The sequence below is a fragment of the Brachypodium distachyon genome, chromosome 1, assembly GCF_000005505.3.
Source record: "Brachypodium distachyon strain Bd21 chromosome 1, Brachypodium_distachyon_v3.0, whole genome shotgun sequence".
Lineage (NCBI taxonomy): Eukaryota > Viridiplantae > Streptophyta > Magnoliopsida > Poales > Poaceae > Brachypodium > Brachypodium distachyon.
In genome coordinates, this window is record NC_016131.3 from 5,496,298 (window position 1) to 5,629,080 (window position 132,783).

The following is a 132,783-nucleotide window of genomic DNA, read 5'->3' on the forward strand; positions in this document are numbered from 1 at the left end:
TGCAGTTCTTCACTGCCGCCGCCGTTTTTCTCGCCGTCACCGCAGCTCCGGTGAGCTCCCCACACCGCCGACCCCTTTCCCTCTCTCTCCTCTCCCGTGTGCACCCCGTGACGTGCTCGGTTTCTTTTTTTTGACAACCGCAGCGAAGCCGCGCCGCCGCCCGTGCTCACCGCCGCCGTCCGCCGTCCGCCGCTCCTCGCTCGTCCTAGCCGCCGCGTCCGAAGCCCCGAGGGACGCCTCTGGGACCGCATCGCCTAGCCACTTCTGTTCCGCCGCTTCCCGAGCCCCGCCGCCGCCGAAGACGTCGCCGCCCGACCGCCGGCCACCGCCTTCTCCTTCAGTCCCGACGAGCACGCGCCGCCCGGTGAGCATCTCCAAATCTCCACCGTTGATCTCAATCTAACGGCCAGCAATAAAACCGTAACGAACCGGTACCACCCAGTGAGAGCCTGCCACGTGTCCCATGTGTTTAAAATCTTTTTTCGGTCGAATTAAAATTGTAAATTTTGCAGAAAAGTCCTGGTTATTCAAACCATCATAACTTTTAAACCGTTTGTCCAAAAATTATGATCCGTACCTTTCTGGAATCCTCACAACATGTAGAATCTTTTGGCATAGTCCAATTTCAATTTTTAACAACTTTGCCAGAAGCAAATTACAGAATGATTGAATATGGTTTAAATTTCAAATGAATTATTTCGAAATAGTTTTGAACATGTTAGCTTGCTGTGAAATTATTTTAAGTTTGTTCTCTGTCCATTAGTTCTAGAGGATAAATTATTTTGTAAATGTTTTGCCACACAAAATTTAACTTTGCTCTATGTTTGACAAAAATCAAATAAGCTTTTAATTAAAGCCTATCTTTGTTTCATGCATAATAATTACCTCCGTATTATTGTATTAATCTGTCCAAATCTTTTGAGAAGCCTTTCAAAACAGAAACAAAACAAGTTACATTTAGAAGCAACCATCATGGCATATGTATCATAGCATGTTTTTGTATTGAATGACATGTTTATTGTGTGTGTACTTTCTTTTATTTTAGATTGTGTGAATTGTGAACCTTGTTTGTTGCGAAGAGTGCGAGAACTACCACAACTTTGGACAAGGCAAGTTCACTTTGATCATCTCCTAAATATTTTACTATGCAGTAGTTGTTTTATTAGGTGCATTCGGAATATTACTCGTACCTCTACGCTATCTATAAATGCCAGGTAGTATAGTTTACCCTTGCCATTATCTTGCTACCAAATTGCCATTGATTGTAGTTGAATGCTAGGCTATGGTAGTATTGTGAAATCATATGTGATGTGTAACATTGGCAAGTGTTTTAGATGAAACATTGATGTGGATACTTTGGATAATATGGATATTTAAGTGATGACATGTATCTTGTTTGGACTTAGTGCTTTGCTAGTGGTGTGCTGATCCATTAGTTTCTTATGTGAAAACATGGCGTGAGTTGTGTGAAACTTACCCTGAGTCAAGTCGTGGACTTGTGCTCGTACTGGTTATTTGTGTGTTCGCTTTCAGGTGTTGCCGGAGCTAGAAGAACGTGGTCGATGACGGGATCGAGAGACGAAGCTTGGGAAGCTGAGGTCGAGGATCAAGGTCATGCGGGACGTTCGTGCGAAGGAACAATGGAAGTGAAGGCTACGATGATCCGGAAGGGCACCGGTTTGTCGTATGTTGTTTATACCGGAGATGTACGGTATGGGAGATATTCGATACGTGATGGTCGAGTTTTGAAGACATCACAAGAAGAGTTGATGGCATGAAGTGACATCGAGGTGAAGATATGTAGGTCCAGCCGTGGCTGGATGAGAGCTGTTTAAAGATTAAACAGTACCGTCATTAAGATGGCGTCGGATGGAAAAGTGATCCACATGAAAGTTGTGCGCGTCGTCGAGACGAACAACTTTGATTTTGGAGTCATCTCAATCCGAGGTCGTATGCGGGCCCCACGGGCAAAATACTGACCGGGACAGAGGAGTCCGTGTTGGATTCGGATTCGGTTTAGGGTTGCGAATTTTCCCTTATAAATAGAGGGCATCCTAGCTAGGGTTTTAGCAAGGACGTGAGGGAACTCAAAGCTTTGGATCTAGATCAATTCTTGGAGAGTTCTTGGATGCATGGTTGCATCTTTTGTAATCGATCGACATCGTTGCAATAAAGAGATTCGTTGGCGGTTTCATCTCTGTTCTTCTCGGATCTTCGTGAAATCTTCGTGCTAGATCTTTCTAATACTTTGGTGCATGTTCATCACAAGTTCATAATACTTTGCTGCAGGTTTATCACGAGATCAAGAGAAGATTGCAATTAATTCATATTTCTTGTTATTCCTCGAAATTGGTTTTAGATTAATCCTCGTAACTTTCTGTCAGCTGTTACTATTTTGATCATATCTTTTGATTGGTAAGTCCGATTGAGCTGATTCTTGTTGCGTTGGTTAGATAAATTTAATACCTTTATTTTCCATACTTATACGTATTTTTTGGTTCATCCAATCAAAAGTTACGGCTGTTTTACTATCACGGACAGAAAGGTGATTTAGGGTTTGAACTTTCGGGAAAAGTTTTAATTTGCTTCCGCGCAATCATTCACCCCCCCTCTGATTGCCTATCTCGATCTCACAAGTATCGTGGGGGAAATTACTACATTATGTTATTGTTATGCCTTTGGCGATATGAAATGTTTTATTAGATGTAAGGCAAAACAATTAATTCAATGAATCGTCCTGGGTGGGCTGCTTTGAGGATTTTGAGGATTAGCGGCGTCAGGTCCATTTCTATGGGTCCTTTTGAGTCGACTTCCCGTGGATTCGGGAAGGGATCGTCCATGGACGTCTCTCCCGTGGATTCGGGGAGCGCCTACGTTACAAACATGGAATGCCACCTGGGGTAACCGAGACTGGACTAGTTTCCTATTTAGTAGCTTCTAGTACAACAACAATGCTATATGGGCTCTGGTGAGACAAGAGTAAGTTGTATGAACCTAGACCCGAGAGAATTGTACTGAGGTAGAATGTGTAGGGGGAGCGTGATTCTCTCGTGGTTTAGGGAATTACCTCTGAAAATCTCGTAATCGATGCCGTAGCTACTCTACCCTGAGGACAGTAAGGGGTTAACCCGTCGGTTTCTTGTGGGGAATGTGTACAAACTCTCGAGAGTGTCAAAATTAAGTACTTAGCCGTGTCCCCGGCAATGGAAAATTTGAGCAACTAGATGTGGAGCTGTAAGGAAAGTCTCACTCATTCTAATTTCTTAATAAAATGAAGGTTTGAACTTGGGTTTAGGAGCATTGATGTGTCTATTCAATGTCCTTAGTTTAATAGGAGCATGGGTGTGTCTACCCCATGTCCATTAGTGATAAAATTCTATTTGATTAAAAGATAAGATTAAACAACTAAGCTTTTATGCAAATAGCCTTGAACCCCACTTTACCACATTATGCATATACTTGCTAGGTTCTTATATAACTCATAGTGATCTTGCCAATACATTCAATGTATTGACCCTACTGGCTGCATCATTTAATGATGCAGGAAGCTCCGACGAAGAGTAAGAGTACGTTCTGCTTGTTTGGGTGACGGGCCTATATTCCAACACGCTCTCACCGTGGTGTTGTTGTAGCCCTTATATCTTTCGCTTTCCGTTGCAAAACAGTTGTTTTATTTCCAGCTAACTCATGGGGTTATGCGAGTTGTAAGTATTTTTTAAATTCTGAATGATGCGTTGTAATATTGAAACATTTTTTTTATGATATTACATCTTGAAACTATGTGTGCTAGTGAGTCGATCTAGGGACTAGCACTAAAGCACAGAGATCGAACCCGTGTACGAGCACGGTCGCTTCAGCTACTCGATGGGATTTTGAAGTTTTATTACTCCCGTAAATAGAGTAAAGCATCATCTGGGCTACTTGGTGGGCTGTACCGACAAGCGGGTCTGGTGCACTGATTGGGTCGTAAATAAAAGTGAAACATGTACTTTGCAAGGTTGCGAACTGGGCCAGTTGCAGTGGTGGCTAATGGGCCTGCACGATACGGTTTGTCACCTGTCATGGTTTCGAAGTTTTTTATTACTCCGGCAAATAGAGCAAATTGGACTATCAGTCCATAAACTTGATATGCAAAAAATGCTAAAATATTCAGTAGGTGAAAAGCAATTTAATGCACAAAGTTGCAAATTGGCATCTTGGTTCCCCAGACTTGGCAAGGCGGTGCAATATAAGTCTAAGGGTGTGTTTGAAACAGCTTCAATTCCATGGATTTGGTGAAGCTAGTCATTCATAACTTCACTTTTTGTGAAACCGAAACTTTGATTATTTTAAACATACAATTAAGACTACAAAACATCTGTCAAGTACCCACAGCTACAAATTCACTAAACATCTCCCAACATTCATAGCTCCGAGCTATGAATTACCAGCTACACCAAATCCGTGGAGCTATAGCTGTCCCAAACACACCCTAAATCACGGTGTTGTCCGGGACGTGTAACAGCTTACCTGGCCACCATGATACATTGTTCTTTTTAGCAAGTTTGACACACCAGATATTTGGCCAAACCCCCATTGAGATTTCCTTCTCCGCTCATGTGGTCCTTGAGGCAGATAGATACCGTGCTATTGATCGACGCCAATCGACCACAGGAGTGGAGGAGGAAAGCTCCAAGAGGGTTGGGACAAAAATCCAGTAGAACAAACTTGCTCCTACGTTAGGGTGTGGGAGTGGAGAGTCCAGCGATCGTCCGGACTGTATCATCATTCTTCAGTTTTGAGTTTGGCCCAAGAGGAGTCAGACTTGTCCCGGTATGCACATCTGGCTGCGGAGAATTGGGAGTTTCTTTCGCAAGGTAGAACGGTTTCTTTAGTAAAAGTGGATACATCGCAAAATTCTGCGAGTCTTACTCTTGCATACAAGATATGCCATTCTCCTGGGAAATTTTAGTGAGCACTTGCAATTGAACCCATCACCGAGCTGCAGGAGTTTATATATGAACTTCTGTGACAAATTTACATTTTTTCCAACACACTATCGTTCTTCACTCTTCGCCTGAGAAAAAGGCTATTGTTACCTGCCCGATCACGGGTGGTTCTGCACCGGTGTTTCCGGATCCAGCTACTGCTACGTATCCACACGCGATCGAAGCTTCCTACGGCTGCGCGAGGGAGCGGGACATGGGTCGAAGAAGATTGCTTTGCTGTAGGCAGCGGCACGTCCCCACTGTCCATATTTTCCGCGTTCACCTCCTCAACACGATCTCATCTGGATCCTGTTTTTGTGCATCATCATGATATCTAAAGAACCATCAGCTGGCTCCACCTCTGCACTTATTTGCACGACCCATGAGGGAGCCGATGATGTTTCTGTCTACACATGAACACATGGCCTCTCTGGTCTTGGTCTTAATTCTGACGACGCCCAATTTCCGCGTTCCGTTCATCAAGCGATCAGAACGCGCAGCAGTAGTAGGCGAACCGCCTCCACGCCGCCTTCTTCTTCCTGGCTTCGGCGGCCGCCGCGACGGCCGCTGCGGCGGCGGCCTCCTTCTCCGCCAATGGCACCGGAGAGCCCATCTCCCTCAGCATCTCCCACATGATGTGCACGTCGCGGTACTCGCACGTCCTCACTTCCTTTCTCAGCTTCCTCAGCCCTGCAGCGCAGGAGAACGGATCCATCAGAAACAAAGCCAAAAATCGAAGTTTCGATCGTATGGTGCAAGAGAAAGAGGACGAGCGATGAGCTAGAGTAGTTAATTGAACGTACCAGCTGCTCGCCGGAGGCCGAGGCGGGAGGCGATGACGAGCCAGACCTTCTTCGCCGGCATCGCAGATCGATCCATGCACATCTTGAATTCTCTTGATCGGACCGATCTGTTTAGGTGGGAAAAGAAGGGTGTTCTTCTCTTCTCCTCCTTTCCTCTAGCTCTACTCGATAGCAATCACTCACGCGCCGCCTAGCTATAGCTCTCGGGTGCCGCAGAGAAGCAAATCCCTTGATTGAATGGAAGCCGACGCAGCTGTTTTCTGTTTTGGCTGCGGCTTGTGGATCGAGTCGTGGGCAGTTTCGGCCGCGGCCGCGAGCTTTTTATAGCCGGAGCCCGGAGGCACGGGAGTCAGGAGGAGGAGCGGGGGACAAAAAGATGCGCGTGCGATCTCGATCGATCGGGCGCGGCGTCGCCATCTGTTTCTGACCCCGCCCGACCGGGGACGGGGGCGTGAGGTGGCCGCTGTCTGCACACTGTTCCACAGGTGTCCCCGGCTTGCGGCGCGCGCGGCTTCCGGGTCGGTTCCCTCGAGATCTGGGGCTCCCCGCGGGAGGCCGCCGCGTCACGGAGAGAGAAAAGGAAAGTCAAAGGTTGATTCCTATTTCGCCTTTTCCTTGCTGATTTCATCAGGGCCTCGAGGCCGGTGAGAGACGGTGTATCGTACGTTTAATACTCTACACATAGTGCAGGATCTCTTTCCTGATGCTGGATCACATGTTGCTCTTGTTTTATCTGGTAGCTGAGGCGTGACGGCGCTTGATTATGTAACCCGTACTTGTTGTTGTCAGTGCATATATTATGCTGATCGGAGTAAACCATTGGACCAGAAGTTCTACTGGAAGACCTACAGGCTACAGTGGCCGTTCGTTCGAGGGAACGTGCATGTGGCCAATGGAAATTCGACATGAATCACACGATGAAGTGTCCTCTGTAAAGACCGTCAAAAAATCTGTTGCCACAGGAAATAGTTCAAAATATTGGCGCTGCACAATCATCGCTTGTACTAGGCCCCTGCCAACTCAATTTATTAGATACGGAGTACACCGGTTTCGGTCCTCCACACGTCACAACGATAAGCCACCGGTTTAGACAATAATAATGGTCCATTTCTTCGCTTCCACGTACAACTCACCCATGCATGTTCAACTTCTCCAAGTGTTCGACCAGTAACCGAAAGTGCTTCCATCCAGAACTCGAACTTTACTGACTCCACTCGTGGAGAAAAATGCCCGAGGCCTCTAGTAATATGCCACACTGTGGGGGTGCCTTTAGTTAGTGCTCAACTTGCCCGGCCGTCGCGACATCGCCGACTCATGCTCCAACCACACATGTTGCTTCACTCTCCAGGCCGGGCCGCCTGCTTGCTTTTCCTTCACTTTGATGTACGGCAAAAGCACGGGACAAAGCTCCACAAGGGAGACGAAAGAAAGGGGCGGACAGCAAAGTAGCAAAGCCGGGTAGCTAGCTGAGACAGACGTTGCGAACTTGCGATCCGCCTAGACTAGAGTAAGTTTTGTTTTTTCTGGATTGTAGAGTAGTAACAAGTTTTTCTAGTGGACTTGAAAAAATATATTCGGTCTAGAAATTGCACATGCGGTTAGAAAATGGCTTTCTAAAAAGAGATTGCACCACTAAAACTGTTCCTGATAACGGCTTTATGTCTGAAGTGCCGTTTTCTTTTCCCTTTCTTAGTTTTACGTACGGGCTTTTTCTTGATGCCTCGTACCTCGTCAGTCCCTTTCGCGAGTGCGGTCGTACGGGCGGATATACAGTTGTCCAGTTGCTGCACACTTGCATGGGCCGATCGAGGGGGTCACGCTCAGGCGTCGCGGTCGCGACCGCCGATGTGAACGCACACATTTCGCCGCTGTTGCTGGCTTTCGTGCATGCACTGGGACGCAGGCTGTCACTCGCATCAAGTTAACAGTTGGGATCACGGTCGCATCTCTATCAGGGTAAAGTCCAAAAGCTTAGGCTGATTTTGATGAGTCCATGCATGTCCGTGTGTCGGCGTCAAGGCATCTTTTCCTGCGCGTGCTTGCTTCGGAAAAAGATTAGCTTCGTCTGAACAGTCATATGGCCACTGGCCACTGGGTATACTTGACTTCATCCATCCATGTAATGCGCTCACGGTTCTCCTGCTGGGAGAGTGACGTGCTACTGTTCTCCTGGACTGGCTAAAACGAGTTATTTCGTCCTACCACCACAAGTTTCATATCTGCAAATGGGCGCCAGATCGAATGAGCTTTGCGTGTCAGTGGCTGTCCACTGTCCACGGAAGCACGCAACAGGAGATGAATGGGAATGTGCTGTATTTTCCATTTTGGCAACGAGTTGCACGGGACTCGGCAATAAGCGCTCGGAGTTCTTCTGATCGAATGCACTAGTAAAGTATCCGTTGAACACGTTTGCGTGTGGGCGTGCGGGCATGTAGATATCCCTGGAGTAATGAATCTACATTTGCGTGTGGGCAAGCCAGTTTGTTTAGAGGTTCAGAACACTCACCAGATGATCCCTGGAGTAACGAATCTACATTTTCAATCATTAAACGGCCGTTAGGATTAGCTGTTGTGATGAGGCAGCCAGTTTAGAGGTTCAGAACAAGCATTTATTGGTGCTGGCGATCGACTTCATTCGCCTGATTAGTTATCCAACTGCGCGAACTGTTTGGCGCGCCCACCGAATTGGAGAAAAACGTGCTTTGTTTGTTCCTTTTGTTGAACACCGGAGTATCTCAGCCGGCCACCGTGTTCTTTTGGTCCTTACATTCTGTTCTTTTGGTTGCCTGCGCCATTGCGCAGCAGTCACCTTATATTAATCCAAGTATAATACTACCATAAGTAGTGTATGGTAATTAACGTGAATGTCATATCAAAGGCATCATAATTTAATTTGTATGTCGAAACTAATGACAGAAGGATTGATGTTACTGCAGCTTTAGAAGTCGTTAATGGGTTTAGAAAATGCGTTGCTTTCCGCGTCCCGTCCAGCTAAGATTGGAGTTCACTTGTTGGAGTTGAGTACGGCACGGTTTATTCCCCACGAGAGTCATTTTCTTATGAAGAGTGTGCAACTGTGCACAGCTTGTCTCTCATTCTCCCTGTCTGGATAAGGACTTGTGCTGCAACACGCGTGTATTCTTCTTCTTCTTTTGTTACTGTTGACAGGATCGATGACCCGTGCGTCCAACCACCGTATCCATTTTCTTTAAGAGATGGTTTGCCTCCGACTTCATTGGCCATACCAAAACTCTCCGAATCGACCAATGCATAAGAAAACATACGAATGATTCTTCCTCCAATATTAAACACACACACAATGAATACATTTGGCTAGGTAAGTAATAAAATGCCCAACAAACTCCAGAACAAATGCCGAACAGCCTCACATTAACCTCCTGATCGATTAGAACTAAAACATTTTGTTCTGAAAAAGCTAACTGTATATAACTTCAGCACCACCCAAAAGTGGCCCAACTAACTATGAACAATTGATGATATCTCCACGCATCGATCCCATCTAGCAGTATCAAGATTGAAGATTCAGACATCAAATTCAAGAGTTGAAGACGGCGCAGTCGCGGCGTATGTTGCCCAGGGACGGGTCGGTCTTGACCCCGACGCGGCCGAGGTTGGTCATGGCGGCGACGAAGGCGGCCTGGAAGTCGGAGCTGTTGGCCGCCCAGGCGTCGACGGTGGGGCGGGACCGGGTGTCGGAGTAGAGCACCTGGTCGGAGGTGAAGAGGCCCATCCCTTTCTGCAGGTTGACGAAGTACTGGTTGTCGAAGACTTTCGGGGTCACCGGGTCGATGGACAGCGCCACGTTCGGGTCCACGTCCGCCGGGCACGCCGCCTGCAGCTGCGACGCGTACCCGGAGTCCATCGTCGGGTCCTGGGACGCCGTCTGGATCCGCCCCGCGAACGTGCCGCAGTGCGCGAACCCCACCGTGTGCGCCGCTGCAATGAAGAAACACAAGTGTTGTTTTTTCCTGAGTCAATCGAGATTTGAATCGAAGGCACGGACAGGCGTAGTAACTACAGTACTCCAGTACCATTAACATTTGATGTTTCTGTGCTGTCAAAAAAAACATTTGATTTTTCGGAGCAGAACTAGCTTTAAAGATCCATGGGACTGAACCTAGGACAGAATTTGCAGTTTCCTTAGAGTGAGAGTGCTGATTTGGCAGGCCCATAGTTTGTGGAATGATGGGCCGAAATTAGGGAGTTGGACTCTTCCCCGGTTGCGAACTGGCAGGGTGCGATTATGGCAAAGGATATGCTACAAAAATAACACACGGCTGATCTTTCTTTCACGTGCAAGCAAGGCTGTACTAGTCTCCATGGTTTGACTCCTTTCAGATCTACCGACCAGCTACTCACACTCCACTATCAGGTTCGGTGTACTGGAACCTAAATAAACTCAGACTGCTGTTAATCAAGGCGAGATACGACAGTTTTTACTGCTACCAACAAACCTCTTGAGCCGCACACGAAATGCTTCATTAATCGCACCGTTAGGGCCCTTTGCTAGACAAATGTACTTTGTCAGACAAACAAAGCACATGGGGTTGCACGACAGAACGACTAGTACAGCAGCTAAAGCAGCGTAATTTGGGGCGGCGGTTAGTGCAGTAAAAACCTCTTTAATAATTGCTTACCAGAGAGGGCAATCATGTCAGTCTGCGACAGGTTGTTCGCGGTGAACATGGCGTTCAGCTGGTCCAGGTCGAACGACGGCGGCGGCAGGTTCCCGTCGACGTTGCTCGCCAGCGAGCTCAGCCCGTCCAGCCTCCCGAGTTCCACGGCGTACGCCGGGCCACCGGCCTGCAGAAAAAAAAAACCCGAAAAAGACGCACAGTTTTCAGAGACTTTAGCTGCAGATATGTCCTCAAAAGCCCGGAAACTTTTGGTAGATCTCGAAAAATAAAGTGGGCGTGTGTCCACTCCAGGCAGGCTCCAGGAGGCGGAGTCCAGCTACATACCAATGCGATGACATCCCGGGTGGCCATGGTGAGGATGTCCGCGCAGGAGACCTGGTTGGTGCACTGCGGCACGGCGTCGACGGCCGCCTTGGCCTTGATGACCGTGTCGAAGCCGTCGCCGGCCAGCGAGAGGTTCGCCGAGTGGTCCTTCTCCGCCGTGTTGTTCCCCGACGACACCACGATGACGGACGCGTCACAGCCCTGCATTTCACGGCCGGTACAGTTCGTCAGAGGCAATCAACTGACACACGCAGAAATCGACCAAATGTCCAAATGTATACGCGCCTCCCTGAGGCAGGGGAAAGGGGGAAGAGGAAAAGGAACGGACCTGGACGAAGCAGTCGTGGAAGAAGAGGCGGACGGTGGCGCCGACGGCGACGGGCGTGTCGTTGACCTTCTTGGCCACGGCGTCGCGCACGATGCTCTCCACGCCGGGGCAGACGGCGTCGTAGTAGTTCTGCCGGAGCTGCGCCGCGCATCGCGGCGTCCCGGCGGACGCCAGCACCAGGAGCGCCGCCAGGAGCCTAATCCCCGCGCCCATGCCGTCCCTCTAGCTACCTACCTAAGCTCTCCCGACGCCTTCTGCGTCGAATCGAAGCTAGTGCGGCTGGCTTATGACAGTGTCTAGCGCGGCGAGCTAGTGATGACGCGGAGGCCGTTGGATGTCGCTGAGAGAGCTTGAGAGGAGGCTGTGCGGCTGGAGTATTAATTACGATCGAGACATCGAGTGATGTGGAAGCCACGCTTTCTCGGAGTGCGTGGGTGGCTAGTGAGTGAGTTGTTGTGCGCGGTCGACGGCGGCGCGCGCTTGGAGATCCGTGCGCGCGGCGGTGGGTGCCTCGCCAAGAGGGATCTAGAAGCCGCGCGCGACGCCCACGTGGACACATGCTTCTGTCTGTCTGTCCGTCCGTCCATCATCCGGGGCGCGGCTCGTGCTCTGGACGGACGGGACTCGCGCGCCTGCTCACGGACGGACATAACTCTGCGGCTGGACGCTTGCACTGCAAACATGTGTGGGATTGCAACCTCCACATGGCGCGGTTGGTGCGCTCCTGGCTCCTTGCATCCGCCCCTCTGCGCCCACGATTTTTCTTTCTTCCGGGGTGGGTCTGCACTGCACTCTGCTGCCATGACTCCAACGGCACGAATGACTACGCTCTGACTGGTGCAAACGGTGTTACTGACGCAATGTGATTTTGGGAGGCACTCTAATCTGACCCTCCTGCCGTTTTCGTGCTGTCTTTGCGGGGCTCCGGTCCTTGATCTGAAACCCAAAAGGGTCTGGAAATGGGGTTTGCCGAAACAAGACTGGGATGCAGGGAAAAGCAAGGCGTAGCACGCAATGTATGCGCGCACGACCAAATCGAGTACGGGGTGTCCTGAAACAACCCGTGACGTCGCTCCTTCCTGCACGTTTCGTTAGCACGTAGAAGATAAGGGTCTCTGCCTGCCTGGAAAGGCGAACCCGGCCGAAACGAGCTGTTTTTGTTTGTCCATTCCCAGAGCAGGTTTTATGATTGGAGACGTCTTTGAGGCGAGCACCACCTAATGCTATAGTAGTACGGAGTACTACGGCCAGAACCGAAAGAGGTGTCATTTATGTGCGTGCCTTTTAGCATTTTCACAGCGAAGGCGGCACCTGAAAGCTTGTGTTCAGTTGGTGTTGGTCCCTGCCGCTCGCCACCAATGATTTGTAGCTAATCGGAGCTTGGATTGCACCTTCCATCCATGGACATGTCAGGTGCTTCCGTCTAATTATCCGGCTATTTTGATTGTGCAGTACAATGGAGCGTTTAATTAGCAGTGTTGTTAGGTTTCAAGTGCAACGGTCGATGGAATGGAAAATGACATGCCGTTTGAACTGCTTTACTGAGACCTGAGAGTGATGTGGACGCACTAATCCCATAACGGTTCAATGTAGCGGCCGGTCCTTTCTTTCTCCGTCTTTCGTAAGAGGCCCCGCAAATCTCTCCCTCGTAGATGGCCCGGCCCATGGCTTTAAACACGGCCCTCTTTTAGCACGACGCCCTGGGTCCTGACAGAATAAAAAGGCTTTGGCTCAGAAAGAAGACAAAGAAAAAGGAACCAATTCCGAGTTCAGATAGTTCAGTGAGTAGGAAAAGCAATCTGCTTCAGATCTTCAATTGAGTGAGATATCATATGGATGCCCAATTCCTAGTCGTCACGCGATGTGGCCTGGGCTGGGAACTTATCCAAGACGAGATAAGGTAATGAAATCAAATGCACGAGTGAGCTAAATAATGAAATGGAGGCGACTTCGATGGTTCAGTTGGAACCGTCGAATTCCGCGGTGGTTGCAGGGTCCCTAGCATGGGCGGCAAAAGAGTTCAGAGTTCACAAAACTTGCCCGGTCGGGGCGTCATGTTTGCCACGGCACCGTAGGTTTACACGCGTTGTTGCAACTCTAGACGACGCGTGCGTTTACGAAAACGTCTCCTCGTTTGGGGCTTCTTCGTGTACTGAAAAACCTTCTCGTAGTTTGTAGACTTCTTTTCTTTTGTAAACTACTCTCTTCGTTTCTAAATTTTTGTCACTGTAGTTCAAATTTGTACTAAAACAACGACAAAAATTTAGGGACGGAGAGAATAGTTCGTAGACTTGCAGACCTCGTTGGTCACGTCAACTGGTGTGTGCTGGTTTCAGCTCTCCGTATTTGCAACTGGCAAGGTTTTCAAGACTTGGCAATTTCTTTGATTTTTTTCTCGTGGGAAGAAGAACCTGAACTTGCGCTGTTCAGCATGCACAAAGATTTTTTTTAGGAGTAAGCATGCACGAAGTTACCGAGAAGAATACAATGATGTGTTCAGTTTTTGTCTTTTCCATGTGTTTGGTAAACTTAATTTGTAGAAGAAATTGATCGGAATTTTTCACCCCAGTCACACTATCAGGCTGTACATATCATGACGAGCCGTGTCTTATGTCGAAGTGACGCCCAATAATTGATCGTGACGATTGAATGACTCAGACTCCGGCCAGTAATTCCTAGGGTGGGAGGGCATTGGTAGCGAAGAATACTGTGACCGCACAGGACCTCCTACGAGGGATGTTGTGACGAGCAAGGCCTTTTTTTGATCAATAGAATTTTCAAGGGAAAATGGAGTGTTGCAGTTCTAAGAGAAAATATATTACACATGCCTTTTAGATCATAGTTCACATCAAATGAATTTTATAGCTTCATGTTATGGTGAAACTAAGCACAAAGTTTAACCGCGTTTTTTTTTGTTGTTGTTAGAGTTTTGTCTCTTTATCCGATTAAGTAGCATCTAATTTTAAAGTTCATGACTTTTTCTCTCAGTAGCTATCAAATCCAAGCAATTGTTGTGCTTTTATCCACGTAGCATTCAATATGTCAGGTCACTAATTTTAGAACTCATGAGTTTTTGTTTGTAGCAATCAATCCCTAACAATTCATGTGTTTTTTTAGAAGAGTAGGGGCCACAGCCGCCGTTCCCAAATTTCATTGAAACCGGACACAACGTTTGAAACAACAGTTCCGACAAAACATCTCGCGACTTTTATGTATTCAATATGTCAGGTTGTCTCGTCATAAGGTTTTCAATAGGAGTATGTGATTTTATGGTACGTAACTTTTTAAGCAAACCTTTAAAAGAATGGTTTCCATGTGGTTTAACCTATTTGCACCAAATAATTTCCTCAAATACCTATGTCCTTGTCCGGCGGTCACAAGTGATCTCATAGGCACACAACAAACTGACATAGTAGTAGCACTCATGTGCCCCCATTACGTACATTTTGGTGGAGCTTTATTTATTTACTCGATCGAATCCAACTTATGTGCATCACTCGCACATTCACGAGCAACGAATAAAACAACATAAATCACGCATGTACAGTTCACAAACCACGCAGAACCAGAAAACCGAACGAAATCTCTGTGTCGCACACAAACAACACATTTTTGGGCACACAGGCACCTACGCATCGGCCGGTCCCTTTCACGATACGACATATCATCAATCAGTTGAAGACGTCGCACTGCTTGCGTATGTTGCCCTGCCTGCCGGACTTGACCCCGACGCGGCCGAGCTTGACGATGGCGTCGACGAAGGCCTTGCTGAAGGCGGCGTCGCTGGCGGCCCACGAGTCCACCATGGGCCGCGTGCGGTTGTCGGTGTAGAGCAGCTGGTCGGAGCCCAGCAGGCCGCCGCCGTCCTGCAGGTTCCGGAAGTACTGGTTGTCGAACCGCGCCGGGCTGGCCTGGTCCATGAACACCGTCGGGTCCGACGACCGGTCGAACGGGCACCGGCTCCGCAGGAACGCCGCGTACTTCGGGTTCAGCGTCGGGTCCGGCGGGCTGCTGTACGCCCGGCTCGCGAACTTTCCGCAGTGCGCCAGGCCCACCGTGTGCGCCGCTGCACACGGATATATATATATACAGCACGTAAATGGCGGTTATAAAGTGTTCGTTTAATTAATTACAACTGCATGTCGGGTGTGTCAGGTTCAGAAGAAGAAGAAGTGTGTGTCACCTGAGAGGGCGACCAGGTGCGACATGGTGAGCCCGTGGGCTCTGAAGATGGCGATCAGCTGGTTCATGCTGTGGTTCGGGTTCGGCAGCTTGCCTGCCACGCTTCTGGCGCTGGAGCTCAGCCCGTCCAGCCTGCCCAGCTCCACCTCGTAGAAGGGCCCGCCGCTCTGCACGACACGACACGACACAAGACAAACTAGGCTCGTCAGTCTCAGGCACAGCACAGATTAGAAAAGAGAAAATGCAGAGAAGTGAGTACTCGATCAGTGTGTACCAGGACGATGGCGTCTCGCGTGGCGAGGGCGAGGATGTCGGCGCAGGAGACCTGGTCGGGGCACGCGGCCTCCACGGCGGCCTTGGCGCCCCGCACCGTGTCGTAGCCTTCGAACGCCAGGGACTTGTTGTCGTCGGCGTCCATCTCCGTCGGGTTGCCCGGCGTCGACTGGATCAGCACCGATGCGTCGCAGCCCTGCATGATCGATCATCACCCAAATCGATCAAACAGTATAATACACTAATACTTCAACAATAATCGGTGTGTTTCAACGTCTCACATAAAGTAAGATTTGATTGGTGTTGATTAATTACTGTGCGGTGTGCAGCAAGAAACGTACTTCGACGAAGCAGTCGTGGAAGAAGAGGCGGATGGTGGAGCCGATGGTCCGGATGGTGGCGTCCCTCTTCTGCCTCACCACGCCGCTCACGATGCTCGCCACGCCGGGGCACGTCCTGTTGTAGTAGTCCGGCGTCAGGGCGGAATCGCTCAGCCGCGCGGAGAGGGCGAAGACAAGCAGCAGCACAAGAACCATGAACCACGACGATCTAGCCATCTTGCTCTAGTGTCTCAAGCTAATCGTTGTGTGTAGGTAGCCAGTAGTGCAGAAATGGAAGGGCATGTATACACATATATATGCAAAAGGGGTAGTACCTTGATTTGATTACATATGGGTAGTTAAGGTGACAGGTGCTCAAGGTGTGATACATAAGATTTTGTTAAGCCGTGGAAGAAAGGGAGAAGAGTTGACAATTTTAGATCAACTGGGATTTTTTTGGTGTTATATACATGTCCCTGTTTTCTAATTGAAGGACTGGTTCTTGATCTATGCATAGGATGTTTCAGGAATTTTGTTTGTCTTCATGGTGACGATGTTTGAATGCACTGTTGGCGCTTACATCACGCGAGGAATACTGTGCGCTAGCTGATTGGTACTCGATCTTTAAGAAATTGAAGTGTCTGTCTGTATGTGGTCAGGCTGCTTGCTTCTCCATCACATATCCATGAACAGGGTGAGAATGCACAAGTTAATTCTCAGTTGCCACTGCCTCAATTCCAAAAGCCAAGTGGACCGTAGTGAAAACTACGCGTTTTACTGTGAACTTTGTTGACAACATGTATACAGGCTTGCTTGGCCGTTAAAACACGTATATACAAGGCTTGCTGAATGGTTAATTAATCAGATTAACATAGTATTAGGTGATGCTGGTATGTTCTTTTCACATGTATGCTCATGTATACACATATGCGGATATGCCAGCTAGCATGATGCTATACTGTTGTGATCAGCACTGCTTGTTCAACCAAGATTACTCCGTTGTTGCATCATTGTCAATAAAATAGCTCTGTGGCAAACCTCCAAGTATTAATAAGATTCACTAGAAGGATGACTTTTGACAATATAGATACGGGATAGATGATTTAAAGTTTTAAATCCCTGCAAGAAAAAATCATAGATGATTTAAAACACTCCTTGTGTTATGTGTTTAATCATGAATTACAATTTATTGAACTCTTTTTTTTTGCAGGTACAATTTATTGAACTCTGTATGGATTATTTTTCCTTTTGAACCTGGGCCATCTTTTTATTGAACTCTGGAAACTATATCTTTCCTTCACAGGCCATATGGATCTTTTTCCCTTTTGCCCTCCAAATATTAAGAGTGCACTCACCTTGGCATTAATATGCCATCGTACTTTTTCATATACCAACAATTGTTTGACCATGTTCTTCCAGGATGACGCCAAGGACACTCAACCTACGTCGGCTTTAAATTGTAGGTGCAATTTACTTTCAATGACTACATCCAAAATATAATATAAGACCCCTTCCAAAAGAAATATACTACCGTAATATATAAGCCAAGTAGCTAGCTAGCAAATCAGCAAATGGGGTTATTTTGTACTCCACTACCCTTCAGATCAAGATGTAAGAATTTGGGTTGTCAGAAACAATAAGATGTAAGAATTGGATTCAATGTCAGTAGCTCAGCATAGATGACACGCCAAACGTTACAAGCGTTGAAAATTAATGATCTTATGAATCCATATAACCAACCACTTCCATTAGAATAAATGTATATTTTGATAATTAAGCGTCTTTGAGTTGATTGGATCTCCAAAATAATAATTTTCGGGGTGATTTGTGAAAAGATTTCAACAAATTATAGGCAATTTACAATACACTCTGAACATCAAAAAGAAAGAAGGTTAATTCTTAATAAAAATGACACGCTTCCGGACGTGTTGGGGAAAAAAGAAGGTTAATTATAAGCACTTCATTTTCAGATGTGAAGTACTCATTCCTTGAGGAAACATGAAAATAAAAACTAATATAACTCCGCATGCACTGAACTAAGAAACACAGGAATTGAAATGTTAAACATTCTTACCAAACCACGCGGCCACCAAGTTTGTCCAACAGATGCTAAAATCTCTAGCATGTCCACTGGCCCGTTCCAACTTTTTTTTTGACAGAACATAAGCAAGGCTTATATATAAACATACATATATAGTCAAAGGGGTGGCTGTTCCTCAGTTGATTTAGAAATGATTATTTCCCAGTTGACAAATATGGTCATCTGATGAAGATTTTCGCATTTCTTTGCACTTGCATAAATCTCAATGGTAAGTTGGATTGCTATTAGCGTCGACTCAGAAATAGTTATTTTCCAGTCATCTGAGAAATTGCAAACCGTATGGTTATTCTAGGTTCTACTCTACCGACATGTAATAGCAAAACCTATTTATATCTAGGACTGAGGATTTTTATGAAGTTTTATAGGAAGTCACAGCAGTTGAAAATTTCTAATTTCTTAGTTTAAAAAGTTTTGAATTATCGGATCACATTCTTTCCAAAATTAGTTAAAAATTCTTAAGTTGTAGTTGAAAGTCTTGGTTTTGCGTTGTGAACCTTTGAAATTTAGTTGAAAGGTTTGAGATGTCTATGCAAAAATTTCCTGAACTTAGTTAAAAATTTATTTTATTTTTTAGAAGTTTTTATAATTTTAAACTTTTGTCGGAATTAGGGTAAATTGTTCCAAAAACCGTTTTGGAGGAGGATGAAAGGGGTGTTAGTATCATAACATCGATTAGCACGAGTTGGTATGGGTGGAGGGTGAGCCCCAACGGAGACACCTGAAATAATTTGAGAGCATTCATTGTAATTGAGAGAGAGAGACGAAAAACCATTTCCACTTTTCAGTAATATGCATATAAATTGTTCGACATATGTTTATTGTTAACATGGTTCACCTAATCATACATGAACAAGCCAAATTTTAACACCTGAACAATCAGGACAACGAATTCCAAGTTTGCAACACATAGACATAGCTAGTGTGGTGAATCCAGCATTCCTGTAGCTCGCACGAAATATCATTCGGCGTTTGAATTTTTCTACATGCTGTAAAGGGGCATAGTGATAGTAGCACTCCAGCCGTTTAATTTCAGCCGAGGAAGTCTGAACTCTGAAACTTAAAATGGCGTCGCGCATGGACCACAACTCCAAGCCAAGAGACACAGCCATGCGTATCCCTTTGCGATGTCAAGATCATCTCGGCCTTTGGGGCTCCATGCTTTCGTGTGCGCTTTCCTCAAAGAGGGGCAGCGCAAGGGCCCATGCATGAACAAACTCTGCTGCCTGTGGGCTCTTCTCCTTGATGATCAAAGTGAACCAAGCAAGCCAGCCACCCGTCGTCTGCGTCCGTCCGGTGCTGCGCTTTGCGAGGAGAGGGCTACAAGACGCATGTTCCGATCCGTGGTGCTTTTGCTGGCTTAGCTTTTTATCCTTTATGGTCATTGTGTATATATAGGCCCTTTTCAAGACTGCATATGTGTATCATTGTGCATGTTAGACCATGTATGTTGGTAGGGCTAGCTCACTGATCCAAAATGTGCTTTCGGCTTGACATGTACTGCTGTTTGTCATGCTGCTGAACTTGATAAGGCTTGAAGGGTGATCCATACATGTTCGCGGTTAGAACAACCATGCCAGGCTATTAGGTCACAATCAAAACCAGGCCAAGTCGGCACCCAAATCACTGAAACAGAGACCAAACACATACGTTTTTACAAGTTCTTTATCTTTTTTTTGGGTTGAGAACATAGGCCTTGCCTCCGGTTTCATTAAAGTAAACCAAATGTCGTACAAGAGAACGTTATTTACAAGTTTGAGAACGAAAAATATACTGCAACGAAAAATGGAGCCTAAAATGTCTAAAAATTATTAGGAAGATTGAAAAACACAGGAAGTCTGACAGTACAACATCATTTCATGGATCAGACTAGCTCGTCACCAAAAGTTAATCTACCAGCCAGTAATTAAGAAACTATTTGTTCTTGCCCTGGCTCCTGGCCATCTCCATGATGATCCCTAACGGCACGAGCATGATGGCTTGGCACAAGACACGAGTGGAATGTTAGGGTTTTACGAGGCATGATGAGGTCAGGAGCCACAGGATGGAGCTTGTGGAGGTCAGACGCGGTGATTGTTTAACAAAGCCAGGGACTTTTGGGGAATCCATGTGCTTTTGGGGAAAGTTCAGCACTGAATTTAAGTACCTAGGCTTAGCCTCTGGATTGCTGCCAAGCATGCATCGCTCTCATCATTCCTGCCGTTTCACCCAGTTACAAAAGAAACTAGCGCTTGAAATTATCCTAATCATCCTTTGTTGAAGCTACTGCAGCAATTTGTTGCCCCGTATGGATTATTCATCATGCAGATCACAGTGATGCACGCTGAGTTCAGCAGTAACTATGGAAAAGCTAGAAGCTTTGGTGCCCGTTTGGCTGTTATGCAAAGGATTGCTGGGAAAGGAGGGCACGCAGAAGCAGGACAATGGCTTTCTCCCCTTTCCACAAACTTTCTGCTGTTTTTGCTTCTTTTGATTCCTCCTTTAAGCTTGTCAACCTTCCATTTCCCTTCTACAGTTATTCCACTCAAAACTTTGCTTGCGCCATGGATCTTAGGACGTGTACAATGGGGTGACGTCAGCTTTTTCTTAGCGATGCCACATAGGATAAAATCTGACGTGAAAGAGAGAGAAATGAAGAAAAGGAACAAGTCTTCTCTTAATTAAGAGATGATCTCTTCATAAGAATGATAAGGGAAAGATAAGGCAAATTTCCCATTGTACTGGATTTTGTCTTTTCTAGCATTTATTTAGTTAATTTTATTCATCTAAGCATTAATTTTAACATATAACACCAAGAGATAACCCATTGTACAATATGTTTTGTTGTCTTTTCTAATTGACGTGGAATGCCTAAGATAAGACGGTCTTATCAACCATTATACATGGCCTTATATGCAGCAATGGAGAATGCTCATGTATTTTCTCATGTGCGCCGGTATATTTTTGAATTTAGAATTAGACTACGTCAATTCCGACACAAGACCTGGCATAATACTACCTCCGTTTCCTAAATATAAAATGTTTAGGATAAAACCGCAATAAACAAAGGTTGAACGGTTTAGATTGTGAAAAATGAAACAGTTGATAAGAGCATCTCTAACAGATCCCTTAAAACACACGGCCCTTAAATTATATGGTTACCGGAAAAATGCCCCGACTACAGACCGTATTTATTTTACGGGCCACCGTAAATCGGTACTTACGCACGCCATATGCAGGGCACGAGGGTCGATTTACAGGGCATGCTCCTGATTTTCTCCACCACCTCCTCCCGTTCTGTCGCGGCCTCGTCCTACCAAATCCGCCACAACAAGGAATCCACCTCTGCCCACTAGATCCGACAAGATGTACCCCCTGAACAGGTCTATCAGAGCGGGACGCGGCCGGTAGGTCGATCTTCCTCTTGGTGCGCTTGACGGCCTCCACTGCCCTGTCTGGTCTGGTCGGAGGGCCCGTCGAAATGCGGCACCCTCGCCCGGTCTTGTTGGGCCAATCTCGAGAAGACCTGTCGCCGCGTCTTCGAGAGGGAGCTTGCCGCCCACTAGCCGAAGCCAGAGCCGGAGAGCTCCTAGACCGCCGCCCGCTGACGCGACGCACCGTCAACACACCGACTTCGCTGACGAAGAGTCGAAGAGGAGCGTTTGGTCCCGGTCTCCATCCGGATGTCTGCAGGAGATCATTGCTGGAGGTTCGACGACGAGGAGCTCGCGTGGGGCGTTCGCGAGTCTAAGAGGATCTCCAATGGGATCCCCCAAAAATCTCTCCCAAATGTCCTCTTTTTGTCCGTTTGGGGGAGCAAGTGGACATGTGTCTGTCCGGTGTCCGTCCTCATCACCCAATGGCGTCCCCCAAACGGACATCTACGTGGACTTTTTTTGCATTTTCTGCTATTTGCACACAATACACATGCATACTTTGGGTAAATTCTGAAGTTTTCTGAACTCAACTGAACCTCTCTTTTTTCACATACTGTATATAAGACAAGGAAAAGCTCTCTGAACTGAAGCTCCAGAACTGAACTCTACGAACGTCTCTTCAACTCTTCTGGAGTATATAGCTTCAAATGAACATTTTGTATTTGACAAGAACACTGGGAGGCCAGGAAATAAATCCAGAAATCACATTTGTCACATATGTAGCTTCAAAACCAACATATCATTAATAAGAATATGATAAGAAAAAGACATAATAGGACTGGAGCTTTTTTCAGTGGCCATGTTTTTTGAACTGAAGATTTTTTCAGTGGCCGGGCAGCTCAAGAAATCAACAACAGATAGGGCTCCATGGATATGGTATAGCTTTTTCCAGGAGCTATGGTACAGCTTCAAAATAGATAGCACATAGTATAGCTTCAAAAGAGATAGACCACTGCAAAATCGATTGAGGTCTTCTTCCCTGCGACGGCTGCGCTGGCGTGGGCAAGGGCAAGTGCGGAGCTTCTCGGCACGCCGGCCATGGCGGCTAGGGCGCGAGGAGGCAACGGGCGGCACCGGCGTGGACAGCAGCAAATGGGAAGCTTCTCGGCAAGCCGTCCAGTGCGGCTAGGGCGCGAGGAGGCGACAGGCGGCGCCGGCATGGATAACAGCAGCCCGGAGGTTCTTGGCGCCCCGTCCATGGGGACTAGGGCGCGGGTAGGCGAAGGAAGCCGCCGAGACGCAGTGGACGGCCTCGCCGCTCCGTCCATGGCGCCAGGGCGAGGGGCTGCGATGGGAGGCGCCTCGACCCCCGCTTCTCCTCCATGGCAGCAGGTCACGCGAGAAGGAACCAGGCGTGGGGAAAGAAGGGATCGAGCTAGTTCGGGAGGAGGAAGGGAAAAAGGCCGTCGGACAGACCCCAGACAATGGACGAACGGACACCCCATTTCTCCCCAAAATTTGGGACAAGTTTGGGGATATGTCCGGACAAAAAGATAATTTTGTCTGTTTCGGTATCCCATTGAAACCTGTTTTTTGGGCTGAGATGTCCGTTTGTCCCAAATAAGGAGCACGTCAGGAGGACGGGAGCGTGGCGCATGGTGGTGGTTCCAAACGCTTATCCATATCTCCTTCGACTCCGATTCGGAGTGAGCCGGTGGTCCGAGTCCGAAGGCTCAGGTGAGCTCGGATCTTTTGCATATGTTTAAATTTAAATGTTTAGATTGATGTTCATCAAACGTATGAATTGTGATGATGAACTACAGTTGTTGCTCTTTGTGTGTTCAAATTCTAGCGTGAACATGCTTTTTTTTTAAATTTACGATACTCATTTTAGGTATTTGTCTTGTCTGGACCAAATCAAAACCTTAAAACGTTTTTTATGTAACGTAAACGGCTTTAAGGACCAGCATTTTAAACGATCTGCTAGAAATGTTCTAATTCACCCGGCGGCATTACAGCTGCTAGTGTTTTTTTTAAAAGGGGAAAAAAAAAATCCCGGCCTTCGCATAAATAGATGCACACAACCATTTTTATTGCAGCTACTAGTTGGGTTAGTTGGGCTCTTTGAGACGTGTGACGTACTTAGCACACATAAACAGAGTCGGGACGAGCGAGAACATAAGATCTTCTGGACACATCCACTCGGCCGTTGAACTCGAAGTACTAGCAGCACATTGCACAAGTGAGATGGCACCGAAAATCTTGGTTGCTCAGGAAGACGGTCCCATGGGCCAGCGATGTTCTCTAGGCCCTTCGAGATCACGGGGCCCGCCTTCCTGGCCCGTGTGCGCCTCCCCCTCACGGCAGCGCGTGCGCCCTTGTCGGCCGGCTGAGCCTCGGCTCCATCCACTGACCCCACACGCTCCACAGCGCCGTTGAAAACAATATTTCCGTTTCTTCTACTTCGAGACCCACATAAGCATGAGCACTTTGTCACGCTAATCCAAATTACTGAAATTAAGCACACCAGCAGACCTTTTGTTCGTTAGTAACTGTACTCACTGTTCATGAAAGTGTTGTGGTTGTTGGACTTGATCATCTAACCCAAGTGGCCACCGCATCGGCCGATCGGATAGCCTTTTGCTTACACACTATTCGCCAGAAATTGTTTACTCATTTCACTGACTCTTGTATGGGCAGGCCTCCCTTTCGAGTGAGTTTCAACTCTTCTTTTCTTGGAACCGAACTTGGCTTAATTAGTCGCTACTCGCTAGCAAGTAGCAATGCACGGTTTGTCCGTCTCAACACTTTCTTTACTACTCCCTCCGTCCGGTTTTAAGAGGTGCGTTTGTTTGTTCGCGCGTACCAAGAGCGCAACTGTGGACAAAATTGCCCTCGCGCGCGGGCCCGTGTGGGATCGGTCGATGGGACGCAATCTTTGGCGGCCAATTGAGACGAGAGAAAAATCCGCCCACACGCACGCATACAGCCATATTTAAATCCCGTGCATGGGAAAGAGAAGAACCGCCACCTCAAGAAGGTAGCATAAATCAATTCAAGTAAGCATGCACGAGTACAGTACGGAGGGGCATTTTGATCTTGCAACTGCCGCAAGTGCAAATGCGCCTACTAAATCTGGATGAAACCGTTCAAAATTTACGCCCCTTAAAACCGGACGGAGAAAGTAATAATGCTCAGCAGCAGCTTCCAAGTGCCATTGGCATAGTATACAGGAGTGTAAGTGTCTCAGGTATGAGGAAGAGGAGCAATGGCTGGAGCTGGACCACTTGCCCGGACCCTTCCCTGGTCCTGCTGGCCCCTCTGAACCATTGACCAAAGTCCTTGACCCAAATCAATGGAATCATGCACTCTATGATCGACCATTGTTGGATCTGGATGGTCCATGGGAAATTTTTGGTAGACTTAATTAATTATCAGTACAAGTCATGGGGCATAGAATGTTTTCTTGAACCATCGTGATCAGGTTAGTTAAGGCGGTCAAATACATGTCCATTGCGACAGTAATCAGGGGTCCACAACTGAGCTCTCTTGTTTTCAGATAAAGGCTTCAGAATTGAGCTAGTAGTGGCGTGCAGTCATAATGCTGTTACCACTAGCCCAATGCATTTCATGTCCTAACTCGTAATGTTTGATTAGTAATTGATGATCTCCAACTCCATTGAAATGAACTTTTAACAAAACAAAGCTTGGAATTGCGACTAAAAAATATATCTGAACTTGTTTCTTTTAATGATTGTTGGTAAAGTAATTGCATAGATGTGTACTGGAGTTGTCCCTGCTGTACCTACCAAGCACTAACTTCGAAATAAAAATGGGCGTTATGGTAAGAACAGGACCGTTCAAAACCCGCAGAAAAAAAACAGGACCATTCTCCCCGCGAAAAAAGAACAGGACTGTCCGTTATGTATAAAGTTGGTGTGGACATCCAGTAAAATTTCGATGAAAGAAGAGTAAGAAAGCTCAGTGACGTATTGCTGTCGTCTTAAAGCTTCTTTGCACATCATTTTGGCGCCAAAAAGCTTACATCCATCACACTTCTTTCCCTCAGTGAAGAACAACAGTCTTCCGTATTTCATTAGTAGTAATTCTCTATTACAGATGCATGATCACATGAAATTTAGGTGGTCCGTTTCTTACTTAACCTCTAGTCAGTCCTGTCCCCTTTGCCTACTTCTTTTCTTCCCTCTTTGTCAGCTGCAGGAGCAGTGAAGGGGCAGAGAAAGATACTCCGTTGTTGCTTGGCATGCCTGCGCATGCAAGACCTGATTAAAATAGCACTGTGAAAGGAATCTTACATCATTCGTGTCTTGTCTCCTCGTGCTTTTTCTTCAGAGAGCGGGTGTGGATGAGGAAGGAGGAGGCTGATGGTCTGCTGGCTGGTGTGTGTATAAAAGGGAAAGCCTGTGGCCTTTGGAACCATACAATGATCAGAAACTGAGAGTGAGAACAGAGAGCCAAGTAGTAGTTAGAGCTCACTAGGATACAGTTCTTGAGTGACTCCTCTGACATCTATTGACAGGTGAGAAAATGAGCTCATTCCTCTTCATCAATCTTCAATACTCAGTTCAATCATTTTAAAGCCTTTTCGGGCTTTTTTGGCCTTCATATATGTCAGCAATTTTGGATGTAAGACTTATTTCGGTATACAGTTACTCGGTTACTCCTAGTAATAGTATCTTCCTGCTCTCAGAAAGCCAACACAGAGATTCTAGTATCATAGACTTTTGTTCCTCCACTCCACTCTTTGTATGCTTCCTTTCCTCTGAATCTATATTTATTCGATTCTTGATTCTGGCTTCCAAGCTCCAATTCTGTGGCTGAACCGTACAAAAGATTCAGCTCACTTTCTTTCTCTTTGATCAAGTTCCTTCCTTTTTGACAAGATACAGTAGAGTTAACAGAGACTCGGAGCATGCAGAGTCTTATCTGCTACCCATTACTCTATGCAGGTCCGGAGAAGAAAACAAAGCAGTCAAGAAACCAGAAAAGAAAATCTCCAGAATGCCCATGGAGCAGCTGTCCAGGAACTACGAGAAAGACTGCCTGAAGATGGCCATGCTGAAGCACGAAGAGACATTCAGGCAGCAGGTAAGAAAAGACCATCAAAAGCTCTGCCTATGCTCCTCTCCAGAAGAATTGGATTTTAACTACATCAGGATCTTATGATTTCTTTCGTGTTGTTGTTACAGGTTCACGACCTGCACCGCCTGTACAGGATCCAGAAGCTTCTGATGCGCGACCTGAAGCGGGGGATCAAGAGTCACGGGCAGAGGAGCCTGTCCACCTCCCCCAACGGCTCCCCTGAGTACAACAACAACAGTAATAACAATCACAGAGCACGCGCTCTCGGCGTGGACGACGAGGAGGCGGAGCTGGAGCTCACGCTGGCCGTGGGCAGCGGCAGCGGCGGCGGCAGGAAGCGGTACAGCGACGGGCAGTGCTCCCCCGGGGAGAGCTTCTCGTCGTCGTCCACGGAGTCGGAGACCACGCTCACTGGCGGGGAATGGCAGATGGCGCGAACAAGGCAGCAGCTTGTGGCCGGCGGCGGGCACAAGCGGAGGCCGGCGGGGTACGACGTGGCGCAGGACGGCGGGGTGCAGCAGCAGCCGTTGCTGTTCCACTGGCTCAGCCTTCGGATGGCATGAAGATTGAAGAATCGACCGACGTATGCCATGCGGATTGCGGAACATTGTACCGGCTGTCTCGTAGCTAGTGTGGGCAGGCCGTGTTTGACTTCCTGTTTTTTGAGTTGTACTTGTACTACTGTAGTAGTGTGTTTCTTTGCTTCCAGCTTAGTCATGGTCTCACGAATCAAGCTAATCAAGAAATAATTAACTTGTTTGTCGAGGAGAATGTGTGAGACGATTCCCGGGAGAGAGATATTAGAACGTAGGAGCTTTTCAAATGAATCCTTATCCAAGCATGCTTAGCTCGTTCTCTAAGAGGAAGTATTGCTATAGCTCTCTCAGCGCAACGCTGCAAGCAGCTCCGTACGTATCGTTTTTGTTCAAGGATGACTTGTCAAGTATTGTAACTCTCTGTTTCAGATCTGTATAAATATGAGTTGCCAAGTATTGTAACTTTGTAACGTGCAATAATAGTTAGGTAAGAACTCAAATTTATTTGGAGCAAAAAATAATTGCGCTTCTTAATTGTTTGAAGGAATACAAATGGGTCACTTAAATCCAAACGCCTCTGTCCTGAAAGCGCACTACAATCAATCACACTTGCAAGTAGCAGCAGTGAACGGCAGACTGCAGTCCGGAAACTATAAAACCATGTATTTCCTTATGCTAACATATACTCCCTCCGTTCCAAACTAACTGACGTGACTTTATATAGATTCTTATACAAATACACGTTGGTTAATTCGGAACGGAGGGAGTACTTCCTCTGTCCCACATTAAGTGTCTTAAAATTGTCTAAATATGGACGTATTTATATTATAAAATATGTTTAGATACATGTAATATTTCAACACTTAATATGGGATGGAGAGAGTATATCCCAAAATTACAATGCATTTTCAGGATTATATACTCTATATTTTTTAACTTCGAGATGCATATTTTTTAGATTGCCTTATTCAAGCATTTAAACATTTGTAGGATTCTATCCTTTAGAATGTCCGCTATAGAACTTGTTTGATATGTAGGATTGAAAGTTCTATGAATATTACATTGCTCTATTCTGCATACAATTTCAAAGAATATTTTCAATCGAGTCAATATCCTGTTTTTTTTTCTTCACATGACAAATATGGCATATACGCATCAACAATTCCTTAGGAAAACCCTTGTGATTTTTTCTTCACATGTCCATGCATTTTCAACCCCTTTCAATGATGTTGTGATATTTAATTTCTAAGTTTTTCTTATTTTGAGGTTTTGAAATCTTGCAAATCAAAGAATCATTCATCCCAGTCTACGTCATGCAAGAAGGGATCCAATGATCCATGCTGATACGCTCCGAGGACGGTCCAGATCTATCAATAAATCCAGTTTCTTCTTTTCTGGACCACCACCATTATTAAGTTCTGAACATTACATTCAACATCCTCACGGATCACACACGCCTTCCTTATCCGAAGACGCCATAGTTGTCGCTCCAAAAGGACGCCATGCGAAAGCGTAAACGGAACATTACGTAGGCGTCTTTAGGAAGCGATAATACCCGGCCCCACCTCGGCGAACAAATCTACCTGTCAGTGACCGAAAGCCCAGATTCCAGAGCCTCCGTCTCATCTTCACCTCTGTCTTCTCCGATTCCTCTGATTCCTCGCCCCACCCGGAAACCCTAGCCCGCTCTCGCCGCCGGCGATGGCCGCATGATCGATGCTCCTTCGAGGGAGCGCCCACCGCTCAGCTTCGTAGCTCCAACCGCAGCAGCCGTCTTCCTAGCCGCTCTCGCCTCCTCCTTCATCGCACTATCCCCTCGCCACGCTCCGGCCGCCGCGGAATCCAGGCCCAACATGTCGAAGGCGAGGGTTTACTCCGACGTCAACGTGCTGCGCCCCAAGGAGTACTGGGACTACGAGGCGCTCACCGTCCAGTGGGGGTAAAACTCTGACGTCACGTCTTCATCACCGGCCTTAGCTAAGTTTTATGATCCGACTCTGTAGGCGGCGGATTAGCTGGGAACCTTAGGTTTTGGGTGGTTTGCCATGCCTGTGAATTTCGGTCAGTGTGCTATGTTGGTTATTCATTGCGGCTGCAAGGATAGGGTTATAGCTGTTATTTCTGGAGTTCATTAGGACGGGCTTTGTCAGTTGTGCAATGTGCAATGTGCAGGATTATGTGCCTGTGATTCAGAAAATAAAGGTTGAACCGACCCAATCTCTCTTAAACCCTCATTCCCTCTTATCCCATACGACCAAACCAAATTATTGACGACAATAGTTTTGGGACCTTTTCAAGTTGGACCCAATGTTATCAAGTTCACCAGCCCGTGGGTTGATAATAGGCGGCATGCCAGTGTTTAATCTACTCCCTCCGACCCATATTACTTGTCCCAGATTTAGTACAAAGTTGTACTAAATCGGTGACAAGTAATTCCGGCCGGAGGGAATACTTTTTTTCGGGATGAAGTATTGAGTTAACTTTCATTAAGATGGAAATATGAGAACCACCTCTTGACACACACACACGCACGCACGTGCGTGTGTGTGCAGTTGGAAACTAGGAATTTAGTGAGATTTGTGGGTTTCTGTCAATTGCACTGTGTGATCAGGGAATATTCTTGCATGTGTGTGCGGCTGCGTGCATGTTTATAATCGTAAAAATCTAGATAGAAATATGAGCTAGATAGTCCTACATCCAGTCACTCAGATGATTCTTATAAAATCCTGTGTTAATATTGCGTTGTTACTTCCTAAATAAAGCTCACAAAATTATGAAGTTTCAATGTTTCATTGAGCAAAGCACTTTACTTTACGGATGGGTTTTTGATATTTGCATATTCATGTCAGGTATTTAGATCGAGGAATGAAGGTTAACTCTGCAGTACATTGCTTTTGACCTTGTCTAGCATTGTTTTCGTCCCATTTATTCTGATGCATTTTACTTAAAGTTCATTACATTGTTCCATTTTTTTTGCTCACCCTGGAAATATACAAGTTCTTTTACCTTAATACTTAGCAGTCCACTTCTTTCCAGTAACCGTTACAGTCCTGCTAGCATACTCTAAATTTATGGCGCAATAGTTTACACATCAGACCACAACAATATGTACGTACATTTGTTTCTCAAAAGAAAAAAAAATGCGTATATGTATTTATATTTTCCAGCCTATTGGAACCATGATATTTGATGCACATCATGATACCAAGTGTATAGTTGAGCCTTTGGAGTAATGCACTTGTTTAGTTATCTAGACTCCAGAAAGTGTATCCGCTACTCTTTTCTCTGTGTCAACTTGTTTAGTGTAGATGTTTTGCGGACGGTGTTCCTTGTATGTATTTAAGTGTTAAACACATGATTAATTGCACCTGATTCGTTGGCCTTCTTTTTCTGCTTAAACGTCATAAGGAACTGTATGGGGGAAATGTGTATTTTTACAACATGGTAATATGAAAGAGTTCTCTTAAGAGTATATATCTTCTCCTTTCAACTTTTAACCAACACCAATATACTTTTACAAACTAACTCTTATAAGAGTTATCCTCATCATCCATTTTTTTTGGCAAGTTTACTTCAATTTATTGAAATGTAATTGGGAACCTTATCCTCTTGCGTTTTCAACTTTCCATCAGAGTTATCCTCACTGTCCATTGTTTGGTTAGTTTTTTTATTGATAGGTAATTAGGTACCTTAGCCTCTTATGCTTTTCATGTTTCCATTGAAGTAGTACCTTGCTAACCGTTGCCATACATCTCTAACCAGCGAGCAGGATGACTATGAAGTTGTCAGGAAAGTAGGAAGAGGCAAGTATAGCGAAGTGTTTGAAGGCATCAATGTTAACAATAATGAGAAATGCGTCATTAAGATACTGAAGCCTGTAAAGAAAAAGAAGGTACTATTAATGAATCTCTCCAACTTTTAATCGTTTATTGAGGTAGCAGCTACTCAGTTGTATGCTGAATTGGTGTGACTAAGAGATTGTTTTGATCCAGGAAGAACCCATCTTGCTATTATACAGAACGGAAAATGTTTCCATCCAGAGTAGAGCATCCAACCAAGAAAATACAAGGGATAGAAACCTAAAATGAATTGAGTAAAAATAAATAAAAGATTAGAACTTCTTGAAAACTCTACAAATGTCTTGTGCTTCTTCGTCAGTCCATGATGAAGACACATAATTAATCCCCTTTATACAATCCAGTTAGCTGATATCTTCAGAGGCAAGGGATGCCACTAGCAGCAAAATAAGGCCCTTTGCCAAGAAGAAGAAGAAGAAATATATATTTTCAGAAGCCATGAAATAGACAAGTTGATTGATGACAGTCCTGCTTGATCATAAACCTGGATGTATTTCCAAGATTATCTCATGGTTAATGGCCACGTCACCCGTTTGAAGATTAGTGTAGATATGCTTTTGTTGGTTTAGAGATATGCATTTTTATTGAATTAAAATGAATGAAAATGACTTTCTTGCTGCTGAAGTACTTAACCTACCTGTGATATGTTTGTACAGATCAAAAGGGAGATAAAAATACTTCAGAACCTTTGTGGAGGTCCAAACATTGTGAAACTGCTTGATATTGTCAGAGATCAACATTCAAAGACTCCGAGCTTGATCTTCGAATATGTCAACAACACTGATTTTAAAGTGCTGTACCCCACGTTGACAGATTATGATATCCGCTACTACTTATACGAGCTACTAAAGGTTTTGTTTATGATCCCACCTTATTTTACAGTTATACTAAAAAAACATCTACTCCCTCCGATCTATAATAAGTGTCTCAGATTTTGTACTAAGTTAGTACAAAGTTGTACTAAGTCTGAGACACCTATTATGGATCGGAGGGAGTAGTTTAGTTTGGTAGAAAGATGTGTAGAATACCTTTATGTATCTGGAATATTTCTCTCCTTGAAAATGGTTGAAACTGTAGTTGTTTAATTTATTTGTGCTCCTAGTACACTTGGTATTCTTGAACGTTATCATTAATCTCTTAAGTCTTAACTGCTGGAAACATTATGTATATATGATCAGCTCAAATGTATTAGCAACTCGAAGTTCAGAGTTTGCAACTGAAAAGGATTAGGCCGGAATTGCATGTGTTTTCTGATCTAGGATTCAGTAAAGCACCATTTTGAGTTGCTATTCATGACAGTATTTCTTTTTATTTGTGGTTCAACCATTCCAGGCATTAGATCACTGCCATTCGCAAGGCATTATGCATCGAGATGTTAAGCCCCATAATGTTATGATAGATCATGACCTTCGAAAACTTCGCTTGATAGACTGGGGCCTAGCAGAGTTCTACCATCCAGGCAAGGAATACAATGTTCGTGTTGCTTCAAGGTTTGTGTAGATGCAAGTCAACCGCTTGTTTGGTTATGTTTATTCTTGCTTCCCCGTAAAAAAAAATATATGCTTTTTCTTGGGGGCGACTTGTATGAGATCTGGGCTTCGGGTGTGATCGTAGAATCCAAGAATATGTACCATTGGATCCAATGGTAGAGAACTAGAGATAAAGCCAGGTGGGACTGAATGGTACTGATACACATTGCACTCTGATCCCCGACTTCCGGCAACATAGAATTTATCTTTGTCACTTAGATTTGATTGAAATTTGAATCAGGAAAGTAACAAGGAGCTGATTGTAGGACAAAATGGACTGTACCCATCCTTCCCTAAAAATAGGTCACTTTAGATTTTTTTTTAATTCCCCGAGAATCAGTTGTTTTAGGATGATCGAAGTTTATCCAACCTTATTAATATGGCCCATGTACAGAATCCCTGGTGATTACGTGGGCGCTAATGAGGCCAATGTGCTCGCTTTGTCACGTATCTTAAAGCTGACGTTATGCACGTGTGCAGATTGAGATGGGACAGATAAGATCTGCACGATTCCCCTCGCCGTGGATTTAACGGCAACTGCAGCCAGTTTACACGCCCCAAATCATTCCTCGGTGTTCGCAACAAATCTAACATGACCTACTTAAAGGGAATAAGTAATTAGTGTACATACTGTGAGAAATGCATGAAACAATACTATGAAATGTGTGATTTTTTTTTGAGTGGTATGAGGCCTGAAAATAACACAATGTGCTTCGACTATGCGTGATTTTAGTGAATTTAGGAAAGATGGATCGAGTTTAGGCAGGACTACAAGATTCAATGTTTTTACAGAATGTATTCGTTTTCTATTTGGTATAGTTTGGCACTCCCTTCTTCCCCATCTTGACCACCTTGCTGAATCTGGCCAGCTCATTCTTCATCTCATTGGTCCAGACAGTTGGATTCTACGACGTAACCAAAGCACAGATCCTATAGTCGCCCTGCTTTTCTTTGCTCCGTGGCTTAATTTTATCGAATCCTCTTGATCATGTTCAATATACGAGGATCATAACTTGGGGGTGTGACGTACTGTCGGAAGTTGGCTCTAGAAGCAACATATGAAGTTATGAACAAAGAAGTTTACTTAATTTGAACTCGCCTAGACTGTTTTGACTGCCTAATGGGATTATTTCTGTGATGTTTCCATTCTCTAAACTTGAAGCAATGAAGATGTTAAACTATACTAACAATTAAAATCTTATAGAATATGAGAAAATGCCAAGAAAACATGTTTTATCACTACAACATATTTTTCTTGTTAGCATGTTATCACCGGTCTTGCTTATTAATGTGCCAATACATGGTACACATGTTCTGATTTTCCACTTATTTCCATGTTATCTTTTTTTGTATCTGAAAGAAGCATTTTTTTTCCATTTTATTCAGGTATTTCAAAGGACCTGAACTTCTTGTTGATTTGCAAGATTACGATTATTCTTTGGACATGTGGAGCCTTGGGTGCATGTTTGCTGGGATGGTATGTATGGATAATGGATGTATGAATACCACACGTGTATCTTGGACTTACTGGGGTATTGACCATATGTCCATACCTGACTCATTTGTTACTTGCGTGTTATGGCTGCAGATATTTCGCAAGGAGCCATTCTTCTATGGCCATGACAACCACGATCAACTCGTGAAGATTGCTAAGGTAAGCCCCAATTTAATTTCTGGTATCTCTCATATCTCTGATAATAAAACGGTTGACTGTTTGGTATATAAGTATTTTGTTTGGACTCTTTTGCTAAAAGGGTTTTCATCATGGAACCTGTTTCCATTTGTAAGCAATGGATAGTATGCTCCTTTCTTTTTCCCTTGAAACCCAAGTAATGATCCCTTCAGAATAAGTTATGGCAATGCTATTTATCAGTATCATGGGATTTTTAGCCTTTTGTCATTTGTGGTTGATATTCTGGCTGGCTTCCTTGTTCCTCGACAAGGCAAGATGCATTCCAGTTGGTGCTACACCATTGTCTTGGGTTTAGACCATCATTTATAAATTTGGAGTTCGGTTAGGGACAAGGTTGCTCAATCTGATTAGATAAGATTCTACCGTATGGAGGACCTATTTTCTCTATCAGAGTTAAGTCACTTTGCTCAATAATCAAGCAATAAGTTACCCCTCCTTTCAGCCGAGGCCCATGACGAAGATCACCCACTACCTGTATTCTGTTCCACCACGGCTTATATCCGTCCCTCAAAGTAAAAATGCTCTGTGCAGGACCAATCTGCTGTTGAGATGACAATAATACAGTGATATGTTGTCCTAAGGAGCTTTGTACCATGTTACACTTACACCTTGCCTGTTCTGTTTATATCTGTGTACTGCTCACTTTAGTATGCAATAAATCCACTATAGCTTACACCCTAAAGATTTAGATACTTTGTCCAGCATAGTAGTATTTAGTTCCTACCACTTCACGTTATCCTCAGGTACTTGGAACAGATGGGCTGAATGCTTATTTGAAGAAGTACCACATTGAGCTTGACCCTCAGCTTGAACATCTTGTCGGAAGGTAGGTTCCATGCTTGAGGATATTGATACCTTCCTTGAGCATTAAGAATTCTGACCTTTCCATCATTCCATGTTTGTCATATGCAGGCACAGTAGAAAGCCTTGGTCGAAGTTCATTAATGCTGATAACCAACATCTAGTATCTCCTGAGGTGTGCTAATATCACTTGCATTTCTAATGTCTGATTGTGAGTTCTCTGCTTGACCTCATCATTTCATGCCTATTTGTAGGCAATAGATTTTCTTGATAAGCTTCTTCGCTATGATCACCAAGATAGGCTCACCGCCTGTGAAGCTATGGTAAGTCAAAGACCATACTAGTTTTGTTTCATTGGATCTGTCTGAATGAAGTTACAGTTGCTCACCTGCACATAATCTCACCAAGTGGTCTCAGACTGTAGAAAGGCTGTGTTATTACTGAATATGTATTCTGCTTTGCACAAATTGAGTACTTTCAATAATTACACTATGCTCTAATATCCCGATTACAAGTGTCAGTACAGATTTCAGTTTAGGCATGTATTCTGTATTCATTCTTCATTCATGCTTCCTTATTTGTTGCACTGAAAGAAAATCAATTTTCTTTGAGAACATTTTCCAGATTTTGGCACTTGAATACAAAGCCATGCGTTTGCATAGCTAGTATGCTTTGGATTACTTCGAATTATTTGCACACATTAGCTTGCATGCATTTTGACCGTATGTTGAGCATTGTTTATCTGTTCCGAGTTACATTAAGATAGTTTCACACATCCAAGTTTTTATGCCATGAATCATATACTCTTAAGAGTGTTATTTAATATGCTGCAAACATTGATAATATGTAGGCGCATCCGTACTTTGTTCAAGTCAGAGCAGCTGAGAACAGCAGGACACGACCACAATGACATCCGTCCGCACTGCCAATGGAGCAGTTGACAGTTGCTCTTTGTTACTGATCATCACATGGTGAAACTGTTATGCTCGCAACCTGATCCAACAGTTGCCTATGCATGGACAATCCTGAAAGAGTTTGTAACTTTGTATTTGTAAACTTGGAGCACTCTAATTTACTCCGATGGTTGTGGTTGATGCATACATCATATCTGTAACATGGTTAGCAAATTGGTTGTGCAATGGGAAGTCCTAAGATCCAAAACAGTTTACTTGTATTATGGCGTGGCATTGTGTATGAAATTTATTAGCAGCAGTTCGATGTACGGGATATTTTCTATTGGGATTATTGGTTTTCTTTAATCCAACGATCGGTAATACTTTAAAAAAGGAACAGAAATAATGATGATTGAAATGAGAGATTCTCTGGACCACACAAACAAGATTTATTTATTTGTAGAAATTTGATATCCTGGCATGTTAACTAAATCCAAAAACCTTATTATGGATTGGAGGGGGTATACATTTTATGGCCTAGTTATCGTAGGCATGAAGCAAAACTATCAAGTGACTGGGTACGATGGTTTCCACGACAAAAGTTTAAAGGATCGGAACGAGTATTCGAGTAAAAAAGACTCCCAGAACAGGCAACCAAGTGAAAATAAAAGAAATGAGATGCTGAAGCGCCCGTGGTTGCTGACCAAAATTAACAATTCTTAGTTTTTACGAAGTGAAAAGAATTGAGAGAAGCTGAAGTGACCGTGGTTGCCGACCCAAAATTAACAAGAGTGATGGGACAACGTATGTCCGGGTACTTGACACGAGAAACGCACCGTAGTATCGCACCTCCAGCCTGCCCCTTCCGCTGCTGTCTGACCATATGTACGCACGCGCTGGCATGCACACATACTGATGATGAGCCATCATGATTCATGAATAAGGGCACTTCATGACATCATGGAAAATCGCACTTCATGACATATTTGCTGCTGGCTCGCAAAAAATGGGCCTTTGATGCCACATTCTGGATTAACAATCCAAGTACAGATCAACATAGACTTGTAACTGCGAGCCCAGCAAGCTAGATTAGACACCTGTCAATAAGCATGGAAACTGTGACAAGTTGGTTCCTTTACTGCCTCGCTGGTTAATGAAAGCCGATGAAAATTGAATAAATGTAATGTACTAGGAGTACATGATCGTGTGCAAAAATGGTTACTATGTGCGTGTGATCTATTCGGGTCATCGAGCCCGTTAACATCATTTACACCGTCTTGTTCCTAATCCATTTCGTGGCAACCCATTTTTCTCCTTTGATCACCGGGCAGCTTCCGTGGAGCGACGTCTGCAACAGCACGTTCTCACTGGAGTAAGAAATCCACAGATGTTTTTGGCTGTGGAGCTATCTCGTACCAATATTAGAACCAAACGTATTTAAGACTAGATACATCTAGCAGACTTCAGTATTCAGTACACATGGAGGTTGACTTTGATAGGCGTGTTAGACAATAAACATGTCTTGAGTTTGCAGCGACACAGTTTCGTACTTTGGATAAAATATTGCCATAGGGAAAGACATGCCAATTTGAGTGGCAAGAAGAACATACCAGATCAATTGTGCCATTTACCATGAGGGAGTAAAACAAGAGGCCATCTCCCTTCCTTGGTTTTACCTTTAAGCCAATGCACTGTTCGTAGTCGTAACCTATATCCATATTTTCCCCATTCTGTAAATCAACAAAGAATCCATTAGAATCTAACAAGCAAAAACTGCATAGCAAAGCTTCCTTGATGCCCACCTCATATGGGAACATAGTTTCCCCACCTTCTTCAACATCAGTGAGATAGAGCAGGAAAGATGCCACCTGAGGAAATGCATTTCGATCATTCCTTAGTTACAATCTTCAATTGAATCATTTAACAAAAGCCCCATTTGAAACGGACTTCAGACTGAAATATTTCTGAAAAACTGATGCAGAATGCGTCAATTGTGGGAAATCAAGGAGACAAAAGAGAAAGGAATGCAGGGGACAAACTATGCATGATAAAACTTGCTATGTCAGACACAGGGTTCTATGGTAAAATATGTGTGCCATATTTAGTTGAATATTTGATCTTTCAAAACCCCAGCCCAAGCCCCCTTCATATAAGAAACAAGGTTTTAATTTCCCAGGTTCCACAAACAGGTCAATTTGGTCTCCACGTATGAAAGGGCCAATCGATCCATCAAGTTGCAAGTTTGGGTCAAAATGATTCCTATGCTCTAGTTGTACAAAGAAATTAATCTGCTCAACATCGAGAAACAACAAAGCTCCAATTAAGGCTGAATACAAGTGAAACTGGAACACACCCTTTGGCTCTTTTGTGGACCATACTGAGCCGGGTCAAATGCATCATAGTGTGAAGCATACTTCTGTCCAATCTCATAGCGGAGCACATTAAAGGGCTGCAACACATGACAAAAATAACCAGTCAACGGGGAATGAAAGCCAATAATTACACACAAGAAACAATCAATAGATCATCATGAAAAAAAAGTTGAGGCAAAGGGAAACAACCAAGTAAAATATAGCTGGCTTATGGTACCATATGCACCAATCTAAAACCACAACAATGTGCAAATGTCCCTCAACTACCACGTAGAGAGTGAATCTATCCGTAAAGTTATCTTGCTTTTGCTGAAGAAAATTAGCCCAGTCTTCACAGAAACTCATCATATGCCAATATCATGTTAGAAAGCCAGTAAATCTGTAGAGCTCTTTTACGGTAACCCAGATTTATTGTGAGCCGTTTATTTGCCTCAATCCAGTGGTCATTATTGTCTGGTACTCCATCTTTGATTCAACGGAGTACCGAGTCAAAAACCATTAGAGTACCTCGAGTTGAAGGGCAAAATAGTAATCAGTGGGCGGCTTTTATGTGCTAAACTGAATTCTGGTTTGCAATTTAAAAACAAATAGAGAATCGAATCACGTGAGGGCTCTTGGGCCGACGAGCGCATCGCGGCATTGCGAGATCGCGCTGGGTGCGGCGCTGCGCCTCGATTGGAACTACGGCGAGCCCAGCTGGGCGGCGCTGCAAGCAGCGCTGCGCCTATTGGAAAGCGGCGGGGTTGCGGCGTTATGCAGTGCCTCAACTGGAACGGCGGCGAGGGCGATCGACCAGTGGGCTAGGGCGTCGCTGCTGCTCTAGATCGGGCTAGAGATTATACTCCCAATCCTTCGCTCGATTTATATGGTGCTGAGAAAACCAAAATTCATGACAGCATTGAATGATCCAATAATTATGTCGATACAATTCATGCTTAGATGAATGAATCGGGAATTGGGCCTCTTAGATTGATAATCCATCACATCTCGGCGGCGGCTGAGAAGCTGGGGGCTGGATTAGGTTAAGCAAATCATGATTATTAAAAATATAAAAGTCTATAATACCCTTTGATATCAACGGTTGGATTTAAATGGTACTCCACGCTACTCTAGAGGAGTACCAGGGTACCGTAAAATTTCTCAATCTGTAAAACATTGTTTAAACTTTTGCAACAAAGCTGCAAAAATATAGTCAATATGAAAAGTGACCAAATTATTGAGAAGAAATGGACTAGAATTGGTATTCCCATCACTAATTTATGGAATAGTACCTCTCCATGACTCCTGGGTATCATGGTTGCCTTTGCTATCTTCTTTTCAACTTCTGCAAGGGTTCGAGTTGGATCTTCATCAGCACTGAGGAATGTGCCTGAGCTGTTTGGCAATATGAAACAACCATTGTTAACTCATGGAGGAACCAGATACAATCGTAAGGATCTAGTCATACTCATTGTTGTGCTGTTGTGCATACAAGGCAAATTGAAGTTGTAACTACAATTGACATAGATTACTGAATTAGTACTCCCTACCGGAATGCCAAAACAAAGTATATGGTCAGCGGTACTACTAGATGTTCACTTAAATCGGTTAAGGCAGGAAAGAGAAATAATGGAGCAGTGGTATTTTTCGAAGGATCTAGATCTTATGGACACTAGGAGGTGAGTATTTGCAACAAGCCAAGGGGTGCTAATAGTGGAGCGAGTACTAAAAGATGCCAACAAGTAGTAGATACCAGAAATTAACCAATTTTGTTTGCTTTTCCATCTTACAATTAAACCAAACTAATCTGCACAATTTAAAACAGTAATAACTGCCTGTTGGTCCCTGGTTGACTGATCCAATTATATTACTTATATTATGATTGCTCTGGGACTGCAAGTAAGAAGTTACTGTAAGTACAAGTTACCTTGTCCTTATTCCTTTTGTAGTCTCCTCAGTTTCTCCTTTCCTTAAGGCCAATGTGGACGGCCTAAGACGTGCCTTTGCAGTTTTTACTACATTTTCACACTGTTCTGATGTTGCAAATTGTGGGAAGTATAGTGCACGAGGTTGCCAGCTCAAAATCTGCTCAAGAGATCAGATAAACATTAATAAAGAAACATTGACCAGTTTCCTGAAGTACTACAAAGGGGTAATGCAGCATTGATTTATGAGGCTGATATTGCGGTTCAACAGAAGGACAACCAGGGTCACTGCAACTTTTTTTTAAATAAAAAAAATTAGTGTTGCCATTCTTAAGGGTTGCGATACTAGACAGCAAAACGAGGAGCAGAACGGGGGATGCATGCATAGTTATAACTAGGATGCCCATTTATTAGGTACTCCCTCTGTTCCAAATTGTAAGATGTTCTAGCTTTCTAGCTTTGTAGTAAGTCAAATTTGACCAAGATTATAAAATGTATTGATATCTACAATATCAAATAAGTATACTATGAAGATATGTATCATGGCAGATCTAATAAAACAAATTTAGTGTTGTAAATGTATTAAAACTTTCTTAAACTTTAGGAAAATTTGACTTAGGACAAAGCAAGAACATGTTATAATTTGAAACAGAGGGAGGGAGTACTATGTTTAAGGGAATGAAATCTACCATTTATATCTTCTACTTGTAATTAATAATAGCTAATGCCATTGTGCAATGTGTAGATCACAAAGGTAACCCAGATAAACAGTTCCACTTGCTGTAACAACTTCCTACAAACAAGCCGTTTCCACACAATTCGCCAATTCAACAAGTAATAGGAACCTAGCTAAACAACACAAGAGCACGTTTGTGAAAACCCACACTAGGACCAAATAATGTGGAGTTACAGGCGCTATGTCATGCCCACAGGACCCACGTCGCATGCATTTGTTGGTGCTGTCATAATGCGTGAAGGTTGTGAAAGACTTGAAGTCCAAATGAGTACTGACATTCCACTGCACTGCACCTAAACTCACAACAATTTTGTGAGAGCCAACAAACCACTGCCAGACTGTCCGGACACAAATGCCACCTATCAAATTACCACACCAAATCCATTGTACAGACAATAAGTTCTAAACCGCCAAGTACCAGTTTGCAGCAACAAATTACTCAACCGCAAGTGACCATCAGAAACAAACCACCCGGCCAGCAAATCGTACGAACCAGGGAGGAATTATTCGCCGCCAAATGCAACGCACATCCGGACGTAAAAATCACGCATACCACCTTTTGTCCACAATGCTAGTCAGCAGCACGCGCTGGTACCGCAAGCATAAGCAAAATTCCAAACATAAAATAAATAAAAACGACATTGCAACCAGCACAAGCGGGAGGGGGAATCAGCGCGAGACTGATAACCTGGTAAGGGATCAAGGAAGGCGCGGGGTCGCCGGAATCCCCATACGCCATCTCCGGCCACACCGCCTCCATCAGCCGTTCCCTGGACAGCGGCCGCTCCAGCTCCTCCTCGCCCTGTGGATCCTGCCACGTTGAATTGAACAACCGCCAGAGCCACCCCAGATCAGAAGCGACGAGACGAAGCCGAGAGTTGCGTCGAAGCGAGCGCGCTACGATGAAGGGGCCCGGGTCGCGTTTACCTGGGTGAAGAGGAGGGAGCCGAAGAAGCCGGCGAGGAAGAAGAGGGAGCAGGAGAGGAGCACCACGGGGAGCCGCAGCCGCGTCCGCATCAGCCCGCCGCCTCCGCCGCTGCCGCTCCTGATGGCTCCGCCGCCCTTCATTACCGCCGGCGTACTCGTCGATGCCTCGCCCGTTGACGAGCGTGGGGTGGGGTTAGCGGAAGACGATGACGAGAACGAGGCGAGGAGAGAATCCGAGCTCGGGGCAGGCGGGTCTTCTCTTCTCTAGGCCGTGTGCAATGGATACTGAAATTAATGCGGTTACAGCGTCTGTATAAAACTCAGTCGCTTTGTATCATTAGTTTTAGACTTTTAGTGGGGGTTTTTTGCGAATATTAATTTTAGAGGGTTTACTCCTGTATACGTAATCTGGAAACTGAATGTTTCCGATATTACAGATTTTTCTCTAGTTAATTAATGTCTCATAATAGGAAATTCACAGCGAAGTCATTGACTGATCTCTACTAACTCCCGTATGAGGACAGTCCACTCCAATTGATATTGAATAAACTAAATTGTTGGTATAATTTGATTGATATAGTTAAGAAATATTATAAAATAGTATTGATATTATAATACGTCGCTAATGACGTGGTAAAAAAATTGATTGGTATGAAACTGATATTAAGGAAATTTGATTGACATTGGGTTTTTGGGCTATACCACCTACTAGGCCTCGGTAGAAAACAAAACGTTTTAGTACTCAATAGAGATAACCTTGCTATATAAGACAACCGATGGAAGACAGGCTTATTCTGTACTCATCGAGAAAATATTCAGCACTTATTCTTCTTTTGCTATATTGCTGAATTGCTATGGGCGTATATTTCGGAGCTAATGGAGAGTCTGGAACGAAATCTGGAACGAGTATTTCGATTATGGTTGAGAACAGAACAAACTCTGTTAATATGATTTTTGTTGCATTATTATGAACATAATGGAAATTTCGCACTGTTTTGCAATTCCGTAATACTGCTTGGTGTGATCAGGTACTGTGAGGAAACTGAATAAGCCGATGAGTTCCTGCATAGATGGATCATTGAATTCTTCTCCTGGAGAACAGAGCATTATTATAGAGGAGGTCAGTCGCAACATACTAGAAGCCCGTTGAAGATTTCAGCCACACAAATGCCTGAAAGGGCTTTGCTATTCCTTCTTCTACCCTTGATACCCTTTTCTCGAGAGAAATGCATGTCTTGCGTTTCGAGACAATATACACGCCACACCTCCAAGGGCTAAGCCCCCAGCAGTAACGATGCTTTGAGGTCGGCCGCTCCTGCTCATGAGACGTGAGAGTGTGTATTTTCGGTTATCTCAGCTCGCATAAATGCATCTCTGATTTAACCACAGCTTGGAAATTTGAAGCCATAGTCTGTGTATACAAAGCAAATCCCAAGGACCCCCATCAGAGTTCACAGACTTAGAACTACAGCCCACCCATGCTGACACATTCATAGCTCGGCAGTGTATATACTCTCTCCGTTCCATATTAAGTGACGAAATATTACATGTATATGTATCTAGATGTTTTTTAATAGATACATCTATATTTGGACAAATTTGAGTCATTTAATAGGTACGGAGGAAGTATATCAGAATGGATAAATCAAACACTGACCAAAACTTCCAATGATACTACAGCATACTTTGTGAGGAATTTTACGGTACCGTAGTACTCAAAAACATACATGGGGGTACCAAAGAGATCTGGCCGTCCACCGGAAGGGCGGCATTGTCATTTCCTCAAAGGCATGTTAGGTAATACGTATTTTCCCTGTCACACGGATACCGATACAGCTCCCAAATCTACGGTGGTTAGCTGCCTGCCGTAGACCGCGCAGCCGGCGGCAGGGCACCCCTCTGGGCCATCTCCGTCCGCGGCGCCACGGCCGCCTCATCCTGGTTCGTCGGCTCCTCCGCGGAGAAGCCGCTTTCACGTGAGAGGCTCATCTTCTTAGCACATCAACCATCCAGGCATCCAGGGCTTGTTCCGCTCTACTCAAATCCTGTGTGGTGGTGGCCGCAGCCCGCAAGGTGGAGAATCAAACTCCGACCGCCGGAATAGGTTTGGTCAAACGAATGATTTCTTTTAAGGCAACGTATGTTTCAGCCTTATGGCTTTACCAAGCAGGCTACATGCAAAAAGACGAAAATACCCTTTGGATGAAGGTACTCCATCAGTTTTTGAGTTAGTCCTCCGTGGGACCAGAGGTGGAATACCAAGTCATACCGGCCATCGGATCAGAGAAAATGAATAGTTCATATTAATCTTGGGGTACAAAAGAGCTCTACTTTGTATTGCCAGCCTATCGCCCGTGAAGCCAGACAGATAAAGTATATAACCAGATAGATCAGCGGGGCGAAGTGCTTAGTCAATGGTCTACAATCCCACACAATGGTTAAACCAGAAATTGGCAAAACAATCATGTTGAGATACTCTTTTGTACCGAAGAACTGAAGGTGAATAATTTATTCAGACCATGTGTACCCGGATGGAGAAAAGGCAGTTTTTCATCAAGTAGAGCTCAATTTAATAAGTCAAACATTAACAGTATAGCAAGGAATGTGCAACTCCGTACCAAATCCGCCAGGTTTTCCTGAGAACAGCAGTTGCCATAGATTAGAATATTTTATTTATTCACTATACTTTGGAAAACCGATAAACCTAATCCTGGGGGTCCCAGTAAAGTGCTAACAACCCTTGTTATTATATTAGACAGGAAAATGCAAGTGGCACACTACCTTGGGATGTTAATGCCAACTCCGCATCAGCTTCATGTCTCATCTTTAGCTGGTGCCGCCACCTGTTCTCTACTGCTGTAGTTGCTAAATCAATATGTCAAGCAGATGAAAACCACTCAAGTAAGCCAAACAATACAGCGGTAAATTGTCCCTCGCTCCCTACCATTGGAGACACGCACACTCTGATGAAGTGATGACAGAGCATAGCTGTAGAATATTAAGCTTGGATTAAATTTTCTTACAGACATACATACACATGTGCAGTACTACAATATGTCAATGTAAGATACCAACACCTATGATACATTGCGTGCCACTACAAAAACAACATAGAAATGGTTTAATTGACACATGCCAATGTGAGACATGAAACATATTTCTATGCAACTAAACTGTATAGATATTAAAGAGGAGAGATCAAATATAATTTTATGCCACTGAAAACTATAATTGCTTTGATAATTTTATGCCACTGAAAACTAACACAAAAGAAAGAAAAAACCGTGCTTTCGAGATCTGTAGTAGCATGCCAGCAATTCTATGTTGATAACATATCTATGAATCAAAACATTTGCAGTAACATATAATTGATTTTCCCAGTCAAAGATCAACAGCAAAATGACCAAATGTTCACGCCAACATTCAGATATGTTATCAACATTTGCAGTAACATATAATTGATTTCCCCTCCTCACTAGGAGATCAGGTTCATCCACACACTACGGAAATGACAGGCAGAGAAGGTCACATAAATTTAGACTAACAGTTATTTCATCTTTGAACAAATTGCTTTTAAGGTTCTTAGATTTACATAGTGTTGGATGCTCTTCTAAACAATAAGGCAATCACTACAAAGAGTAGGTAAGCTAGTTTACCATCATATGATCAGCCATTTCATGCCAAACGATGTGTAATTGGCCATCAGCATGGTAACACTGTTAACCGGTGGTCCTACATCACCCATACAGAACAGTGAAGAGCCCCGGAAATTCTGGTGATCATTTGTACAGAGCTGCATTATGTCCTTCATTCCTTATCCACTGACACAGTGCTACACGGACACAACTTCTAAAGGATAGGATTGGCAGAGCCAGTAAGGTATGTTATCACAGCTTAACGAAATTGTCAAAAAGGGTATCAAATACTACCTCTGTTTCTTTTTACTTGTACATGAAGCCTTTTAGAGACAAAATAGGCGAAAGGAACAAAAAGCTACTTTGCCTCCCTCTTCATATTCTCATGCAATTAATTGTACCATTGATTCAAACTTCCTCCAGTCTCTTCTTAGCTCCACATCCCCTCACCCAATAGGATGATAGCATTAAAATGGTTTGCCTAAGAAAAGTAAGAGTAGAAGGAATAATAGGCTTTGGGAGTCCAAATGTACAAGTATTTTGAGAAAATTTGCAATGGTTACATGCTCAAGTAAAAAAAATTGAGGGGAGTACCTGAAACTGCTGCTCATCTTTCATGGTTTCTCATGTCAGCACCTTTTTTCTCCATTTAAGAATGTTTTGCTCAACTGACAAATATGAGATAACTGCAGCTCCAGGAAGTTCCTGATGCTCCATTTTCTTCTTCGAGCATCTTCAAGATCTAAAGATCTGTATGCCAGAGCCACCAGATACAGTGCTGGATGCAATCTCCTGCGGTTTTGGTTTTAGGAGAATCTTTAGTGCAGAATGACAGAGTATATGAATGGACAGAATTTCCAATGTGGCACATGTAATTGTTTACCAATAATGAAAAGGAAAATATTAAGAAAATGAAATACTGATGAACATTTTGCCAGCATAAAGCAACAGAGAAGTCATGGTTTCCAGGCTTCCAGCCCTTGAAACTCAAACTTGAATACAAGATAAGTTCTTGACAGAATAGTCTGAACAGATTTTCAATGTGAATGCATCCAATGAGGTTTTATGCAAATTAAATCTGGAATGATGCATAATGTATTACACAACAACCTGAGATGATCCCTAAAATAAACCTGAGACGAGTTAAAAATATATTGGACAGAACCAAGAATAGTTAATCTTGATTTTAACTGCAAAGCCGGGAAATTATCAACCAACCTGACAAGCATTAACTTTACCTGTCTATTTATGTGGGTGTAACTAGAGAAAAGAAATATCATCAAACAAGCAAGCAAACATGTCTTGGTTCTGTCCAATAACAGAATTAATCAAGCTTACTTTTCAGAATGTTCGTTGAAACCATCCCACTGTCTTGGTGATGGAATCGTCCTCCCTTTCTTGTCTCTCCCAAACGTCTCGATGTACCAACCACCAGTGTCATGCATGTAACAACGCGGCTCAAAAAGCCAATACCTGCAAACAAAGAACATTATAAGAAGCTTATTATTGCCATACTCTATACTCTTTCAAGGTGTAAGATTGAATCATATATTCATAGTGACTATAGATCGAATCCTTGGTAAAAAATTATTTACTGAGTGACATTCAGTAATATACAGGTGTCTGGATAGGGAAAAGCAATGCCTTAAGGCGGATTACATTAGTGAATATACCCATCATTCCAACAATACTTCCTCTCAACTGAGCACCTATCTGAAGATCACCCTCCAGTCCTTCCACCAAGAGACTTAACACATGGATGGGTACAGAAGTTAAAAGGTTTTACAACAATGTCCTGGCTGAGCATATGTACAGTTGACCACAGCTGGCACCTCAATCAGTAGGGCATCCTTCATATATTTCCTCAAACATACATGAATGCAAACGTCTTGCTCAAATTAATGTCAAGATAAGTTCACTAGCAACTCGATGCTATTTGTAAGGGAGAAATCCCATGGTTCCATATATGTATGCAGCATGTCTGCAGCACACACGAGAACATAGGAAGAAAGGATACCTGCTAGGTGGCAAATAAGCCCTGCTGCATCGACATTCACAGGGTGAAACTTCATCTCCAACTTGATACCAGTGCATATGTTTAACCTACAACATACAAAACAGATCAACATTACGAAAAAATGCGGTCTAAATGCGGGTACTTGAATTCCACACGGTGTTCATACATAGAACACAATGTATCTAGTCCATTTGTGCTTGATTTTATAGTATGTGGGAAATACATGCATACCATCAGTGTCCTATGTTTAACAATTACATGGGTCTTTATTCCATGGCCATCATAGACACAACAAGATCCTTCCTCCCCAGTGGTGGCCAACCCAGTGATGGTTCCAAGGAGAAAATTCTCTTGTGCAAGATCAGATGCAACCACTTCATTAGGAACAAGAAACACATGTATGTGATCTTCCGAGTTTGATTTATCAATGCAATTGCACTTGACCTTCCTATTTGCAGCAGCCACTACTCTCCCACAGATTTGCACTTCGATATCCTTATATGCATCTGATGGAGGGCTATCACTACTCTCATTCTCTTGCTTGTGAATATGTGTTGAGTCTTTCTCCATGTTTACTGAATCATTTGGAGTGACCCCATAAGTTCCAAAACCAGAAGGTGTCAGCTTCTCACGACAAGCATCTGACAGCTCTTGGATGCTATCAGCTAGACGAACAATGCCAAACAGAGCACGGCCCGATACAAGGTGCAATAGCTCAGAGGTGTCATATACAGACCTTTCGTCTGCTTCAAAGCAGTCAGGAAGGAGATCCATGGACTCGACTTCGGGGCCATAGTATGCAGCGTGGATTGCGGTGTACAGCTCACTTTCAAGCCTATCAAAATAACCTGAGCCCGTTGCAATCCTCTTTTTTGTAACAATGTCATCAATGGTAAGCCTATACCATTTTAGCCACTCCACAACATTACTTTCTCTAGACACCACAACGCCTGAACTACCTGGATATACATGTTGCGATGGCCTGGGATGCTTGTGCAGAACTAGCCTCTGCGAACGCAGGTAGCTATCGTAGTGAGCCCTTCTCTGTGAATCGGATAGGATCTGCAACATCACAAGATGGCTCATGAGCAATATCTCCAAATACTTTTGTGGAATTGTGATTATTGATTACTTCTCGTCTGTAATGAAGTGACCTATGTTGTGCCAGTACAGAATTAGCACCGATGCAATTTCGACCTCCGACCGAAATAAACAATATTGTTCATTTCGGTTAATTCGGAACCGGCGATCATTTTATTCAAATCAGAATTGGATGCTTCCATCCTTAAAGCGCAGGGCTAATGATTGATTAGTACTAAATCACGCATTCATACTGGCGCAATCGAATTGACCGGATACCTCGTAGGCGGCGAGGATCTGAAGAAAGCGGCGGGAACCGGCGGCGGCAGCGACGTCGGGGTGTGTCTCCTTGGCGAGGCGATGGAAGGAGGCCTTGATCTCCGCGGAGGAGCTCGTCTCCCCCACCCCGAGAACGTCGTAGGCGTTGCCCGATGCTCCCTCGCCGTCACGGGCGGCCGTGCTCGCCTGCCGCTCGCCGAGCGATGCGCGCGAAAGCGGGAGGACCGTTTCGGAGCAGAGGAGGAGTCGCCGGAGCTCCGCCGCGCGAAGCGCCATTATTTTTCTGCTGCTGCTGTTGTCTCTGTCGACTGGGGCCGGAGTGACGTAGACACCAATGGCCGCCTGTCGGTTGCGGTGGTGGACGAGGACGGAAATAAAGAAGGGATTCGATAGTAGAAGAAGACGACGTGGCGGGCTGAGAAGCTAGCCGCGCGTTCATGGCCCCGTTCGGATCTCATGTGATGGCTCAGTCTTATTTGGGCCGTCAGAAAGGCTGGATCAGGTGGCCCGGACGCGATTGTGATCCCGATGTTCTTTTTTATTCATTGGACAGTTATTCATTGGCAATAAGAGTTACACCGCTTGGTCTAGACTTTAGACCTACACGGTAACGCCGAGTTAGAGATATTCACCCACATCGTTAGCTAATCGTTTTTCCTCCTCTCATGACTCAATCACCGTGGCGTTTAATAATAATGAAGCCTTGCCACGTAACCGGACTAGCTTGCTCCCGCTGAAAACCTATTGTCAGGATTTTGTCAACAAAAAACTTGTCGTCACATAAAATTCTAGCTTAGAGAAGAGACGCTGCCTGAACCTAGACTAAGGGCATCTCTAGCAGATCCCAACGTGGTCGATCCGAACTCCGTATTCGGTTTTGGACCAAAAACCGTGCGGAACAAATCCTCCAAACCAACCCGACCCGCAAAATGCGTCTCGATTTACCCCCAAAACTAGCCAAGCGGTCACGTATGTGCCTACTTGCCGGCCGTTTTCGGTGTCCACCCCCACTCCCTCGCTGCCCAAATCCGCCGCCAAACCCTACCCAGCCGCCCAAATTCACCGCCCTTTCTCCTTCTTCTCCAACTTTGGCAACCTAGCTTTTGTCCCACCGACCCAATGGTGCACTCCGTAGGCTCGTGGGGGTCCGCCGGTCGCCGTACACCTTCTCCACGCGGGCAGGGAAGCCCTAGAGGCGGCCGCGGGAGAGGGGACGATCATGAGGCGGCACGTCGTCGTTCTATCGGGGCTTGGCGGCTCGTTGCCCGTAAATGGGAGAACCACCGCTTTACGAGCCGCGATACCGAGCGCCGGTACCAGGCTTATCTGGCGAAAGAAGCAGCACCGGCGGTGGGGACTTGGGCCGGCCCACACGGCAGGCGCACACCGCATCGGGAGGAGCACGAGTCCTCTCGTGCGGCCGTTCTCGACCCTTCCCTCGACAAAAGCCCTTGCAGCGCCGGCCTACTAGAAGGAGGCCCTTGAGTTCGTGCAAGCGGTGGTGGACAGCCACGTCACCAAAGACAAAGAGGGTTGCCGCCGCCGACAGAAGGACGACGAGGACCAGACCTCCAACGCGCGATTGAAGAGTCCAAGGAGAAAGGGGACACGTCGGTGCCTGCCAGGGAGCTCATCTCGGATGATGAGGAGGCGTCGGGGAGACAGTGCCGACGATGAGAAGACAGAGCCGGCGGTGACAACAAGGACCTTTTGTTTTTTGGGTTTAACTCATCTAGTTTATGTATGTAGTTAAGTTGATGAACTTGTCCTGATGGCTGTTGAGTGTTGTGCAGTTAAGTTAGTTAAGTTGATGAACTTGCTCTGATGGATGTCGATGAACTTGCTAGTTTATAAATTCGTGAGAAGCTTTTTAAAAAAAATTCAGTTCTCGGTTCGGTTTTTGTTTTGCAGTAGGTTTTTCTGAGCTGCATTTTCGTATTTAAATTGATCCTAATTCAGATCAGTCAGATGTGGTTGCTCCAGCACGGGAGATTCGCACTCATCGCTTAAGCCACCCCGGCGTTATTGGACTCGTTCACATGGAACTTGTCCCATACGGCGCTAGTATAATTTTTTTCAACATTTTGTTCGGACGAAGGCGAATTCGACACGTTTGCATAGTGCAGATACCATCACCGTCCGTAAACTTCCCCCACATGCGTTCCGAGAAATCCTGGATCGGCGCCACATTACCCGTGTCGTCTGCCTCTCCTGACTGCATTATCCGTTTACCAGCACGGACCAAAAAGGCCACACGCGATCCACAGCGCACACCGGGGTACTCCACGCCGCTCTTTTTAGGCTGCCGCGCGCACCGTGTGAGCCCGCTGCCGTATTGCCCCCCACACGCGCTCGCTGCAGTACACAGTACAAGCGGCAGCAGCGTGGCCGTGCAAACAGCGTGGCAGAGAAAAGGCCGAGCAAAACAGCAGCCGAGCACTACTGACACAACACCACTGCCGCCCCCGCTCTCCCCCTCGGAGCGCGAGCTCGCCCTGACCACCGCCGCGTGACCTGTGCCCCATGCCCTGCGAGCACGCAGACCCGACCACACGACACGACCTCCCTCCGTAGTCCGGAGCGCACCGTGCCGTCCACTCCGGTCCCGTGCGAGACTGCGAGTGATCCAGGCCGGGCCACAGGGCGATGCGAACAAGAGTACCACAAAGCGAGGCTGCTCGTGCTCGTCCTCTGGCTCTCTCCCCACACCGGAAGGCGCCGTCCGCCGCGTTCGCACGGGAGCTACTATCGACTTTTGACGCGGCCACCGGCTGTGGTCCACGGCTGCCCGTGCCGAGCTATTACTTCGGCCGAAAATAGTACTATTTTTTTCCGTTCCATAACATTAGTCACGCATGCATTTCTATATTTTCAATTTAGCTAACTAAATATAAATTAAATAATTAAAAAATATCATTAAAAAGTTCTTTCGGTAATAAATCTAATGGCGTATTTTTTATTAAGAAACATACATATTTAATTAATCAAATTGAGGATATAAGAATACATGCGTGCCTCGTGTCACGACAAGGAGGGAGCAGTAGTAGCACCACTTTGTCCTGCGGGTAAGCTGCCAGGAATGAATGCGGTTGCTGTGATAGGAGCCGAAACCGCACAACTGTCTTCCAAGCGGAAAATCGCCGGAACGGAGGCTGAAAACAGAAACAACGCTTCCGGATTTTTGCACGAGGCATGACGCCGAGACGCCCCCATGCTCATTTAACAGTCTTGATAGAACCGAGCAAGCAAACAGACTGCCGGAGTGTTTCCACGAAATGGCCAGCTTTTTCCAATACCGGCAAGGGAAGGGAGAAGTGCAACTTTTTTTCACGCTCGAGTGCTCTACTGATCTAAAAACCCTCAGCAAGGAAGAGATTTCTGCGGATTGAGCGTGATCTCTCCTTCTTTCTTTGTTCGACAGCTCGAGCGTGATCTCTCTTTTTGAGACGCGACTCCTGCAACGGTCGGCAAACTCAAGCGGGCCGACGTACGTTTGGGCTCGCTCACACAAGGCCCGGTCCACCCCTACGTGCCCAGGGCCCAGGCCGACAAGCCACATCGTCTCTCTCTTCTTTTCCCGTCCACACCGCATCGCATACTCTTCACTCCACACTCAAAGTTCACAAAAGAGCAGAAGAACCGTGGCGGGGCACACGGCCGGAGCACTGCTGTACAACGCACACGATTCCGAATACGTGAACAGCAACGCGGCTAAGCAAAGCATAACAGACTTTCGGTCACGAGTTGATTCGTTGAGGGGCCGATGAGGACAAAGCAGTTTCGAATTTCCATAGCCTTAGCCCTTAGCTGAGCAGGCTCGTTGTCTCTCCTAGGCTACAATCTATCATGGGTTCAGACAAGAGGAATCCTTGTATGTTAGCTCGAATATATACAGCCATTGCCATCATCCAAAGCCAAGTTGGCCACACCGTCACCTACAATAATCGTCGAGCTGCCACTGACGGGGCCCCAAGCGAGGAGCCGTCAACATCATTGCTACGCCCTACGGAACATAATCCTACTCCCCACACATGCACCAGGACATCATTTCTTTGTTAATAAAGCTAGTAGGAGTATAATGTTTTCTTTAAGCTAAAGTATTGGGAGAAGATCACCGCAGCTATAGGAGCATTTTGATATGTTTTAATCACACCAAAACTTACCTGGTCCCGTGGGGGAAGGCAGTTATAAAAATCGGATGGGTGCAACTGTTCTTGACCGCTGTTGGACCAGCAAACACTTTCACAGTCTGCAAAGCAGGCATCTTTTGCCCTGGAACGGTCATGTGGTGCTGGTGACGACGCTGCTAAACCAAAACATAAAAGAGGCCAAGCCATGTGCGGCTACTCAGCTCAGCTCAGCTAGCAGCAAACAGAGCTCACTCGTCTCTCCCTTTCTCACTCGCCACTTCGTCTCCCTCACCTCGCTTCTGAAGAGCTACAGTGTCGATCCATCTGTTTCCTTGTCTTGTTGCAATCATTTCGCTATCTTGTTCATTCTATAAATACACTGCTCCCCGTCCCATCTCACTGCCGGGGAACACTTCCAGCTCCGTCACGATGTGGTGCCATGGCAAGAGATCTGCGATCTTCGCCGTGGCCGTCGCCGCGGCCATTGTGGCATCGGCGGCGGCGGCCGTGCGGGATGACCTGAGGACGTACATCGTCCACATGTCGCATTCCGCCATGCCGGACGGCTTCGCGGAGCACGGCGACTGGTACGCGTCGTCGCTGCAGTCGGTGTCCGACTCCGCCGCCGTGCTCTACACCTACGACACGCTTCTCCACGGCTACTCCGCCCGGCTGACGCGCGCCGAGGCCGAGGCCCTGGAGGCGCAGCCCGGCGTGCTCCTCGTGAACCCGGAGACGCGTTACGAGCTGCACACAACCCGGACCCCGGAGTTCCTGGGCCTCGACGGGCGCACGGACGCGCTGTTCCCGCAGTCGGGCACTGCCAGCGACGTCGTCGTGGGCGTGCTGGACACCGGCGTGTGGCCCGAGAGGGCGAGCTACGACGACGCCGGGTTCGGCCCCGTGCCGACGGGGTGGAAGGGCAAGTGCGAGGAGGGCAACGACTTCAACGCCTCGGCCTGCAACAAGAAGCTCATCGGCGCCAGGTTCTTCCTGACGGGGTACGAGGCGTCCAAGGGCCCCGTGGACGTGTCCAAGGAGTCGCGCTCGCCGAGGGACAACGACGGGCACGGCACGCACACGTCCAGCACGGCGGCTGGCTCCGCCGTGCGCGGCGCCGACCTGCTCGGGTACGCGTCCGGGACGGCCAAGGGCATGGCGCCCCGCGCGCGCGTGGCAACCTACAAGGTGTGCTGGGTCGGCGGCTGCTTCAGCTCCGACATCCTGAAGGGCATGGAGGTCGCGGTGGCCGACGGCGTCGACGTGCTCTCCCTCTCCCTCGGCGGCGGCACGTCGGACTACTACCGCGACAGCATCGCGGTGGGGGCTTTCAGCGCCATGGAGAAGGGCATCTTCGTGTCCTGCTCCGCGGGGAACGCCGGGCCGGGCGCGGCGTCGCTGACGAACGGCGCGCCATGGATCACCACCGTGGGCGCGGGCACGCTCGATCGCGACTTCCCCGCCCACGTCACCCTCGGCAACGGCAAGAACTACACGGGCGTCTCCCTCTACAGCGGCAAGCAGCTGCCCACCACGCCGGTGCCGTTCGTCTACGCCGGGAACGCGTCCAACAGCAGCATGGGCGCGCTCTGCATGACCGGCAGCCTCATCCCGGAGAAGGTCGCGGGCAAGATCGTGCTCTGCGACCGCGGCACCAACGCCAGGGTCCAGAAGGGGTTCGTCGTCAAGGACGCCGGCGGTGCCGGCATGGTGCTCGCCAACACAGCCGCCAACGGCGAGGAGCTCGTCGCCGACGCGCACATCCTCCCGGGCTCCGGAGTGGGGGAGAAGGCCGGCAACGCCATGAGGACCTACGCGTCGTCAGATCCGAACCCGACCGCTAACATAGTGTTCGCCGGAACCAAGGTTGGGATCCAGCCGTCTCCCGTCGTGGCAGCCTTCTCGTCAAGGGGGCCAAACACCGTGACGCCGGGCGTCCTGAAACCGGACTTGATCGCCCCAGGGGTGAACATCCTTGCGGCATGGTCGGGATCCATCGGCCCGTCGGGGATCGCCGGCGACAACCGGCGCTCCAGCTTCAACATCATATCGGGGACCTCCATGTCATGCCCGCACGTGAGCGGGCTGGCGGCGCTGCTCCGGTCGGCGCACCAGGACTGGACCCCCGCCGCCATCCGGTCGGCGCTGATGACCACGGCGTACACGGTGTACCCCAACGGCAACTACAACAACGGCATCCTGGACGTGGCCACGGGCCGTCCGGCCACGCCGCTGGACATCGGTGCCGGCCACGTGGACCCCAGCAAGGCGGTGGACCCGGGCCTGGTGTACGACATCACGGCCGCCGACTACGTCGACTTCCTCTGCGCCATCAACTACGGGCCGGCGCAGGTCGCGGCGCTCGCCAAGCACTCAACGGCGGACAGGTGCAGCGCGAACCGGACATACGCGGTGACCGCGCTCAACTACCCGTCGTTCTCGGTCACGTTACCGGCCGCCGGCGGCGCGGAGAAGCACACGCGGACGGTGACCAACGTCGGGCAGCCCGGGACGTACAAGGTGACGGCCAGCGCCGCGGCGGGCGGCACGCCGGTGAGCGTGTCGGTGGAGCCGTCGACGCTGAGCTTCACCAAGGCCGGGGAGAAGAAGAGCTACACGGTGAGCTTCGCGGCGGGCGGGAAGCCGTCGGGCACCAACGGGTTCGGCCGGCTCGTCTGGTCCAGCGACCACCACGTCGTCGCCAGCCCCATCGTGGTGACGTGGACCTGATCATTACCGGCGGTAGCGTAAATGTGTATTGCTTCTAGCGAGACCTGTGATATGAGGAGGCCGAAACGCGGCGGGACAGCAATGGCGCGCGCCATTCTCGATCGGAAGCCCAAGAGATTTTCGGAGAGTGTTAACAAATGTGTATCTGTCAATTACGTAGTAGCGTGTTGATTTTACTGATTTGTCGTTCCATTTCACGCTCTGCCTAGTTAAGCGGCAGCTATCGGAGATTCGGAGCTGTGGCAATGTGTTGGATAACTTGGCATAGAATCTTTGTGTGTTAGCGAAAGGCGAGTGAATTGAGTAATTGATTCAGTTGAGTTTCCAAAAAAGAAGCAATCGATCTATTTGGGTGACCCCTAAACAGAGCGGATTTAAAGGATAACGGGCCAACAAATCGTACTCCAGTACCGCTAGTACTAAATCAATGCCTCCGGTGACACATGTCTCCGCATTTTGTGCACCATTCCAAGAAACATGTTCCCCGTGGAAACCAAATCAATCCTTTCCTTTTCCACGAATGGATGCTAAATGTTATGCCTCTGTTTGTCTTCCCCATGCGGAGGAATATGAATATTATCCCATTTTACTGACCATGATAGGACTAGAGCAGTGGATAATGAGATTAGCTGGCCACGACGCCGCTCGATCACCGAGTCCAGGAGTGAACCACAAGCGAAATGAAGGAGTTGACTGGAGCATCCAAAACCGTGATCGGTCTCGCCATGCTGCGTGTCCCCGCCACCGTATTTACCATCGCGGCGTGCATGCGGCCATCATTATTCATTCCGGACTCGCTCAACATCGACCGATTCGATGGATTGCTACCGCATTGAATTCCGCCCCGTAGGTAACGCAGCAGTTGATGGGAAATCCCTTGCCTTTCCTTCGCTGGATGGTTGTACTGTACCACCGTCGTCCCAGTCCCAGCATTTGCTGCACCTCCACGGACGGCGAGCCCTCGGATCACATGCGTGTCCGTGCGGTGGTCACACGGGCTGCTGCACAGCCTTCATTCACGGTACGGGATGGGGATCCTAGATATTTCCCGAGATCCTTTTTCTACTCCGAAACGCGTGGTTTCATTCCCTACGTCCATTCGCCGCGGGCGGTGAGAAGGGCGATCGAGTCGAGAATCGCGTGAGAGAGCTGCTGCAGTTTTGTGTGCTTCTGTGACCCCGAGCTGAAAGACTTGGGACGGCCCAATCGCGACGCCCTCCGAGCCATGCGAAACCTATGAAAAAGGAACCTCCCATGGGTGTTCGCTCAACATGGCACAATCTAAACCGTACGGCTTGCACGAATGTTGGCTGGAGCTGCCTGCTGTGATTTTGCATGTACCACCTGTTCATGTCATATCGCTCCAAAATTTCCAAACTAATTTGCGGTGTCAGCTGTGCCGTCGTCCTTCACCTGACTAGCCGTTGGAGTGAGCTCCTCCTGCCTGCGTCGGAAAGGGTGAGAGCGGTGCGGCGAGCGGACCGACGTACTAGGGGCAGGGCATGTCGGTATGGGCCAGCCGGTCGGGCAGGTGGTGAGCACAACAGCCAAAACCCGCCTCGTCTCGTATCGCGGCGCCGAATTTAAAATAGCACACACTCGCCCGTGTCCTTTGGCGGTGTCCGGCGGCCCGCACATCGCTCGTCGCGTACGTGATCCTCCGTCCCGTAGCGTGGGCGCGTAGCGGTGCCATTATTTTTGCCCGTCTAATCTCCTTTATACCTTTGCCTCGGGAGCAGGCGGGGCAACTGGGTGCTGCACGGTGCCAATGCCCATGTATCGCTCCGAGAGAATTCCAAGGAGACCTGCGTCTGTGACGAGTAATTACAGCCGGAGGAAGTATCATTGCTGACTTGTTCGTCAATACATGACGCTTAGCAGGAAATCTGCACGTTGGCAGTCGTTTAACACGGCACTAGAAATTCCCCTAGCAATTTCAGATGTTGCACACATCATGTGGAAGAGTCTAAAAAGAGCACATGAAACAGGAGATGGACATAAACCAATTCAAGAGTTCAGTCAAATCGAGCTATAGTCTATATGAGCTTTTGACATTGTTAGATGTGGTCAAGCTCAGCCTCATGCTATCATATGATCATATCATCATGATCAAACCCTGACGAGTTCCAGTGTAAGATTTATAACCGGCAAATTTAAACCCCTCAGGTAGAATTAATTTGCATCTACATGTTGCTAGAACGTACAGTAGACCACAGCATCGCACTAACACAACATTTTAATAATCCACTTTTCGAGTTAGTACTTTGGTGCAAACCATGTGCAGAACAACAGACCAGCAATTGTCCTTCTGTGTTTTTTTGCTTCATGTATAAGCGAAATTGTTTATAGCTGTCTGGCCAGTTGCATTCTCAAGAATTGGCCAGTTGCAACTAATAATTCAGTAACTGATTTCACGACAAAAGTAAACTAGAAAAGGAAAATTATGCATGCAAAAAAATTCTACCAGAACCCATCTTCCTTGATGTCACCTCTGTTTTCTGAATTCAAGTCATATACTAAAACCTGGTCTCGATAATTTCCTTTGACCTCCCATTCATTGCCTCACTTGGTAGTGCACAACTCTTCCGACACTGTTTTTCTCATCATTTCATGGACCTCATAGCAAACAAGACCTTTAATAAAAAGTCATTGCAACAAGTGCTCCAACCATTATAATCTAGCAACTCCTCGTTTTTTCTCACTTCATTGCAATTTGCAACAACCCATTGAGATATCTGAGTAGCAGATTTGTGATTCAGCAGGTTCGAATGGAACTCGTGAGTTCAGAACATGGATCCTGGCTTACACCGGTTCTGGCATGAGACTTGCACCAGACAGCTCCTTTGGGTCGTCGGCCACACATAGTTCACCTCTTTTACATGTCTCAGGTCTCAAGCAAACAACAAGCAGGTTACCGATATGATATCCTCTCATCAGTTGAGTACTTTTGGCACAAATCTTGTGATAGCACGCCAGTGGTATGCATCACGCCAACCGATAGTAGGAATAATTGGGATGTTAATAGCATGCCAGAGATTAGTTGGGCTGCCTGTCATCTTCCAACTGGGGAACACTCACTTCTAAAGCAAAATAGATCTGCATGTGCTGGAGTGGTACATTAAAATGCTGACCCTGAAGCATATCAGAAATGGAGAAACTTAGAAGCAGGTTAACTAACAGTGCACACAAATTAGAAAAACGAAAGAAGTACAGACTATGTCAGTTGGAAAATTGACCCCATGTCAACAAGGTGTACCAGAATACATGACAGAGGATCAAGCAAGTCATACCATTGGAACAGAGAGTGGTCAATCAAACAAAGGCTCCTGTATCAGAATCTTCATTTTGTCAACAAGAAACTCAAGCACGTCCTTCCTTCCTTCCTTCAGGAGAAGCTGCCTTAGCTTGCCAAATGTCGATCCAGGAGGTCTAATGCCCTTCTCTATCATATCTTCAAGCAGCACACAAGCTTGGCTAACCTCACCCTTGTCACACAGTCCATTGATCAGCACAGAAAATGTGTGCATGCTCGGCAAAAACTGCTTCAGCCTCATATATTTCCATACCTTTAGTGCCATCTCTACATTGTCATTCTCACAGAACATCTTTATCATCATGGTGTATGTATCAGAGTCTGGTTGGCAGCGCTTTATCATGCGGCGGAAGACCCTATATGCTTCATCATCCTTTCCAAGGCTAATCAGCTTGTTAAGGATAATGTTCCAGGTCCTTGAGTTCGGGGCAATTCCATGGCCTTCCATGTCATCCATGACTCGAAATGCATTTTCAAATTTTTTCACTTTGCAGAAGGCAGTGACGAGTGCATTATAAACCACAACATCTGGCACAATCCCATCCTTCTCCATATCCAAAAAAGTCGCAACAGCATCCTCGATTCTCATTTCAACGCCGTAAGTATGCACTAGCACACTGTATATGAAGGTTGTTGGCTGGCAGCCCCTGGAGCTCATGTCCTGCACCACAAGGACAGCTTCCTCAACACGGCCTGTCTTGCAAAGCGAATCAACCATGATCCCATATGTGACTATGTCAGGTTGGCAACCTGCATCAAGCATCTCACTGTAGACCTCTCGCATCTTTGGGAGATTGGGTGCTTTCCCCCAGCCCTCAAGCAAAATGCTATAGGTCTTAGCATCAGGGTTGAACCGGCCATTCATCTTATCAAAGATCTCCTGGGCCTTGCGCACATTCTTGGACTTGCACAGCGCACCGAGCAGGCTGTTGAAAGCGGCAAGGTTGGGCACCACTCCATACTTCTCCATGATGTTGAATGTGTAAACAGCTTCATCGAACTTCTGCGCACGAGCATACTTCCGCATTATGATGCCAAACGTCTCGACATTGACTACGCCCTCCCGGCGCATGATGGCAACAACGTCCCACATGAGCTGGTACTGACGGATCTTGGCGAGGGATGCGACCACTGTGTGGTAGGAGCGGATGGTATGGTTGCAGCCCCCACGCTTCTGCTTGCGTGCCCACTCAAAGAACCGATACGCGAGCATGCCAGCATTGTCGAGGCGCTCCAGGACACGCTCGGCAACATCCGGGGTGACACGGAGGTCACTGTGATCGAGCTCAAGCTCTAGCCCGGAGGCCTTCTGGCAGGATATTATGAGCTTGCAGAGGCGTTTGGCGGGGTCGAAGGAGTCCACAGCGACGTCGCTTCCTCCTACACCGCTGGTAAACATTCTAACAAACACCTTGCGTGCCTCCATAGAGGTGTGGCGGGAACAACTCATGGCCATAGGTGGCACGAGAGTAGAGGCGAGGAGCGCAGCCGAACCTGGTCGCAGTGTGTTAAGCACGGTACCTCCACCCTATCTCTCCATACCTTGAGCCATTGGAGGCGAGTTCGAAGCAGTCTGCCGGCGTGGTGAGAGGTGAACAGGTGAACGGGGGAAGGAGGGAGTCGAATAGTCGATCTCGAATTCTCGATCTCGTGCCTAGGCACCTAGCTGCCTGACTGCCTCCTCCTAACGAATTTTGTGAAATCGTGGGCTTAAGTGAAAAGGCCCACTTAAAGAGCCGGCCCACTTCTGCCGACCTTTAGTAACTGTCATCCCAAGGTCAGGCTACCCAGAAGGCCAGAACCTAACCACGAAAAATGGCGGCGGCCCCGGACAGCAAGGCAAAGTCTCCAGAGGAGCTCCTATGTGCGGCGGCGGAGTCCGGCAACGCGGAAGCTGTCGCTGACTTACTTTCCTCTGGTGCTGACCCCACGCACTTCGACAGCTCCGGCATGACACCACTCATGCACGCGGCGACCGGTGGCCACGTCGCCGCTTCGCGGCTCCTCCTTGACGCCGGTGCGCCCTGGAACGCACTCTCCCCTTCAGGTCTCTCTGCGGGTGACCTTACCTCGGATCCCGCCACATACGACCTGCTCCTCGACCACGCCCTGCGCTCCGAGCTCATCCTCGGTACCGTTGCCCGCCGCCAAGCGCCCCCAACGGACTCCTCCGACGGGGTCCCGGCCGAGAGCTACCTCGACTCAAGGGTTTCATTCAGCGAGGATCGAGTGATGGATGCAGAGAGCAAGGCGGTTATGATGGAGTGGGAGCGTCCGCTGATGGAGGCGCACGCGCGAGCGGTCTGCACCGGCGCCGGCAAGGTGCTCAACGTGGGCTTCGGGATGGGGCTCGTGGATGAGGCGATACAAAGTTACGAGCCCGAGGAGCACACCATCATCGAGGCCCACCCGGAGGTGTACGCCCGGATGCTCAAGCTCGGGTGGGGCGAGAAGAAGAATGTCAAGATCGTCTTCGGGCGGTGGCAGGACGTGATCCCGCAGCTCGGCTCGTATGACGGTATTACAAAAGCATTCATCTCTGATTCTCTTCTTAAGTACAGTATTGTCATTTTGAGTTTTGAGGCATTGTTTGCTTGCTTGTTTGCGGATAGGAGCCAGTCTGCATAATGTTGGTGTGTTAGATCATGTCCTCCACGCTTGCTCATAATTCATAACAGTGTTAACGCTATGTTCAATGAAAAAAGATGTGCATCATGTGTTTTTCAGGAGAGCTAGTTAGGAACAGAGTATTATCAAGTTGTTCTAAGTTGAAGGCTTGAAGCTACAAATTAACAGAATTTCTGTGGAAACTTTGTAGAGAAGCAATCTGACTTTATTGGTAAAGTAAGGGAAATACCAACAATCGAAGAAACTGAGACGGATATGAATAACAAAGTCACCTGATAAAAGCAAAAGTTACATCGTCTCCAATTCCGGCCTTTACATCTCGGCTTTCCTCCAAGTCTCTGACAAAGAAGTTTGTCTCTTGAATGGTCGCAAACTTTCGTATTGTGAAGTTCGTTCACTTTTCCCAATCTTAATGAATTAGGGAGAGCCTGCTTTTCTCGTAAATTTTTTTGGCTAAAGGTTGAAAGCTACAATTTGGTTGAGTTTCTATGGAATTTCCGTCTCTTTGATGATCACAAAAGGACGATAAGAGTTGGATGTACCAAGGTTACTTGAGATGATAATCAGATGAGTTTCTTTTTTCTTTTTCAAAAGCTCTGCTTCTCAAGAGGTTATGCAAATGGTACTGATGTAACCAATCTTCATTTACTCCATATGGTAGTTCCTCGTATCTTGTGGTGATGCACTATGGAATTTATAGGACCTGCCTATGTTAAGGTGGCATGCCTTAAAGGGGCGCTAAAACACTTCTTGTGCATTAGAGTTTATTTTGTGCTCTGGAAAATAAGTGATTTGCAAGCATAGTGTATAGTGAAAAAATCAGTCTTGAGATCTCAAAAGAAATCCATGTAGTTAATTCTTCATCTTATGGTTGCTACGAGTATGTATCTACATAATCCGTTGCTAAAGGGTTGTATGGTACACCTTCACAAGCCTGTAAGGATTATGATGGGAATAAATTGTTCACGTCATGAGGAAGCCCTGTCCCCGTATTCAATATCTTTGCAATATGATTTATAGAGTAATTATTTTCTGTATTTTTTATTGCTGGAAAAAAATTACTGGAATGAAATCAGTGCTATAGTGGAACCTTGTTTGAACATTTTGTAAATCATAATTTTCATCTTTGAGTATCATAAACCTGTTTAATACTTCAGTTTCTTACAAGGGTTGGCCACAATGAGGAGTATATGGGAAGAATATACTGTGTATTTTATGTTTAGCGAACTGGTTTGGTGCTTTTGGATCTTATGGTCGCAAGCAAGAGAAGTATCTACCAGGATGGTGTGGAATTAGATGCATCTTTTTGCACTGTATTTTTCATATCTTTTTTATCAGCGGAAGTAGCTATATCTTGAAGGTTGTAAATCATACTTGCCATTTATTTTTTTGGTGATTTGGGTGTTCAGTAAGAAATTGGAATAAATCACATATTAGTTGCAAGACTCATGGTCGTTATATTTTCTTGAACAGTTACCGAATTGTGAGCACTAAAGTAAATGCTTTCTCTCTTTGAAATCAAGTGTTGAATATGTCAAACCATGGCCGCTTTATTTTCTGGATAACTTTGCTGAATTGTCAGCACTGCAAGTAAAACTTTATCTCTTTGAAATTAAGTCTTGAATATGTCAAACCATGCGTTGTTTGTCTTTTTACCTACACACATGCAGAGCTTTCTTTCCTTGGATCGTTTGACATAATCAAAGGAACAATGAGAAAGGAACCTATAAGCAACTGAAAGTTGATGTTTGATATGAGGGATAAAAGTATTATTCAACTTGTGAACCAGATAACAACCTCTTTCTGGTTTGTCCAGCAGGAATCTCAGTATTTCATTGTCACTGACAAGTATGAATCTGTACCGAGAATGGAATATTCCAACCAGATAATTAAATCTTCCTCATTCACACTCCAGCAGTTAATTACATGTTTCATAAGCTAATAGATTTTCCATCTAAAATTTTAGGTAGTTACGATATTATAAAATGTCTTTGCTAGTTTACTTGAATGACTACTGATAGTAAACCTCAACAGGCTACATCTTTGCAGACTCCTTTTAATGGCATCTGTTGGCGTGCACAGGTATATTTTTTGACACATACGGAGAATACTACGAGGACATGAGGGAGTTCCATGAACATCTTCCTAAGCTACTGAAGCCCGGAGGAGTGTATTCATACTTCAACGGCCTATGTGGTGATAATGCGTTCTTCCATGCGGTGTACTGCCAGCTTGTCGCGCTAGAGTTGGCGAACCTCGGGTATTCGACACAGTTCATCCCTCTGCCAGTCAAAGATTGCCTCTCGGAGAAAATATGGGAAGGCGTGAAGCAGAAATACTGGCAACTGGACACGTATTATCTCCCTGTTTGCCAAGAGGAGACAGAATCAGAGTAGAACTAGTGGGGTAATTTGCATTAGCAGTTCTCACTAGCTGTTTGCTGCTACATTTGTAGGTTCAGGCAATGCTTCAGAGTTACAGACGAGGTTTCAGGGACTGAAACTTTCTTTCGGCATGTTGCTTGCTGATTGTGATCAATGAAAGAACTCCCGTTTTAGACGCTTGGAAAGTTTGTCTTGTTTTTTCTTGCAGTGAATTTTCTTATCATGTTCGAGATATGATCTGACGCTTAAAGATCAATCTAGGCTGCTAGGGTATCATCTCGGAACACTCTGCATCAGCGCGGCGGTCATTCAAACCTTCAATTCCGGATAAACGAAACGAGCCACAAATCAGCGGTTTCCCGTGATCCGACCCCGGAACGCTGGGTGCTTTACTGCTTTTTCCAACGTTCTGGACGTTGCGGTCAATGAAAAACCTCCTTGTCGAAATTTGGTTCTCCGGCATGGATTTTACCGTGTTCGAGATGCAGCCCCCGAATTTCCAATGCCAACTGCTGACCGGCGACACTGTCAGCAGCATCAGTTACGGCGCTGACGCTTACAGATTAAGCTACTAGGATAATATAATAACTGGATAAGGATATCGTCCCGCACTCTTGCAATTCCACCATTGCGCGTCAGCGCAGCGGCCACGCAACCTTCGAAAACGAGCCCGCGGTTTCCCGTGATCCGGGGCCTGAAAACGCTGGGCCTTTTCCAACGTTCTGGACGGTATCAACGACCCGAATTGCCCAGCTAGTCATCAGTCAAACGATACCACTGCTGTCTACCACCCACCTGCGTGCAAACATTCCTTGGACTCGTGACTCGTGAGTCGCCGCCCGCCGCCCGGGACTAGGACGCGGTTCGTTTGGTGCGAGCGGCACGGCTACCGGGTGTACTAACAACAAACACCTCCGTTCCTTCCCGTGACGAGGCCGGTCGACCTCGAGGACTTTCGGGGGACGTCCTTTTCCTCCCCGGCCGGTCCAAAAGGGGATTCGTATTCGTTTAAATGAATGCCCACGACAATTCGTGTCGCCCCACACGGAGTATACATCGTACAGCGACGGTCCAAATCACAGTACGTTGCCGTGGAGACAGTGCGCCACGCATGCCCTTGACCTGTTCTCACGGGTTCCCCCCCCCCGCCCGTGCTCGCCTAAGACCGTTTGAGCACCGATCCCACGACGCCTTTTCCGCATTTCGCCTTGGATGGCAAGTTGTTTGTGCTCTCGTTGCATTCTCCGTCTCCCCGTGCGGCGAGAGAGCGAGGCCTGCTTCGAGAAAGAATCGAAGTCGAACGGAACGGATGTGGATCCACCGCACCGAGCACGGTCTCGCTCGGAAAGAAGATGTGAAACAAACCACCGAGGATTCGAGCAACAAACCGGGGCGGGCTCGGTGGAGTGGCGGAACCCACAGGTCGGGCGTTCGCGCTTCGCTTTTTTCTCGAAGGATCGGAGCGCGGTCGGCAGCTATTCTGTCGCGTCGTGGCCCTCCTCGGATTCCGCCACGTAAAAATATCTGCTGCACGATTCGCCCGCCTATCAGGGGGCGGAAAGTCCACTTATCATCGACAGCTGTCCGCGATTAAGTAAAGCTGCTAGCACCAGTAATAAGTGCGAGCACTCACCTGCGAGCTCGTCTACTCCCGTCATACCCGCAGTAGTAGTACTTTTCTATTTGACGATTTTGTATTGAAGTGCAGCCGTTGATTTATCTATTGCGTGCAGGGATGATTCCTTGATTCCTTGGCAACGCAGTGTTCAGTCAGAAATCGGAGAATTTTGTTTACTTGGAGACTGACGGAGAACCACAGAGAGAGGAAAGTGCACGCTCAAATTGTGATATTTTTTCCAACTTTTCCGTGATGCACCTGTACACTAGTCCCACCCAAGTTTCTTTTGCCTTTTTCTTTCCTCCTTTTCGTGCTGAGCACACACCAGTATACCCTGTTTCTCACTCACCGCTCTTTCAACCCCAGTTCGTTGAGCCTTTGACGATCTGTACCCAGTCTCTTTAATGCACCACCTCCTAAATTTCGTTGCTAATAGTATACATATCTCGCATCGCGATCATCCTACAGCCTTATCTTCTCCATACACGTCGGCGGTATTGTTGTCGCCACCTCGCCGCTTCTCCCTTGCGTTGCGTGCGCTACATGGTCTCCCAAGCAAACGTACAACCGCTGCAAACTTGGCAAGGCTCCAGACTTGCCGAGCCCCAAAATCGTGACGCACCCCTGTTTGCGGCAAGTGTCATTATGATATTAGGTAAGTATTAAGATAGGATGGGAGTAGAGTACGTTAAGATTAAGAATGTGAATAGAGAAATGGAGGCGATAGCGGCAACTACCTATCACCGGTACCAGGTCCACCGATGGATCACGAGCCCACCTGTCTGAAACCAACAAAACAAGCCGGAAAAAAAACAAACCCTATAGAAGGGCAAAGTCAAATCATCCAATCCCATAAAGCGACACCTCACGAGATAACCACCGTAGACTCTCTCTGCCGCTGCCGCTGCCCTTTCCCCCTTCTCCTCCTCCTTCTCGGCTGCCTGCAGCCCACCCCGCACCAACGCGCTTTTCCCCCCGCACCGAGCGCCCCTAGGATTACTTAACCTAACCCCTTCCCCAACCAAGGCCTCAATTCCATTCTCATTTCCAATTTCCCTTTCCTTCCCCAGAGCAGCGAGACGACGACGAGAGGACGGAGGAGTGAAGCGCGAGAGAGGAGGAAGAGGGGAAAGGCGTTTTAGATCTCGTGGTGAGGATGTTGAGGGCTGTCGCGAGGTGCTGCGGGCACTGGCCGCCGGGTGCGGCGGCGGCGGACGGCATGCTGTGGCAGACGGAGCTGCGGCCGCACGCGGCGGGGGAGTTCTCCATGGCGGCCGCGCAGGCCAACCTCATCATGGAGGACCAGGCGCAGGTGCTCGCCTCCCCGGCAGCCACGCTCGTCGGCGTCTACGACGGCCACGGCGGGCCCGACGCCTCTCGCTTCCTCCGCTCCAGCCTCTTCCCCCATGTCCAACGTAAGACTTGCGCTTCTCTTTCTCTGAGCCTTTTTTTGGGGGGGTTCAATTTTCTGCCGATTTCTCGGGGTGGTTGTGCGTGCGGTACTAATTTTGTGATCCTTTCGTGGTGGGCGGCAAAGGCAGGCTTCGCGAAGGAGCAGGGGGGCATGAGCACGGAGGTGATCCGGAGGGCGTTCGGCGCGGCGGAGGACGAGTTCCTGCAGCAGGTGAGGCAGGCCTGGCCGAAGCGGCCGCGGATGGCGGCCGTGGGCTCCTGCTGCCTGCTCGGGGCCATATCCGGTGACACGCTGTTCGTGGCGAACCTCGGCGACTCCCGCGCTGTTCTCGGCCGTCGCGTGGTCGGGGGCACTGTGGCCGTCGCCGAGCGGCTCTCTACCGATCATAACGTGGCTTCCGAAGAGGTCCGGATGGAGGTCACCTCACAAAACCCAGACGACGGCCAGATCGTGGTGCACACCAGAGGGGCGTGGAGAGTGAAGGGGATAATTCAGGTGAGACTGCGCTGAGGAACTGAAGATTCCTTTCCCGTTGATTAATCTGACGCGTCACTGAACAATTGGGGGCAAAGACCGTTTATTGCTGTTAGAATCTGCAACTTTTGGTGTGTTACGTTAGATTTTGGTAGTGTTATGCACATTCAGATATGTTATACGAGTACTTGTAGTGAAACCATACAAGAGAATCAGAGTTCCTTAACTCGCATTCATTCTTGTACTTACAAATTTGCAAGTATCCTGGATCGCGTCTTTTGGTTGCGAACTAACACTTTTGATTACAAGCAATTTATATTTGGAGGGCTAGTGTAGTTTCATTGTTTGATCATTTATAGTTGTTCCTTGTGATCATCACTCCTCAGTTCTGCACTATGATTTGGAATTATCACTCCTTTTGTTAGGCTCTTAGAAGAATTTATGATGCTTATTATGAAGCTCAATAGAAGCAAAGCTAGGAGAGGTAGCATGATCTAATGTTTTATTCTTGTACCACCATCAATCAGGTATCCAGATCCATTGGGGATGTCTACTTGAAGAAACAGGAATATAGCATGGACCCCTTATTCCGGCAAATCGGCCCTGTTATTGCGTTGAAGAGACCTGCTCTTAGTGCTGAACCACAAATTCAGGTTCGCAAGCTGAAACCAACTGACCTGTTTCTGATATTTGCATCAGACGGTCTCTGGGAGCATCTTAGCGATGATGATGCTGTGCAAATTGTCTTCAAGAATCCAAGAACGGTAAGTTCTGATTTGACATTAACAACATTTGATCTTGGCATCGTGTGGGGGTGTTTCTCCATGTATGATTGAACTTGTGGGGGTGTTTCTCCATGTATGATTGAACTGTTAGACAAATTAAATGACAAAGGTTATGTCGTGTGCAGGGAATTGCAAACCGATTAGTACGGGCTGCTTTGAAGGAAGCCACCAAGAAGAGAGAGGTCAGTCTGCATGATCTGAAGACGATAGAGAAAGGAGTGAGGCGCCATTTCCACGACGACATCAGCGTCGTCGTGGTCTATCTTGACCGGCACCGCGGGCGCCGTCACACCAGGGTCGTGGACTCGAGCAGCAACTGCACTAGCGCCCCCGTCGACATCTACTCCTCCAACTCCGGCAAATCTGCACAGTCACTGCAAGCTTACCGTGACTCCGGTTAGTAGACCGGATGGCCAGCAAGCTTTAAACTGTCTCCGGGTGGTAAACGTTAGAGTTGCAGATCAGCAACGCAAACTGCAACCGCAAGCATCCCAAAAAAACGCGGAATGTACATAAATAGTGCGGGCGCGTTGGATTTTGATGCCGGAGGGGATAGTTTTTTCTTCTTCTTTTACTTGTGTAATCGCAGATTTTTTGTTTGTTCGTCTCTGCTTAACCAGCAGTTAGCCTGTGAATTAGAGCGGGCAAGTTAATCTAGCAGTATGTCATACTGAAAGCAGGTTCCAAAATCTGTCAACTTCCTTATCCCTTTGGATAGTTTGGTCTCGTACTTGCTATCGCTGATTCCTTTGCTTATCGATCTGACCTTGTGGAATCACATTCGCGTAGATGAAAGGCAAACCAAGCATTCCGGGAGTGGTCTGTCTAGTCATTCTGTTGGTTATGCACTTATGCTTGCATCGCTCGTGGAGTCGTGGCATCGTTCGCTCTTATCCCTTTTGTCGGAGGTCAAGGAAAAAGGCAAATTCTAAACGATGCAGTAGTGTCGACCGTCTCGCTTTTCTTCGTGCTGAACCACTCACTGCCAAGAGAGCTGATCCAGGTAGGTATGTCGTCCCTTCTGACCTAATCGCAATGCCAACACCAAGTTATCCGTGTAGAGCATCGTCATTCGGCTCCCAAACGTCTACAAGACAGTACCCGGAAGATAAAGTTATATACCTTCCTGATGACGTACTTGCATCAAACAGACAGGCAGTATTTTCACGATTCGCCAGCCAAATACCGTCTTCTCTCTTGGAACACGGGATCACGATGCAAGGCGTCTCTGGTTGACAATATTGCAGATTTCCTGTGAGCCTGTGACAGGTGAAGCTTCCCGTTGCGCACACCGTGTCTCTGGTCTCTGCTCTAAACCTTCAAAACCTCCGGTTCCCCAGCCATTATCCAAAGAGAAACCCCGTCGAAGCGACTGAAGAGAAACCCCAAATGGCGACCCCTTCCATGCTCAGCTTCTTCTCCCCGCTGGTCCTCCTCCGCCCGGCCTCCCTCGCCCCGCCGCGCCGCGCGGCGCCCGCCTCCTCCGCCATCTCCGTGCGCGCCGCCGCCGCCTCGTCCAAGTCCCCGGCAGCCGCGGCCCCGAAGAAGAGGGCGGCGACTGGCATCACGATGCCGCGGCCCGTGTCCCCGGCGCTGCAGGCGGTGGTGGGCGCCTCCGAGGTCCCGCGCACCGAGGCCATCAAGCGCCTCTGGGCCTACATCAAGCAGAACAACCTCCAGGTATCCAAGCAAAACCCCAAACCCTAGGTGTGTCAGTATGCGTTGTTCGTTTGGCGTAGTTGATATGGATGTGAAAGATGGAGTAAGACGGGATCTGTGATATGGATGGCTTGGCGTTTTACATTGTCGAACAGGAGAAACAAATCTGAGATTTTTCGTTCAGAGTTGGTGTGAAATTGCAGTTCACGTAATGCTGCATTTCCCCTAGTTTACTGCCGCAGTGCTGCATTTTTCCTGTACCATGGGATGTAGCGATCCACTATAAAATGAGAACGCCGTTTACATGGTGAATGGTTCTGACCTCTTAGAACATCCTGTCGTGTTGTTGTGTTACTGGTATGCAACATTAGAGTTCTGGTGATGCATGTACATTTTGCTTGCTCTTGTTTGACGGTAGCTCAAACAAATGTGTGATTTATAACTGTTCGCGGTAAGAATAAAATTATTTAGCTGGCAGGATTTTGCTTATACACATCGCATATAGCTGTTAGTGCAGCGGAATAGTTAGGTATACGACACTTGAAGTCAACTCCAAGCAACACAGATTAAAAGAATGAGGCAATCCAATGGTGCAGGTGGTTTGTCGTACGAAGATTGGATGGAAATTGTTTTATGCATAGCATCGCACTTACTGGAGTGTATGAAGGAGGGTCCTATGAGCTAGAATGCTAGATCATTGACTTTGTGATGCTAAAATAGGCAATGGTGACTTGGTGAGTCTGACACTCTCTTAGGTGACTGGATTGCCTGCTTTATTTATTGACAGAAAGATCATATGGAGTATTTAGCAAATTCTTTATTCTCGGTGCTAAAAAGGCAGAGTGCTTGGATGATTTGATTATGACTCTTAGTCTAATCTAGTTGGAAATTGAAACACAGGCGTTCCATATCTTTGGGATCCAAGTCACCTCACACGTTTATTTGGGTAAAGTAGGGTTGGAATTTTCATCCTCTGACGTGAAGCTATACTGGGTGGATTGTAGAAACTAGAAATTACAGCAATTCCCCAAATGTGAGGGGGTTTGCAGTAAACTTAGTAACGTGCTAACGATGTCGCATGTAAACTGGAGTAGTATTTACAGGCCCCATTTACAACTGCAAATCTCATTCTTTCTTTTGTCATGTTTCTAGGACCCTATGGACAAGAAGGTCATCGTTTGCGACCAGAAGCTGAAAGCCCTGTTCGCTGGTCGGGAGCGCGTCGGATTCCTTGAGATTGCCAAACTTCTGAACCCACACTTTGTGAAGGCTCCTTGAAGACGGCCCTCTTCCATGGAGTTGAGTTAGCCTAGCATAGATGGTTTCTACTTTCTGGTGGTGTGTTGAGGATGCGTTAGGTTCGTTTTGTTGGCCCAAGTTGGCTCAACTCCTCTCTCTCTCTCTCCGCAGACAGTGTTAGTGTTCCTTTGGCAGTAACAACCTGGAACCTCTTAGCAGCTTTAAGCTTGTACTAGTATGCTTGAAAATTACTCGTAGCAAGTGGTGTGTCCTGGAATCTCAGCGTGCCAAGTTCATGCACCTTCTGTTGCAGCGCATGTGTGCCGTTGCTTCCAGTTTCTCCCTCTATATATATATGTATGTCTGTGATAGTTCGACGCGCGTTGCTGGAATGTACAGTATGTGATGCACAACTACGGCGGCTGGTCGGGCTCCTCGTCTTCCGGTTGTGCGTCGATCCGCCGTGTGCTGCGTGGCCGATCGAATGGCAGATCCATCAATCCGGCCATGCAATCAGTTGGGCCAGATGAGAGTACGGGCTGGGATTCTTGGCTTGGTCTTGCAGATGGCCCCCTTCTGGACTCGGGGGGAAAAAAAGGAGTCGTTCAGTATCGATCGGCACATATGACTTCCGGCTCGAGCGTTCAGAAGGCGCCAGATTTATCGATTTCTGACGAGTGTAGAGCATGGGCACAACTTCGCAAGAAAAGAAAAAAGGTAGAACCTAGCTAGAAGTGGTACTAAACGGATTGACAATCCGAGGCACGTTATAATATCGGCACACGACCCAAAAGCCCATGAATGAAATTCCCAAAGTCGGCGCTAGAAAAACAAAGTCAGCGTGCAAATGTGCGTGTGGGAGTGTCGCCTGCACCTTGGTACGCGTGGTGGAGCTAGGGATCGAGTACGTGCACACACTCGGCAGTACTCCCTTCTTTACATAAGAATTCTTGTTGCTGTTAATAAAACAGCGACGGAAAGTAGAGACACGCGATTACGCGGTCCCTTTGGCGGGTGAGTACGAGGCCAGGGGGAACCGCGTCCCGGTCGTGGCCACCACGCGGATCCCACACCGCCGTCACGTCTCTTTCTTTCCTCATCGCCAAAGCCTACGCGCCCGTGCCTCCGTGTCCTGACGCGGTCACGCGCGGGGCAGTAGATTCGGTCGACCGCGGCCCGCTGCGATGTGTCCAAACGAGGAACAAACAACAACAAACAGAGGCCGAGCCGAAGCGAGAACAGCTTGGCTGCAGTGAGCTCAAAATTTTGCCTCGTGGTTACGAGGATCGATGGACTGAAGCAGCTGTCCATGGCTTGCATTGCAAGGACGGCATGCATCATGCATGCTCCTTTCGGTAACTTGGTTTTTACTTGTACGGCGCAGCATCATGCCACCCCATGCATGTGTGGCGTGCCGGCCTTCATCTGTGCATCGACCTGTATGTCTATCCGCGTGGTAATTCCTGGGTCCCTGCCTTTTCTGCTACGTCCATCTCTTGCACGCCAAATATACACGCCCCACTCGTTCGTTCGCGACGGTTTGATCAAGGCTTTTGGTTAAGAAGCTAGTGCTTTTTTATTTTTTTGAGGGGAATTAAGAAGCTACTGCTGTGGTTGGCAGTTCTGCCGGCCGGGCCGGGGGAGCATGGCATTCACTGGCACGGTGGCACCCTCTTCGTAACAGTTTCCGATAGAGCAACACGGAAGATGCCGACTGCCGAGGCGTGGACCGTGGAGGCAGCGGACTGGCGTGTTCTGACGTAACTTGTGAGCCATGCGTGCCGCGTGATGACGAGTCGTGAAGGAAGAAGAAAAGATCGTCCCCAACTCGGTCACCGGGCGTCGATCTTCAGCCGTTTCCGAACTTTGCCACGGTTCCTGGTCGGCCGTTAATTAGCTCCTCCTCCGGCCGTTTCTCAGTAGGCGGCCTCAGGGGCTCAACTGCAAGTGTACTCTGTAAAACTGTAATCCAGCGAGCCGTTAGATATGGCACGTGGCAGTGAATAAACTTAAATTTCATGAAATTAAATAGTTCACTGCTAGCAGCATGGCCTTGTGTCACCGTGGTGGTGATCACTCATAAAGAGAGGTCTGTATTTTTGGACGACAGCTCACTGCGCATCGATACATCAACGGTTCGACATGCCCTGGTCTCTCTCTCACTCTCTGTACCGCTGTACGTGGCTGTTTTTCACCGCACAGGCCACGACGAACAAAATAGCTTTCTTTTCTTTTTGTCCCCATGGAAAGAAAAACAAAGGACCCGATTGTAAGCTAAGCCTATCTACTCTCAATCGGGAGCCGTGTGTATTCATATTGAAAGGAGAGTACGTTACAGCGACTATTACAGCATGTCTTAAACACCAATTCATGGTTATGTAATAATAACTCAAATTACCGTGCATGGCTCAAATTTCCCTAAAAAAACTCCTTTGCTAATTGATGGTTCATAACTCCAGCTAATGGATAATAACGTTCCGCAAAACGTTCCTAGCCAGAGCCAGCTAGCCCCAACCATCTTCTCCTACGCTCAGGCCACTGAATTCAGAGTGTACGCTCTGGTCCTATAAATAGCCCCCCAAACCCAATCACTGGAACCTACTCACTCTAGCCATCCCCATCTTTCTGATCTCAACCTCACACAAAGTAGCAACAAACACTGTGGCAGAGCCAGACATCTCCAAGCTAGCACAATGAAACTTCACACCACCACCACCATGTCTCTCCTCCTCTTCCTCCTCTTAGGCTCCTCGTGCCTCCAAGTCTCCATGTCCGGATCAGGTACCAACTTGCTACCGAACTTTAAAACGAACTTGCTACTGAACTAGCAAGCCAACTTCTGATGTCTAAGATTAATGTAGCATCAACATGCTTAAATCCTCTGCCTGTTTGTGTTTCTTTGTTTCTTCTTCTTCTGCTGCTGCTTTTTGGGAGATCAGCGTTCTGCGACAGCAAGTGCAGCTTCAGGTGCTCCAAGGCGGGCCGGCACGACGACTGCCTCAAGTACTGCGGGATATGCTGCGCCGAGTGCAACTGCGTGCCGTCGGGGACGTCCGGGAACAAGGACGAGTGCCCCTGTTACCGCGACAAGACCACCGGGAAAGGCAGCCGCAAGAGGTCCAAGTGCCCATGATCACCCATCCAAAGCCATGCTTCAACAACTGAACCGCCTCATGCATGTTTGCTGAAGGGACTTATAAAGATCCTTATATCTGCATGTAAGGTTGTAAACCATGAACGCCTCATATATGGCTTGCATTGCAATGACGGCATGCTCCTCTCCCTTATATCCGCAATTCTGCATGTAAACCATGAGCGCCTCAGGTATGGCTTGCATTGCAATGACGGCATGCTCCTTTCGGTAACTTTGTTGGGATGGAACAGGGAGCGGCTAGTATTCCGACACGATGGGTAAACACAGAATTAAAATTGTCATCCTCACAGACTGAAATTATCAACAGCACAAAACTAAAGTTATCACTCACATTATTAAACATTCATTTCCTAACCAAACCAAAGTTATCACCCTACAGAACTAAATCTGGTCATGCTAAATTTGTCACCCACAAAACAGGTGGCGCGATTTCAGGCAGAATCTTCTCGATGGAATGGTCAGCGGAATCGTTCTCAATATGCAGTTCTGCCGACCGGGCCTGGGGAGCACGGCATCCACTGGCAGTCTGGCACCCTCTCGTAACAGTTGCCGAGCAACACGGCAGGTGCCAGAGGTGTGGAGGCAGCGGAGTGGCGTGCTCCGACGGAACTTGTGTGCCATATGCGTGCCGCGTGATGACGAATCGTGACGGAAGACGAAAAGATCTGTCTGCCGGGCCGTCGTGTCCTCCCGTGCAGGTCGGGCACCGGGCGTATCAGCCGTTTTCCTACTTAATTTGCCACGGTTCCCGGTCCCTCCTCTCGCCGTTTACTCAGCAGGCGGCCTCAGGAGCTGAACTGCAAGTAGACTGTAATCTATCTCACCGCTAGAAACAATTCTCCATACGGACCCCTTGGCAGTGAATAAATTCAGATTTCATGAAACGAAAATAGTTCGCTGCCAGCAGCATGGACTCGTGTCATCGTGTGTGAACCTAAGCATGAATGCACGACGATCGCTCATAAAGAGAGGTCTGCATTTTAGGACGACAGCTCACTGCGCATCGATACATCACCAATTCACCATGCCCTGGTCTGTCTCAGTCTGTACCTGGCTGTTTTTCACCACACAGGCCACAACGAACGAAATAGCTTCTTTTCTTTTTGTCCGAAAGGAAAAAACAAACAAAACAAAACACCGGAGCCGATTGTAATCCTTTGTGGAAGCGCATCTACTACCAATCGGGAGCCGCGCTTGTACTTATATTCAATGGTTTTGCTATATTTAAGTCACCTGATTTTTAGTTAGAGATAAACCATTTCTAGTCATTGGATATGGATTGTGTTTTAGTTATGCAATACTAACTCGAACTAACTATCTAGATGTTACACCGCATGGCTCATAACTTAAAGCTAACTCCTTTGCTAATTGATGGTTTGTAACTCCAGCTTAATGGCTAATACTAACTCAAAAGTAACCTAAAGCAAAACGTTCCTGGCCAGCTAGCCCCCAACCACTTTCTCCTAGGCTCAGGCCACTGAATTCAGAGTGCACGCTCTGGTCCTATAAATAGCCCAAACACTGGAGCAAACTCACTCAAGCCACCCCCCTCACTCTGATCTCAACCCCACGCAAAGTAGCAACCAACACTGCCAGAGCCAGGCATCTCAAGCTAGCACAATGAAGCTTCACACCACCACCACCATGGCTCTCTTCCTCTTCCTCCTCTTAGCCTCCTCATTCCTCCAAGTCTCCGTGGCCGGATCAGGTACCAACTTACTACTGTAACCAGCAGCCATCTTTGATGTCCCAGCAAGTAATGTAGCATCACCATGCTTAAATCCTTTGCTTGTTTTTTTGTTTGTGTGTGTTTCTTCTTCTGCTGCTGCTTTTCGAGAGATCAGAGTTCTGCGACAGCAAGTGCAGCTTCAGGTGCTCCAAGGCGAGCCGGCACGACGACTGCCTCAAGTACTGCGGGATATGCTGCGCCGAGTGCAACTGCGTGCCGTCTGGGACGTCCGGGAACAAGGACGAGTGCCCCTGCTACCGCGACAAGACCACCGGGAAAGGCAGCCGCAAGAGGTCCAAGTGCCCATGATCATCCATCCAAAGCCATGATTTCAACAACTGAACCGCCTCATGTAATGTTTGCTGAAGGAACATATAAAGATCCTTATATCTGCATGTAAACCATGACCGGCCATGCAAAGCATATGGTGTATGTATAATGTACATGGTCGGATATGCCGATATGTACAATGCTGTGCTCTGTTAATGCACGGTAGTTCATTAAGTGTACGTTTGGGACGCGTCATTAAGTTCATTAAGCATATGGTGTAATGAACTACCGTGCATTAACAGAGCTTGTTTGCTGGCCCAAATATTGTGCAGTAATTTTCTCATGTTTATTTATTTTGGGTTGAGCAAGAGAGAAGGCGTGCAGATCCAACGACGTCATGTTTCCTGTGTGAGCTTAATTCCGGAGAGCATGAAAGAGGCATGCGATCGATGCGCGTCGTCGGTGCGAAACAGCAAAACGCCATGGGCCATATTACGTTCTTTCAGCTACTCCTGAAAAGCAACAGGAACTGAATGGGACGCGTCAGAGATTTATGTCGCTCACCGGTCTCACTGGACTGAACTGCGCTACAATTGATTGCAGAGTTGAAAGCCTTTGCTTGGTTTGTTGCATTGCAACTTTCCATGGCCAGCGCTGGAAGAAGCTCGGAGTGGGAAGATGTGGGATCCAGTGCTGATTGTGCCCGATGGTCCTCTTGCCGCTAGAAAGGACAGTTCCTAGAAATTTCACTATCGAATCATGTGAAAGTGACAGTGACATCTGTTTCTCGTAACCCTGAATAGTATTTGCAAGGATGAAAACACAACAAGTGTACGATTGGAAGGATCAAATATGAGATTTGTTCGTCTGTTTCGGTTACTGTAACATGACAAAATGACCTGGAGCTGCTTTTATCCCCGCTATACCTTCCGTTGATGGACTGAACCGCTTGGGTAGGCTAATTTAGCAGAGATGAAAAGATGACCTCTCAACATTCCAACGTCGTCTATATATCTCTATCAAGTTCATGCTTCAAACAGTAAAACCAAACCACGTTAATTTACTTAACTGTACTTGGTTCACATGTAATAGAGCTACAGAGTTCAGAGGTGAAGTCTTTTAGCTCCAACACTTTATTGTTGTTACTGGTATGCACACTGCCCTTCATAAAAATAGCATCGTATACTTCCTACCCGGCAGCGTTATCTACTTATCTCGGGGCTTTCTAGGCCAGGTTACATCAGACATCAGAGACCTTGGTTTGGCACCTCAAAATCTGGTTGGCCCCTTGGCTCCGTGATCCACAGACAAACAACGAAGTAAGCATTTGACACAAGGAACATGAATCTAAGGCAAAATCTGAAACAAGCCATGAACCCCCTTTTCTCAACTTCTGACCACGCTTTTGCGTGCAACAGATAACTAAAACCGGTCTTACAGTTACTTCACTAGGATGATAGGTTACAAGAAGGTATAGACCAAAACTGAGCTCAAACTAACCAGGGTATTCAATCCATCAATGACTAGAACAGTGAGGAACTGAGAGAAGCATGCAGAAAAGCAATCACTTCAGTAGCATTTCAGCAATCTGCACAGCATTGAGCGCAGCACCTTTACGTATCTGATCCCCACAAACAAATATGTCCAACCTGCCATTGTGGAGCTAGTTAGTTCCAGCATAAAGGTTCATTTAGGGTACTATAACAAACAAATGCAAATGATTACAACAGTGACAGTTAAATTTTATTATACCCTCTGTTATCCTCTTGCGACAAGTCCTGACGAATTCTACCAACTGATACTTCATCCTTATCCGACACCTGAAAATAGAGTATGAGAATAGAGACAGCCTGTTCTGCCTGTTCTAACATGCAATAGACATGTGCAGCTCTGTGAAGGTTAGTGGTGCAGTGCAAATATTGATCTATATTTTCTTCTCTCTTTAGGATTGATGGATGTCATGAATGCATGGAAAAAATATAATGAATGGCAGTCAACAGAAGCTCGTTGTTCGAAAATCAACTGTCCAAATACCTCCAGAGGTGTAGGGAAGCGATTGGAAGCACGGTCATCACTAATGGTCAGACCAGGGGCTGCCCTCAAGATTTCTCTTGCAGTGTCCTTCAAGTACATATGCAAACAATGTCAAAATTTGAACCGAGTACTATTTCATAACAAACACCTGGTTTTAACTAATAAGTTAGCTCTAATGTCCTTTAGCATGTAGGAACACAAACCAATTAATTTTAAAACAGTTAAATTCCCACCCCCTTATCTCCTTTTCTGTCAACAATAAGTTAAAACCTGATATTGTATCAAGTGTCAAAAGTTTTGTCACGTTCACAAAGTGGAAAAAATTGACTGACCTACTCAAGTATGATAAGAGACAGGTCAACAAGGGACAGTATGCTATTAAGTTACTGAAAAGAATGACAACAAGAACAATGCCGAGTCAGTGAACATATTTCTACCCAGCGACTCAGTGTCTTTGATTTCCACACTGATATATAACACAAAGAAATGTTTTATGCTAACCTCATCAAGTGGCTTTTCAAACTGTAGATTCACGCTTTCACCATGCGCACGCATTGTAGGAACCCGTATACAGGTTGCAGTTACTCTTACATCCTTGTCATTCTAGAAACAGAGAATAAAGTTAGGACAACACTTCTGTTTGCTTAGTAGTCAAGTTAAGAGAGAAGTGATGGAATAACAGAAAGAATTTATAGGGCATTGATCAGGCTTTCACATACCCAGATTTTTCTGGTCTCCTTCACTAGTTTCATCTCCTCCTCATTATAGCCATTTTCAAGAATTGGTGCATTATGTGAAAATATATTAAAAGCATACTGCAGAAGAGAGAGAAAAATACATTCACATTCAGCATGTCTCATTACAAAAAAAATCAATTCAACAAGTGCAATGTGTATTAGAGTTACAACCTGCTGACTGAAAATGTTGCATGTTGGTGCCTTCCCTGCCAAGACCTAAACAGTGTAAAGTGTCAATAACATCACTGAATTAGCACCATAACTGGACAAGCAACATACTGGGGAAGAGAAGTCACCTCCTGAGTCTGAAGTTTGAGTTCTTCCATGGCTGCAGCGCCAGCACCACTTGCGGCCTGGTATGTGCTGACAACCATCCTTAACACCTGTCATGTTGACAATCAACAGATTGACATCAATTTGTTTGGTCAGTCCACGGGCGGAGCTCATTATGACAATATATGTACTATAAGATTAATAACATATATATTGCAAAATACACTAGAGAACTGGAACTGACTAGCCAACAAAAGTACAGATTTTTCCCAACAAAATACAGATTTTTTTCCCCAAGAAAATACAGATGGTGCCCCAACATCCCATCTCTCAGTCCATTCAGTTACAACAGAGTGCATTTCACTCTCACAAGTCCACTCTGAGATGGTCCAACAAGCAGGGTCATCACTTCCCCCAAGGCTCAAAACTCACAGTTCCGAAGGGGCAAAACCCTATCCCCCTTGTTAGGAGCTCCCGCAGCTCAGCAGGTACGACTACAACAGCACGACACAAGCACTGAGTGTGGATGCACATCAGTTGCTTTTCACAGTCAACAAATACCGGGCCTGCGGTGACTGGGCACCATGGCCAGCAAGCTGAATCGTGCGACCTACGGTTATGAGCCAGAGAGCATGGCAAGACCAGGAGGGGCTCAGGGTGGAAGGAAGCACAGTGTGGACACATTTTGGCAGCTGGCAGCAGGCTTGGGTACTTCCGGGTAGTGGAAAACAGGCAATCTTTTACCATCCTTGCTCAGTTGCTCTTTCTGTGACACTGTCTTGCTCTTGTTGCGTTATTACTTATTAGTCTATATTCAGATCTCAAAGCTAATTGAGAATCAGTGATCGAATGACCTATTCTTGCCAAGCATAGATACAAGGATCTAAAAGAGGAAGAGGAGATTTATCAATTTTGTAATTTTATTCCCTATTTGTGGAGCAACATTTGCTACCGTGGATCTTGGATCCTGGCTCCACCGACGAGTCATCGGTGCATCCATCCATCAAGAAATTTTACATGGCAAATATCCTTAGTACTCCTCGACAACAGCAAGTCTTACCCGCAACGTTGGAGAAAAAGAATAAACACCCTAGTTCCGACCATTCTTAGGATAACTTTTCTCAGGCAGTTTATTTTGCATCAGGTATCAAAATTACAAATATCAGATTAATCTTCTGAAGAATGGAGTGAATCTTAAAAGAGTTCATGTTTGCTTTAGTCTCACTCACTCACATATGCCATATCCCTTCTTTCAAAGCAATTTGGTATTAGCTTCGGTTCCGAATATTAGAGAGCAAAGAGTTTCCTCTGATTTAGAGGCCCCATCTTGCTACTAATACAGGTCTAAAGTTGACATATTTTATTATCCCCAAAAAGGCTGTGCACTGGCAGGTACCTTGGCCTGGCGATGCAATGGCGTGACAGCCATGAGGCAGATGATGGTAGAACAGTTAGGGTTGGCCACAATAGCCCCTTTCCCCAGCCGGACGTTCGCCATGGCCTCGGGATTGACCTCCGGGATGACGAGCGGCACCTCGGGGTCCATCCGGAAGGCCGAGCTGTTGTCCACGACGACAGCGCCGCTAGCAACGGCGGTACGCGCGTGAGTGCGGCTGACGCCTCCTCCGGCGCTGAAGAGCGCGATATCGATCCCTTCGAAAACCCCCGGCGCCGCGAGGTCCTCGACGGTGTACTCGCGGTCCTCGAAGGCGATGCGCTTGCCCGCGGAGCGCTCGCTGGCGAGGAGGCGGAGGCTGCGGTAGGGGAAGTCGCGGGCGGCGATGACGCGGAGGAACTCCTGCCCGACGGCGCCCGTGGCGCCCACGATGGCCACGGACGGGCCGTCCTCGCGGAGCGCCATGCGGACGGTGGACGGCCGCCGGGTGCGGCCCCGGAGCGGGGACGGCGCCAGGAGGTGGGGCCGGTGGACGGCGGCGGCGGCCTGCATTGTGGCGGCGGCGATGGGTTTGGCGCCCTAGGGTTTTAGGAGGAGGTGGGAGATGGCAGGGGATTGGATGGTGTTTCTCTTCGGATTATTTGTTTTGTGGACGCGCACCGGGAGCTTATTAAGCTAAGCCGAAGCTGCGTGCGCTGCTGATTGATCTGATTCTGCGGCTGCCCAATGTTCGTTTTGGCTGCGGTGTCCCACGACGAAGAGGCCAAATTGGCATTTGCTGGTATAAACGTCGCCTGTCGCCTGTCGGACTGCTCCTGCGCGGCTGCTCTTGGTTCTTAAAAATTTCATGTTCTTTGATTTTTTTTTGGGACAATTTTCTATGTTCTACTTCCTCCGTGCCGAAAAGATTTGCGCGGCCTCATTCACAAGACAACTTTACAATTACGTCCTCTAATTTTCAGAATATTACAATTACACCCAGCAATCTCAAATTGCAAGCACCAACAATCCCAAATCCCAGATCGAATCCCAAATCCCTGACCGGATCCTCCAGTGAAAGGGGCACAGAAACCACGGACGGAGGCCGCTGCAGTGGGGCGCGAAGGCGGGCGGCGTTAGGGCAGGTCCGGCGTTAGGGTAGATGGGGGGGGGGGGGGGGGAGCTACGCGGCGGCGACGAGGAGGTGGCTGAGCGGCTCACCAAGCCATGGCACGGTGGTGCAGTCCGGATCCCATGTCGCCGCCCTCGGATCCGGCCTCTCCGCCTCTGGATCCCACGTCGCCGCCCCTGGATTCGTCGCTTTCTTGGAGATGGAGGAAACCACGGCGAAGCGCAGGTCAAAACTAGAACGTCTTATGCTTACATTTTTTTTTGATTCATGCTGGTCTCGTGCTCTATGCCTCAATATTTCCGAATACCTAACCAAAACAAGTTTTTTTTACAGTACATAACTAACACAAGTTTCTATGCTAAATTTCAGTGAAGAGTTGGACTGGTAGTATGATGTTATTATACATTCGTACTTGAATGTTATTTCTTACTGGAAAACTTCTATAGACATATTATTTATATTATTGTCTGATAGTTCAAAACTTGGCATAGAACTTCGTCTTATATATTTGAACCGAGTAATCGGATTGGAGCCAGTTTATTGGTGTGTCGCATGAGCCCGCCAACCTATCGGCAACTACTCCCTTCAGGAACAGAGGATGTAACTCCGAAAGGGTGGAATTGCTATATAAGATCATTATAGAAGCTTATGCGGAACTTTGACCAAGGATTAGACTATTGTTAGGTAATTGTGTTGTAGAAATGATATTATCTAACTCATAGCACTTATTGCGGATCAGGGTAAGCAACGAACAATTTTATCAAAATTACTCTAGCAAAACACGAATGATTGTGCGTTTGTCTTTGTACATGATGCTGGCTGTTTCGTGGATTTGCATGCTGCTTCAGAATTGTTTGGCGAGGCACCTCTGAGTTCTGTGCATGTTCTCATTTCTTCAGATTTGCTAACACTAGAAAGCTAGTACGAGTATGTGCAGATACGGTTGACTTGAAATTTCATGATGTTTCTTTAGCTCAAATCGTTTGTCCGATTTCCGCTCTTCATCCGTTGACTGTAGGTCTGTAGCGTTGTTGCGGTGGCGGTACAGGATATCAAACTCCTCGCTCATGGTTGCTACTAGTTCCGCTTATCACTTTGCTTCATTTTTTGATATTTTACTCTCAAGTCTATCCGGGGGAACTCTTTGAAGCAGTGAATATCACCAACCATCGATGTTCAATCGGACGGTTTTAGCGCAAATTTCTTCTGCTCGACAGAGTACACAAGTGGATCAGTGTTGATCTAAAAAAAAGCGGATTAGTACTGACTACACCGAACAAGGGCAATAGACAGAAACCAGACAGGGGATGGCTACGGCGGCGGCGTGGGACGGCCCGACGGCGGCCGAGCTGAAGGCGGCGGGCGCGGAGGCGATCCCCGGCGGCGTGCGGTTGAAGGGGTGGGTCATCCAGACCAACAAGGGGCCCATCCTCAACTCCGCCTCTGTGAACCTGTACGCGAGCCACCCCAACCTGAAACCCTAAACTTTCTGCCCCTTCTCATTTTGATTCGCGCAGTAGAGATTCGGAAACTTAGATGTTTGACTTGATCTAGGTTGAATATTGCCTGGTACTTGATCAGTATTCAATTGTCTTGTAGATTTCATATTTATTTCTCCCGAGTCTATACTCTTCTTTTTTATGTATAGAAAAGAATCAGGTATGATTTGCTTTGTTGCTGGTCACTCAGGCACTGAGCTAGTAGTCGATTACTTAAATATAGTTACAGCATACTACTCCCTCCGTCCCAAATTAACTGACGTGAATTTGTATAAGAATCTATACAAATCCACATCAGTTAATTCGGGACGGAGGTAGTAGAACCCATTCTTTAGGTGCATTCAGGCAGGTAGTATGTGTAACATATTCTCACTTGTTTTGATTAATTTGTTAAGAGGAGTGCATTGCTTGAGTAATAGTGTAGCTGTCCAGCGTTAGTACATATTTGTTCCTTAAGTGTAGAAAGTGTTATGTATGAATTGATTGAAATATATAGAGACATGTTGTGTAATCTTTACTTTGTTCTTCTTCAGCTTTGAAGATAAACTTCAAACAACACATTTACCTGAGATGGTGTTTGGAGAGAGTTTCTTGTCTCTTCAACATGCTCAAACTGGCATCAGATTGCATTTCAATGCGCTTGATGCTCTCAAGGCATGGAAACAAGAGGCATTGCCGCCCGTTCAAGTTCCTGCTGCAGCGAAATGGAAATTCAGAAGGTTCATCTATACATGTACTTTGTTGCTTAAGCATGCTAGGAAGTGTTTCTAGTGAAGTATTCCTCCGTTCCATAATTCTTGTCGAAATATTACATGTATCTAGACGCTTTTTAGGAATAGATACATCCATTTCTTTTGGCAAAGTTGAGACAAGAATTATGGAACGGAGGGAGTATTAGATAGTGTTAACGATATGGAAGCACTGCTATTCTCCTTACAGTGTCACAAGTACAGATATAGTGAAGAAATAAAGTTGACATGGCTTATTCAGTTTTTTACTGTGGGAAGTTCAGTTGTGCATTTCTTACTTTTGATGTGTATGTGTTTTCTTTTCTTTTTCCATGCCAAAGTGGTGATTTCTTTAGGACTTGTAGAATCATTAACTGAAAATTTCATATGCTGTGTCTTTATTATTAAGCAAAGACTCAAGAGCAGTTTCATGTGCTGGTTATTTTCTTGCAGTAGTCCTTCTGATCAAGTGATACTTGATTATGACTATACATTCACGACACCATACTGTGGGAGTGATGCCCTGGTTCTGAACCAAGACACTGTATGGTCCTTGACTGTACCCATTTCACCTGTTTTGGCTCATTGGGGCCCTTTTAATTATGTTACTAGTAGATGCCCCATTCTGATGATCATTTTCATCATGTATTTATTTTCCAGACGCAAACAAGTTTAGATGAATGTAGCAGTTTGTGTTGGGAGGACACTGATGACCAGATTGACCTTGTTGCCCTTTCTGCCAAAGAACCAATTCTTTTGTATGATGAGGTACGAAAAAAAAACAAATTTCATGATTGCTCTATACAGTTTTTTGCCCTGACATGACATATTTAGGTTATCTTGTACGAAGATGAGTTAGCTGATAGTGGTATTTCATTCCTTACGGTGCGAGTGGTGAGAACTCTCTGACCATCTGTATTTTTAAATGGGCTGTTCGTATGGTAACATCAACTTTTAGTTCAACCCATTTAATATTATCTTTATTTGCACATCTGCAGAGGGTGATGCCAACTGGTTGGTTTCTGCTACAGCGATTTTGGGTATGATTCACCGCCTTTCATTTTACACCCGAGGCTTCTTTAGTATGAAGATAATCTGCAAGGATAAAAATGACATCATGCATATGAGGAAATTCCTAAGCAACTCCACTGTTTAGATTGCTATCTGTCCAGTTTTTCTGTCCAGAAAACACGACATGGGAGCTAAGTGTTAGTAGTTACCAATGGGTTTACTCATTGACCCTTGAAGTCCAAAAGAGGGACCCTTTTGAAGAGCTTAAGTTTCTCGAGGCATAGATTCAACCTTGAGACGCACCGAGCATCCATAGCATTTTCAGGATTTATTTGTAACTCTACGTACTCCGGAAGCTTAGCCTAACTACTTTTTTATTGCCTCTGTATGCCAACCCTTCACAGCTTAGGGTTGATGATGTACTTATGAGATTGAGGGATACCCGTTTGTATTGTTCTTTTGGAAGTAACGAGGAAGTGAAACCTGTGGTACTGCGTGAAATCTGCTGGAGGGAAGCAACATTTGCTGCCATGGATGCGGTATGCGCCCTCTATCTCAACCAACTACTTTCCTTTGAACAAGTTCATGCCAAGCGAAGCATGTTGGAGTACATTGGTTTTCTTAATCCAGTTTCCATACAATGTAGGAAGGATATCCTTCCGACTCTGCCGCATATGCAGACCCCAATCTCGTTGCTCGTAAGCTTCCAGTTGTGACGCAGAAGACTCAAAAGTTGAAAGTACCCAGTTAACCTGCTAACTCACAGTGAGATTGTTCGATCATGGATTCATGGTCTCATTCCATTTGCATGTGTTGTAGATGTACGTGCCTGCTGCTTTTCAGATCAAAATTCTTGTGTTAAATCATGGTAGGCCATTGTAGGCTGGAGTCATGAACTGTCATCATGCTTGAATAAGATGCTGGCAGGCTTTAAATTTGTTTTCCTCGTTTGCCATTGTACTTTTGTGAGAGTGGACTTGCGTCCGTTGATCTACCGTGTTTTCGGAAATCTTGGGTTGAGGCGTAAATGGAATTTAAACCCACTGTCCTCTACGGCTGCGTCTGGCCCAAGAGCGGAAGGCAAGAAGAATCTACAGGCCAGAAAACAAGAAAATTTCCATGTGGAATCTCTGTGCCTTTCATTTTGTTCTTTCTATCTTCCTCTTATTTTTTCCTGTTCAAATGGAAATACAGAAGAGCAGAGAAGGCTCTCAAGAACACCACTCCGAAAACAACAGTACAGTGCTAGAGTAGAATAAAGAAGGATGAGCCTGGTGAGTGGTGACAATGGTAGGCCATGTGAGGCTTGTCGTTGGCCGCGCACGAGAGCATGCACGCCGTCAATCTGCTCGGCTTGTGCATGTGAGTCGATGGTTACACGAATCAGCCGGTTAAATAGACAACGACTGGACTCGTTGCCGTATCAACGGAGATGTCTTGCGTTTTCAGGAGAAAAATGAGCCCATGAAATTGTCAACGGATGGACTAGTCCTCGCGAGTTCCTTGTTTCCAAAGAAAAGGCCACCTACATGCTCAGTTCTAGTCCAATATCTCCAGCTCAGTTCTAGTTCAAGTTCGCCTTTGCAAGCCGTACCAGATCTAGATCCTGCCCGGCGCACGGATCCAGACAAACGACGCTTCCAGGAACCAAACCCGTCAAACACCAAACCCCGGACCAAGGCACCTCAGGATCTCCATGGACGTCAGGCAATGCGTCTGCAAGCCAGCCAGGACTCCCAGAAAGCCATGAAAGAAACCGTTCCATAAATAGGCCCGAGTTGCAGCAGGATGGCGGCACAGTCACAGACATCCAAATCAACCAGTTAACCTTATCATGGATAACGCTTACATTGCCGCCCTCTCCTTGGCCTTCGTCTTCCTGCTCCACTACCTTCTCAAGGGCAAGAGGAGCAATGGCGGCAACCTGCCGCCGAGCCCGCCTGCCATCCCGATCCTGGGCCACCTCCACCTGGTCGAGAAGCCGCTCCACGCGGCCCTCTGGCGCCTCGCGGGCCGTCTCGGCCCGGTCTTCTCCCTTCGTCTCGGCTCCCGGCCAGTCGTGGTCGTCTCCTCCCCGGAGCTCGCCAAGGAGTGCTTCACGGAGCACGACGTGACCTTCGCCGACCGGCCCCAGTTCCCGTCGCAGCTGCTCGTGTCCTTCGGCGGCACCGCGCTCGCCACGGCCAGCTACGGCCCGCACTGGCGCAACCTCCGCCGCGTCGCCGCCGTGCACCTGCTCTCCGCGCACCGCGTCGCCGCCATGTCCTCCGGCGTCATCTCCGCCGAGGTCCGCGCCATGGCGCGCCGCCTCTTCCGCGCCTCCGCCGACGGCAGTGGCGGCGCCAGGGTGCAGCTGAAGCGGCGGCTGTTCGAGCTGTCCCTGAGCGTGCTCATGGAGGCCATCGCGCAGACCAAGGCGACGCGCCCGGACGATGCCGACGGCGACGACACGGACATGTCCGTGGAGGCGCAGGAGTTCAAGAAGGTGGTGGACGAGATCATCCCGCACCTCGGGACCGCCAACCTCTGGGATTACCTGCCGGTCTTGCGGTGGTTCGACGTGTTCGGGGTGAGGAACAAGATCCTGGCTGCGGTTAGGAGACGGGACGCGTTCCTGGGCCGGCTGATTGAAGCGGAGCGAAGGAGGCTTGAGGAGGAAGGCGGCGGAGAAGGGGATCAGCAAGGGGAGAAGACGAGCATGATCGCCGTGCTGCTCACTTTGCAGAAGACGGAGCCGGAGGTGTACACCGATACCATGATCACGGCTCTCTGTGCGGTGAGTTCGATCTTCTTCTTCCACACTTTTACTTTACCCCTCTCTGAAAGCGAAGTTAGCAATTACTAGTACAACACTTCTTCGTCAGTTTGTACGCATGTCGTGTCAGTGCAAGAGTTTTAACTCTTGTGCCGGTGTCCCGAATCTCAACTCGTGGACACGGTCGTACGGCAAATCCCTGCATTAACAGCAATTTACTAATCGTCCATTATTTCCCTGCAGAATCTATTCGGGGCCGGGACGGAGACGACCTCGACGACGACGGAATGGGCCATGTCGCTGCTCCTGAACCACCCAGAGGTCCTCAAGAAAGCGCAGGCCGAGATGGACGCCTCCGTGGGCACCTCCCGGCTCGTCACCGCCGACGACGTGGCCCACCGGCTCCCGTACCTGCAGCACATCGTGAGCGAGACGCTCCGGCTCTACCCGGCGGCGCCGATGCTGCTGCCGCACCAGTCCTCGGCCGACTGCAAGATCGGCGGCTACACCGTCCCGCGCGGCACGATGCTGCTGGTGAACGCGTACGCCATCCACAGGGACCCCGCCGCCTGGGGCCCGGCGCCGGAGGAGTTCAGGCCGGAGAGGTTCGAGGACGCGAGTAATAAGGGCGAGGAGTTGCCTTTGATGCTGCCGTTCGGGATGGGGCGGCGCAAGTGCCCCGGCGAGACGCTGGCGCTGCGGACGGTGGGGATGGTGCTGGGCACGCTGGTGCAGTGCTTCGAGTGGGAGAGGGTGGGGGGAGTGGAGGTGGACATGACGCAGGGGACCGGGCTCACCATGCCCAAGGCCGTGCCGCTCGAGGCCGTCTGCCGGCCGCGCGCCGCCATGCGTGACGTGCTTCAGAAGCTCTAGATCGATATGAATTGATCACCCTTGTGGTTTCTTGGGGGTGTCTTCTGTCGTGTGTACTGAATAAACTTGCAGTGATTTTTTGGACATGCTCACGCTATCGTGAATCTGTAAAGCAGTTGCACCCATCACAGTATATGTAAATACACTTTTCCTTTGTGGAAAGAGTCAGTGATGAACTTTTTTTACTTCTTTTTTTCTAGAATACAGTGATGAACCTTTTCTTGTAAATGAGCGATGTGTATGCACATGTGATCTTAATGTAGCTTGTTGCCAAATATATATTCCGCACAAGAACAACTCTAGAAGTTACCGAACCGAACTCGGTTTTTAGTTTTGGGCCAAAAAATGGGCCAGACAAGATACCAAATCGAGTCCGTTTACCGAAAACCTAAAACGGTCACCGAATCGCCTTACTTCCGCGCAGTATATGTAGGGTTCGGGAGGGGCTTTCGGTTTGTTCAACGAACTCCCCTCTGCCGCAATCCACCCACCTACACCGCTGCCGCCGCCACCAACTCCATTTTCGGCGAGCTTCCTAGGCAAAATGCGGCCCCCGATCTCCGAAGCTCGCCGCGCGCGTCTGGTCGTCGGTCCCCGCGGCCGCGAAAACCCTAGTGGCGGCCGGGTCACCATCGCCGAGGAAGAAGCCCGGCGCGGTGAGTTCGAGGCCGGCCGCAATTGTGGAGCCCGCATTTGGGTGAGGTGGCCCGGCCGCAGCGCCCGCCGTGGAGTGGATGGGGACCGCCATTTCGCTATTCCGTCGCCGAGGAGGGGAGCTGAGCGGCGTCCACCCCAAGGCGGCGAGTGACTGGCTCCGCCATCCTCTTCTTCCTCCTCCGATTCGTCGGTGGAGATAAATGGGGAGGTGCCGGCAATTGCGGTTGGGGAGGTATATGCGGAGGCGGAGGGGGGGTTCGACCCCGAGGACATCGCGCGCACGAAGGAGGCGTCGATGCACTCCACCGCCGATGATGATGCGCGCTGCCTCGCCATCGAGGAGAGGATGCTCGCGGAGGCCTTCGACCTCTTCAACGCGACTCCCGCGCCTCCGGTGACGGCTGCTCCCCCGGTCATTGTCTGAAAGGACGATGAGGAGTAAGTAAGCATTCCGGCGAGTGGACCGGAAGCTGGCGGGCCAGGGGAAGAGCAATTTTGTTTTTAGGTGTTTGCTTCTCTAATTTAGCTAACTATTCGTAAATGTCGAACTATTAGATGTAAGTAGAACTTTAAGTATGCGGCCGAATGACGAATTCCGATGAGTGAGTCACCAAAACCGGCCTGTATTTATATGAATTTCGCTTGAAGTTTCAGATTTTTGTGTGTTTTGGTTTTCGTGTTTCTTTAACTATCGGTTGTTGTCGTCTCCCTCGTGGATTTGATCCCAAGAACTGACACTGGACAGGGTACACATGCGGGCGTTTACTTGTCAAAGGTGTTTTCATACAATTTTGCATACGCAACTGCTGACGTCCGTGGGAGTGGTCGCGCGAGGTATCGAGATCTGTATGATCTACCAACAAATTTATACTGTATAAAATCTTGGAAGCTGGTGTCCATGTGCACGCTTAGTCTCACGCGTCGCCGTGCTAAGGACTCAGCTAGCTGGTGGTATTCTTATTTACGGAGTACTTCGCTCAGTTTATAAATACTTATGGGTACAAATTTACATTAAAACAGTGACAAGTATTTAAAAACGGAAGGAATACAACCACTTAGTTTACGCAGTACTTTTATTTTTATCCAGGATGGTTTCACCTCGAACTTTCTCTTATCTTCTTGAGTGACGACAATGACATTGACGAAGCCTTACATGGAAATTGACCAGTGCAATGCAGAGGAAGGCCTGAACAGAGAGCAATTCGCAGTAAATCTAGAAGATGCGTTGTTAAGACGATTGCGCCTAGCTCGCCGCCTTTGACGACCATGACTTTGACAAAGACTATCTTTACGTATCGAGGTGTCACGCCGGGAAGTTTAGCACCTACGGGAAGTTCGAAAAGTCTGGCGGCCACCTAAAGACCCAGGTAGGCCCAGATCAACTTCTCTATGGACTCAATCAAATGCCACACTTCTTCCAACACGGAAAATGGGCCAGATTTCTCCTAAAGGAAGTGGCAGAACCCCAAAACCTCTCGGCCCAATTGAAGCCCGCGACTATCAATCTGGTCTCCATTTACAGTTTGCACAATCGTATTTAACACGTTCTCTGTTCCTAGGCGCATTACTAGCCCACAGTCATCATTCGTTCCCAGGTGATCTACTACTGCAACATTTTAACTTGCTCGAAGTGCATATTGTGCCATGTCAAATTGGTAATGACATAATTGACATTGGTCAATTCATTTTTATCTCAAAAACATAAGAAATCAATGTTATTCCTAAGAAATCACTTTGCTTGTTTTATACAAGACGAATGCATTTACATTGATTTTCTTTTGTGGAATTTCCAATCCTTTGGAAATCCTCTAAACAGAATGAGGCCTATGTGTCTCGGTTCCTCGTCAGTAATGTGATCGTTTTTTTCTCAAACTATTTCCTTGGTGCTTGGTGCATGTTACTTCCTCGTTCGTTTTATACGTCCTGCATGTACTCCTAGATCGACGATTTAACTCATGTAACTTAAACTTAAACTCACAATGATTATATCATTAAAAAAATAGAACATTTGAAATTTCTAATAATCTAATTTTTGTGAGTTCAAACTTATCTTATATGAGTTAAATCGTCAACCTAGGGTCCGTGCAGGACTACAAACCGAAACGAAGCCAGTATTACTTATTTACTGAAACAACTGTAGTAGCTAGATACACATCATTTTCTCAAGAATTTGTGATCTCAAAACTCTCACACGAAGAACAGCACAATTTCTGCGTGAGTTCCGGAGGAATGAATCGAGCAGTCCTCACGGACTCATGGTACACGGAGAACAAACGAAAGGCAAATCGACGGACCACAGGAAGCTAAAAGCGTAACAAAAAAAAAGGAGTATCACACGCATATCTTGCAGCTCCAACTTCCAAGGGTGGCCGAATTAACCCGACACGAAGAACAAGACCGCACATAATCTGATAGGCGTATCCCCGATGCAAGACCACAGATACCGGGGTCTGTCACCTCACTGCTCCCTACTACTCCCTACCGTAGCCAGCATCAACGCATCCTAGACTCCTACTCAAACAAGATACGCAGATATCGAAGCATGTCCGCGGCCTTTCATCATCCAAAGAAACAAACATTTATACCGGTGAAATGCCTGATGTGACAGAGCGGAGACACGAGAGACACTCGTGCGATCGTGTCCAAGTATCGCGGCCACCCAAATCACGTACACAATTGCTAGACACTTCTTTGATTTCGATGCCCACGCTTCAAGGAGACAAGGAGGAGGACTCGGTGAAACATCGGGAAAATCCCCTGCATGCAAATACACAATTGCTAGACACTTGTTTGATTTCGATCTGCCGGGAACATTGCATGCATGGATGGATGGATGATTGATCCCTTCCCTTTCCCTCCGGAAAGAACAACAAAAAGGCAACGGGAGTTCGATCTAGCACTGGTTTTAAAACCCCTGATGTCCAGTCTAATTTAAAGTCTAAACTCCTGCCGAAGCTGCAAATCGACAAGGACTGGAGCTTCAGGCCAGTTGCAGCATCTCATCTTGCTGCTGCCCGGACGAGGACCAGACGTCGGCGACGCCGCTGGTGACATGCTCGGTGCACGCGACCGGCACCAGGCACAGCCCCCGGCTCCTCAGGTCGCTGCTGCTCTCCACCGCCGCCGCCTGCACATCAACAGACTTACGATTAGACGAAACGCAGAGTGTGTGGTGTGACGGATGATTTTACCAGTAAAATACGTACCGGGCCACGCGCAGAGGACGGCAGGCACGGCATGTACGGCGAGCTCAACGCCTGCCCACACGGCACAAGAGGAAAAACAAAGGCCCGTCAGCAGCTCGGCACAGTGTTAAACACGCTGAACAATGCTAGAGCCTGGCTGAACGTATGTACCTGAACCTGGCCGTGCAGGAAGCGTATGTAGCCGAAGGCCTCGTGCAGGACGGAAGCTGTGTCGGACTGTCAGGCAGGCAGGCAGCGGGGGTCCATGCAGTTTTATATCCACCCGTCAGTCAAAGGTCAAAAAAGGGAGAGAAGATACACAGACAGCAGCTTCAATGATCCATAGCTTGGCTTAATTACTCTCTCGACTAGGACTAGTACTACTCCTTCCTATCGATCATCAGTGGCATGCAAGATTGCACACAAGAGGAAACTGTGTACCGGTACGATCATCTAATGTTAATGCACGCATCAGTACTTCTTTGACCACTTTATTTTTCCCATAGGAGTAAATCAAATCACTGTAAATCTGGTACTACTAGCAGTACTGCTGCTACAGCTGCGGTTCGCGTTGGCGATTTTACAGCGAGAGAGACGAGGTTAAAAAAGATCGCAGTTCATCGCGGGTACAGTGATTAAAGATGTTGCACCGGGATGGAGAGGCAAGGCAGGGGACGTACAGCGCAGCAGAGGCGTTAATAAAGAGCGTATCGCCAAAAAAAGCAGAAAAGCTGGATGGAAGAAAGAAGCTTTTGCTTGCTTGGGCCCCCTTTTCACTTTCTTACCTTGCCGAAGGGAGAAACTAGCTGCTGCAGCGCCTGGATCCTCTCCCCGAGCTTCTCCCTCCTCACCTGCCCACGGAAACAAAGTTAAAACGAGAAATTACCAGACGAGGCTCGTGGATCACAAGTACCGGATCACCCCTTAATCATGCCCCGAAAAATTGGTCCCGGTTTGATTAATTAGTGGAGGAAATCACTGACCCTGGGCCTCTTGTTCGCAGGAACGGCAGCGGCAACGGCAGGTGCGTCAGCCTTTCTCTGACCGCTGCTTCTCGATCCCTTCTTCTGGAACCAGAATCGGTAGAACCATCAGTTAATCACGCAGGAAACCGATAAAAATATTGCAGCGACAATCATTTGATCCATGAACAACAAACAAACAAGGGGCAAACAAATATTCACCGGAAAAGTAACAATGCGAGGACCAATGAGTTTGTATCACGCACCTTGGAGGCCTCTGGCTTGGAGATGGAGATGGCCGAGACGGCGGTGGCGGTGGGCGAGGACGACATGGAGGAGATGGACGAGGAGCACTCTGCAGTCGGGCTGGATTTCTGCGGAACAGCTACCGGAATCGCCTGGCCGCCGCCGCCAGCGCCGCCGTGGTACTGGAACCCGAAGGCGTTGCCGCCGAAACTCAGGATGTTGTGGTAAGCCGCCGGCGGCGGAGGAGGCTGCAGGTAGGATGCGCAGCCCGGAGAAGCAACAGCAGCAGAAGGAGCGGTAGAAATAGCGGAGGAGTGGACGTAGGAGGAGGAAGAAGGCGACGGGTAGAGGAAGTAGTAGTCGGCCATGGCCGCCGCGTCCTCCCCGAGGCCAAGCATGTCCAGGTAGCCGCCTCTCCCTCCTCCTCCTGCGTCCGCGACGATCCCCTCCTCCTTCACCATGATCTCCAGTTCGTACTAGCACAACATCACAACATCGATCGGAAAGAGGTCGCACGGTTATGAACCGGAAAAGAAAAGAGAGATTTCGAGAGCGAGAACGGAGTTCGATGAGGAGAAGTACCGGTCGTCTGGGGTCTCTGATCTTCCTCTCGGTCAAAGGAGTTTCGCGCCCTTCCGCCGCTGCCGCTGCGCTCGACTGAGCTCTCTGTGTGCGTGTTCAGAGTTCAGACCTTCACGAAGCGCTTTTCCACTTTCGAGATTGGGGAGGATGAGAAGACGGAGAGGCTGGAAGTGGACCAGGCTTCTTCGTTTCTCTATGTATAGGCCAGTGTGCAAGTACGACCGAGCAAGGCTGCATGTGGGGACAGCTTGTCAGTGACACGACCGAAACAGTTTTATTTTTTCTAGTACGCGCCCCACACGTCGCTGCGCACTCTTGCAGCGCGGCGTGCGGAGTCGCGGCAAGCATCGAAACAGAAGAATTCACCAGTAACATCACGTGTTCGACGGAAACGTCACCTAGCATCGAAGGAACAATCTTCATTAAATAGTATCCATAATGCAAAATCTTTTCTGAAAATTAAAACCTTATCAAATATGAGTTATCAACCATTTGTATTTGTGGAATGAGCATGTGCAGACGCTTTTCACATTATATGATAAATAACATCCACACAAAATCTGAAAAGATTGACATGAATACAAATGAAAAACATAAAAGATTGCAAGACTGATTATTTAGATATAATACAAAGAGAAAAGGTTACTTAGCTCTCTTTGAATAATAGAAACATCTTGATTGAATGTTGATATATTTTTTACAAATTTGGAGGCATAAGAAAGAGTCTCATATGAACTAGCTACGCATTATCATCATAATTTTCAATACATTAAATGATAGCCGGTGTCCGCGGTGATGGCGTGCTTTCTCTGTCTCATATATATAAATGAGCAGCGAGCAAGGGTTTTTTATGCGTGCGCTCATAGCTTTTCACACGCACCCCACACGTCACCACACACTCGGTATAGCGTAAAGCCAAAAGACTAGAGTCGCCCGCGAAGCATCGAGATTGACGCACTCATCAAGAACGCCACACAGTTGGCGGAAACACCACCTTTCATTGAAAGAGCAATCTTCATTAAATAGATGCCAAAGTACCAAAAACGTTTTTCAAAGATATTGACGCTGAATTAGTGTCATGAGGTCCGTTTTGAAATGCAGTTTCATAATATATCGATTTGATGTCATATGTGTTGCTATCTCTTTTAATAAAGTTGGTCAAATTTTAAAAAGTTTGATTTGGGACAAAACCTAGAAGTACACTTATTTGTGGACGGAAGAAGTACATGTCTAACTCAAACACATTAAAAGTGCATAAACAAAACATAGATTTTAATTTCTTTTTGTAAACACAGATATTTCACCGTAAGAAGAGATACATAAAAATCCTAAAAATAAGCATAATCAGATCAAAATCTGTGTTCTATTTATTAGGATTTGTAGAGTGAGATTTAAGTTGGCAGCAGAATTTCTTTGTCTGTTCTTGAAATTGTTCTCATTTTTCCTTTTGTGCTACATTGGATAGATATATAAATAGCACCCAGAAAATAAAAAATACGTGTATCCGTATGCTTTCATCCACCATAGTATTATCTTTTCTTGTTGTTGAAAAAAGGATTGAACGTTACGAGAGTCGGAGCGTGTTTAGTTGTGCCGTGTGGTGTCAAATCTACCGTTGGAAATGTGGGTAAAAGAACGTGGAACAAAATTAAAGGCTGGGCTGGTTGTAGAACCTTGCTGCTGGTTTGGCTGAGAATAGCAAACATTAATTACTGGTTCCCTTAGTTTCTTTGACCAAAGCACAAATCAAAGTACTAGCAAGGTACTCCTAACAAGGGTTCAAAATCAAGACCCTGAAACTAATTACGTGTTTGGGGAGAAAGAAAACAAAGAATTAGATATCAGAAGGGTACAAACCCTAGCATATCTACAATGTGGGATTAGCATTATGATCGTGGTTCAGAGGATGCAATTGAAATTACGAGCTAGCAGAATGTCAATTCAAACCTTGCTACTACCAGTATCACGTGAGTCGCTAACATAAAACAACCGAGAGCTTCCTCCGGGTCAAAGCGCAGCCACCGTGATCTCGCAGGTGCGTTGTGTGTAGACCATGCAATTAGCCGCGTAAAAGCATTCAGGAGCATGGTTTTATCGGGTGTTGGTCGGTCGCTCTAACTCTAGCCTTGTCCGGGCACCGCCGCCTACAAGACAGACCAACGACCGCGGGCCCACCCGAGGAGACATGCTTGCGTAGGGCTTGTCGCTTCTCTTTTCCCTTTACCGGGCCGGACCGGACCGGACAAAGGCGGGCCGGAACAGGAACACACGGACCTTGGGCTTCTAGGATAGGAGTAATAATTTGTTTTGAACCTTATAAATACTCTGTTCTTTGTTGAGCTCACGTGGAGTTTGAGGGTTTGTTGTTGGAGAGCCGGCGCCCGGCGGGGCCTCGAAGATCGTGGGGTCAAGACGAAGACCGACACGGCGAGCCCGAGAAGGCCTAGAAGACGGCGCGAGCTCGCCTTGTCGCCTGTGTACGTCCAAGTTCCGACCTCGCACACAGCGTTTCTCAAAAAAAAAAAAAAAACCTCGCACACAGCGTGTCCCTCTGTCGCGGGGCTCTTCATCCGCCGCATAGGGTTCTCGACCAAAGACGCACGTGGCTCGCGGAATAGATATCGTGTCATGCCAAATACTCCAATTAATCGAGATGCAATTCGGCCTCTATCGTTCCATAACTTAATAAGACCGCGATTTTTCATCGAAAGGAAACAAAGAGTAGCAGCATGATGGAGATTCGTGCGAGTACAAGAACCCGAGAGAGACTCGAAATCTCGCAAATGCCGCCCAGGAAATATCGTTGTTTTCTAGGAACAGAAATGCAAACATGATCAAATCATTGTGAACAGTGACTTCATTTCCTAATGTCCCTTTTCCTTTGAGGAATTCATTTATATTGTTTAGCGCCCCGCAATGCATAACACAGACGTTGGAAGTATTTCAAGTGTGAGATGGAAGAACAGCAAATGAAATTGAACTCGCCGTTTTTCACACTTCGATACGCTCAGATATCCGGACACTGACTTTGCAATCATCAAGGCGATTTTGTTAACTCGAAGGCTTGGATGACATGACAGACAAGCCTAGCGTAGCGATAGAGGGCAAACTGTAGTCGCGAAGGATCCGTACCGAAAGATGCTCCAGCTGAGTTAAAGAGTTCTTCATGTCATGATCGCCAAATAAGGGCCCATTCATCATTGGAGAGGAAGCAAATATTTACACTATCAGGTCGTTTCATGTGACACAAGGAACCAAAACTGTAGTCGTCGCTAGGCCTAAGATATGTACTACTCTCTTCATACATCTTACTCCTGTTTTGTTTACGACTCCAAAAGTTTGGCTACAATACACAAGACAACAAGTACATTACAAGACTGACAGATGACATACAAAATGTGTGTTTTATTCTTATGTGCTTAACAGTTAGCAGTAATCATTGGATTCCAGAACGAAAGGAAGTCCAGTCAGTAGGGTCCATTTCGGCACACCTACATTCTTTAGCTGCTTGTGAGGGGTTACTGTAGAACGAGAGCTACGTAGCACGGATTAACCGGTTATATTTATGCAAAGGTTGACATCAAAATCAAGAGGACAACCTATGCCAATATTTGCGATTGTCCGTGCCTGTGTTCTGGTCGCAGGAGGCGGCCTACCTTCGTTTGGTTTTCTCGACGCAAACTTTGTCTTGTCATGGTGCGTGTATGGCCTAACAGATCACGGGTTTCCCGTTCCGTTTATTTTTTGACAAGTAGTTTCCCGTTCCGTTCCGCTTAGAACCTAATCAGGCAAAAGAAAATGCGACTCTCCCTTAGTTTAGTTAACTTGAGCAAAAACACACACAAAAAGGAAATTTTGCCCTTTCAAGCTTTTGAAAATTGTCAACTACTCGTATTTGAGTAGCAAAGAAATAGCAATGCTAGATTATTCCCACTAACCTTAAGTCCTTAGGAGTATCCCTAGCTTTCGTCGAACAAAAAAGGAAAGACCATGCCTCACTTCTAACTTGGCTTTGCTTGCTGCAGGTCTAGTCAATTAACATAGAAGGCCCGTAGCAACTTGCAGGGCATCTTTGATTAGTGCAGTAAGCTTGTCCTATGGTTAGGTGATCAAAATAGACGCCGTAATAGAATCTCGTCACAATTCTAAATCACTGACATGTTGAACTTAGGCTGCATAAATTATAAATTTGCGCAAACCAATTGGATCATTACAGAGTACAGACTGCTACAATGCCATGGTTAAACTTACTTATGACATCACAAAGTATGACAATTTTCGGTATGAACCAAACAGGCCATAATCTAATCAGGCAAGCAATGGGCTTAGATTGAGCCCACAAAAATATCAAGCCGAGTCTAGCACATCTGCGCCTCAAGGACCCCACAATCCTTTACCTACTGGTACCAAATTTGGTCTTTCCTCAGGAAAAAGGACTAGAATTGATACTAAATACAATAAAGATAGTCATCGCAAAATAAACTACAATATAGATAGGATATGGAACAATGATTATGCAGTTCAGCTTTAAAAATATCAAGTCGAGTCTAGCGCATCTGCGCCTCAAGTACTCCACGATCCTTTACCTACAAGTACCAAATTTTGGTCTTTCCTCAGGAAAAAAGGACTAGAAATTGATACTTAAATACAATAAAGATAGTCACCGCAAAAAAAACCCAATATACATAGGAGATGGAGCAATGATTATGCAGTTCAGCTTTAAAAATATCAGAACGATGCAATCAACCGTGCCAGTAATAGGTTACCACGGTACCTTTCAGAAAAAAACAAAGAAAGATACCACGGTACCTTTCAGAAAAGAAAAGATACCACGGTAAACAATAGACGTGTAAAACACTATTTTTATATCTTTCAGTAATAAACACACAATATGTTAGTAGTATAAGACTCTGAACAAACAACGGAATAATCGGGTGTATTTCTTATTGGAAGCAAGAAGCACAATAGGCAGATCATAGAAGCAAAAGTTATTGGTGTCCCACTAATTAGCCGGTCAAACGGAGATACCAGAGCGGAGGGAAATGGGCTGCCACTTACATGATCCGCATATGCAGCTGTCTCCCCAGTAGGTAGAGGGTATTGGATATTTGGGCTAGGAACGCTCCCACGTTATCGATAAAATAGAATTTGCCTTTGATCTTCTTTTTCCTAACAATATACGCCTTATCAATACTGTTTGGGAAGGAAATGGGCAATAACTTGGCAGCACACCTTGCTGGAAGAACATTGCTACGCATGGCAGGGAAATAAACAAACAAATAAATCATCTCGAGGGCATTCACCGAGAAACATTAATTTGTTTGATGTTAACACAGGCCGGCCATAATATTCTCATAAAAAGTCCATGTGGGTACCACGAAAGGTTCACAAATCAAACCAAACACCTAAGAACAACTCTGCTGACAGCCTAGCTTCATTATTCAAAGTGTTCATTTGAACCGTATACTACTTAAATCATTAACTTATTAACATCTACCTGCAAAAAAAATTAACTTATTAAACATCCAAAAATGATAATTGCATTGATTAGTAAGTCCATTAATTGAATATCCTACAGACCTACAGCAAACCCTTTCGAACTACATCCATTGTAAGACCTCAATTCCCCTAAAAAAATGCAAGACTTCAAAGATCCAATTGAATAAACAAGTGAGAGGCCGTTGATACATATACCACCTGCACTGCACAGTTATGCCTGACTGATTCTTGTCTAGCTGTTGCTCTTTGAAGCGATTGTGCTGGTCGGCTTGTTTCCTGTCAAAGTACAATAAAGCTCCACCTGTCATTTATGTACAGCAACTCAAAAAAAAATACAGATATAAGTTGCTCATTCGGCATGATATTTAAAAGGAAACCTGATCTCATCTGAACGTGCATCCTACCAATACCTCCTCACTTGACCCAATGCATTCCCTCCAAAAGATCTATGAAAGACTTCTTCGTTCATTCATGCATTCTTTCTTTCTTCAATCCCAAGAGCAGTTCCATCCTCCCATGAGAGGCGACCAATAGTACTTGCTACAAGGCAGTGCTGCTGATGCCAACATTTGCAATTTTGGCCGAAAGCATGGTTGAGTGGAAGAGAGTACCGATGTTCTTGATCATCTTCATCCTTTCCATCACTGGCGTAGCCACCACCAATGCAATTGCATCAAAAACAGATCGGTTTGTACCTCAAGACAACTACCTCCTCAGCTGCGGGGCATCTGCTGCTGTGCCGCTTGATGATGGTAGGACATTCCGCTCTGATCCTGACTCGGTATCATTTCTGTCAACCCCGACAGACATCAAGATCGCTGCTAAAGCCTCCCTGGCTTCTGCTTCACCATTATCCCCACTCTACCTTACTGCAAGAGTATTCTCTGACATCTCAACTTATAGCTTCTTCATCTCCCAGCCTGGTCGCCATTGGATTCGCCTTTACTTCTCACCTATCCCTGAGAGCCAATACAACCTCACCACTGCAACATTTTCCGTGTCCACTGATAACATGGTCCTTCTCCATGATTTCTCTTTCATAGCCAGTCCTCCCACCCCTATACTCAGGGAGTATCTTGTGGCAGTACAGGGAGACAACTTGAAGATTGTTTTTACCCCAAAGAAGAACTCAGTAGCATTCGTCAATGCTATTGAGGTTGTCTCGGTTCCACCAAGCCTTATTCCAAACACCACCACCAGAATGGGTCCTCAGGACCAATTTGACATATCCAACAATGCGTTGCAGGTTATCTACCGGCTGAACATGGGTGGCGCACTGGTTACATCGTTCAATGACACACTAGGAAGAACCTGGTTGCCAGATGCACCCTTTCTGAAGATTGAGGCGGCAGCAGAGGCAGCTTGGGTTCCTCCTAGAACCATTAAGTACCCCGATGACAAGACAATCACACCCCTCATTGCTCCAGCAAACATCTATTCAACGGCACAGAAGATGGCCTCGGCAAATATCACAGATGCAAGATTCAATATAACATGGGAAATGGCAGCGGACCCAGGATTCAGGTACCTTATCCGCCTACATTTCAGTGACATTATCAGCAAGACACTCAATAGCCTCTACTTCAATGTATACATTAATGGCATGATGGGTGTCTCAAACCTGGATCTATCAAGCCTGACAATGGGGCTTGCAGTAGCCTACTACAAGGATTTCATTGCTGACTCCTCCAGCATCATCAATTCCACCCTTGTAGTCCAGGTTGGCCCGAGCACAACTGACTCAGGTAATCCCAATGCCATCCTTAACGGCCTTGAGATCATGAAGATAAGCAATGAAGCGAGCAGCTTGGATGGCCTCTTTTCACCGAAAACAAGCTCACAAGTTAGTAAGAGGACTCTGACTGGCATAGGGCTTGCTTTGGTAGTGACAGCTGCATTGGCTGTAGTGATATGCTGCAGGCGAAGCCATAGACCAGAATGGCAGAAGACAAACAGCTTTCACTCTTGGTTTCTTCCTCTCAACTCTTCCCACTCAAGCTTCATGAGCAGCTGCAGCAGGCTCTCCAGAAATCGCTTTGGCTCAACAAGGACCAAGAGTGGATTTTCGAGCATATTTGCATCCAGTGCTTATGGGTTGGGGCGCTATTTCACCTTTGCTGAAATTCAGAAAGCCACAAAAAACTTTGAAGAAAAGGGTGTTATTGGCGTTGGAGGCTTCGGAAAAGTTTATCTTGGTTCTATTGAGGATGGCACAAAGCTGGCTATCAAACGAGGCAATCCATCATCTGATCAAGGTATGAACGAGTTCCTGACTGAAATTCAGATGTTATCAAAGCTTCGCCACCGCCACCTGGTTTCACTCATTGGTTGCTGTGATGAGAACAATGAGATGATCTTGGTTTATGAGTACATGTCAAATGGTCCACTGAGGGATCATCTGTATGGTGACACAAACATCAAGCCTCTCTCTTGGAAGCAGCGCCTAGAAGTGAGCATTGGGGCAGCAAAGGGCCTGCATTATCTGCATACAGGTGCAGCTCAGGGCATAATTCACCGTGATGTCAAGACTACCAACATCCTCCTCGACGAAAATTTTGTGGCCAAGGTCGCTGATTTTGGCCTATCAAAAGCTGCTCCATCCCTCGAACAAACTCATGTCAGCACTGCTGTCAAAGGAAGCTTTGGGTATCTTGATCCAGAGTACTTCAGACGTCAACAGCTGACAGAGAAATCTGACGTATACTCTTTCGGGGTGGTACTCTTTGAAGTGCTGTGTGCAAGACCAGCCATCAATCCAGCACTTCCAAGAGATCAGGTGAACCTGGCAGAGTGGGCCCGTTCATGGCACCGAAAAGGGGAGCTTAATAAAATAATTGATCCCCATATTGCAGGACAAATCAGGCCTGATTCACTTGAGATGTTTGCTGAGGCTGCCGAGAAATGCCTTGCTGACTACGGAGTTGACCGTCCATCAATGGGAGACGTCTTATGGAAACTTGAATTTGCCTTGCAACTTCAAGAGAAGGGTGATGTTGTTGAAGGCTCCAATGATGGGATCCCAATGAAGAGCTTAGAGATGTCAAACGTCGATAACATGGAGAAATCTGCTAATGTTATCCCATCTTATGTCCAAGGAAGATGAATATATTGTGGTGTCATCACAGTCTGTAAAGGTATTAAGGTAGTAGTGCAATTTGCTGTCTGATCCCATGCAGACATGTCTACCACATTAATAGAAGGAACTTTGCCTTGATATGGTACAGAAAGAATTTGTGATAGGCTCCTGACAGTAGATTATACCTTTTTTTACTTGAACATCCAGTTATTGTGTGTTATGATGAAGGATTCATATTTTATGCCACTAGAGAATATTGCCAGGCTATTTGTAAGCTAAACCAGTGCCATCAGATTCTATTAATCATGATTGTTATTTGACTCTTGGAGGTAAAGTAATTCCATCATCTGCTGAATGTAACAGTGTCAAATATTTCAAGTGTAGAAAATGCTAGTGAGGAGAATAGGAGCAATTACCAATTGTGTAACTAAGTAGAAATCGTACTCAAGGATAGCAGACGCAAATCTTCTTAGTATGAATAGGAACCTAAATTCACATCCTTGAGGACTTGAACCCAGGTAGTGGGATTGTACATACACTCCCCCAACCAAGTGAGCTAGGCTCACCTCCTAGATGCAAATCTTCTTACAAGCACGAGTCTATAGTTACTGTGTTGTACCTCATAGAATGCTCACCCTAATACAATAAACTGTGGCATCATAATCTTTTGCATTGTGTGCTGTGCAGTGAGGTCGTCGTAACTCATGAAAAATGTTTGACATAATTAGATAGGTCTCTTGTTATATCAGCAATTAATGATGGCCACATCCAAGAACGACAAGCAAAAGTAAGTTTTTACAGTACATTAGGGCCAAAAACACTTTCACATTCATGTAATAGTTGGTACCACATAGCTACAGTTGAGCACTACTCCCTCCATTCCATAAAACACCTCACATAATTTTTTTTCCCATCTGTTCCCTTATATAGCTCATTTCTCATTGATTCCCGCTCCGGGCCAATAACTGTCCCCACTCATCTACTTCTAAATCAACTTGGTTGGCCAGGCACTAGAAATGAGAATCCATCTTGGTTGAAGTGCACAGATTTATATGAGCTGTTTTATGGAATGGAGGGAGTATTAAACAGCTACTGAGTATAATTAGTTTAAATGTCTCTGCCAAAAACCAGAACAGCACTCACATTCAACCATCTCCTTTAACTACTACTACCTCCGATCCATATTACTTGTCGCAGCTTTGTCTAGATACACATGTATCTAGACGCGTTTCATTGTGTAGGTACATGCATATCTAGACAAAGCCAAGAGAAGTAATATGGATCGGAGGAAGTAGTATAAATCGTTTCCAATTTTCCATTCAGTACCACAAAGGACCTAACTGCTTCAAGTACAGCTTAGGGAAGATAATATCCACACTCCACAGGCTTATATTATCTAAATGGCAATTGGCACATACAATTCTTGCAGGTAATTCTCACAGGCATTTCAAAAAGCAGCTTGTGCAAAAATATGAATCATATGCATTTGAAATGATGGCAGTGGTACGAACAGTATCTTACTATATAGGACGATTTGGAAGGGAAAGATCATACCTTGTGATTGTCTTGACTGGTTTACTTGGACAGAAAGATTAATCAGTCATCATATCAAAGCACCACGTGTGAACCAATGCATCGTGAAGAGCCCTGTGATGTGTCACTGGTAAACTTTGAACCAGCCAGTCAGAATGCATTTAAAACAAAGAATTGGGACATATGGTACATAAAGTGGATATGAGATGCTCCATAGCTTGTGTTAAACATGCAGTATGCCGTGTGAAAACCGTAGACCATCAGTTCACAAAAAAAAAGTACAATGGTCCGTAGAGTGAGAAGGTTTGGCTTCACTCATGTAAACATTAAATTAAGTTTATGTGGCCATTTTACTTCATTATTAACAAAAGAAATCACCAAAGTTAGGGGTCTAGCATGGAACTCAATGAACTAAAACAGGACCAGTTGGCTGATTGCATCTTGCAAGTATTTCTTAAACTAAAAAGGGTTTATTATTGAAACTTTAAACACGTGAGCACTCTTAATTTTCAATCATCTAGAGATGATATATGGATACAAATTTCAAACAAAGGAGTACAGAGAAATATAACATGATAACAGTTACCCAAAGAGTACAAAGTATGCATGCTGCTTAATAAGCTGACAGAGGCAATATACCATAGACCTGGACAACACAGTGTAAAATTGAATATATGGTACTCCATTTGACCCATAATAAGTGTCTCAAACTTAGTACAACTTTGTACTAACTTTGTGCTGAATCTCAGACACTTATTATGGATCGGAGGGAGTAGAATTTTACATGAAAAATGGCAGTGAAAGTTCAAATGGTTCCAATGGAATAGGGACTGGTTGTGTACAGAAATAATACTGCCTGAGGTGCAGATAAGTCAGATTTATGGTATTACACATGCAGATTGTGAAGAAAGAAAACTAAGTATTTTGGATAAGAATTTTCTGTTGCAAAATAGCATACTATTGATAAGCAAATAAAACATCCGGTGCACTACAAATTATGGGACATGTAACAGAAGCTTACAGACAGTCAGTTACATTAAGTTTAGGATGGACTACAATACTCAGCCTTTCAAGAGCAGCATAAGCTAGGAAATTACAAAAGAACATGGAGCATGTAGCAGTTTCCTCAATACTCTACAATCAAGGTAACTAGATAGATCTCAGCGGAGCATCTAGAGCCACCAAAAGTAGTTTCTGCTGCCTGGACTAAGAATCGAAAGGCTATCTTCTGTACATATACTTCGACAGAGGGAAACCAACACTCCTGGCAACCTGTCAAGTAATAATGTAAGCATTTATAGAATAGAAGGCACGATATTAGAATACTTAACCGCACAAAGGTTATACATAGTAGATCTTACATAACAACGTTATGACATATTCACCTTGAGAGCTAAATCTTCATTGACATTGGATCGATATCTCGCTGAGCCTTCTAATGGGCAGCTCCGGCTTTTAGAGAGAAAATTAGAATTGCACAGGGTAGACAGTTGTAATAGAACATCTGACATCAAACCAGTCATTCCACTTCCACCAATAATACTGTCTGGGCACTCAACTTCATTGAGCACATCTTCTGACACTGATGTGATGCACTGAAATATGGCCAAGAGTCTCTCAAGAGGAAATGTACCAGGACCTTTCATAAGCATCTCTTCAGCCATGGTATCCTTTCTATCTATTGATGCCTGAGAGCTCCTGCATTAAAGAGCAGCAATACAAACATTGATTAGCCTTTAAATTGGGCGACTCTAGAGATGATAAGATATGACATACTTTCTCTTGCAGTTACGGCTATCTGACCCTCCAGTGGAATCGAATAACGCCGCATCAAGAGTAGCTGGGTTCCTTGAAGCCAGGAAGGCGGATAACAGTAAGTATTTGGCGGACACTGACATGTGGAACTCTAATTCACTCGAGAGACCATCTCTGCCACCAAAGTGCCATTTGACGTTACCCTTTCCACTAGAACTACCATTCTTGAATTCACCCACCAAAGCTCTCATGGGGACACTGAATGTTTCATTCAACACCACGGCCAAATGTGGTTGCAAATGTTCAAATAACCGCCTCTTAATACCCTCATCAGGAACCACTTTCAAGTCCCCCAATGGCTCACAGTACTTCCTGAAAAGCGGCTCTAGCGCTGCTGCCAGCTCATCAACCCTCCTTGTCACTCGGAATAATGGCTTCAGCACCACACTGCCCAAGCATCAAAGTACCATAAGAAAAACTTTAACCATGTCGCTGAGTAATCACCAATCATGTGAAATTTACCACGACCCATTCGAACCAGGATCGAATGAACACACAGGAAGACCTGCTGCTTCCCTTACCTCAAGAAGGATGAGTACAGCTTCGGATTGGGATGTCCTCGCATCAGAATGTCGTTGGCCTCTTCCACCGTGTAATCCGGGAAGTAAACATAATTCGGCTCAACAGAGCCAGTCATGGTATAGTACGCATCAGGCGTTGCGCTACTCACGTACACGAGCACAACCTGCGGTAATCGGAGGAGATCGTGTAGGCGGAGGAGAAGGGAGATAAGTTGGGCGCCCTTGTCCCAGCCCCTAACGACCTCCAAATTGTCGAACACAAGACATGCAGGCTCGCCCTGGGCAACGAAGCCAGCAAGGGCGTCGCGGAGGATAGCGATGAAGTCGGAGGGCTTGTCAGGGATTCTCCGGCGGGACGAATTTGAAGACGGTATCGGGTTGAGCTGGGAGAGGATGGAGGCGAATAGCGCGCGAGGGGAAGGGAGGGAGCGGAGCGCGGCGTAGGCGAGGCGCGGACTGGGGCGGAGGTGCCGCAGCGCCAGGAGCAGCGCGCGCGTCTTGCCGGTGGCGGCGCCGCCGTGGAGCATGACGGGAAGCGCGGGCGCGGGCGCGAGGAGGCGGAGGAGGTCCGTCACCTGCGTGCGGCGGCCGGGTAGCGCCTCAAGGAGCGCGTCGAGGGTGTTTTTCTCCTCCGGTTCGGCGGCGGCGGCAGGGAGGAGTTGGCGTCTTGGTGGGGGTTTGGGCCTGGATTTGGGAGATTTGGGAGGGGAGCACGGCGAGTCGGGGGCGGAGGCGGTGGAGCGGGTGCTGCGGCGTGGGGTGACGGGTTGAGACATGGCGGCTGTTGAGGAAGCGAGCGCTGCGTGGCGGCCGGCGGCGGGGGAAGGTCGTCGGAACCCTAGTAGCCACGAGGCAGGGGGACGGCGACGGGGAGCGGGAATCGGTTAGTTTTTGGGCGCGCGCCGCGGTGGAAGGAATGAATGCGGCATTGGGCACGGATTGGGCCCATCTAATGGGTTCGGGCCGCACATCCTAGCCTGTTGCAGTGTTGCCGGTCTCTCGGGTGGTAAGGCCGAATTTAGGAGCGGGCTATCGAGCCAACTTTTGTAGCGAATATGGGCCAGAGGCTTACGACGAGTTTACGGCAAACCCAGTAGTTTATGGTTTCCTTTTACTTTTCACTGAGATAGTCTCCTCCCCCTTAAAAAAAAAAAAACTCCGTGTATAGATAGTCTCCTGTGCTACTGTGAAAAAACTACTACTCCGTGAGTAGTTTTTTACAGTAATTTTTTCCATTCTACACCAGGGTTTCAAGTGATACAAAAATGCAATTAATAGGGACAATGTGGAAACACGGTACAGATTGTGAAGTTGGTACTCCGTAGTACAAAAATTAAGTAGAAATTGCGCAGTAGAAATCAGTGCATAGACGCAAGCAAGAATCGTGTAGTATCTCACTGTAGTGTCTTGCATGCGGCACACTCGATCCATGTACTGACTTGGTGAAACATATACCATGATACCAGATTATTACCAGGGGCACTGCAAAATTGAAGAAAAACCACACGGGCGACGGATCTTCGATCTTAAAATCACACACGTGCCATCAAGCGTGCGTTCTTCCTTCACATGTTTGGTAGCTTTCCAATCTTCCAGTTCCAGTCACACCACGAACAAGAACAACACGGCTAAGTTACAAACCGGTTCGTCTCAACGAGGCAAGCTAATATAAACCAGTCAAAAGATTAAAGGGCCGAACCGAATAACATGTCAAGGATTCCTCATTTCCTCTTGCTACTTTATGATCTCAAGGAGGCTAGCTAATAACTAAACTAAGCCAGTGACCTGTCGTACGTTACGTACGTGGTGGATATATCCGGACAGCTTAGCATCCGAGGTACTTCGTAACTAATTAAGCATTGTTTATCTCGTCCATGGCCACTGGAGGACGACAAGCTTGATGGAGACGTACTTGCCGTGCTCCTCAAAGTTATCATATCGCCTTCGTCGCCTTTAATCTCCACATCAACATGATTACAATGCGACAGTACGTAAACTAAAGAAGGAAGGCAACAGTGTGCCTCAGTAACTTCAGACACCCCCTCTGCTTATGCTGTCGAGAGCTCGATATAGCATTCACTTGAGAAGGTGCCATGTGAGGCGCACTGGGTGTCTGGGTCGATCCTATGACCAAAGCTTTTCCTTTATTTTTTGTATGGTGGTTCAGCAGCGTGCCAACGTTTATTGCGTTCCATGGATCAGTTGGTTTAACTCAAAAATTTAAGCTGAAAGAGGTAGGGACATCATTCTTTCTCACGTCCATGCTCCTCGAGGGCACGCCGCACGCGCAATTGTTTATTTTTATAGTCGGGCTTTTGTGTTCAAAATCTTTTTGGTTGCATGATGTATATATGTACTTGATCAAATCAAAATTGCCGTGAGTTTTATATATGCATAAATCAAATCACCCACAAGTCTAAACACAGAGACTTGGTCAATGTATGTTTCAACAAACTCCACCACGTACGTATACCAGATATGACACATTAACTTCACGATCCCTAGGATTTATCGTACTCCCTCCGTCTAACAAAGGATGTCTCAAGTAAATTGAATGCATCTATATACTAAGTCATGTGTAGATACATTCAAATTTTGACAAACTTGAGACATCTTTTGTTGGACGGAGAGAATATTCCTTTTCCACGTGAGGTGATGTATAGCTCCAGTATAGTTTCCTTTTTGTTTCCATGACATGGTATGCTCTATGCTGGCCAGCAACAGTAGTACGTGACTTACTCTTCGGTTTTCCGTGTTCAATATGGCCTATCGAACAAAAAATGCTGGCGTGATGCACGTACGTGGAGAAGATCGATGGAATAACGTCAGTGGGGGTTGATCAACCGCTGCATTTGTTCCTCCCTTCCCTTCACTTTCCAACAGATCGAAGAAACACACGGCCGTCAGTGACCAAACCTCGTTTTCAATTAGCATGCCCGAGTTTCTACTAATGATAGCCACAGCTAAAAGAAAACATGCTGGCTTTATTCTTAAGGGCGAAGCAACTTTTCATTTTGAGCTGAGGACGAAGCAAATCGGTACTACACAACACGGCAAACTCGGGGAAAAAAAAGGATCGATCGGCACCGTACGTTCGCGATCCGACGGCAGCAGGAGGTCCACGCGGTCCCGCCGGGGAATATATCCGTGTCCGAAAACGGAGCAGGGAAAGACCGACCCGAAAATTGACGGGTCTCCGAAGACTCGCCGTTGATCTAAAAGAAAGAAAGAAAGAGAACGGGAAGCGATTCGATCCACACTCGTTACGCAACTCGTGATAAGCGGGAACGCCTGAAAGAGAAAGACCCGGCCGCGTGCCGCGGCATCATCGGGCATTCGGCACGCAGTCATGCTAAGTCTCCGGATGCTCTCCAAACACCACTAGCGCCACGGGCGTTTCGCGGCTGCACGCACGCGTCTGCATTGCCAATTCTCCACCTCCTTCAGGCTTCAGTGCCGCAGACGGCGGAGTGTACGCATCAGGAACAGCATCTGCACCAACTCACACTACTGATCGAGACCATTATGCTTCTTCAGTTGTCTTCTTCTTTTCTAATTTTCAAGAGTGATCTATAAATATCATCACCAGTCGCCTCCACCTGCTCATTCAGCTAGCTAGTAGTGGCATTCATCAAGAAAGCATCGCCACTGCCATTTTGAATTTTGAAGGTACTTCTTTTTTTTCTCACTTACTTAATCACACTGGTAAGTACCTTTGTTGTCAGTTTGCATTCCACATTCCTCCGTTTGAAAATAAAAACAGAAGTTTGTAATCCACATGCATGGTACTCCATTATTACATTGTGGAGGTAGTGTCATTTCTCCCAATAAATAAATAAATATACAGCTTCAAGAAAATTGAAACCTGGAGATAACAGGCCTGCAACACCATTCATCATGCCCGCTGCCATTTGCTGTCAGGCTGTGTACATACATCCTACACCCACACAGTTGTTTCCCTCTCTTTTTTTGGAGTTTGATTTGACGATTCGATGTTTTATTTATGTCCGTGGTCCATCATCATGGAGAGCACACCAGCAGACAGCAAAAGAAAAGGGACTATTATGATGTGTGCTCCTCCTCCATATGAAAAGGTCGCGGTTTTGACTGGCTGCATCCATCGCCATTTCTTTATAGTGGTTCTCCGTTACATATATAACTGGCATGAGCTTTGTTGTTGATCAGGTTGGAGGGCGGCCTTTTTCAGTAGCTGGTTGTAAGCCATTTGTTTAGCGCTCCCCTAATATTCCCTGTCCAGTGACATTAGCGTGCAAGCTACCTATAAGGAAAAGACCCCCTTTCTGTAATGTAAACAGGTATAATAATAGGATCTCTACAAAAAGATATAGTAATCATGAAAGGGATTTTGTGTATTTTTTAAGATAATAAAGGGATTTTGTGCCTGCAGAAACCATTTGATTAATAATCAATGCCCATGATAGTGCGTAATTTCGTTAAATGTCTGTATCATCAGTCGCAATCCTGCATATGTCACACAAAGGATTTGGAGATTTTGTTTACTTGGGAGAGTACTTCTTGCTGAGATTTGCCACCATTGTCAAAATCATCAGCAGGGGATTTTCTCCTGGTATTCCTTTGTTTATCTCCATACTATATAACTGGCACAAGCTTCCTCTATGACCGAGTACGCAAGTACACGCGCAGCTGCAATTTGACCAACCCTGGATCGATCAAGCCTGGAGAGCTCGAGTCGTTGAGTCACCTAACCAGTATTCATTCCCCCAGCAGCTGCAGGTACCCACAGAAGAAGAAAAAAAAACAAGTATTTTGAAGCTCAGAACCTTCATGGCCAAATTAGTTTATTTAGCCAGGCACTTTGTAATCTTGTATTGTGTCCTGTTGCTAGGAAGCCAGGGGGTCTGGGTTCTTCAAACACGCGTGACAGAGACCCGTACCACCCGCCCTCACGCACTTCTTTATCCTTTTCTCCTTCGATTTATATGCCGCGCCTTTGCTGAACAACAAAGATCAGGGGGGGAGGGGGAGATCCATCCATCGATCAACACGCTTTTAAGGCCAAACCACGGGTCCTCCCTCCCGACCAATTATCTAAATGGCATGCGCGTCACGTTCTTGCTGCGCATGATTATGATGCGCTTAGCGAGTTACAAGTAGAGGGACTGGATAAACATTTGCTTGCCGCAGCAGCTGGCGTCCGTGACCTTGTGGGAAGAACGGAAAGCCGGCCGGCCAGCGCCAGCCCCTTTTTTTTTTGTTGCAGTCGCATTATCCGCCGAGAGAGAGTTTGGGTCTTTGGGATAATTGGAGATCGCTAGATTGGTTGGTTGGTGGATTCCCTTGATTGATTGGTAAGGGGTAATTTGGTGTTCTTTGATCTGTCCTTTCGAGTTCTTCAAAGTATTTCTGAGTTCTGAGTTGCTGACCGTGAGAGGTGCAACTTGGTTTCCTTCCTTTCCAGGTGAACTAGCGGCGGCGGCGGCCATGGGTTCTTGCGTGTCGACGACGAGGCGGCGGCGGCGGTCGAGGAGGCTGTCGGCCACGGCGAGGAGGTTCCGCCGGAAGGTGTCTGCCGTGATCGCCGACGCGCCCGTCGTCTTCTCCGGCGCCGGCGCGTCCAACCGCTTCGCGGCGCGCCACGAGGTCCTCCACGTAGACGCGCCGCCGGCATCCGGCGTGACGCTCCACCTGACGCAGCTGCAGTGGCAGCACAGCCAGATGGACGCCGGAAATGGTGAGCCGAGAGCCCGAGACAGACAACCAACCGCCTCCCTCTCCAATTTCCTCGTGTTCTCCGGCAATCGGCACCAGGTTGCTCAGAACTCAGAACCCTGAAACATTTTCTATATTTGCAGTGATCTGCGAAGAAGCCTGGTACGATTCCGTCAGCATGCTGGGCGAATCGGCCGACTACGACTCCGACTTCGACGACGACGACGAAGACGATGATCCTGACAACGATTTCGCCAGCGTCAGCGGAGGTAAATCAAATGCACTCACTCGCCTGATCTTTCTTCTCCAGCGTTGCAGCGTTCAGAATTCAGATACTGATCCGATCTCCGTCAATTTCCAGATCCTCTCCCGGATGTCGTCGTCCCTGGCGGCGGCGGCACGAACGCGTCGCCCTGCAAGGACGCGGCGTGCCTGGCGGACACCGTGCAGCGGCTCAGGAGCATCGCCAACGCGGAGGCGTGCCAGGGAGACCCGCCGGAGAAGACCGATGATGATGGCTCGAGTGCTGCTGCTGATGAGTGCCTGAAAGAACCGCAGAGCGCGGCGTCGTGCTCGCCTCGGCCTTTCCCGGGCTCGGTCCCGAGCAACAAGGTCCAGCCGATGCCGATGCCGGTCGCCGGGGTCAGCCCGCACCACCAGAGGAAGAAATCGGCCGTCGTCAGGCTCTCATTCAGGAGGAGGTCCTATGAGGGCGATGAAATGACTGAAATGAGTGAGTCAACATCGAACACCTTTAGATGCTGATCTACTAGTAGTACTGTATCTTGCAATTGTGTTCAGTATTATTGGTTTTCTGCTTTGCTGACTGAATTGACAATGCAGGTGGTTCGGCCAAGTATTTGTACCGGCCGAGAGCCGGCTTGACGCTGCCGTGTTCGGCCGGCGAGAAGCCGTCGGAGGGTTGCTGGTCCGTTCTTGAACCGTCGGTGTTCAAAGTTAGAGGGGAGGGTTTCTTCAGGTAGGAAGCAAGAACATTGACATCGATACACAAACATCCATTGTGTGTATTTTGTCATCAGTGGACCTGACTGAGCACCTGAAATGCTTGCAGAGACAAGAAGAAATCCCCAGCTCCGAACTTCTCCCCTTACACCCCAATCGGAGCAGACATGTTTGCCAGCACAAGGAAGGTACACCACATCGCGCAGCACATCGCGCTTCCATCGCTCAAGCCTCACGACGCCTTCCCTTCACTCCTCATTGTGAACATTCAGGTAATTCAGCAGGGCACATTATGCTCCTCATTGTGAACTATTAACAAGTACCAATACTGCTTTCTCACCTTTGTGTATTGAGTGGTTAGTTCTGAAAACTTAACAAGTTAACTGAATATACAGTTGCCTACCTATCCTACCGCCATGTTCGGCGAGAATGACGGTGACGGGATAAACCTAGTTCTGTATTTCAAGATAGCCGACAGTTTCGACAAGGAGATTTCTCCTCAACTGAAGGACAGCATCAAGGTAAGTTCAGATTGATTGCGCCACGTCATCACAATCCAAACTTTTTTTTTCCAGCACCCTTGGCCCAATTTTCTGATGATACTTGGTTATGCAGAGGCTTATGAATGAGGAAATGGAGAAGGTCAAGGGGTTCCCAGTAGACAGCAATGTGCCTTACACAGAGAGGCTGAAGATCCTGGCCGGTATTGTAAATCCTGAGGACCTGCAACTTAGCACAACTGAGAGGAAGCTCGTGCAAACCTACAATCAAAAGCCTGTGCTGTCTAGACCCCAGCACAAGTTCTACAAGGTACTGACCCATCATGTTTTCTCACATGTCCATCAAGGCATCAACTCACAGACACTCGCTTCAGAAATCTTCATGTCCTCCCTAGTCCTGACTGAAAAATGTGCCTGTGCTCATTATGATGCAGGGTTCAAACTACTTTGAGATTGATATCGACGTGCACCGGTTCAGCTTCATATCGCGAAAGGGTCTCGAGACCTTCCGGGACCGTCTGAAACACGGTGTCATCGATCTTGGGCTGACAATTCAGGTACTTTTCCTCCTTTGTTTCTGCCCCTGGCCTTAAGACTGGCTGCCCTGAGGAAAATTTTGTTGACTGAAATTCTGAACCTTAAGCATGGTGTAATCTTGGTGCAGGCACAGAAGGCTGAAGAGGTACCTGAGCATGTGTTGTGCTGCATGAGGCTGAACAAGCTGGATTTTGCCGACAACGGGCAAATACCGACGCTCATAACGTCCAGTGATGAATGAGACTGGAAAATGAACTAACTTTGAGAGAAACAACTTGTATAGATCGGAAATAGTTGTAGGAACTAACACAAATTTATGCACTAACTGTGTGAATCTTCTTGGTGCGGAGAGACCATGAGAGCAATTTGAAAAAGGAAAATCCATATGCTCGTCCGTGTTATTCGTTTTTTGCGCCTCTAAAAAATGGCAATTGGAGCAATCTGCAGTCTAAAGTTGTTTGGTTGTTCGCATAACTTGAATGCTATTCCCTTCGTGTCAAATTATAAGATGTTCTAGTTTTGTTCCAAGTTAAATTTCTTAAAATTTGAAAAATATTACAAAGTACTTATATCTACAATATCGGATATGTATACTATGGAGATATATCATTTATGGATTTTTTTTGGCATTTATACATTTAGTAAAATTCAATTAAATTGTAGAAGTTGGTAGGTTTTTCTCTAAACCTGATCAAATTTTAAGAAAATTTACTGAAAACAAAGTTAGAGCGTCCTATAATTTGGAACAGAGATGGCACAAGATTGAAGGAAAAAAAAATCATCACATGCGTCTTGCTAATAACGTGCAACTCGTGTACCACTACCACCGGAAGTAAATTTTGCTTTTGGTCACCTAATAACAGTACACGATACACATAGAGGAACAAACCAAGAGCTTAATCCCTGGTCAGTTTGAGTACGACAACTAGTCGACCACACACACTAACCATCCAAGCAACAAGCTGGTACCCGAATAACTTCCATTCCGGTTTCCTTCGCACCGGGTACAACATTTTTTTCCCCATTCAAGAATAACAAATGTACATGTCATGCAATACAATACAAAGCCAGGAGCAGAGCACCAAACATCTGCAGCCAAACCCAAAATCTACGCTCCATTTCCTCTAAACCAACCGATGAAGTCTAGTCAATTTAACCACGACGAAACAACAATGAAATTAGCCAGCAGAAACACCTGCCCAAAAGAACCAAACAATATATCCAGCTCTCGATTATTATTCAGTACACTTCCATGGCCAGTAGAAAACCCAACCCACACGGGCAGGGCGATAGTAACAATCCAGGCAAGCAAAGGAGGCGTTAATCCCGGCTCTCTTCCTTGAGCTGACGAGCAGTATTGCCGATGGCGGTGGAGGGCGTCGGAACAGCAGAAGAGCCGCCGGTGGCCCTCCCCGGCGGGTGGTGGCTGTGGCGGCCGGTGTAGGTCGTCAGGACGCAGCTGGGATTGCTGGACGCCCGCTCGATCTGCTTCCGCACGTTGCAGTTCTCCGCCGTGCACTTGTAGTAGCTCCTGCATGCATACATGTACAGATCGATGTCAACACCAGCTGTTTGATTTATAAACACCGGCTGGTGAGTCGAAAAAAGAACCAAAAAATTTATCTAAAAAAGGAACCAAAAAAAGGGGTCTTGCCCGACTGGTCTAAAGTTCAGAAGAGACAGCAGATCTTCCAAATCATTAGCATGCCCACTTGGGTGTCGGCGACCAATGAGTGACACGCATGTTTGATCTCCACATGACTCCCTGTCTGATTTTATTTTTTTAAAGACGAAGAACCATGCATGTAGGAACTAGACACCAGTTTAATTAAGACACGAGACAGGATCAAACCTAGCTAGATTGCCTAGCCCAGTTATGGAAGCGGATGAAACTTGAACAAACATGAATGATGAATCTCACTCGATAGACAATGCACTGTACTACGAAATTATTCCCATCTTTCACATAAAAAACTACGAAATTACTCACATCTTTCACATAAAAAATTTCGAGTCACCAAAAAAAAACACATTGGCTTAGGTGTTTTTCTCTTCTCTTTTGGCGGAAACAAATTGACTCGAGCGATAAAATGAAAAAAATGCCAAGTTGACAGGCTAACATGCCAATTTTTGAGCCAAAACCATGATAGGATGGCACTAATATCACTTTGGATGGAGTGAGGGACCATTGGTGTCCAGTTTCAACAGTTAGAGGATTAAAAGTATACGAGAAAAAGTTGAGCGACCATTTGCGTACTTTTCGACAAGTTGATGGACAAAAAATATACTTTCTCTATATTTAAACATGGAACTGTGTTTGTTTGATTTTAGTTTAACCAAACTACAAATTCTTGTAACTAACTGTGTACGTCAAATGCACGTGTGAACTAATACACGGAAAATTATTTTTGTATTAGCGGGATCCATTTGTAATTAATTAAGGTTTAAGGTTTTGATAATTGATTGAAAGCCCTTTCAAATTATTCGTGACGTGAAACAATTAGGTTTCCATTATTGATGGCGTCAGGATACTAGGTAATTAAAATATGATATGCATCATTGAATCGACATGGGACGTTGGATTTAACCATTGGATGGTTGAGAACTTTTTTAGCCGTCACAACTCATCTTTTAACAATAGTAGAGATAAGCCATGTGCTTTCTAAAACTTTTAAAGTACACTATTTGTCCCAAAAATATGAGAGGTTTATTTATTTATTATCTTTCACGAATGATACAAACAAGTACACTGTATTGTTTTGCGGGATTGCCTACATATATGACTATTTTCACAATTTACAAGGGAGTGTCTAACATATTTTAAGGGAGTGTATATATAGCTCCGTCGATATTTGATAGTCATTCGATCAGGATCTTCTCATCTCCTTTGTACGAAGTTTGCACGAGTCTCGTATTAAATCATATAGTACTTAGTGGTGACTTGGAGATTTATAGTTACTAGCATAGCATAGTGCCCGTGCTTCGCTAGGAAATCACCAAGAAGAAGAAAAAAGTTAGAGATAACAACAACGTTAGACTATGAACCAACACCATTAAAGCCTGGCGATGGGTTTTGCCGGATTTGAACTTTGAACCCAAACGCAAGTCTGACTTGTTAGTGGTGAGAAGAGAATGGCCGAGAATAAGTGAACTCGAAATTTTAGAAGTAGGAAAATTCCTCGGTCGTCTAAAAAATAACCATGGTTCAATTCAGATTCACATGACGCGACATTTTGGGGCCGGGGTAGTACAATGTAGAAAGAATTGAACCATATTTTTCGAATTGTCATACTTCCTTCATCTCATATTAAGTGATTCAAATTTGTCTAAATATGAATGTATCTATATTCAAAAAGCATCGGAGGGAGTACCTGAGATGCGAGTATTTTTCCAAATGCGCGGACAAGTTAGATATGGGTTGGGTTCAGGCTTCAGATTACGTCAGGTTTAATCGTGCGCGCAACTAGCTAGCTAGCGTGGCATAAACAATGCAAATTACCTGGGACGGGGGTTTCCCTTGACCACTTTCTGGCCGTACTTGCGCCACCGGTAGCCGTCGTCCAGCAGATCAACTTCGCTGGGCGTCTGCAGTGTGATCTTGTGCTTCTTCACCACCCTCTGCCCCGCCGCCGCTCCTCCACCCGCAGTCCTGCCCAACCCAAATCAGCAATTAACCCGTCAGGCCAGTTCCAATGAATCTCGCTTCAAGAACAAAATTCCAATGCGAAAAATGCATCGTCCGTAATTAATTACCTGTCCTGGCCCTCCTGGCCGTTGTCCTCGTCGTCGCTCGGCAGCTGGTCCCCGTGTTCCTCCTCCTCTTCCTCGGCGTCGGCGCCGGAACCGGCGTCGGCGACATTATCGCCGCCGCGGCGGGGCTGGTGGGGGGGCCGCGGGTGGGTGTGGCGGCCCTTGTAGGTGATCTCCTTGATGCAGCCGTCGAAGGAGCGCTCCACGATCTTCTTCACGGGGCACGCCTCCCGCGTGCACTTGTAGTAGCTCCGCGGCGACTCGGCGTCCTTGAGCTGCTTCTGCCCGTACTTGCGCCAGTTGTACCCGTCCTTGCCCGGCTGCTCGATGGCCGCCGCCGCCGGAGCCGATGCAAGCGCTTGATGCGGCCGCCCCAGCGCGCGCAGCAGCTGCATCTGCATGCTCTGCTGCTGCTGCTGCTGCTCGTGCTGGAGCGCGAAGTTGTTGCCGCGGGGCGGCGGCAGGGAGGAGGAGGGCGCTCGCGGAGGCCATTGCGGCGGCGGGTCGGCGTGGTTGAAGTATGTCGTGGACGGTGGCTGGTAGGGGTTGTGGAGGGCGGCGGCGGCGAAGGGTGAGGCGAAGGAGGCGGGGTTTTGTTGGTAGGAGGACGACGACGGCGGCGCGTAGTTTGCCTGCATATATGATGTGCAAAAGGGTGCAGCCTTTTTTCAGTTGTGTGTCAAATGTTTTACACGTGATGCTGCAAATTAACATAAATCTTTCGGAGGTAGGATAAATTGGTTGTATGATCATTGTAGTTCGAGATGATTGTATTCTCTTAAGTAAATGCTTAAGGTGAAATTTGTAACTAACTAGCTATAGGACCTGAAATGGAGCTTTCATTAAACAGCAGCATGCAGAAGAAAGTTCTAGCGCAATCATCAATAAACAGGAGCAGCAAAGTAAAACAAGCACGAATTAAACAACAGCATGCAGAAGAAAGCTAATTCCTGCTTCAAGAAATAGCATCCAGAAGAAAGTTTCTAGCAACACAAAGCCTCTCCATTTCATTGACTCGCAACGATCATATTAACCAGAACCAAATCAAGAGTAAAGTTCATGCTTTAATTACCATGGAGAACTGCGGCGTGAGATTAATCGCGGTCGCCGAGGTGACCTCCTCAACCGCCCATGCCGCTGGCGGTGGCGGCAGAGGCTGGGGGTTGACGCCGGTGCCAAGAAGCGCCATGTAGGACGATGATGCATGATCATAATCGCCTCCGAACGCCGGGCCGCCGCCACCGCCGCCGTCGAAGACCCTCTCCTGACCAGACCCGAACGGCTGCTGCTGCTGCCTCATGGCGTCGCCTCGCCGATCTGCCATTGGCGTGGCCTTTCTCGCTTCTCGGGAGCGGGACAAGAGGTAGGAGAAGAAGACCGTGCAATGAGCCAATGACAGGGACGCCTGCCGACCGACCAGAGGGAAATACCAGAGGCTACGCTGGAGTAGACGACACCTGGGCTCCCCTCCAAGCTGTCAGCCGTCTCAAAGCCAAGACGCAAGCCTTCAGAAAAAGAACTTTTACCTGATCAGAGCAGCCAGTGACCATGCAAATGCACTACGCTCATCACATGCATTTCTTCAGAAATTGGTTGGTCGAATTGGCAATCTTTCGGCGGTGTTAAACCAAACTTTCTCTTAGTTTATAATGGATCTTAATCCGTGCTGTGTACAACTAGGAGTCAATATTCTGGGCCGGAGAGGCTCTAATAAGATTTGATCATCCGATATTTTGTGGTGCTAATTGTGGAGGAGCATGACCAAACTGCGTTGCACACACGGCCGCGCGCCCACCCCACAACGTGGACCAATGTTCTAACTGTCTGCAAGTCTAGCCAACGTGGACCAATATTGTGCTGCTGCCTTGTTAATTAGTCTTGAACGCGCTTTACGCTCTATATCTCTTTTAACCTATCATTCTTTTTTGTAGTTCATTCCTATCACGCTGATCCCAAGTGTTTGATTTTGCTAATATTTTAGGCCTCTTTCGAACTGTTGGCAAAATGTATTTTACAGCCATTATGGTCAGACAATATAAACATTCATTTGACAAATGCCAGCTTTCTCCAGCTCAATGTCAAATTAAGCTATTTATCACGCGGTTAGCTGCTGCTTCAATTGGTGGCAAAACAGGACTTCAGATTAATTAATTCGTTAGACCATAAAGGAGGAAATTGCACAAACCACCTATCATTGTGAGGCTTGTTGCGCAAAACATCCACTGTTCGTATCTTTTGCGTAAAACACCTACTATTCGTCTAATCTGTTGCGCATAAGTCCTAATCCAAGTTTTAGCATGTTGACAACGTTTCTGACAGATGGGACTCACAAATCAGTGCCAACATGGTATCTCGGCCTTGCCAGCGTGGATCGTGCCAGGCTGAAGAGGACCTCAGGGCGGCGCCTTCCCGCACGTTCTCCTCGGCGCCGGCGGAGGCGCGCGGCTCGTCCGTCCGCGACTCGGGTGCGTCCTGCGCAATCGCCCTCGTCGGGCGGCACCGCCGCCGCGTCGCCCGTCCGCCCGCACCTCGCCGCGCGCCTGCGCCGCATCTGAGGCGAGCCACGCCCGCGCTGCGTCGCCTGCACGCCCGCACCGTCCGCCCAGCACACCCACGCCGCCCCGAGGTCCTCTTCGGCCCAACCCAATCCACGCTGGCAAGGCTGAGATGCCATGTTGGCACTGACTTATGGGCCCCATCGGTTAGAAATGTCGTTAACGTGCTAAAACTCGAGTTAGGACTTATGTGCAACGGATTAGACGAATAGTAGGTGTTTTGCGCAAAAATTATGAATAGTGGGTGTTTTGCGCAACAAAGCTCACAATGATGAGTGGTTTGTGCAATTTCCTCTCGACCATAAAGAGATCTACTTCTCAATCAACTATCTACTATCCTGCTCAATAAAGTTTAAAATAAAAGGCAAGATGAGCCAAACTCTTTTTCCCGTGTCCGCTACGTACCGGGGCTGGTCCTCCAATCTAGATCTGTCACATAGGACACACAGCGAGCACCAGATCTAGATCGGACCAAAAAGTCACAGGATCGAGAAAAAAAAAGGAAAGCAAGGGAGGGGGCGCAGACAGACCTGGTACATGGAAGCGCCTGGCTAAATCAACCTCCATCGGGGCATCGTCCTTGTCCAGCAACGGCACCTTGTCGTGCAAAAGACGATGGCGGCGGGGGACGGGGTGGAGATCCTGCCGGCCTCAATGGGATCCTGGCGGGCGCCTGCGGCTCGAGGCGAGGGGCTCTGGCCTGGAAGTGACGGCAGGCCCGGCCTCGAGAAGCAGCGGCGACGGCTCTTGCGGTGGAGGGCAGACGCGTGGATCCTGCGAAGGCAGGTGATGCCAGACGAGGGAGGGAAGAGAGAGGGAGAAGAGAGAGGGACAGACCGACACCCCCGAGATCTGGATCGGGCGAAGAGAGAGAGAGAGAGAGAGAGAGAGAGAGAGAGAGAGAGAGAACACCTCGTGGAACTTGATACTTTTGTGCGAATCTCGGCGGTCGAATGGACGGCTAGAGACGTGCAGGTAGGTAGCCGGCCCGGCAATATCGCTGTTTTGGCAAGATGATAGTAATAGGGCAAAATGGTTCTGAACTTCTGCAACACCCAAGTTTCTTTCGCGAAAGTAAATTACTTTGTACTCGAGAAAAAAGTTGGTAAGTTTCTTTCCTTCATCACCTCGAAAAAGAGAGGTTATATTTAAGATGACACTGAAGTTCTTTTTTTTTCTGAAAAATTCCTATCATCCAGGATGCATTAGCTTCTACACTTTCCTAACCTTGACTGATACTAATAAAATACATTTAGGTTGGGCCAATGACAATAGTACAATATTATAATTCACATGAAATGATCTTTCACATAACAATGTCATGCTACTATTTTATTAACACATACACAGGACCATGCACGTGTCAAAAGCAACAGCTATGTGCGAACAGATGGAGTTTGCACACCTGCTTTCAGAGGATTCAATCGATTCCCTGAATAGTAAAATAAATTTTTTTTGAGAGATCAACGGGGACACCCCCACCCCAAAAGGAAGCCAGAGGGGAAAAACAGTGAGCAAGGTATCACAAGCAATAGGAGGAGGACTGTCGCAGACAGCACCAGAGTGCAAACCAAAGCTTTGACACTAAGCCGGAAAAACCAACGCATCATCATTAGAAAGCCGCACCGATGCCATCATTGAGGAAAACAATAGACGGCGGGGCTTATCGAGCAGGCATAAATGTCGCACAAATCCTCCACCGGAGGGTGGTTATTCCAAGAGAAGGAGAAGAGTGACAGAATGATCACATGCTCTGAAAGAGTGCCACTAGTGAAAGGTATCTCCCCAAAAGAGGATGGTTTACCCAGCGGAGGAATTTAGAAGAAGGGCACATACGACGACTATAGGATGATAACAAAGACAACCAAGCAAAAGTTTGTTGGAGATTTAGAGTAGCTAACTGCAGGTGGAGGATCTCAGATCGGTCGTCAACATCACACACACACTCTATCACAACCATCTCCATCAGGAGGGTGTGGCCTCCATGGCCGCCATCTGCAAATCCATGGATCCTGGAACAGAAACCAGGTCGTATAGAAGCCTCCAAGTCCAAACCACGGTACCAGCCGTTAGACTAAACGGTGCCGCCACCAAAGCTGCCATCTGCAAACCACGGTTACTGAGGGCATGCGCAGTTGAGCCACAGCCAACGGAGGGAGGGACGAGGAGGGAAAAGAGGAGTATACAACATCACTCTAATCAACGTGAAAATCAGAATAATATTGCAATCTGAGAAGGGTGGCTTGGTGGAGTGGAGGGCGGCAAAATTGAGGAGGACGATACCGGTGTTGGAGCTGGCATAGAAGGCCACAACGTCACAGAATCTGGATCGGGCATGGGAACCAATACCAAACGGAGGCGAGAGATAGGCAAGATCCGTGACACCGACTGAGAGCGGCATAACATGATGTCAAGGATCAACAAAAGATGTGCTGAAAAAGCTCCACAACAAGGCCCTCAAGGGGGAATAACGACTCTGATGTGCGTTGCCACCGCCGGCATCAAGCTAGGATTTCTCCTGGGGCCCATCAAGCACACCCTGCCACACACTCGCATAGGAGAACATATGACGGAGTACTGGCTGCAGGGTTGAGGCATGGAGGGCTTGGGGTTGGGAAGTGCAGTGGCTTGGGCAAGGATGTATGGAGGCATGAAGCGGCGGTGGAGGAGGAGGGGGATGGGGGGCGTCGCATGGCCGGATCTGGCCGAGGGCGGGCGGTGCATCGCCGGATTTGGGGAGACGGCGGGGCATTGCCGAGGGCGCGGCGGAGGAGGTGGTTGGTGTGGAGCCCCTGACATCGAGCCGGCGGTGCTCGGTCGCCGGATCTTGCCAACGGGAGGGGTGGAGGTGGGGACCGTGGACGGCGAGGTGGGGTGGAGTGGAGCGGCAGGAGGGAGCACGCAGCAGTTCGCCAGATCTGGCCCGACAGCCGACAGATCCGGGGAAAGGGCTAACCGATCTACCTTTTCTCGACGACGACGAGCCGCAGTCGCGGGGGTCGTCGGTGAGTTGGAGGCATGCAGACAGACAGACGTGGCCCAAGACCTCGCCGCTAGCGTCGTCGGCAACGCCCCGAGCTTTGCCGACGAGTGCCTCAGGCAGCGGCGAGGAAGGAGGTGGGAGGGGAGGGTGGCGGCGGCTAGGGCTACAGGGGCACCCCCCGAGTCGCCCGAGAGGAGCGACGCGAGGGTCGGGATGTGTTCAGGGGACTTGGATCCCCTGACTTTAAGTCAGTGACTTTATGGTCACTGACAGGTGGGGCCGGTGAAGTCACTGACTTTAAGTCAGGGGATCCCTCTCCGTGTTCAGGGGTGTGACCACCAGTCAATTTTTTTTACTCCCAAGACATGAAACGAATATAGAAGAACATGTTATTGCCATCATTTTCATTATCATATCACAATCCAGTAGTGAGCAAAACCTCCCTGACGAAACTGATGCAAATCTAGTACTTTTCCATCCAACAAAAGATGTCTCAAGTTTGTCAAAATTTGGATGTATCTAGACATGACTTAGTGTATAGATGCATTCAAATTTGGTCAAAGTTGACACATTCTTTGTTGGACGGAGGGAGTACAACAGTATAATATTATCCAAAGAAGAACAAAGCACTAGCTCAAAAAAATTACGATGTTTAATTTTGCAGAGACACTATATACTCATTTATCATTTACAATGTACCACAGCACTAGCCAATAAGATTACTGGAAAACTCACAGAATTGGTGCATTACATTTTGTACAAAGCAAGTAAAGTTGTGACTCATACTTTGGTCTCTATGAAGTAGGTTGATGAAACAGCAAGACCAGCTGAGTCAAAAGTCCGGACAAGCCGCTGCCTCTTTCCTGGCGATTCCATCCAACAGAACTCCAAATGAAAAGAATCTAACTGCTCAATGCACTTGCTGATGTCTGATGGATATCCCATGTACATTCCTCCAGGTAGCAAAGTCATCTCATAACCTCCATGAAACTGAAGCAAGTTGTTATTTGCTAATCCTGTCCAGTGGATCGTTGTTGTCGTGCTAGTTCCCATTTTCGTTGATATATTATCCTATAAACATAAGAAACCATAAATTATACACATTGTTTCTGAAAAAAAAATGTAGCAATACTACATTTTTGTTGTGCGTACTGTTTGGCACTGAAAAAACCCCACAGCTGGCCATTTATATGTAAGATAACAACATTAGCTTCAGCTAACCAGGACTTGTTCTAGTGCTTGGTAATAACATGTTTGACTAACTATTTATATGTAAACTAAAGAATGAGTACAAGCATGCTGATGTACGCATGGATAAAGACCTGTAGACAACCCCACCAATACAACAACACCATGTAGCTATTGAAATCCATTAGCCAAAGGTTCAGCGACTGTTGTTTAGACCCGTTTGCTGAAAACTCAGTTGGAATTACCTCTATCACCAGCATGTCCACAGTAAATCATACCAAAACTCTGAAACATACCTGAATCAGCTGACCATTGTTGTCCGTTTCAAGGAGAACAACTGTATCAGCCTCATCAAGTGTTGATCCATACACCCCGCTCCTCTTTGTCACAGAACGGCCCTCCCACCTTCCAAGCAGGGCCGTTATCCTATCATCGCTGGTAATCTAATGACAGAGGATTCATAAAATAGTATAGCTTAGCATGACAGACATCGATGTGAAGATCACGTCACTTGACCATGAGAACTCACCTCGGGATCATCAGGTGATGAACCAGTAAGTGACACTATGGAACCCTGTTTTTCATGAAAAACAATGAGTGTATCGAGCACTCCCTGAGGGTCCATTATGTGAAAAGCCCTTACTCGACCATTGCCATCAAGAGAGTACAGACAATTCTCACAAACAATAGATGGTTTACGAGAAGGTATCTTCAAGTTTCTGTTGAAGTCAAAATATATATGGTACGTCTTAATATAAAGGTGTCACAACTTAGTACACACCTAAGAATGTGGATGATGTTGTTTACCTGGGGGATTCTTCACCGGTATCATCTTCCCCAAGCACACCAGCTCGAAGAACAGTCTCCAGCATTCCAGCAGTCTGGTATCTCAGTGCAAATGCTTTCTGTACAGGAAAGAACCCTATCTGTGCACTAAACAATATAACTTGTTAAAAATGCTCACAGCCAAAAAAATAAAATGGCCATGAATGTCACTGCACCTGCTGATATTTATCCACGGTGAACATGTTCGTCTCTTTGATTTTGTACTCCACCCACTCTGGTTCAGAATCCTCCTCGCCTACAAACGATATCTCAGATGAAGCCTGCTTGATATACAGCCTGCAAATCACAGTATGTAAATACATAATTTAGGAATTAGGATCCAAGTGCAGCATCCAAAAAAAGGATAGCAGGCGATGACTGATCAAAATGCTGACACAAACAAGAAATGCACACGAACAAGCTAAACACTTCACTAAATTGAAAACGTATCGTGAGTATGGTAACTGAAAACGCATGAGAACTGAACCAAGGACGATTCGATACGAGGGTACAAATGTCACTTGGAGCATTACGATTGCATGAGGCTGATGAGGTCTCCCTCCCCGTATGTGCTCACGGACAGCCGCGTGCTGATTTCCTGCAGCATCCTCCCATGCGCATCGAATTGCTGAACAGAGAGCAAGCACACGAACAGCAGTTAACCGACAAATTACGAACCCAGAAATAGGAAGGGTTCGGAGATTAAAAAGGCCGGAGAGCATACGTAGAACGACCCATTCCACTTGCCGACGTTGAGGTCGAAGAAGCGGCACAGGTTGTCTATGCTCATGGCGTCTTCCTCGTCCACCTCTGGCGCCCCCGTGACCGCCGCCCGGGCGCACAGCCGACCGCGACGGAACGGGCTGAGACGGCAGTGGGCCGGCGTGGCACATGAGATTCGGCGGATTTGAGGCTGCTGGACGGCGGAGGCGGCCAAACGGAGGCCGACGAGGGTTTCCGCCATGGCCAGTGGAGCTGGAGAGCCGGAGGGAAGCGGGAGGAGTGCTGGTGTTTTTGTGTTCAGTTTTGCTCTCGAAAGCCTTATCGATTGTCCGACCTCTGTTGCCGTTTGCTGCTGGGTCGGAAGTCGGAACTTGGAAGAAAAGGATAGCCGGTGGAGACGTATTCCAGCTGTGCGTATTCTCAGTGTCGTTTGTTGTTTTCCTAGTGTACACATTAGGTTTGTCCAAAATCAAACTTTGTCAGGATTTTGTTAGAAAAATACTCCCTCCGCTCCTAAATATTTGTCGCTGTTTTAGTGCAAACTTGTATTAAAACAATGATAAGTATTTAGAAACGGAGTAAGTATCAAATACTCCTATATAACACCTAATGTTCTGACAGCTTTCTTCACCTAGTGTATTTTTATTAGTTTGGACATGTACATGTACACTATTTTTTAGTACAGTTGAAAGTCCATTGTGTTTGGTTTCTACTGTACCACACTTTCTACCGTGTTTTTATTGATTTCTACGCGTTTTTGTAACACAAACAATTTCTACTGAAGTTCTTGGTTTTTTTTTGCAAAAATACTTTAAAATCTAGTAAAAATAAAAAAACAGATTACTCTTAGCTTCTTTATGGGTGTTTACCAGGTTTTTTCCCCGTAAACATTTATCCCTAAGTCGCTCTCTCTGTTATTTTATCGAGGGTAAAAGACTGACCTTTTGCCGTAGACCTCTGCCAGGAATTCCATCCCTGAAAGGTTTATAGCACGGTGGCGGAGGCCAACTGAACCTGAGTGCAACAAATATTCCAGAACCATATCGCCGATCATTTCTAGCAGAAGAGAAAAATACGGCTTCGATTCAAGCGTTTATGCAGGATCAAAGTTCAACTCTACAATTGCATGATAGTTTAAAAATACAACAATGGGTTGGAGTCAAGTTTCTATTGCGTACACAAGCTGGGACAAGGAATTGGTGCTAACCTATGCAACAACAATGCCTAAAACATACATACAAAAAAAAAACAATGCCTAAAACATACAACAAAATACAACATGCTGCTACACTTTGCCCAGCTCAATAATGTTAGAGGGGGGAAATACGGGGGAGCATGTTTGGCTCCACTGGTTGTACAAAACGTAGGCAGGTCCAATTTTGGTAGAGAGCTTCTACTCTATGGGGGACTTTCCTTGGATGTTCTGCATCGTTTCGATGTATATCTGGTGCCTCTCCACCGCCACCCTGAGCAATAGAAACATGCAAGGAAGTGAACTGACTAGCAAAACAGATTAAATGCTTGTTACTGATGAAAAGAGACATAAAGACTAAAGCTTTGATTAAAAGATGAGACACCATAATTATAATAGTAGAATAATCACATGTCAAGCCACTTCATAAATCACAATCACATTTATTTAGGCAAATCGTAACAATATTGGAGAGTGAAGCAAAAAAGGAGAAATACTACAGGCTTGGATAACTCTTGTCCCTTGCATGTGTACATGCAGGAAGCCATTGTAAACACTAAACACATCATCAACAAATAGCAAATAGCACATCCTATCTATGATGCTGATCTAAACAAATAACAACATCAGGAACCAAGAATAACTTGTTGGAAACAAGCAACAAATCAAAGGCGATACCAATCATAAGCATACCATGATCAATGTGTAGAGCAGCAAGCGAGATTATGGCAATGATGTTAGACAAATGAGAAGTATTTAGTTAATGAGATTTGTAAGCTATAAATTTTCATGTTCCCAATAAATAATAATAATAATAATAATAATAAAAGAAGTTCATCCTCAACCCTGAACTATTGTGCTTAGTTTCACTTGAACCCTGAACTATAGAATTATCCATATTAAACCCTAAACTCTCAAAAGCAGTTTAACCTGAACCATAGCCTGGTTTTCGATAGTGGTTTTGCATTTCAGAATTCCCAAAAATATGGAAAACAAATGAAGATATAGGCACTGCTAAGATTTATAACCTGAAGTTCATCCAACGTTATGACTATTTGTGTCATGTGATGAGATAAATATATTCCTCGTCTTTTTTGTACAGAACAAGTTACACACTTTACAACAATGGGTAGCATTGTGCTTTACAAAATTCAAGAAAATCTAATGTTAGAAATGATAAAACAATAAGGATACTTGTGATTTAGTAGCCACTCACACTTTATCTGCTTCTTGATGATTGTAGTTTGACGCAACTGCCAAAAGCTCACCGCTATGGTTATACGCTACAGAAGCCACACTCCCTGAATAGCTTGGGAACTGCAGAGGTAGAATGCTGATAGTTTCAGATTACGAACCCATGAACATGAAAGATAGTACAGCTCTTGATAGTATAATAATGAAAACATAAGCCATCACAGACAGGGGCACATAGTCTATTTTTTATGCTTAGGCAGCATCAATAATACACACAATCTTAGGCCCGAAGGTTAGCAAGTGTTTGATATTTCAGCAGATTTTGAAGAAATAATGAATAATGTTGACCAACCGGACATTTCAGCAAATTGTGTCCTATTGAATAATGAAAAACCGACCACCTCTTCCGGTTTGCAGAAAATTGTGTCCTATTTGTGGTGGTACATTTCTGTAACATCTGTCCTATGTGTGTTTATGTCATGAGTGCAGGACACAGGCCTTGGGCCGGCCGGGTGCTCAAGAGAAATAAGCTGTCAGTAGCTGAGTAGCACAGAGCTGCTTAAACTAGGACTAGATTAAGGAATCAATTAGATATATATATATATAGAGAGAGAGAGAGAGAGAGAGAAATTATGCTGTTGGGAATTTGGTTAGAAAGTTAAAGATAGGGATCAGATTAGTTGGGAAAGAATATGATTGAGTTAGATTTGGTCAGGGAAGTCCCATCTATATAAGGGCCAAGGGGCTGGTGTACCATCCATGGGCAGGCCATAAGAAACCAATCTATTATCTCCCGTCAGGTCCATCTCTCTCACACTTGAGATCTATAAACAAATCCCCTGAACACCAACTCCACCCAGCGTCCTAGTGACGTTGACCCCAGTTGTGCACCTTGGTATACAACAGTTTAACATGCATTTTGTAACTGTGTCCTCAGGAAATATATGCTAATCGGTCTGCTGCTGCTGCTATCGTGATCCTCCTATTGCCTGGACTCTGGTTAAGATATCCAACTCTGAGTGACACATTCAGTGAATTTGCCACCCCAAGAAACAACATCCTTTTAGATCAAGCAGTCTACATTTAAAATATACATTCTAGGAACTTGGGAATTATCAGATATTACCTCAAGCAGCTTCTTTTTTGACTGGGCATCCCAGGAGATGGCATATCCTTCATTATCTCCAGTGACAAAAGTTTTCTTGCTGCAAATCAGAGCATATGCATTTAGCTTCACTTTGAGAAACATTATAGTAGGATAACGTACATAATTACAAGGCATACAACGGATGAATGGCCATGCTATTTATGGGAACCAAACTGGATGTTCCATCTCTGGATCTCGGATGACATCGGAAAGTAAATCTGCAAAAGTACAAATATCTCAACAAATTACAGATGTACCTTTTTTTTGAAGGAAATTACAGATGTAATTGGTATTTTAGGTGCATATAATTTGTCCTACGACTCAGTTTGGTCCCTGATCCCTCTACTTCCAATTTACTGCCAATTTATTTTTCCAAAGTTGGTCCTCACATAAATGAATATAAGATGGACACCAAACTGGCTTAACATATGAGCAACTTATTTACTTTAGATGGAGATTACACATACTATATAACTCTTGTTGGTCTGGATTTGAATACATTTTACATGAAAGCAAATAGAGATTTCCACAATAATACAGGAAGCAATATGAGAAACGGGACTAAATGTTTATTACAATCTAAAGTTTTAAACATGATCTGTACACAAATAAACAAGAAAAAAAATACAAAATCTAACCTCATATCACCATCTACTCCACGGTCAAAATACTTCAATGCAACAGTTCCACTTATAGATCCTGCTGCATAACCTGAGAAAAAGTGTGCCCACCCATCAATAAAAAAATGGATACCTTTAATTAATTAAAAAAATAGTTTTCACCAGAGAGCAATTATCCATGTCCTTCAGCATTCTATGGAAGTGCATAAATCAATAGGCAATCACTTCGCAAATATTTCAAAGTAGTAAACCAATGAATCAAACCCAAATATTGATTCTTTTCAGGGTCCCATCACAAAAAACATAAATAGCAATGTTGTGAGCTTTCATTTGTAAGATATTCTTAAAAAAACTGGAAATAGTAATAAAGTCAACCTTTGATAAGGTTCACAAAATGTTGATCGACAGCTATTATTATTATATATGGGATCTGTTTCATCTTTCTATCAGAAAACTTGTTCTGAGAATGCAGAACACAAAGTCCTCAATACTAAGTATGAAGCAAAAGAGAATGGAGGCAATTCCTAAAGAAAAACTGAAGTATGCATACCGTTCCATCCCGGAGAAGCATGAAGACATCTAATGTGATGTTTCAAAGGTGAATCTTTCACTTTAACTGGTCCTGTTAGATTCCTCATGTCATACCAGTAAACATCTCTCTCAACAGCGACTAATATATACATGCCACTGACTGAAAGTGATGCCACAATTGAATCTAATGGTACAGTGCTGTCAGGCCTTACACTTGTGTGTGTATCCCAAAAAAATAACTTCTTGTCAAGGCCAGCCGTCACAACTTGACCTGAAAAGAATATAACAGAATACTAGTTAAGTAAATGTAAGCTCCAATAATTGAACTATACAAAGATTAAGAAGCAAATACAGCTATTTCAATTTTAAAAAAATCTCGCTACATATATATCTCGTATCAGTCGGTGACATTATAGTTTACAACTACAAACTATGATTCAACATAACCTATCCCAGCATGGAGCTGTTGTTTGAACTGGGTATAAAAAACGGTCAGGTTGCTAGAATAGTTCATGTTCACTAAACGAGGATGATACAATAGGCACTGTTTTATAAAGTTATATGATGCTCCAACCTCCAAGGAAACGATCGAGGAAACCAGAAGGTAGATCATAAAGAAGAAAATTGGCAGTGTACATTACCAGTAATCTCAGAAAACTCAGTGCTGGTAACGCCATCATCATGCAGCCCCACTGTATCTTGAACCCCTGAATGCAAGTCATACCTGAGAATATTCCGCACGGCATATACCAAGGCATGAAATTCCCATATAAAGTAAAGAAGACCGGGAATAAATGAAAAACTACTTGTTAGTACTAAAATGTAAAACAATTAACTTTCCTACTTTAATTCCAATGCATATTTAATAGTGTTAATGGAGCTGTGTAAAACTATGGCAATTTATCTTAAAGATGTCATCAATGTAAAAGTCCAATCCAGCCAATGCATAACGTAATCACACCTAAAACATCAAAACACCTTAGGAGTATTTGCTCTGTAATAAAAAAAAAAAAGCAGACCATGAGCGAAAAACTAAGAATTCTGTTTCTGGGAAGCTTAGGCACATGAACTTCGTGGACTACTGCAAGCAATTTTGTTGATACCTTATTACATATCCATCCGAACAGCCTGCTAACGCCACCGTCTCATCCTTGAAGCAGCAGTCGAGAAGCGCTGCCTCACACTCCACCTCCAGCCGGAGCGTGGACTCCTCCGCGTCGTACAGCCGCAGCCCCTGAAGAGCAATTTCCACGCAGAAACCCTATCAGGCATCTCCTCCGCGAAGACAAAATCGACCCAATTCCACCACGCGCAAACGTGCCCAAGGAAACCAAGATGAGCTGAATCGGGCACGAGCTACAGAAATTCCCCCCCCCCCCCCCACATAGAAGATTTACACACAGAAAAAAGGACGCTAAGCATTTTCATCGCTCTCGAACCAAGCGAGACCAGAAGTAGCAGCAGGATCCAAGAAATGGCGAACCCACCAGAGGTAAACCTTGAGGGAGCGAGGGATCTCACCGAATCCCAGGAAGACACCACCATATTGTTCGAGGATGGTGCGAATCGAAGCCTGGAGACGGCGCCGTCGCCGTCGTCCGCCAGCCTCCGCCGCGCCATCGTGCGGTCCTAGCCAGTGGGAGTTTTGGGGGAAAACTGGGAAGGGTTTCGACTTTTCGAGTCCTCCGGAGAG

General features: G+C 46.5%; 24 protein-coding genes across 32 annotated transcripts in view; 12 read left to right on the plus strand and 12 right to left on the minus strand.

Moving 5' to 3' along the window:
- Positions 1-4,951: 4,951 nt before the first annotated feature.
- Positions 4,952-6,084, minus strand: LOC100831176. The gene is made up of 2 exons (XM_003559027.4): positions 5,771-6,084; positions 4,952-5,657 (listed from the first exon to the last, which is right to left on the minus strand). The coding sequence occupies exons 1-2, from the start codon at positions 5,850-5,852 to the stop codon at positions 5,455-5,457; spliced, it is 285 nt and encodes a 94-aa protein (XP_003559075.1). The 5' UTR covers positions 5,853-6,084; the 3' UTR covers positions 4,952-5,454.
- Positions 6,085-9,041: 2,957 nt separating this feature from the next.
- Positions 9,042-11,513, minus strand: LOC100824844 (peroxidase 35). The gene is made up of 4 exons (XM_003559013.4): positions 11,081-11,513; positions 10,753-10,953; positions 10,429-10,594; positions 9,042-9,727 (listed from the first exon to the last, which is right to left on the minus strand). Exons 1-4 carry the CDS (start codon positions 11,291-11,293, stop codon positions 9,327-9,329), a joined length of 981 nt encoding a protein of 326 aa, XP_003559061.1. The 5' UTR covers positions 11,294-11,513; the 3' UTR covers positions 9,042-9,326.
- Positions 11,514-14,490: 2,977 nt separating this feature from the next.
- Positions 14,491-16,256, minus strand: LOC100842998 (peroxidase 73). The gene is made up of 4 exons (XM_010231174.3): positions 15,877-16,256; positions 15,537-15,731; positions 15,264-15,429; positions 14,491-15,146 (listed from the first exon to the last, which is right to left on the minus strand). Exons 1-4 carry the CDS (start codon positions 16,090-16,092, stop codon positions 14,752-14,754), a joined length of 972 nt encoding a protein of 323 aa, XP_010229476.1. The 5' UTR covers positions 16,093-16,256; the 3' UTR covers positions 14,491-14,751.
- A 5,696-nt stretch (positions 16,257-21,952) lies between these two features.
- Positions 21,953-27,272, plus strand: LOC100843304. Of its 4 annotated transcripts, none has more exons than XM_024457151.1 (4): positions 22,124-23,046; positions 25,525-25,849; positions 26,280-26,418; positions 26,520-27,272. In XM_024457151.1, exons 3-4 carry the CDS (start codon positions 26,332-26,334, stop codon positions 26,973-26,975), a joined length of 543 nt encoding a protein of 180 aa, XP_024312919.1. In that variant the 5' UTR covers positions 22,124-23,046; positions 25,525-25,849; positions 26,280-26,331; the 3' UTR covers positions 26,976-27,272. The 4 variants fall into 4 exon arrangements, with proteins under 4 accessions (XP_024312920.1, XP_024312919.1, XP_024312918.1 ...); XM_024457150.1 differs by having other exon boundaries at positions 25,663-25,849; XM_024457152.1 differs by lacking the exon at positions 25,525-25,849 and having other exon boundaries at positions 21,953-23,046.
- A 1,255-nt stretch (positions 27,273-28,527) lies between these two features.
- LOC100826277 (casein kinase II subunit alpha-2) lies at positions 28,528-36,073 on the plus strand. Its single transcript, XM_003559017.3, has 10 exons — positions 28,528-28,887; positions 30,711-30,840; positions 31,462-31,656; positions 32,138-32,295; positions 33,721-33,811; positions 33,923-33,988; positions 34,771-34,853; positions 34,940-35,003; positions 35,083-35,151; positions 35,679-36,073. The coding sequence occupies exons 1-10, from the start codon at positions 28,658-28,660 to the stop codon at positions 35,736-35,738; spliced, it is 1,146 nt and encodes a 381-aa protein (XP_003559065.1). The 5' UTR covers positions 28,528-28,657; the 3' UTR covers positions 35,739-36,073.
- Positions 36,074-36,503: 430 nt separating this feature from the next.
- Positions 36,504-41,970, minus strand: LOC100832694 (probable prolyl 4-hydroxylase 9). Its single transcript, XM_003559030.4, has 8 exons — positions 41,661-41,970; positions 41,422-41,544; positions 40,000-40,157; positions 39,365-39,467; positions 38,075-38,170; positions 37,524-37,589; positions 37,332-37,451; positions 36,504-37,069 (listed from the first exon to the last, which is right to left on the minus strand). The coding sequence occupies exons 1-8, from the start codon at positions 41,799-41,801 to the stop codon at positions 36,989-36,991; spliced, it is 888 nt and encodes a 295-aa protein (XP_003559078.1). The 5' UTR covers positions 41,802-41,970; the 3' UTR covers positions 36,504-36,988.
- Positions 41,971-43,926: 1,956 nt separating this feature from the next.
- LOC100836079 lies at positions 43,927-49,059 on the minus strand. 3 transcript variants are annotated; one of them, XM_024457149.1, is made up of 9 exons: positions 48,672-49,059; positions 47,544-48,374; positions 47,313-47,398; positions 46,634-46,768; positions 45,890-46,087; positions 45,590-45,776; positions 45,317-45,432; positions 44,442-44,648; positions 43,927-44,296 (listed from the first exon to the last, which is right to left on the minus strand). In XM_024457149.1, the coding sequence occupies exons 1-5, from the start codon at positions 48,945-48,947 to the stop codon at positions 45,925-45,927; spliced, it is 1,491 nt and encodes a 496-aa protein (XP_024312917.1). In that variant the 5' UTR covers positions 48,948-49,059; the 3' UTR covers positions 43,927-44,296; positions 44,442-44,648; positions 45,317-45,432; positions 45,590-45,776; positions 45,890-45,924. The 3 variants fall into 3 exon arrangements, with proteins under 3 accessions (XP_024312917.1, XP_010229502.1, XP_010229499.1); XM_010231200.3 differs by having other exon boundaries at positions 43,936-44,296; positions 45,317-45,509; XM_010231197.3 differs by having other exon boundaries at positions 43,941-44,296; positions 45,317-45,776.
- A 3,949-nt stretch (positions 49,060-53,008) lies between these two features.
- LOC100834549 (subtilisin-like protease SBT1.7) lies at positions 53,009-55,866 on the plus strand. Its single transcript, XM_003559032.4, has one exon. The coding sequence runs from the start codon at positions 53,231-53,233 to the stop codon at positions 55,529-55,531; it is 2,301 nt and encodes a 766-aa protein (XP_003559080.1). The 5' UTR covers positions 53,009-53,230; the 3' UTR covers positions 55,532-55,866.
- Positions 55,867-57,810: 1,944 nt separating this feature from the next.
- Positions 57,811-60,517, minus strand: LOC100838228 (pentatricopeptide repeat-containing protein At1g77360, mitochondrial). Its single transcript, XM_003559042.4, has 2 exons — positions 58,822-60,517; positions 57,811-58,663 (listed from the first exon to the last, which is right to left on the minus strand). Exon 1 carries the CDS (start codon positions 60,298-60,300, stop codon positions 58,840-58,842), a length of 1,461 nt encoding a protein of 486 aa, XP_003559090.1. The 5' UTR covers positions 60,301-60,517; the 3' UTR covers positions 57,811-58,663; positions 58,822-58,839.
- A 93-nt stretch (positions 60,518-60,610) lies between these two features.
- Positions 60,611-64,041, plus strand: LOC100840055 (protein arginine N-methyltransferase 2). Its single transcript, XM_003559048.3, has 2 exons — positions 60,611-61,362; positions 63,555-64,041. The coding sequence occupies exons 1-2, from the start codon at positions 60,660-60,662 to the stop codon at positions 63,866-63,868; spliced, it is 1,017 nt and encodes a 338-aa protein (XP_003559096.1). The 5' UTR covers positions 60,611-60,659; the 3' UTR covers positions 63,869-64,041.
- A 2,314-nt stretch (positions 64,042-66,355) lies between these two features.
- Positions 66,356-68,886, plus strand: LOC100842489 (probable protein phosphatase 2C 34). Of its 2 annotated transcripts, none has more exons than XM_003559056.4 (4): positions 66,356-66,889; positions 67,016-67,383; positions 67,890-68,126; positions 68,273-68,886. In XM_003559056.4, the coding sequence occupies exons 1-4, from the start codon at positions 66,631-66,633 to the stop codon at positions 68,546-68,548; spliced, it is 1,140 nt and encodes a 379-aa protein (XP_003559104.1). In that variant the 5' UTR covers positions 66,356-66,630; the 3' UTR covers positions 68,549-68,886. The 2 variants fall into 2 exon arrangements, with proteins under 2 accessions (XP_003559104.1, XP_024312921.1); XM_024457153.1 differs by having other exon boundaries at positions 66,866-66,889; positions 67,012-67,383.
- A 415-nt stretch (positions 68,887-69,301) lies between these two features.
- Positions 69,302-71,357, plus strand: LOC100845539 (upstream activation factor subunit UAF30). Its single transcript, XM_003559064.3, has 2 exons — positions 69,302-69,827; positions 70,959-71,357. The coding sequence occupies exons 1-2, from the start codon at positions 69,537-69,539 to the stop codon at positions 71,082-71,084; spliced, it is 417 nt and encodes a 138-aa protein (XP_003559112.1). The 5' UTR covers positions 69,302-69,536; the 3' UTR covers positions 71,085-71,357.
- Positions 71,358-73,651: 2,294 nt separating this feature from the next.
- LOC100823714 (peamaclein) lies at positions 73,652-74,410 on the plus strand. Its single transcript, XM_003559077.4, has 2 exons — positions 73,652-73,826; positions 73,985-74,410. Exons 1-2 carry the CDS (start codon positions 73,739-73,741, stop codon positions 74,176-74,178), a joined length of 282 nt encoding a protein of 93 aa, XP_003559125.1. The 5' UTR covers positions 73,652-73,738; the 3' UTR covers positions 74,179-74,410.
- A 1,305-nt stretch (positions 74,411-75,715) lies between these two features.
- Positions 75,716-76,551, plus strand: LOC100821250 (peamaclein). The gene is made up of 2 exons (XM_003559070.3): positions 75,716-75,907; positions 76,044-76,551. Exons 1-2 carry the CDS (start codon positions 75,820-75,822, stop codon positions 76,235-76,237), a joined length of 282 nt encoding a protein of 93 aa, XP_003559118.1. The 5' UTR covers positions 75,716-75,819; the 3' UTR covers positions 76,238-76,551.
- An 810-nt stretch (positions 76,552-77,361) lies between these two features.
- On the minus strand, positions 77,362-81,362 carry LOC100826805 (aspartate-semialdehyde dehydrogenase). Its single transcript, XM_003559083.4, has 8 exons — positions 80,639-81,362; positions 79,266-79,352; positions 79,141-79,185; positions 78,952-79,047; positions 78,734-78,835; positions 78,233-78,319; positions 77,951-78,018; positions 77,362-77,847 (listed from the first exon to the last, which is right to left on the minus strand). Exons 1-8 carry the CDS (start codon positions 81,188-81,190, stop codon positions 77,763-77,765), a joined length of 1,122 nt encoding a protein of 373 aa, XP_003559131.1. The 5' UTR covers positions 81,191-81,362; the 3' UTR covers positions 77,362-77,762.
- A 1,228-nt stretch (positions 81,363-82,590) lies between these two features.
- LOC100829541 (TIP41-like protein) lies at positions 82,591-85,996 on the plus strand. 2 transcript variants are annotated; one of them, XM_003559092.4, is made up of 8 exons: positions 82,591-83,202; positions 83,782-83,967; positions 84,430-84,520; positions 84,637-84,744; positions 84,811-84,870; positions 84,975-85,016; positions 85,392-85,526; positions 85,634-85,996. In XM_003559092.4, exons 1-8 carry the CDS (start codon positions 83,057-83,059, stop codon positions 85,736-85,738), a joined length of 873 nt encoding a protein of 290 aa, XP_003559140.1. In that variant the 5' UTR covers positions 82,591-83,056; the 3' UTR covers positions 85,739-85,996. The 2 variants fall into 2 exon arrangements, with proteins under 2 accessions (XP_003559140.1, XP_014752923.1); XM_014897437.2 differs by having other exon boundaries at positions 84,433-84,520.
- A 695-nt stretch (positions 85,997-86,691) lies between these two features.
- Positions 86,692-88,890, plus strand: LOC100843605 (isoflavone 3'-hydroxylase). The gene is made up of 2 exons (XM_010231249.3): positions 86,692-87,763; positions 87,986-88,890. Exons 1-2 carry the CDS (start codon positions 86,822-86,824, stop codon positions 88,613-88,615), a joined length of 1,572 nt encoding a protein of 523 aa, XP_010229551.1. The 5' UTR covers positions 86,692-86,821; the 3' UTR covers positions 88,616-88,890.
- Positions 88,891-91,941: 3,051 nt separating this feature from the next.
- Positions 91,942-94,428, minus strand: LOC104582007 (transcription factor bHLH113). Its single transcript, XM_010231256.2, has 7 exons — positions 94,248-94,428; positions 93,686-94,141; positions 93,441-93,524; positions 93,243-93,308; positions 92,629-92,694; positions 92,479-92,529; positions 91,942-92,399 (listed from the first exon to the last, which is right to left on the minus strand). Exons 2-7 carry the CDS (start codon positions 94,124-94,126, stop codon positions 92,253-92,255), a joined length of 855 nt encoding a protein of 284 aa, XP_010229558.1. The 5' UTR covers positions 94,127-94,141; positions 94,248-94,428; the 3' UTR covers positions 91,942-92,252.
- Positions 94,429-99,553: 5,125 nt separating this feature from the next.
- Positions 99,554-103,160, plus strand: LOC104582009 (probable receptor-like protein kinase At5g61350). The gene has a single exon (XM_010231260.3). The coding sequence runs from the start codon at positions 100,306-100,308 to the stop codon at positions 102,847-102,849; it is 2,544 nt and encodes an 847-aa protein (XP_010229562.1). The 5' UTR covers positions 99,554-100,305; the 3' UTR covers positions 102,850-103,160.
- Positions 103,161-105,257: 2,097 nt separating this feature from the next.
- On the minus strand, positions 105,258-107,569 carry LOC100835362 (origin of replication complex subunit 1). Its single transcript, XM_003559109.4, has 4 exons — positions 106,692-107,569; positions 106,132-106,557; positions 105,741-106,053; positions 105,258-105,627 (listed from the first exon to the last, which is right to left on the minus strand). Exons 1-4 carry the CDS (start codon positions 107,465-107,467, stop codon positions 105,577-105,579), a joined length of 1,566 nt encoding a protein of 521 aa, XP_003559157.1. The 5' UTR covers positions 107,468-107,569; the 3' UTR covers positions 105,258-105,576.
- A 2,726-nt stretch (positions 107,570-110,295) lies between these two features.
- LOC100831685 lies at positions 110,296-114,862 on the plus strand. 2 transcript variants are annotated; one of them, XM_014897399.2, is made up of 11 exons: positions 110,296-110,785; positions 110,877-112,021; positions 112,132-112,404; positions 112,526-112,651; positions 112,744-113,115; positions 113,226-113,361; positions 113,455-113,617; positions 113,741-113,866; positions 113,961-114,155; positions 114,280-114,402; positions 114,510-114,862. In XM_014897399.2, the coding sequence occupies exons 3-11, from the start codon at positions 112,155-112,157 to the stop codon at positions 114,621-114,623; spliced, it is 1,605 nt and encodes a 534-aa protein (XP_014752885.1). In that variant the 5' UTR covers positions 110,296-110,785; positions 110,877-112,021; positions 112,132-112,154; the 3' UTR covers positions 114,624-114,862. The 2 variants fall into 2 exon arrangements, with proteins under 2 accessions (XP_014752885.1, XP_010229571.1); XM_010231269.3 differs by having other exon boundaries at positions 110,296-112,021.
- Positions 114,863-115,360: 498 nt separating this feature from the next.
- Positions 115,361-119,682, minus strand: LOC104581967 (probable WRKY transcription factor 25). Its single transcript, XM_024457930.1, has 5 exons — positions 119,659-119,682; positions 119,205-119,606; positions 118,136-118,764; positions 117,882-118,031; positions 115,361-115,913 (listed from the first exon to the last, which is right to left on the minus strand). The coding sequence occupies exons 1-5, from the start codon at positions 119,680-119,682 to the stop codon at positions 115,703-115,705; spliced, it is 1,416 nt and encodes a 471-aa protein (XP_024313698.1). The 3' UTR covers positions 115,361-115,702.
- Positions 119,683-124,286: 4,604 nt separating this feature from the next.
- Positions 124,287-126,759, minus strand: LOC100843913. Its single transcript, XM_010231274.3, has 7 exons — positions 126,408-126,759; positions 126,217-126,311; positions 125,860-125,980; positions 125,666-125,784; positions 125,388-125,577; positions 125,155-125,301; positions 124,287-124,741 (listed from the first exon to the last, which is right to left on the minus strand). The coding sequence occupies exons 1-7, from the start codon at positions 126,645-126,647 to the stop codon at positions 124,451-124,453; spliced, it is 1,203 nt and encodes a 400-aa protein (XP_010229576.1). The 5' UTR covers positions 126,648-126,759; the 3' UTR covers positions 124,287-124,450.
- Positions 126,760-127,498: 739 nt separating this feature from the next.
- The window catches only part of LOC100836906 (mitotic checkpoint protein BUB3.3), a 5,302-nt gene continuing 17 nt past the window's right edge, over positions 127,499-132,783 (minus strand). The window contains exons 1-9 of the mRNA XM_003559113.4: positions 132,612-132,783; positions 132,194-132,324; positions 131,732-131,814; positions 131,110-131,361; positions 130,578-130,650; positions 130,077-130,157; positions 129,919-129,997; positions 128,815-128,915; positions 127,499-127,872 (exon numbers count right to left, since the gene is read on the minus strand). The exon at positions 132,612-132,783 is cut by the window's right edge and continues 17 nt beyond it. Coding sequence (XP_003559161.1) covers positions 127,800-127,872; positions 128,815-128,915; positions 129,919-129,997; positions 130,077-130,157; positions 130,578-130,650; positions 131,110-131,361; positions 131,732-131,814; positions 132,194-132,324; positions 132,612-132,710 — 972 coding nt within the window. The 5' untranslated portion in view covers positions 132,711-132,783 and the 3' untranslated portion in view covers positions 127,499-127,799. The remainder of the gene's footprint in view (positions 127,873-128,814; positions 128,916-129,918; positions 129,998-130,076; positions 130,158-130,577; positions 130,651-131,109; positions 131,362-131,731; positions 131,815-132,193; positions 132,325-132,611) is intronic.

What these genes read in the sequence shown, in the direction of transcription:
- LOC100831176 (XM_003559027.4), bottom strand. Translation starts at nt 5,852, where the DNA reads ATGTGCATGGATCGATCTGCGATGCCGGCGAAGAAGGTCTGGCTCGTC. An exon ending in CGGCCTCCGGCGAGCAGCTG is followed by an intron (nt 5,658 to 5,770) that starts GTACGTTCAATT and finishes CCTGCGCTGCAG; the next exon opens with GGCTGAGGAAGCTGAGAAAG.
- LOC100824844 (XM_003559013.4), bottom strand. Translation starts at nt 11,293, where the DNA reads ATGGGCGCGGGGATTAGGCTCCTGGCGGCGCTCCTGGTGCTGGCGTCC. An exon ending in CCCGGGATGTCATCGCATTG is followed by an intron (nt 10,595 to 10,752) that starts GTATGTAGCTGG and finishes TTTTTTCTGCAG; the next exon opens with GCCGGTGGCCCGGCGTACGC. An exon ending in TGACATGATTGCCCTCTCTG is followed by an intron (nt 9,728 to 10,428) that starts GTAAGCAATTAT and finishes TCTTCATTGCAG; the next exon opens with CGGCGCACACGGTGGGGTTC.
- LOC100842998 (XM_010231174.3), bottom strand. Translation starts at nt 16,092, where the DNA reads ATGGCTAGATCGTCGTGGTTCATGGTTCTTGTGCTGCTGCTTGTCTTC. An exon ending in TCCACGACTGCTTCGTCGAA is followed by an intron (nt 15,732 to 15,876) that starts GTACGTTTCTTG and finishes TCGATCATGCAG; the next exon opens with GGCTGCGACGCATCGGTGCT. An exon ending in CGCGAGACGCCATCGTCCTG is followed by an intron (nt 15,430 to 15,536) that starts GTACACACTGAT and finishes CGTGTCGTGCAG; the next exon opens with AGCGGCGGGCCCTTCTACGA.
- LOC100843304 (XM_024457152.1), top strand. Translation starts at nt 26,332, where the DNA reads ATGCCCATGGAGCAGCTGTCCAGGAACTACGAGAAAGACTGCCTGAAG. An exon ending in AAGAGACATTCAGGCAGCAG is followed by an intron (nt 26,419 to 26,519) that starts GTAAGAAAAGAC and finishes TTGTTGTTACAG; the next exon opens with GTTCACGACCTGCACCGCCT.
- LOC100826277 (XM_003559017.3), top strand. Translation starts at nt 28,658, where the DNA reads ATGATCGATGCTCCTTCGAGGGAGCGCCCACCGCTCAGCTTCGTAGCT. An exon ending in AGCCTGTAAAGAAAAAGAAG is followed by an intron (nt 30,841 to 31,461) that starts GTACTATTAATG and finishes ATGTTTGTACAG; the next exon opens with ATCAAAAGGGAGATAAAAAT. An exon ending in AACTCGTGAAGATTGCTAAG is followed by an intron (nt 33,989 to 34,770) that starts GTAAGCCCCAAT and finishes CGTTATCCTCAG; the next exon opens with GTACTTGGAACAGATGGGCT.
- LOC100832694 (XM_003559030.4), bottom strand. Translation starts at nt 41,801, where the DNA reads ATGAAGGGCGGCGGAGCCATCAGGAGCGGCAGCGGCGGAGGCGGCGGG. An exon ending in GTCCACAAAAGAGCCAAAGG is followed by an intron (nt 37,590 to 38,074) that starts GTGTGTTCCAGT and finishes GCATTTCCTCAG; the next exon opens with GTGGCATCTTTCCTGCTCTA. An exon ending in AAACTATGTTCCCATATGAG is followed by an intron (nt 37,452 to 37,523) that starts GTGGGCATCAAG and finishes GTTGATTTACAG; the next exon opens with AATGGGGAAAATATGGATAT.
- LOC100836079 (XM_024457149.1), bottom strand. Translation starts at nt 48,947, where the DNA reads ATGGCGCTTCGCGCGGCGGAGCTCCGGCGACTCCTCCTCTGCTCCGAA. An exon ending in TTAAACATAGGACACTGATG is followed by an intron (nt 47,399 to 47,543) that starts GTATGCATGTAT and finishes TGTATGTTGTAG; the next exon opens with GTTAAACATATGCACTGGTA. An exon ending in TTCAACGAACATTCTGAAAA is followed by an intron (nt 46,088 to 46,633) that starts GTAAGCTTGATT and finishes CCAAAACCGCAG; the next exon opens with GAGATTGCATCCAGCACTGT.
- LOC100834549 (XM_003559032.4), top strand. Translation starts at nt 53,231, where the DNA reads ATGTGGTGCCATGGCAAGAGATCTGCGATCTTCGCCGTGGCCGTCGCC.
- LOC100838228 (XM_003559042.4), bottom strand. Translation starts at nt 60,300, where the DNA reads ATGGCCATGAGTTGTTCCCGCCACACCTCTATGGAGGCACGCAAGGTG.
- LOC100840055 (XM_003559048.3), top strand. Translation starts at nt 60,660, where the DNA reads ATGGCGGCGGCCCCGGACAGCAAGGCAAAGTCTCCAGAGGAGCTCCTA. An exon ending in GCAGCTCGGCTCGTATGACG is followed by an intron (nt 61,363 to 63,554) that starts GTATTACAAAAG and finishes TGGCGTGCACAG; the next exon opens with GTATATTTTTTGACACATAC.
- LOC100842489 (XM_003559056.4), top strand. Translation starts at nt 66,631, where the DNA reads ATGTTGAGGGCTGTCGCGAGGTGCTGCGGGCACTGGCCGCCGGGTGCG. An exon ending in CCTCTTCCCCCATGTCCAAC is followed by an intron (nt 66,890 to 67,015) that starts GTAAGACTTGCG and finishes CGGCAAAGGCAG; the next exon opens with GCTTCGCGAAGGAGCAGGGG. An exon ending in GAGTGAAGGGGATAATTCAG is followed by an intron (nt 67,384 to 67,889) that starts GTGAGACTGCGC and finishes ACCATCAATCAG; the next exon opens with GTATCCAGATCCATTGGGGA.
- LOC100845539 (XM_003559064.3), top strand. Translation starts at nt 69,537, where the DNA reads ATGGCGACCCCTTCCATGCTCAGCTTCTTCTCCCCGCTGGTCCTCCTC. An exon ending in TCAAGCAGAACAACCTCCAG is followed by an intron (nt 69,828 to 70,958) that starts GTATCCAAGCAA and finishes TCATGTTTCTAG; the next exon opens with GACCCTATGGACAAGAAGGT.
- LOC100823714 (XM_003559077.4), top strand. Translation starts at nt 73,739, where the DNA reads ATGAAACTTCACACCACCACCACCATGTCTCTCCTCCTCTTCCTCCTC. An exon ending in AGTCTCCATGTCCGGATCAG is followed by an intron (nt 73,827 to 73,984) that starts GTACCAACTTGC and finishes TTGGGAGATCAG; the next exon opens with CGTTCTGCGACAGCAAGTGC.
- LOC100821250 (XM_003559070.3), top strand. Translation starts at nt 75,820, where the DNA reads ATGAAGCTTCACACCACCACCACCATGGCTCTCTTCCTCTTCCTCCTC. An exon ending in AGTCTCCGTGGCCGGATCAG is followed by an intron (nt 75,908 to 76,043) that starts GTACCAACTTAC and finishes TCGAGAGATCAG; the next exon opens with AGTTCTGCGACAGCAAGTGC.
- LOC100826805 (XM_003559083.4), bottom strand. Translation starts at nt 81,190, where the DNA reads ATGCAGGCCGCCGCCGCCGTCCACCGGCCCCACCTCCTGGCGCCGTCC. An exon ending in TCAAACTTCAGACTCAGGAG is followed by an intron (nt 79,186 to 79,265) that starts GTGACTTCTCTT and finishes TACACTGTTTAG; the next exon opens with GTCTTGGCAGGGAAGGCACC. An exon ending in TCGCAAGAGGATAACAGAGG is followed by an intron (nt 77,848 to 77,950) that starts GTATAATAAAAT and finishes CCACAATGGCAG; the next exon opens with GTTGGACATATTTGTTTGTG.
- LOC100829541 (XM_003559092.4), top strand. Translation starts at nt 83,057, where the DNA reads ATGGCTACGGCGGCGGCGTGGGACGGCCCGACGGCGGCCGAGCTGAAG. An exon ending in AACTCCGCCTCTGTGAACCT is followed by an intron (nt 83,203 to 83,781) that starts GTACGCGAGCCA and finishes GTTCTTCTTCAG; the next exon opens with CTTTGAAGATAAACTTCAAA. An exon ending in CAATTCTTTTGTATGATGAG is followed by an intron (nt 84,745 to 84,810) that starts GTACGAAAAAAA and finishes TGACATATTTAG; the next exon opens with GTTATCTTGTACGAAGATGA.
- LOC100843605 (XM_010231249.3), top strand. Translation starts at nt 86,822, where the DNA reads ATGGATAACGCTTACATTGCCGCCCTCTCCTTGGCCTTCGTCTTCCTG. An exon ending in TGATCACGGCTCTCTGTGCG is followed by an intron (nt 87,764 to 87,985) that starts GTGAGTTCGATC and finishes ATTTCCCTGCAG; the next exon opens with AATCTATTCGGGGCCGGGAC.
- LOC104582007 (XM_010231256.2), bottom strand. Translation starts at nt 94,126, where the DNA reads ATGGTGAAGGAGGAGGGGATCGTCGCGGACGCAGGAGGAGGAGGGAGA. An exon ending in CTGCGAACAAGAGGCCCAGG is followed by an intron (nt 93,309 to 93,440) that starts GTCAGTGATTTC and finishes TTCCGTGGGCAG; the next exon opens with GTGAGGAGGGAGAAGCTCGG. An exon ending in TAGTTTCTCCCTTCGGCAAG is followed by an intron (nt 92,695 to 93,242) that starts GTAAGAAAGTGA and finishes CCTGCCTGACAG; the next exon opens with TCCGACACAGCTTCCGTCCT.
- LOC104582009 (XM_010231260.3), top strand. Translation starts at nt 100,306, where the DNA reads ATGCCAACATTTGCAATTTTGGCCGAAAGCATGGTTGAGTGGAAGAGA.
- LOC100835362 (XM_003559109.4), bottom strand. Translation starts at nt 107,467, where the DNA reads ATGTCTCAACCCGTCACCCCACGCCGCAGCACCCGCTCCACCGCCTCC. An exon ending in CTGTACTCATCCTTCTTGAG is followed by an intron (nt 106,558 to 106,691) that starts GTAAGGGAAGCA and finishes ATGCTTGGGCAG; the next exon opens with TGTGGTGCTGAAGCCATTAT. An exon ending in ATGAAGATTTAGCTCTCAAG is followed by an intron (nt 105,628 to 105,740) that starts GTGAATATGTCA and finishes ATTACTTGACAG; the next exon opens with GTTGCCAGGAGTGTTGGTTT.
- LOC100831685 (XM_010231269.3), top strand. Translation starts at nt 112,155, where the DNA reads ATGGGTTCTTGCGTGTCGACGACGAGGCGGCGGCGGCGGTCGAGGAGG. An exon ending in TTTCGCCAGCGTCAGCGGAG is followed by an intron (nt 112,652 to 112,743) that starts GTAAATCAAATG and finishes GTCAATTTCCAG; the next exon opens with ATCCTCTCCCGGATGTCGTC. An exon ending in AACTGAAGGACAGCATCAAG is followed by an intron (nt 113,867 to 113,960) that starts GTAAGTTCAGAT and finishes TTGGTTATGCAG; the next exon opens with AGGCTTATGAATGAGGAAAT.
- LOC104581967 (XM_024457930.1), bottom strand. Translation starts at nt 119,682, where the DNA reads ATGGTCACTGGCTGCTCTGATCAG. An exon ending in TCACGCCGCAGTTCTCCATG is followed by an intron (nt 118,765 to 119,204) that starts GTAATTAAAGCA and finishes TCATATATGCAG; the next exon opens with GCAAACTACGCGCCGCCGTC. An exon ending in AAGGGAAACCCCCGTCCCAG is followed by an intron (nt 115,914 to 117,881) that starts GTAATTTGCATT and finishes GTATGCATGCAG; the next exon opens with GAGCTACTACAAGTGCACGG.
- LOC100843913 (XM_010231274.3), bottom strand. Translation starts at nt 126,647, where the DNA reads ATGGCGGAAACCCTCGTCGGCCTCCGTTTGGCCGCCTCCGCCGTCCAG. An exon ending in AGTGGAATGGGTCGTTCTAC is followed by an intron (nt 126,312 to 126,407) that starts GTATGCTCTCCG and finishes CTCTCTGTTCAG; the next exon opens with CAATTCGATGCGCATGGGAG. An exon ending in CCGTGGATAAATATCAGCAG is followed by an intron (nt 125,785 to 125,859) that starts GTGCAGTGACAT and finishes TTTAGTGCACAG; the next exon opens with ATAGGGTTCTTTCCTGTACA.